Consider the following 144,179-nt stretch of genomic DNA (forward strand, 5'->3'; position numbering starts at 1 on the left):
AGTGAGAGAAAGAGAGATCCTCCAATGAATGGTTCTATTTAAGTGCAGATCAGAGCCATTGTAAACCATGGGTAGATCCAAGAGAGAGAGGCAAGGGGAAGTTTGTAAGGTAAAACTGAGGAGGATTGCATCAAGCGTTTTGACAATAATCCTTGGCCACAGTGATTAACAACAGGGGTGTCATTAGTCCACTATCCAATAGAGAGGGACTGGCCAGATGGCCTTGCAGAGGTGGCACTGTATGTGCAGGTTCTGATGGCCTCGGGATAAGCCTTTGGTTTGAGGAATCCTTGCAGTGACGGCAAGGAGGCACAAGAGCCCTTTCTTCATCACTTCCTGCCTTTCTTTACCTTCTTTTGTTAGGTTTGATGTTAGGTTTTGACAACTTCCACTCTTCCTTCCCATTATCATGAGTGAATAACCAGCAGATCAAATGTATAGAGAAAGGTTAGATTGCAGACAGAACCTATGGAATATATCAGGGGGTGAATAGGGAGGCCTTGAATCTCCAATGGTTGGAAACCAGTGGGAAAGACAGAGATGGAAGGTTCCTGGAGATGACAGATAAATCTCAGGACCTGGCTCTTCTGGTACCTGAACATTGGTGGAAGCCAGGTTACTCCCAGCCCTTCCTTTCTAGATATGTCTGCAGAGGCAGCTCTGCTACACTCCTGTCCTTAATGTATGATGTGTGAACACTGGCTAGGATCCTTGGGGCAAAGCCTTCATTTTTGTACAGTGATAGTCTACAAGGCAGATGGAACTCTCCATTGGGTCACAACAAATAAGAAAGATCATCCAATATGAGTCTCTAAACTTGAGGAGTACCTTGGAGGAGTGCTTGGTTTCAATCACACAACTCCCCTGAATGTCTAGAATACCAAAGTCAAAGAGAAGACTTACTACTCCTTCACACATGCGCTCCCTGACTGCTCAGTCCAGCTCCTGGCCAGCTCCTCGGTACATCCTATCCTTTCAGAGTGAAATGCTCACCAGACCCCGATCTAAATTTGAGCAGAGAGACAACTTCCTTCAGCCAGGCTGCCTTCTAATAGAAACCCTCTGCTGTGCCTTGACCCTGTCACCAAATGTTCATGTGTTAACTAAAGGCATTTGTTAATATCACTTGGAGTTAATACATTTGGAGAGTAGTTGAGGGTAGAGGAGATCATCAGGAAGAGCCTCACGATCGCATCAATGTCTTTATAAGACAGGAAGGTGGGCATGTGCTGCAGGCTCATTATGAAGACCTGCACCATGTCACCATGTAGCAAGAAGGCAGATACCAGCACCATGCTCTTTGACTTTCCAATCTCCATGAGCCAAATGAACAAATCTGTATTCTTTATAAATTACATGGCCTTGGGTATTTTGCTATAGCAATTTAAAAAAAACAGCCTTAGACATCCTCATGTAAATCAGCTGGTAGTTTATGTACTGTAGCACTCATTCTACTGTATTGGTATTTATCTGATCATTTATTTGCTTCCCATTATGGCTTAGAATTTGGAGACAGGAAATTCACCTCCTCCATGTCTGTATCTTTAGTGAGTAGCACGGCACCTAACTGATAGTAAGTGATCATCAGAGCCGGTGAGCTGATGAACATCTATGTGCTGTACAAGGAAGTAATAAGTACAAGAATGATGGATGGTGAATGAGTGAAAGGGAGACCAGTGATAGAATTAGTCAATAATGAATGGTCTGTTGGCTCAGGTCAAGACAGAATAGATACCCAGAGCTCTACCTGTCTCTCCATAAAAGCAACCAAACAGCCCACAAAGCTGAAACTGCAGGTGGATTTGGTTTCCTGTTGTTTTATTTTCCTCTTCTAGCTTAGAATCAGCAGTAGCCTGAAATCCAGACCCATGCAATGAGTAAAAACAGGAGCGCCAAGAAAAGTGTTTTTTCTGTTTTTGTTTTTAATTTCTTTTTCATTCCCGGAAGTGGAGCTTCATTCCACTTCTGAGTGTAGGCTGGAGCTTGTGACTCACTTGCAAAGAACCAAATAGGCAAAAGAAATATCCAATAGCATGACAGAGGTAACATGGGGCCGACAAGCCTGGAAGCAGTGATCAAGGATGAAGCCAGTGGTGATAGCTTACGTTGACATGTATTTCCTGAAATGATCCATCTTGCCTCCTCAGCCTATTGCGAGAGAGCACCAGTCAAGTCCAAATTGGATGACATTTTTCTTTAAAAAAAAAAAAAAAAGTACCTGACCTGTACTCGTCAAAAGTGTCAAGGTCAAGAAAAACAAGAAAAGCCTGAGAGAAAAAGAAAGAAACTAAGAAGATATGACAATGAAATGCAATTTGAGGTCTTGAATTGGAGCCTGGAATGGGGGAAGAAGGGGGGAAGCATTAGCAGAAAAACTGGTGAATCCAAATAAAATCTGTAATTTAGTTAATAGTATTGTACCAGGATTAATTCCTTAGTTTTGACAAGTGTACCATGATAGTCTAAGATGTTAACATCAGGGGAGCCTGGGTGAGGGTATATGAAATGCTCTGAATATCTAAAAATATTCCAAAAAAAATATCTGAGAAAAAGAAAGGTTGGTGGTGTAGCTCACTGGAAGAAAACCTGTTTAGCATGCATGAGACTTTGAGTTCAATCTGCAGCACCAAAAATTTAAAAAATAAAATAAATGAAAGAGTAAAATGATCTTAATCACATACTATGCAAATATTGATCACTTTAAAAAACACAGAGTGGCTTGCTCCTGTAATTCCAGCTGCTCTGAAGGTAGAAATCTGGAAGATCACATCTATGCAAAAAATTAGTGAGACCCCCGCCCCCATCTCAACAGACAGGCAGGGACAGAGAGCAATCAGTAACTGCCTTGGAGTGGATGGAGTAGGGAGCCTGCAGGTATAAGGAAGGTAGAGCCATGGACCTATATTCTGAGTGTGATAGTATTTACACAAATTCATACATGTATACCCAGAAAAAGACAGTCAACTTGTCTGTGAGTGAACTCACTTAACCATCACTAAAGGCTTCAGATATGACTCCAGTGGTAGAGTTTAAGCATCAATACCAGACGTTCCCCCCAGAATATATATATATATATATACAAATAATGATAATAGTTATAAATAACAACAGTAAAATAATAAAAGGGAATAACATGTACTCTCATTTCTCCATGTGACCCTCTGGGACCACTGGAGATGATTCTCCTCCCTCCTATCAGTTTATGTGAACCTAGAACAATCTCCACTAATTACCAGAATCCCACTTCCAATTTTCCTCTCCTTTGTCATCTCCTTTTGCATTCACTTTGCATACATTTTTGAACTTTTTCCTAAAACTTCAGAAGGTTTCACAGGTGGGTTACAATTTAACATGTCCAGTTATGTGCACAGTATTCCTCTTTCCTTCTGCCTCTTCTCCCCTAGACACATTTCATGTCTCCCATTTCCTTTCTCTCCTATCTACACGGCATGTTCTGACTGATGCAGTCAGATCAACTTTCTCATCTTCATTGATTAAACTGTTCATTGTGAAAAGGTTTAGTCCATGGAGATTCACTCCTGTATACACTATTTCTGAGTCAACTAAACCATGTATAGAAGTATATGCCCCTATGTGTGTTCACAGTAGAGATTATATTTTGGGTCTAAGATCTACATGCAAGAGAACACATGTGCCTTTTGTTTTTCAGAGCCAGGATTATTTCTTTCAGTAGGAACTTTTCCAGCTCTATCCACTTTTCTGCAAATGCATTTCATCCTTCCTGATGACTGCAAATATTTTTTCAAGCACTACTAGGGATTAAATTGAGGGCCTCCCCTTTGATAGGCAGGTACTCTACCACTTGAGCCATATCTCCAGTCTCTGTCTCACTGTTCTTATAATCCAAAGCACTACAAAGACTGAAAACTTGGCACCATAAGATACACTGTAGTGAGCTTCCACAGTGTGCCCTGGAAGTCCTTCCTCTCTACAGACCCATGGCAGCTGCCTCTGGGTTCTGCTTCCTTAGGGCCATAAGACTACAGGGAAGAGAATTCCTCTTGAGCACTGAGGGGTTCCCCATTGAAGGAGAAGGAGCTACACCAGGGGTTCACAAATCCTTTGACCTGGGCCTCAGAGGAACTGACAGCTGGTCTTGATCTCAGGTCTGCCCAGAGTGTTTCTCCTACCTCTCCATTCTCCCCTCCACTCCACATGGGTCTGGGCTTTTTTATTTTTTATACTGTTATTGTAAAGGTGATCTACAGAGAGGTTACAGTTACATGAAATGAGCACATTTCTTTTTGAAGAGTGTTACCTCTTCCCTTGCTTTCTCCCCATTTTTCCCTCTCAATCCCCCTGAGAGTTGTATAGTTCATTCTCAACATAGTGTCTACTAAGTATCCCTACTGCATCTGTTTACGCTTTGTCCTACCACTTCTGTGCTTCCCCTTGTCATTCCCCCAAACAGATGAACTTACATACAAAAGGTACAGAAAACAAAACCAATGACAAAGAAGAAAAAAGATTTGTTTCTGCTTCGAGTTCATTAAGATAAATATTATTTTATATGATACATATATATAATATGTGCATATGTGATATGCACATAGTTATTGAGCCTTTGGGATCCACTCCTAAGAATAGCCTCTCTTGGTCTCACTATATGAATGTTTAGAGTCCTGTTCAATTGATCCTGTCCAAGTGTAATTTTTTGTTTTTACCATCCAGTGTGTTTACTTTGAGATTCATAGGTACATTCTTCTTACAAGAGATGAGAGAAACCATGTATATGTTTCTTTGGGTCTGGCTTACTTTGCTTAATAAAATTTTGCCATGTCTTTCCATTTCCTTACAAATGGTACAATATCATTCTTTCTGATGGAAGCATAGAACTCCATTGTGTATATATACCACATTTTCTTGATCTATTTGTCTGCTGATGGGCATCTGTATTGATTCCATATCTTGGCTATGGAAAACATGCTGCAATGAACATGGTTGTGGTGGTAGCTAGTATGTCCTACTGTTGGTCATCTATTGTATAAATGCTCAGGAGTAGAATTTCTAAGTCATATGGAAACTATATTTAGTCTTTTGAGGAACCTCCATACTAATTTCCAGAGTGGTTAAACAAGTTTACATTCCCACCAACAGTGTAGTGGTGTTCCTTTTTGGACACATCACCACCAGCATCAGTTACTGTTACATTTCTTAATAATGCTCATTCTAACTAGAGTAAGGTGGATTCTCTATGTTGTTTTAATTTGCATTTGTTTTATGGCCAGAGATGTTGAACATTTCTTTATGTATCCATTGGCCATTCTTACCTCTTCTGAGAAATCTCTGTAAGTTTTTAGCCCATTTATTAATTGGGTAGTTGTTTTTGGAGGGTTTATTTTGAGGGCAGGGGTTAATTTTTGGGCTCTAGTATATTTTAGATATGAAGTGCTTGTCTGATGCATGGCTTGTAAAGATCTTCTCACATTCGGTGGACTTTCTAGTTATCCTGCTAGGTATGTCCTTGGCCATGCAGAAACTCTTCAGTTTGTTGCAATCTCATTAATCCAGTCTTTCTTTGGTTTGTTGTGATTCTGGATCTTTACTTAGGAAGTTTCAGCCTGTGCCTAGGAACCTTAGTGGATCTTTTACAATTCTCCTTTACATCTGCCTGCCCGCTCCTTTTCTCCCCACACCCTCCAGCTCATGGCAATGCAAACTCAGGCTCTCGGGCCAGCTGCACCACACACTGCAGGGATTTCTAAAGTTCCAATTCCATATCTCAGGGGAGAGACATCAATTGACTCAGCTCAATTTTTTCAATCTCTAGTCTTGGATTAGGTGTCCACCTCCAATCCAGTTAACAATTTGGTTAAATCCAGGAAAAAAAGGCTTCCCAGGCTGCTCCTGCCAGGACCTATGGCCAGGAAATAACACTCAGATGGGCCATGGGACTGGCATACAGCTCCCTTTCAAATACAAGGTCAATATCACACATCTCCCTACAGAGACAGTGTACCCAGGGTCAGCAGCCACTGTGAGTGAGACCAACAAGAGGAGCTTGGTGAGAAGGCCAGGAGGCCTGGTGCCAGACGTCTGGAGGAGGGCTGACCCAGACTCAAAGTTCACCTTGAGTAAGAGACAGCTTCACAGACAGATGATGAGGCTGGCCAAGAATACTGAGGATTCCAGAGGCAGCTCTGTGAAGGGCATCCAAGGGGCCAGGGAGAGGAGGCCGACCTCTGGGGAATACTGATGACTTTCAATAATGCCGCCATTGCTGCTGCCACCTCCTCCTCTTCTTCCTTCTTTTCCTCCTCCCGGCTCACCATCTCCCTCCTCCTCTTCCTGTCCTGATGGCCAGGCTGCGCCCAGTGCATCTGTCACAGTCGATCCCAGATGCCATCAGTTCCTTCTACTCCCAGCAAGACCATCCTCTGGTCAAGATTGTGACTGAGCTTTCCTCCCTTCTGAGATAAGGAAACTGGTTGTCATCTATCCTTCCTGCTTTCCACTGTCTATACTAGAAAACACACATTTTCTGGCCCTTCCTCCTCACTGTGATAACAGAGCTGCCCGCCATACCTGGGCAGTGACCTGACCATCCTGACAGCTTCCCTCTCCTGCTCCTTCACTAGACCATGGAGTCCTTGGAGGTAAAGAGTCTTTTCCACCTGTTCCTCCACTGTATGGCACCACTGAGGTTTGATCCACATGTGGTTCCTCTTGAGCTACTCAGAGTGATGAATTCAAGCACAGGTAGCTCTAAGGGGAGGAGAGACCAGAAAGCACCTATTGGGGAAGGAGAAAGATTGGGCAGAAACCAAAAGGGGTCACAGAAGAAAAGAGGACACAGAGGCAACCAGCTGCTGAGGCACCTAGAGCTTCATCCAACTGGATCATAAGTTGGGCTTCTACACCCACCAGAGAGACAGGGCTGGTTTCTACACCCACCAACTCCTGCCAGTCATCCCTCAAGGCCACTTGTAGAGGACCTGAATTTCTTGAGGCTTCAGGTATACCCTATAAAGCAGCCTTTCACCCTCAGAGAAAATCCTCATCAAAGGAATATAGACACTTGCTGGTAGCACCTGACACAAAAGGGTTTGTGGAAATGGGGAGACAACACAGTTTAGTGAACATCTACTAAATTTGCTTCATTTACTTCACTCAGACCCTTCAAGTACCAGCTATTCATCTCTTCCAGCTATAAAGTGAGATACATAAGAAAGACTGACTGCCATTATACTTAATTCTTCAATAGAGATCTGAAGTTGGCTGCATGAGTATACTGTTTCCTCCTAACTGCCTTAAAAATATTGATAAGCAGGCACTGGTGGCTCACACTGTACTAGGTGAGATCAGAGGATCAGGGTTCAAAGCAAGCCTTGTCAGACAAAATGGAGAGAATCTTGTATCCAATTAACCAGAAAAACACTGAAACTAGAGTCATGGCTGTAGTGGTAGAACACCAGCCATAAGCATAAAAAAAGCAGAGTAAGAATGAAAGGAATGAGTTCAACCTGCATATTGGTGCACACACACAAAAAGACAAAAAAATGCCCCTTATTTTGATATCTGCTACCCATTGGGAACTTGGTTCAGAAGCTGTGGTTGATAAAGTGGGTGTTTCTGTGTTTCCATTCAACCTAATATCTTTCCCAATGTTGTGGAGTCAAAGCAGAGAAATGTCCCTACAAGAATGCCAACCCTTCAACACCATGTCGTCTGGACCCTGGCTCTGCCTTTCAGTACTGTGGGCAGACTGGTGACTTTTCTGTCATCTCACTTTAGTGTTGCGAAAATGAACTTAAAGAATGTAGGAAAACATTCATCCCATGCCCAATACTTCTAATCCCTTGATTTTCTTTCTTTCTCCTAATGTTTGTAACACTGTAAGAGAGGGTCGGGCGGGGGAAAAGAGCTCATTTCAGACAAAGGCTGGGGTCTTTGGCAGCCTCGTTATACACGTGAAGAAACTGAAGCACAGATGGTTAAGAACACCATCCATCAGAACTGTGTTAAGTGAAGTGAGTCAGGCATTAAAAAAAAAGTGCCACATAGCCTTACTTAGATGTGGAAGTACAAATGTGGATATTCTAGGAGCATACAATAGACAGAGCTTAGGAAGTGTTGGGGGAGGTGGAAAGAGAATTGCTGAGGGATACAGGAGAGTTGTTTGTTAGAAGAAATAACTTTGAATGTTCTATAGAATTGCTGGACAACAATTAACTATACACTATCATAGCTAATAGGATTTTGAATGTGAGAGTTACGCTGATCTTACAATTACATACTGTACACACATATTGAATATCATCTTGAACCTTATAGACATGTCCAAATGCTATATGGAATATATATTGAAAAAAATATGCAACCACTAAATGGCTCAAGCATTGTTTCACTGATGGGTCTGAGAGACAGGAGTAATGAGTTGTAAACTAGAAGAAGAAAAATGAAATCGTAGACCCTTTTACGCAAGAACCCTGACGTTGTGACGATGAGCAAAGCAGAACTGGCATGGGCAGGACAAACAGGAATGGAAGTATAAAGAGGAGGGAAGTGACAGTGGAGAGCATCACACTGAGGAACAGTGAGAGAAGACAGGAGAGGGAGAGGAGAAGAAGGAAGAATCCATGGACAATGTATATGTGCAAGCTGGGGGCCATTTTTGGCCTTGCATCACATAGGCCCAAGCAGCCGGGTCTGGGAGAAGATAGTAACAAACATGGTCTTTGAAATATGCATGGATGGAAGTATTAAACTGAAGGGGATGGGTGGGATTGGGAGAGATAGGGGAGGATGATGGGAGGGATGGCACTGATCAAGATCATTATATTCATACACTGACATGTGGACTTGAACCTCCTTTGTACAATTACTTAAAAAATTAATAAAATAACTTTTAAAAAGTATATAAACTATCTATTGCGTCACTAAATTATTAGGCTTCCGCTGTAGACGAAGAATTCTCCCACTTTACCTTAAGCGTGATCCAGAAACATCTAGCAAGACTGTGGTTGAAAGCTCAGCACTGAAGACCTCACCGCATATAAGAAAGTTCATATCCATATTTCTAGGGGTTAGGTGTGGGCACTGGGATTCCGTAAAAGCCCTCCAGTTAATTCTAATCTGCCTCTAGGGTTGAGACCACTGGAATTCATTTTCTCATTTCATCTCCCAGGAGCCCTTTGGTTGCTGTCTCAGAGAGGCTAAATGACAGCGATGTCCACACTCAGCCGCCATTTTCAGGGTAGAAACCTGAGGTCCAGCATGGAAACAATGAATTCTTGGAGGCTAGACACAACTGTAATGTCAGAGTCCAGACTCCAGCTAGCATCTCTACCCACGCCCCTCACACCGGGCCAGAATTCATGGCTTCTAGCCAAGTGGAGTTTTGTTGTAGCCTGAAGTATTGATCCAGAGAAGGAGTATGAAGGAAAGCTTCCCAAGGAGTATGGAGTCAGACTGCTTCCTCATTCCTGAGGCTGGGAAGACAGATGCTATATCACAGGGAGCTAGCAAGCAGGGGAGCCCCAGCAAGTCACCCTCCTCGTGTCTGTACAATAGCTCCAGCTTGGTGACAGCCAACTCGTTATTAAGCAGCCTGTGCCATCTTGCCTCCTGCCCTTGTTGAACTTACACAGCTCATGTTGTAGGGATTAGGGGAGGAAATCCCTCCGCCCTGAGGCTGAACAATAACAACATGGAAGCCAATGGGGAAGGCAGTCATTCTGTTGGCTTGAAAAATAACGAAGGTGACATTTAAGAGGCTGCTCTGGCCTCCTGTCACCGAGCCTCATCATTAATTTAACTGTCTCAGTTACAGACCAACTTTCTAGTCAGTCTTGGAGGGATGGAGAGTGGGGGGGAGGGGGTCTCTTGTCCTCTGAGGCCCATTAAAGACATAGGGGCTTCTTTCCCTCTGTCCCCCACAGTCACCTGAAATCCATGCTCTGTCCAATTTCTGGAGCTCATATGACATTTCTGCAAGAGAGAATAATTGGCTGTAGTTGAGGGGGAGAAGGGAGAAGACAAGAAAGGTCCACTAAAGATCAATGTTCTCCCTGATGGAGGATGCTCTTTATGCAGTGCCTAAGATTTCTCTTTCACAAAGGCATTCATTGATGACTCATTGGGAGCACCAATTTTGTGCCAGGCAAAGTGTTCAGTGCTTGATTGTGCTATGGTTTGTCAAACAAACTTGGCTTTCATTTTCCTGGTTTCCTGGAGCTTAGGGTCTAGAGTTGCCCCATCCAATGAGGAAGCCCTAGCCCCATGTGGCTTCTTAAATTTAAACATACTTACATGGAATAATATTAGAAATTTGATTCCCTATCTGTGTTTCAAGTGCCCAATAGTCACATTTCCATCAATAAAGAACATTCAATCTGATAGCAACTGGTATGATAGGACAGGCAAGCACTTCCTTTGTTATTTATTTATATTTTTGTGGTATTATGGTTTGAACTCAGAACCTTATGCTTGGTGGACAGGCAGTCTACCACTGAGTTATACTTCAAGCCCCACTCACCCCCCCTTTTTTTTGTCAGTCGTGGGGCTTGAACTCTGGGCCTGAGCGCTCTTCAGCTCAAGGCTAGTAATCTACCACTTGAGCTACAATGCCACTTCCAGTTTTCTGGTGGTTTATTGGAGGTAAGAGTTTCACAGACTTTCCTGTCCGGGCTGGCTTTGAACCTTGATCCTCAGATCTCAGCCTCCTGAGTAACTAGGATTACGGGTGTGAGCCACCGGCACCCAGCCGCCCACCCCCTTTTGTACTAGTTATTTTATTTTAATAGGATTCCTCTTTTTTGCTCAGGGCTAGTGCCTGGACCATGATGTACCTAATTCATGCTTCCTATGGTAACTGGGATGACAGGTGCTTGCCACTATGCCAGATTTTTTTTGGGGGGGAGGTGTTATTTTTTATTCTTTTTACCCAGACTGTCCTGAAACTGTGACAGTCCCAGTCTCAGACTCCCAGGTAGCTAGGATGGCAGGCAGGCACTAATGGATTTCGCTATTAGTTAAGAAGGGATCTTATATGTATACCTGGGCTAGTCTCAAACCATGATCCTCCTAACCTGAGCCTTCCAAGCTAAGATTATAGATATGAGCCACCCAACCAATGTATAATCTTTCTTTGGTTCTCCTGGGTTTTGAACCTACCTGCTGCTACTAGGCAGGCATCTACTGCTGAACCATGCCTCCAGTCCCAGGCAGGTACTGCGTATATTCTCTTGCCTCTGTTCCCCATAGAGCATTTTGAGAAGAAGAAACTGTTTTAAAACCAGCTTTGTCCTACCTCAAAACCTGTACATAATTGAAAAATAACAGGCTTACAAAGTAGCTAAACACATAATTTACAGTATGATATGTCAATGTTTGAATTTAATGTAGGCCAGTTTCTTTTAAGTTCTCTGAGCCTTGGTTTGCTCATGAGATGGGAATGATGCTATAATCACCTCAGGCTCTGCTAGATAATGGATGCATGCATGGTACCTGGAATGGACCAAATGCTCAGTTTATAGTAGCTGGTGTTGTTTTTGGATAAGGAATCTGAGCTCTAAATAAGAAAAGTCACAGCAGCAGTTAAAATCAAAAAATAAAAAGGGGGCTGGGAAGGTGGCTCAGCAGTAGAGCGCTTGCCTTGCATGCATGAGGCCCTGGGTTCGATTCCTCAGCACCACATAAGCAAAAAGAAAAAAGCCAGAAGTGGCGCTGTGGGTCAAGTGGTAGCGCACTAGCCTTGAGCTGAAGAGCTGAGGGACAGTGCCCAGACCCAGAGTTCAGGCCCCACAACCAGACCCCCCCCCCAAAAAAATGAGGTAGAAATCATTTGCTGAAAAACCCAAGAAGGAAAGGGTTCAAATCAGTGATAAGCAGGGATGGGCTCAGTAAACACAGCACTAGTTCAGGAAAATAACTAAAAACTTAGTTAACAACAAAAAGCATGCATTATCTCATAGTTTCTGTGCCTCAGAAATCAGAACTGCTGAGCTGGGTAGCTCTGGCTTAGGGTCTTTTACTAGATTTGTCAAGCTTTTGGCTAGGGCTACTTTATCTGTTGGATTGACTGGGCAGGAAAGGAAATTGTAAGAGGCGTTAATGGTGAGGCTGTTGGTAGAAGGCATTGGTTTCTCTCACAAGATTCCGTGTGTGTGTGTGTGTGTGTGTGTGTGTGTGTGTGTGTGTGTGTGTGTGTGTGTGTGTGTGTGTGTGTTGGTACTGGGCCTGAACACTCTCCTTTAGCTTTTTCCTTCAAGGCTGGCACTCTACTACTTGAATCACACTTCCATTTCTGGCTTTTTGATGATTAACTGAAGATAAATCACCCCATGGACTTTCCCACCCCAGCAGGCTTTCAACTATAATCCTCGGATTTCAAGCAACCAGAGTGGATAGGATTATAGGCATGAGCCATTGATTCCTTGCTTTCCCAGAATGTTCTTAAGATATGGCACCAGACTCCACCAGGATAGAAGAAAGAGGAAAGAGGGAAAAAGAAAGAGAGAATCCAACAGTTCTTCAAATCTAATTTCGCAAGGCACATTTGGTCAATTTTGCCACATTCTATTAATTCAAATAAATTCCTTCAGCTTTGAACCCTGTCTCACATAGATCTAAGGATAACTATTTGAGGTAAGCTTGTATAATTTTTCTTGATTTAGTTCTTCCTCAGTATATGTGTATCTCTGAAACTTTGTGTTTTATTTATAATAAATCTATACAGTTTTATCTTTTCAATAAAAAATAAAATCAAATTGAATATAATCTTTCCAAGTACCACCAAAAATAATTACAATCTTTTTTTCAAAAAGAAAGAAGGAAGTCAATAAGTCTAACCCATACTGAATGAACTAAATGGAATTAAGCTTCATATCTCAAAAGGAGGAATATGAAAGAATTTATGGCTATATGTTAAGACTGCCACAAATATGAACTGGATTTGAGCAGAGCACAGGGTTGTATCACCCAGAGTTGAGGACACAGAGTCTAGATACATACATAACACTTTATCAGCCAAGGCTTTAGACCACTCCTGGAGGACAACAAAAGATTTGCTCTATGGAATGAATAACTTGGCCACATTGGGGCATATCAGTGTAGAAGTATTTATGTGGGACAGGGTTGGGAAGGAAGTATATGGTCTATATTAAATAGTGTACAGATTTTTTTCCTAACTGGGATGTTATATTTGGAAAGAGAGGTAGCAGAAACACATCTACTTAGAAAACTTTCCAAAACTGCATTGTTTTTATTTCTACCTAGAACATATATTCATATATTCTTTCTCTTCACTCGGAATGGCTTCAATCCTTCACATGTTGAATAGTAGAAAAGTGTAAAAAAAAAAAAAAGGAACAAAGAAGAGAGGGAGGGAAATAGGATGGGAAGAAGGGAGGGAAGGAGGCAGGAAGGAGGAGAGGAAAAGAAAAAAGGGATAAGAATTATTGAGCACTTAAAAAATTAATAATTATTGAGCACTTTCTGTGCTAGTTTAGTTATGCCTTGTGTCTATACTATCAGGTGTTGAAACAGATTGTTGAAAATGTGGCTCCCTCCACACAATCTAGTAGCTGTCTATGGTCCTGAATTCTACTGTTTTCTCTCTCTCTCTCTCTCTCTCTCTCTCTCTCTCTCTCTCTCTCTCTCTCTCTCTCTCTCTCTCTCTCTCTCTCTCTCTCTCTCTCTCTTTCTCTCTCTCTCTCTGTGTTTCTAGTCTCAAGAGGTTTTTTTGAGTATTTTTTAAGTAAGTTTTTTTATTGTGAAAAGGGTTACAATTACAGGAGCAAGGTAATGACTACATTCTTACCAAGCATTGTTGCCTCCTCCTTTGTTTTTTCCCTACCATCCCTGCCCTCCCATCTCCATGACTACACACACCCCCATCCCAACCAAAGTTGTAAAGTTCATTTTTTGACATTGCATCTTGTACATCTCATTGTTGCAATAGGTCCACCTGTATCCCTATTTAAACAATTTGTTTTTTCCCTTCCCCTCCCCAAATTATACCAACATCAAATACGGTGGTAACAGGGGTTATACCATGGGGGACAGACATACAAAACAAAAAAAATCACCTTGGGGGGAGAGGGGAGGATGTAGTCGTGGAGATGGGAATGCAAATATGGTAGGGGAAAAACAAATGAGGAGGCAACAATGCTTGATAAGAAATTACTCATTACCTTGCTCATGTAACTGTAACTCCTCTGTATGGTGTTTTTACAATTAAAAAACTTATTTTTAAAAAAAGACTACATCTGAAAAATAAACTAATGCAAAAAGGAAAATAAATAAATACATTAGAAACAATAGCAAGAAAGAAAAAACCACTTATGTCCTTATCTTGGGGTTCATTTCACCTAACATCATCTTATCTGACCTTTTCTGCTTGTCTCAGATATATATTAGTTATTGCAAATAAGGGAAACCATGGAACCTAATGGAGTCAAAGCAAACACCCTGAAAACAAATCCATTGTTCTTGACTGGACAAGGTTGACTTACCCAGGAAGTATGTAAAATGATTCATGGGAGCTGAAAGGGGAAATGTAATGGTCTTTCCATTTATATATTTAAATTTAAAGATCATTAGGTTTACTATGTTGTAACATTCAGCAGGATACTGATATCCTTACCCAAGTCCAACACCTTCTGTGATAGAGATTCTGTGGAGCTGGATCACAATAAAACATATTTTGAAGACCCTCTCTCAAATGTTAGCTTTCAACATTTTGTGGCACTCTTTTGGTAATTGATATATACATAGAAAAGTACAGGTCCATACTACATTATCTGATACATTAGGGTTGAGAAAAGATGATCAAATTTTTCTGTACTAGATGGAGTTTCACTGATTTTACACTTTTAAAAAGTCATTGAAAGACAAGATAAATAATCGGCTTTTAAAAATCAAGGATTCAGTTTCCTGGCCTTTTCCTACAATGAAGCCAGCTACTGGTAGTCTTTTATAGCTAAGACAATAATTAAATTCAACCTCTCATACAAACTCAACTTTAGGCTAGACCTTTATTCCAGAAAATGCTAAACCAAAATTTTCAAAAGCCTGATATTGTAGTGTGAGCAAATATGTGTCTCATTAATAAATTATTTAAAATTACTGCCTTATATATTATACTTTTAAGAAATATTCATTTTTTAAAACTTCATTTGTGTGTGCTTTATATATAAAATGTTAGTACAAAAGTAATTATGCAATTTGCTTAAAAAGAAATGTGCAGGCTAGGTGCCAATGGCTCATTCCTATAATCCTAGCTACCCAGGAGGCTGAGATCTGAGGATCACGGTTCAAAGCTAGCTCATGCAGGAAAGTCCATCAGACTCTTATCTCCAATTAACTACCAAAAAAAGCTGGAAGAACTGTGGTTTACATGGTAGAGTGCTAGCATTGAGAAAAAGAAGTTCAGGGACAGCATCTAGGTCCTGAGTTCGAGCCCCAGGACCAGAACACACATACACACCAAAAAAAAAAAAACTGTGCAGATGCTGATTCTGTATACTCAATTTTTTTTATCACTGGTAGAGGAACATGACAAAAAATATTGAAGACCAGTGTTCAAGAACCCAGTTATTTCTCCTACTAATGTTGAGTCTTCTGAAGGAAAAGGTAAAAGTGAGCTGAGGAGACAAAAGAGCAGAGATGGAAACATACAAGTTGAGAGCCAGAGCTACTTCAGGGATTGTCAGGGGAAATGGGAGGAATTGATTCAGAAGATTTCATTTAATCTTAGTACCTGAGGAAGAAATGGAAATGATTCCAAGCTCAACTACTAAACAGTTAAGAAAGAAAGAGATAGATGAATAGGAAAGGAAAGGAGGAGGAAGAGAGGGAAAAAGAGAAGGAGGGGGAGTGAGGAAAAGAAGGAAGGAAATGAGGGAGGGAGGAAAGGAAAGAAATAAAAAAGGCAAGCATCAGTGCATGCAGAGCCAGCAGGTGTCAGGGTGAACCATGAGGCTGGCACTCCAAAGAGTTCCTGGGAAAGGACTGAACTCTCTCCATGGGTGAGTTATTCTTTGGTTCCTGGTTTTGCCTCTGTTGTTATTTTCTGCCTTGATGAGAAATGTGCTGATTTTCAACTTGTCTTGAGACAAATAGAACTTTGACAGATAGTCTACAATGTACATAACTGATTTCAAATTCTTCTGCTGGCTCTACCATGCCTTGACCATTACAAACATTTCCATCCTCACTCTGAGGAGCTTGGAATACCCACAATTGTGTTTCTACCCCTTTAGCTGTATTGCTTCCATCGTACACTGCAGGAAAACAAACTAAGGATTACGGAGGGCACTGGTGTCCTTTATGCAAAGAGCAAAGGGCACGATATGGATTCAGGTCAACCTGAGGTGATCTCTTTCATATTCCCATAGATCTCTTGCTTAGAGTTCTTCAATCTCAAGGTATCTCAATTTTCAATAATATTTTGGAGATTCAGGATACCCCAAAGTATTCTCAAAACTTTTTAAAGTCACTAAAATGGGTCATTTTTTAGCAAATAGAGTGCTTGTTTTGGACAAAATCTTTTAAGAATCCTATCAAGTATGTCTGAAAATCATATATACAGTTATCTGTGTTTGTAATATGGGGAAACAGACAGAAAACTACAAATTTGAGCTGCTACAAAGTCACTGGTCTACCCTCAGCTATTGGGTTATGTGTCCACATGACTGAGTTGTAGATGACATAAGAGCAGTGAAAGCAACACCCTTCTTCTGTAGGTCCAGCCTAAGTAACTTCCCAGCAGTAATTCCTCAGCAATTTCTTGCTGTGTGCTTTGGCACAAATGGACACAGTAGTTTTGCAACCATGTGTGAAGGTAGAGCCATAAGACAGAAAGGAAGTGGGTCTCCAAGTTACTACTTAGAGAGCAGCTGCTAGTTAGAGAAGAGCATTTCTTTGAAACTTTAGATAGCAAGAGATAAACCTCTATTATCTTTTTTTAAAAAAATGTAGGCTCCATGGCTTTAGGTTTTTACTCAGATTAAAAAAAAAATAACCTCTATCATCTTTCTGTAACTTAATACAGCATAAAAGGAGCCAGACTATAATTTGACCTAAGTATAATTGAAGCTTCAATTTCCTCATCTGTAAAATATGTATCAGGGTATACATATTGTTACTGTAAGGATGGAAAACATTGAAACTCACAAACCATTTAAGACTGCATCTGACGTACGTGGAAGTTAGTGATAGCTGCTATTCTGCTCAGCTCCCACATCTGTAAAATGGGGAGTCCATGTACTACCTACTCAATGGGATGATTATAAAACTCAATGAAACAGTGGGAAAGGACCTGCTAAGATACACCAGTCTCAGAAGATGAAAAAGCATGTTGCAATTCTTGCTCATATGAAACAAGTCTAAGAAGAGTGTGTTCCAGCTGAGAAAGTAAAAGCTTTGTTCCTTTGGAGTTAGAGAGTGTCCCTGCACAGATCAATGTTGCTGAAGCAAAAGGAAAGAGATTTAATTACCTTGAGCCTTAGTACTTTCCCCACCGGGAGCAGAGAGCTCCTGATGTGCAGAGGGGCTGAGAGCAGAGGTGGCAAGCCTTCGTTGTATGAACACCTAGGGAATCCTAAGCCATAAGCGCTGGCACCTTCCTAGGGCCAGACAATATGACAAAGGAAGAGCTAGCTTCAAGGAAGAGGTATGAGCTTACATCTTTGAAAGGCCAAGAACTGTTGAGGAATCTGCTTGAATGTGGCATTCTGAGGAAAAGGAAATTGACACTGCCTCTGTGCCCTTGGATGGCTATGTGTACCTGACTGCACAGGGCATAAGGTACTGGGTCTGCATACTCTGATATATGGACCCATATAAGGTGTATTTTCACTTTTGACAACCTGTATTATACATGGACCTGTGAACCCACATGCAGAACATGAGTGGGTGTGCACATAAATGCTGTATCTGACACAATAGGCACAAATTGCGTGTCTGCACTTGGCCTAGTAGACGTGGCTCTGAGATCCCTACCTGTGTAAATCTGTGGTTTGACAAATGAATGAATGTCTGCACACTATGTTAATGAACTATACAACTTGGAGTGGGCAAGGGAGAGAAAAACTGGGAGAAAGCAAGGGAAACAAATGGGGAAATGTCATTCTTTCTGATGGTTGCATATAATTCCATTGTGTATATATACCACATTTTCTTGATCCATACATCTAATGGCCAATAGACACATGAAGACATGCTCGACATCTCTGGTGGAATCTGAGATTCCACCTCAGCCCAGTTGGAATGACTATAATCAAGAAATCTAATAACAACATGCTGGAGGGGATGTGGCCAAAAGGGAATGCTACTACATTGTTGGTGGGAATGTAAACTTGTTCAATTACTCTGGAAAGCAGTGTAGAGGTTCCTCAAAAGACTAAACATATAGCTCCCCTATGACCCAGCAATCCCACTTCTGGGCATTCATCCAAATGACTATAAATAAGGCCATACTAAAGCTACCAGCACAACCATATTTATTGCAGCATTATTCATCATAGCTAAGGTATGGAACCAACCCAGATGCCCCTCAGTAGATGAATGGATCAAGTAAATGTGATATATATATATATATATATATATATATATATATATATATATATAGAGAGAGAGAGAGAGAGAGAGAGAGAGAGAGAGAGAGAGAGAGATGAATTCTTTGCTTCCATCAGAAAGAATGGCACTGCCCCATTCATAAGGAAATGGAAAGACTTGGAAAAAAAATCATACTAAGTGAAGTAAGCCAGACCCAAAGAAACATAGATCTTATGGTTTCCCTCATTTGTAATAATTAGTATACATCTAGGATAGTCCTAGAAAATGAGCAGAATAGCTCAATAGTTTTATACATATGACCATATAAGATGATGCTAAGTGAAATGAACTCCAAGATATGGAAACAAGAGGTTTTTCTTTGTTGTTGTTTTTAATGTATTGTGTGATTTCTTTTTTCTTTTGTATTTTTTCCTATAGTTTATCCCCTGTTGTCACTGTATTTAATTTTGGTACCCTGGGTATTGTATATACATTTATCTAATTAAGGAAGGGAAGGGAACAACAAAATAGTGAGACAAAGGACAAAGGGTGAACCAATACAACAGCAATACTCACAAGACACTATGTTGGAAATGAGCTGTACATCTTGGAGGGGGGTTTGGGAGGAGGGAATGTGGGAGAAAAATGAGGGAGAAGGTAATAAGTTTGACAAGAAATGTACTCACTGCCTTACGCATGTAACTTTAAGCCCTCTGTACATCACCTTGACAATAAAATTAAATTTTAAAATATATATAAAAAACAAATGTACTTATTACCTGACTTATGTAACTGTAACCCATCTGTACGTCACCTTTACAATAACAATAAAATAGAGTACATATACACTTTCTATGTGTCTTGCTACTGCTCAGTCAAATATATGAACTCAAGTGAGTTGTGAGGTTGCCTGCTGGAGCCATCTGTGAGCTGGGTCACAAAGATCAGGAGTAAAAAATCCTAAGGCTATAAAGAGAAAGGAAGGGGCTGGGAATGTGGCTTAGTGGTAGAGTGTTCGCTTAGCATGAATGAAGTACTGGGTTCGATTCCTCAGTACCACATAAACAGAAAGATCGGGAAAGGTGTTGTGGCTGAAGTGGTAGAGTGTTAGCTAGCCTTGAGCAAAAGAAGCTCAGGGACAGTGCCCAGGGCCCTGAATTCAAGCTCCAGAACTGGAGAAAACAAGAGAGAGAACAAGAGAGAGAATAAGAAAGAGGGGGGGAGGGGGAGAGAGAGAGAGAGAGAGAGAGAGAGAGAGAGAGAGAGAGAGAGAGAGAGAGAGAGAGAGAGAGAGATTTGATGGGGAGAGACTGAACTCACAATCCTAAGTAAGTGGACCCTGTTTTCAGAGTGAGGGGTAGAAGATCTGGTACTAATAATAGGAGGTGCAGAGCCTAAGCTGGAGGAAGGGAACACAGCTCAGAAATGCAGTTGCCAAGAATTCCGGCCAACCAATCCACAATTGCCATGCAGGCCTAAGCAGGATAATTCCGTAATTTTTTTTAACTCAGAAATACTTTCTCAAAGCTGTTACACAGCTGTATCATGTATGTGCATAGAAGACACCAATGTGTGTTATTGTGTATTTGCGGTCATCTGTATTGACACATGGATTTCCCAGGGTTCTACAAATGACATATCTGACTCTCCAGGATGTTGGCTACAACTCAAATAGCATTTAGACAGCACTTGCTATGTGCATGCTGTGTGCATGAAACAGAATCATGTCCCCTATCTTTGAGGTTCTTCTATGTGGGGGCAAAATAAGAAAAATATGCAATACAGAAAAACATTATAAACAATTAAAAAGGTGCATACGAATTCTCTTTGGATGTGTGTTTGAGCCTGAACTCTGCTTTTTACATGCTGTATGTATGGCCTTGCCAAGTTAGCTCTTAGGAGCTTTTTTCTCATCTCTAAGTTGGAACAAAAACATCGATATTACCAGGGAGTTGTGAGAATCAAACCAAGAAATGAATGAGACATCAGCTGTAGCTGTGTGTCACTGGCTCTCACCTATAATTCTAGCTACTCAGGAGCCTGAGATCTGAGGACTGAGGTTAGAAGCCACCCTGAACAGGAAAGTCTCTAAGATTCATATCTCCAATTATGCACCATTTAAAAAATGCTGGAAGAAGAGCTGTAAGTGGTGTACCATCCACCTTGAATTAAAAAGCCAAAGGACAGTGCCCAGGACCCGAGTTCAAGCTCAGTACCAGCACGAGAGAGAGAGACAGAGACAGAGACAGAGACAGAGACAGAGTCACTAATAAACCATAAGGTACAAGGCAAACATGGTGTATCTGAGCTTCTCAGGGAGACTGGAGGAGGCAGAAGCACTGTCCCAGATGATGGCAAGTCTGACCTGAGACCAGAGGATGATGTAATGATCCTACACTCAGTGTGGGTGCAGTGTTGGTTCCTTGTCCCTTTGAATATCAGGACAGAAGAAAGCCTTAGAGAAACAGGAGTCTAACCTATTACAGGTCACTAAGGTAGGAACAGGCTCAGAAGGGCTGATCTACAGCCCTTGCAGAAGTTTGTGAAAGGGGGCCTTGCATCCAAGTTTTTGCACAAAGTCTAAGCACAGCTTCCTGGCAGAGATGCCATTAGCCAACAAAGCACATTTGTCAAATAAGAAACAAAGCCTCCTCTGGGTAGGCATAGCTCATAGGTGCCCACGTTAGTGAGCTGTCAGTAATGCTGTATAAATGCAAATAAGCCACTTCCTCCTTCAGGCAGGAATGGATCCCCTGAGCACATAGCTCCGCATCTAGCACACCAGACTGCATCCCCACACCCCTCTCAAGCAGCTGTCTGACAGATTCTTGTAGACTTAATAGTGTCTCCCTGTCTACTTTCTCAGAGTACCTGGAATAACACAGATAGGTCTGGTTAAAGCATCCTGAAGTCCAGGATTCTGAGCCTAGAAAGTAGATGAAGGGAATGTTCAGAGTGGTGTCAGGACACCTTACCCTCGTCTTCGGGTCTTCGAGAGTGTTCTTTCTTATGTCCCTCACCACACATTTTCAGAAGTCATTGTTTTCCAGGAGTCTAGACACCCCAAGGTAAAAATCACATCCAGGAAGAAGCTCTACTTCTCTGTTGCTCCCCTGACCTTCACCTATCACAGATCTTGTCTCCATAATGGAACCTAATTCTGCACCTACACTCCAGCTAAGGAGTAGGTTTTAGCTTGAGCTGTTTATTGCTGTACTCCAGCACTAGTGCATGAGGTAATGAATAATTGAATACAATGATAGGTAAATGAGTAAACTTGCAGCAGATCTACTGCTTTGCCTTGTAATGTGAATTCATTACCTGGATACAAGACCTTCTGGTTAGCAAGTGGGACCAGAGATTTTGGAGTGAACTTGGTTCTTATCAGCAAATGGATAGCTCTGGCTGCTCTCAGCTTTGCTAAGCATTAGTTTTGCTATCTATAAACAGAGTTGATGATTAATGTTCAAGTCTTCAAATTAATGAGATTAAAAGAAAAACACATCCCAGTGCAGCATATAGCATAGTGGCTATCACAGTAACAGGAATTCAGATGGGGCAATCAATCTGACCTTTTCTCTCTCACTTTTTGTCCTGATGTAACCACACCCAAACAAGAAAGACCCTTTGCCTTTCTGGATACACTGGCAAAAAAAGAAGTTTATATTTTTCCATATTGTTCTGTCCTTTCTCTTCCCAGTGCCCCACAGTATAATAAAGACAGAGCAAACACCCAATTTCTCTCCTGCTGCCATCACAGCCCTCGGGATTCAGAAATGTGTTGATGAGAGTCTTCTTTCCCAGAACTAGTGATCAAAGTCAGAGAAAGAAAAAAAGAATATAAATAGAGTGTGAAAATAAGTCATAGCAGAATATCAATACCAAACTTCAAACTCTACTATAAAGCCATAGTAATCAAAACAGCTTGGTATTGGCATAAGAACAGACCTCAGGACCAATGGAATAGAATTGAAAACCCAGAAATGAACCTACAGACCTATAGCCATCTAATCTTCGATAAGGGAGCTAAAACAATAGAATGGAACAAAGACAACCTCTTCAGTAAATGGTGCTGGCAAAATTGGTTAACTACATGTAGAAAACTTAAGCTAGATCCTTATATATCACCCTGCACCAGAATCAACTCCAAATGGATCAAAGACCTTGAACTCAAAACACTCTGAAAACATTACAGAATGGAATAGGAGAAACCCTAGGTCTCCTTGGATCAGGCCGAAATTTTCTGAATAGAGACCCGGAAACACAACAAATCAAAGAAAGGTTGGACAAATGGGATTGCATAAAGTTGCAGAGCTTCTGCAGAGCAAATGACATAGCTAGCAAGATCAATAGAAAACCCACGGATTGGGAGAAGATCTTTACTAGCCATACAACGGACAAGGGTCTCATATCTAAAATATACTTGGAACTCAAAAAATTAAACCCCCCAACAACAAATCCTCAAAGAAACAACTGCCCAATAAATAAGTGGGCGAAAGACTTAAAGAGAAACTTCTCTGAAGAAGAAAGAAGGATGGCCAATAGACACATGAAGAAATGTTCAACATCCCTAGCCATAAAAGAAATGCAAATCAAAACAACATTGAGATATCACCTCACTCCAGTTAGAACGGCAAAAATCAAGAACTCTAACAACAACAGATGCTGGAGGGGATGTGGACAGAAAGGAACTTTACTTCATTGTTGGTGGGAGTGTAAACTTGTTCAACCACTTTGGAAAGCAGTATGGAGGTTCCTCAAAAGACTTCACATAGAACTCCCCTATGACCCAGCAATCCCACTTTTGGGCATTTACCCAAATGTTTACAAACAAGACCACACTAAAGCTACCAGCACAGCAATGTTTATCGCAGCATTATTTACCATAGCTAAGATATGGAACCAACCCAGATGCCCCTCAGTAGATGAATGGATCAAGAAAATGTGGTATATATACACAATGGAATTCTATGCCTCCATCAGAAAGAATGACATTGCCCCATTTGTTAAGAAATGGAAAAACTTGGGAAAAATTATATTAAGTGAAGTAAGCCAGGCCCAAAGAAACATAGGTCCCATGGTTTCCCTTATTTGTAATATCTAGTAGATGTATGAGTCAAGCGGAAAAGGTCAGATAATGTGATGTCAGGAAAATGAACCCTTAGATGTGTATTTTAATGTTTTTTTCTTTCATGCATGTATTTCTAACGCATTTATAAGATTATCTCTTTGTTGCTTTGTATGTCCCTCCCCCACAGTATAACCCCTGCTTTCACTATATTTGATGTCGGTGGAGGAGATGGAGGAGATGGGGAAAAACCAGTTCTATAAGGATACAGGTGGACCTGTTGCAACAATGAGAAGTACAAGTTGTCATGTCCAAAACGAGCTTTAAAACGTCGGTGCGGGGGGTGGGGGTGGGGGAAGGAATAGGATTGGGATTGGGGGGGAGGGGGGAGGCTGGGAAGGAATGTGAAGGGTAAACAAAGGAGGAGGCTGCAATGCTTGGTAAGAAATGTACGCATTATCCTGCCCATGTAATTGTAACTCCTCTGTACAGTATGTTCACAAATAAAATTAAATTAAATTAAAAAAAAAGAAAATAAGTCATAGCAACTCCTGTAGTAAAGGCCACACACAATAGACTAAGACTCAAGAACTAGTATGTGATGCCATGTATCTGAAATTTTCTAAAATGTACACAATTCATTTTTATTACTTTTCACTATAAGCAATTAGTTGAATATGATTTTAAACGTTTTAATTTTTATTCTGAAGTACTTCTGGCACATAATAAGCACAGGTATAATGAACAACTATGTACTAATCTGGCTGCTTTCAGTACAAGCTTTCTTTCTCTCCTTAGTGGTAAACACTTTCCTGAATTTGGTGTTTATCTTTCCCTAGTGTATTTTTACACTTTCATTACACATGTATGTGTCTACAAATGATGAATTGCATTGTTCAACTTGTTTAAAACTTTATATAAGGGCTGAGAATGTGGCTTAGTGGTAGAGTGTTTGCCTAGCACACATGAAGCCCTGGGTTCAATTCCTCAGTACCACATAAAGAGAAAAAGGCAGAAGTGGCGCTATGGCTCAAGTGGTAGAATACTAGCCTTGAGAAAAAAAGCAGCTCAGGAACAGTTTCCAGACCCTGAGTTCAAGGCCCAGGACTGGCAAAAAAAAAAAAAAAAAAACCTATATCAGTATTAAACACTGATAACCCTGAATGTGGCAGGGAGGGTGTGTATGTGCCAGTCCAGTACTGAGACTTGAATTCAGGGCCTGCATATCTCACTTGGCTGCTCACAGCAGGCACTCTACCACTTGAACCATGCCTCCCAGCTTTTTGTGGGTTAACTGGAAGTGAGAATCTTGTGATTTGGCTGCCTGGGCTGGCTCCAAACCTCTATCTTCAGGTTTCTGCCTCCTGAGTAGCTAAGATTATAGGCATGAGTCACCAGCACCCAGCTCTCTGCTGAGTCTTTGTTCACCATTTTTTGAGGTGTATCTATGTTGCCTGCATTTCTCATTCATTCATTTTCACTGCTCTATAGCCTTCAGTTGCATGACCATGTCATAGTATTGATCTGTTTTCCTGATGACTTATACTTGGTTTGGGAAAATAGAATCACTATGTCTGACTATTAGTATATTCTGAAAAGTAGATAACAAGATGGCATTAGATTTGCAAGAGATTTAGTGGATAAAGTTCCATTCATGTTAAGGGAGAGGAGCAAGAGGAGGTAGCATAAACTTCAGACCATGAAGAGGGTCTGATACCTATGAAAAGGTGGTGGGGAGAAGAAAAAGCCAACGAAGCTGTCTGAGCTTGCAATTCTAAAGAAGTCTTCAACAGATCAATGGAGAGTTTCCTTGGAAAAGATGTCCACTAGGAAATCTAAATAATAATAATATCCTTATGATCTCACAAGGCCATGTGAGACATCCTGTGTGTGACAAGAGTGGCCCTGCTCCAACAATTATGCTGTGATCAGTGGCTGGAAAGGTGCGATCCAGGTGTCACATGGCAGTAGATCTGAAACTGGAACCTTCATGAACCATGCTCCTACATGTGTTCCCTTAAAGAATGAGCTAATGAAGCCCCTCCATGGTTGCCACACCCTATGTGAGTGGAGAGCAAGTCAGCCTGGAAGACTCTGATTCATTCATCCATTCAGCCTCTGCCTTATAAATATGAGATATTGGAGATCATCACAGAACAGTGACATTAAAGCCTCAGTCTCAGGTAGCATTTCTGGAGCCAGTAGTCACAGACTTCCACTCATTTCTTGCTATCTGTGTCGAGCTCTTCTGCCAAGAATCAACAACCAAAGTTCTCACAGATTCCATGGTAAGGCAGTGAAGTCACATAGGCCTGAATTTCACCCTTCCCTCATCCACTTGGCCAAGTACAAGTCATTTCTCTGCTATCATCTCATTTTTCACCTCTACAAAATGAGGGTAACCAGACCTATGGCATAGAGCTGTTCAGGGATTAAAAAGGAAAATGGAAGCCCAGTGTCTGGTGCTTTAAAAAAAAAAAGCATTTGTTCATCCCATTCCACTAGGCCACTGTTAAGGATAAGTAAATCTATTTTTTGGATGTGATCATTTTTCTCAAACTGATAAATGTTAATAATAATAATAACCTTAGGAGACTTACTTCTTCAAACTCTAGCTATCTCAATCAGGGTGAATCTAAGTGATCTCTACCAAACCTTCTTATTTACACTCATCACTCTTTCTACAGCAGTATTTGTGATTAATCTCACACCGGGGCTAAATCGGTCCCAAGCGCTTCCAAGGCACTTGATAAAGAAGCTCTCTGATTTATAGCAAACACCATTATTGAGCGGTGGCAGAGAGAGGCCATTGGGGGATTTGTCTTGCTGGAAACTGTCCATTGCAGCCATTTCTTCTATTTTCCTAGATAAGAGCACAATTTATTTCAAAGAAGATGAAGGGGGTCCTTTTATTTTCCCTTCATAGGGCAGGAGAAACAGAAGACTTGGACAATTTGTTGAGAATAAAAACTAAAAACTAATACTTAACATTTAGGAAGATTTTTTTTCCAGCTCATGCAGACCTGAGGACTTAGTAGAAAGCTAAGTACATAGCAATTCTAAAGTAAGTGTTTCTGGAAGTGTTCCCTCATCTCATTTGATCTTCACAGTGGCCTACTGAAGTACTCTGAGGCCACCTTCCCATTTGACACAGCGGGAAGCTGAAGTTCGCAGCTAAGGGACCGTTGCTGGGATTATGATACCGACCCAGACCTGACCCTCACCATTCACCACACCACTCTGTGGTCCAGTTGCAAAGCCTTTAGACTGATCTCCTTGAACACAGACTCCTGAAACACTGTTTTGTTCTACTGAGAAACTGATTGGCCTGAAGTATGACAACTGTTTCAATGATTCTTTGAGCCCATTTGATTCTATTGTAGAACATCTTATGAGATATTTGCCTCTCATGGTCCATCCTCATTTTTCATCTTTGCTTACATGAAGCCGGACTTTCCTCCCCAGAAATCTTGAAGAATAATTATTTTATCTTTGCTTGAACAATTCCAGTGGCTGAGAGCTCTTTATTTCTACCAAGTGACTGTCTAGGGTCAACACTTCTTAATTGACTAGGCCAGCATATTGCCCAAGGAATATTGTCCCCTGGACCCTAGATTGCCCCTGGCAGAATAGTTGACAGAAAGTCTTAGTCTCGGGCAGATCTGGTTTGGAGTGTCTCACTAACTAGCTGCGTGATATATGGGAAGTGACTTCACTTTGCTCAGTCTTAACTTTCCTCATTTGTAAAATGGAATCATTGTATCGGTAGAAATACTTCTTGGTAAAAGTAAGAAAATGGTTAAAATGTGATGTTAAAATTTTATAAATAATAAAGACATTAAATATCATTTCACTGAATGTTTCAAGGGAGGAAATGCCAGAATTGGCTCAGCAACCCAGTGATTTGGAGGACTGGGTAGTAGCTCCAGAATTCTCTAGAGAAAACAAGGGAAGAAAGAAGACACAGGTGTAAACAAAGACTTGGGCTCCAAATAGTAACAGCCTTTTCCATGGTTTCTCTCTTAACAGGGAATACAACAGTTTGACACCCCTAGAAAATATTTACTTTGCTTTATTTCTCATTGCCCAGATCTGGTCACATGCCTGTGCTTAAACCAGCCACTGACTGATAAATAGCACTATCATGATTGATGTAGATATCTATGATTTACTCTCTAGGCAGGGCACACTGCCACCAAAAGCAAACTGATGTTTGCTGGAAAGGAAGAATGACTGTTGAATGGGCAACAACAGTATAATACTGTGTAAAACTGAATAAGTGCTAAGTTTTGAGTAGAGTGCCTGATATATTTTTGCTTCATAAGTGTTAGCTATTACTCTTGCCCATTATTGTTATAACTGTTAATACAAAGTAGCCAGAGTCCTCTGGCCATTTCTTCTGCCACCAAGAATGACATTCTTGATGGTCCTGGACAGAAAAGGTACAGGTGCTAGAGGTGGGGCTCTTTCTCTCCTAACTCACAGGATGTTACTCATGTCACACCCTGGGTGAATGGCCCCCTGTGAAAGCTTGTGCCATCCAACTTGTGTGATCATTAGCTTCAGTCCTACACATGAGTGAAGTAGTTCTTTGGTATCATCTGTCTTAACAAAATCATCTTCTCTAGGAAATGTACACTTCCTATCCTAGGAATATTTAGCCCACATATAACTTCTAGTTAAGCTTTGTATTAATTTTGTGATTAGTGCTTTAGTACATCTTCTATAGAAACTTGTCGACATTGTTGGTAGAAAGGGCCAGAGGCAGTTCCTTTTGAGGGAGTCAGTGAACAGTAGAGAGCTTGACCATGGAAGTTCTGAGGGGTTTTTTTTTGGGGGGAGGGGTGTTTGTTTGTTTTTTGGTCAGTAGTGGGGCTTGAACTCTGGGCCTGGGCACAGTCCCTTAGCTCTTCAGCTCAAGGATAGCGCTCTACCATTTGAGCCACAGCACCACTTCCAGTTTTCTGAATGGTTTTGGAGAAAAGGGTCTCACAGACTTTCCTGCCCCAGCTGGCTTTGAACCATGATCCTCAGATCTCAGCCTCCTTAGTAGCTAGGATTACAGGCGTGAGCCACTGGCACCCAGCCTGTTTGTTTTTTCTTTAATGTCACTGAGACTAGGGTATGGAGGTGGGTTCTCTGGCTTTGTTGGATTATTTGAAATAGTCCAGAAAGAACTCCTCATCAGCAGAGGACACAGAAACCAAGGTGGCTAATGGCTGATCATTACTTAGTACTATCTGTAGCAGAAAACAAAAACTGCTGAAAAGGCCTCCTTTTATTTGTGTCTCTTGAAGTTTACTTCTTTAACAAAATAATATCTTATATAATGAAGTGAATGGCATGAAGTGAATCTCTTCAAGCTCTGGCCCCAAACTTTCTTTTGTAAATCATCTCTGGAAGTAAGTGGGACATAAGCTATAGGTGAGAGGGAAAGAATAGTAGACCCAATAATCATTATGTTTCAGGCATAAATCCAGTGCTAGAGTGTATAAATCCAGAACATTTGGTAGGAAAGAAAGTAGTCCCAGGAAAGAGAAGTCATTTTACAAAGCCTGATTCAAAAGACATGTGTCTATATTACATTGTTTTATGCATCACAAATAAATCAACAGTCAAAGAGATAATCAGGGTCTCAAAAAGGCATGGTATCAAGGGCTTAAAAGGTCAATATAGCCTTAACTGTGAGGTCTTAGGTCAAGTCCCTCAGGTTTTCTAGGCTCTTGGCTCTTTGTTCAAAAAGTAGGACAAACAGAATCACTTCAATGAATTGTGGCAGGAACCAGACAATTTACTATATGTCAAGTGCTTTCAGGACTTTTGGTTTGTAAGAAGTCACACTTATAGGTGGCAACCATTATTCTTCCTGTTGATACTTCTCATGTTGTTCAGTGTCTTGATCTTCCTGGCTCTAGTTCTAAAACAATCTGACCCAAGTACCCTCTAACAGAGTGAATTTAAGGGCTGCTAAACCGGTTTGGATTATCTTCTGAGTCTGCATTTCCTTCACATTTCAACTCCAGGGTTTCTATCCAGGATGAGGTCACTGGTGTTATCTACAATCTGTTCTGGATTCTGCTCCCAGACAAACTGTCACATACATGTACATATCACCATGCCTGTACTACGATTTCCAAATCAAAACTCCTACTTCCTAATGGCTATGATGGTCATTCTGGATCCAGAGTCCATGAATCACAGATAATAGGCTCAAACGATAAGGCTGCTCTGGGGATGACTGTACGGCCTCAAAAAGGAATAGCTATTAACTCTGAGCATGTTTATGGCCACTCTGGACATCACAGTGCTATATCATTAGAAAAAGTGACACTATGAAGGGCAAAAGGCATCAGGTGTGCAACACTACAGTTATGAAGCCCATTTCTGTCAGAGCTGACTGGTAACTTCCTCAAAACAACCCCCAAAGGTAAGGACTCTTACAACTACTTGCTGTGTAACAAGAAGCCGATTACTTCACTTCCCTTTGTTGTTGTGGGGGTTTAATAATGTTTTCTAGCTAACTCCACAGCGTGGGTTTCCCCAAAAGTAGGCCCTAAGGCTGGCATACTTTGTAGAGAAGATGGGTGGTTTACTTGTCAGAGATGTTAGGAAGCTCTTATGACGGGGGTAGAACAATGAAGTCAATTAAAGAAAGAACAATGAAGTCAATTAAAGCTCTGTGCCACTGAGGCTCACCTTTCCAAGGAAATCCTTTTTGAAACATGCCTCAGAATCATCCGAAGAGGAGGCGGAAGAGGAGGTACATACCCATGGAATAACCCTAACTCGAGGGGGAGTGCCCTTGCCCTTAGGATTGCCCATGTTTGTGGCTGAGGAACATCCACGTGCACCCAAGGCATCTTTAAAGAACTGTGGGGAACACCATTGCTGTATGTGGTGGAGGTGGCCTCGGCAGCATCCCAACACCAACTAGGAACACTGACGCTGATCCTGAAAGTACTGCTCACATACTAGGGATTATGCTGAGCCCCAGCACACACAAGTCTTCACACTTGCCAGAAATCATCCACTGATTAAATTCATTTTCCAGAGGAAGAAAACTGAGATTCATAGGGTAAAGTAATCCACCCAACACACAGTCCCAGTACTAGGTCTGTCTAACTCTTAAGGGCACACTTTCAGGTAAAAAAAGAAAAGTCCAGTTTAATGCAATCCCATTTGTCCAACCTTTCTTTGATTTGTTGTGTTTTTAGGTCTTCATTAAAGAAAATTTTGGCCAGTGCCAAGGAGCCCTAGAGCTTCTCCTATTCCTTCCTGTAATGTTTTCAGGGTGTCTGCTTTTACTTCAAGTCTTTGATCCATTTGGATTTGATTCTGGTGCAAGGTGATATATAAGGATCTAATTTTAGTTTTCTACAACTGTTTAATCAATTTTGCCAGCACCATTTACTAAAGAGGCTATTTTTTTTGCTCCCTTATCGAAGATTAGGTAGCTACAGGTCTGCAGGTTCTGAGTCTTCAGTTCTATTCCATTGGTCCTCAGGTCTGTTCTTGTGCCAGTACCACTCTGTTTTGATTACTAAGGCTTTGTTTGAAGTTTGGCAGTGATATTCCTCCTGCACTGTTCTTTCTGCTAAGGACTGTTTTTGCTATTCGGGGACATAACTAGTAAGATCAATAGAAAGCCCACGGATTGGGAGAAGATCTTCACTAACTATACAACAGACAAAGGCCTCATATCTAAAATATACATAGAACTCAAAAAATTAAATCCTCCAAAAACAAATCCTCATAAAACAACTGCCCCATTAATAAGTGAGCTAAAGATTTAGAGACTTCTCTGAAGAAGAAATAAGAATGGTCAATAGACACATGAAGAAATGCTCAACTTCTCTAGCCATAAAAGAAATGCAAATCAAGACAACATTGAGATTCCACTTCACCCCAGTTAGAATGGCTATAATCAAGAAATCTAGTAACAACACTTGCTGGAGGGGCTGTGGCCAAAAGAGAACCTTACTGCATTGTTGGTGGGAGTGTAAACTTGTTCAACCACTTCTGAAAGAAGTATGGAGGTTCCCCAGAAGGCTACACATAGAGCTCCCCTATGACCCAGCAATCCTACTTCTAGACATTTACCCAAATGATCACAAACAAGGCCATCCTAAAGCTATTAGCATAACTATGTTTATTGCATCATTATTCACCATGGCTAAGATATGGAACCAACCCAGACACCGCTCAGTAGATGAATGGATCAAGAAAATGTGATATATATAATATAACATAATATATATAATGTGATATATATATATATTATATATATAATGGAATTCTAAGCTTCCGTCAGAAAAAATGACACTGCCCTATTTGCTAAGAAATGGAAAGACTTGGGGAAAAAATCATATTAAGTGAAGTAACCCAGACCCAAAGAAATATAGGTCCCATAGTTTCCCTCATTTGCAGTATTTAGTATATGTCCAGAATAACTTTATCAGATGAACAGAAAAGCTCAAAAGCTATGTACATATGACCCTATAAGATGATACTAAGCCTCTTTTGCCAGCCACGTGGAGTACCAACCTTGCCTGGTCCCAGCAGGTCTACTGAATAAACCTACCCCTTATCTGAATACCATGTGTGTGGTACAGTTCTTACTCGGCTACCTCTTTTTAAAAACCTAACATAAATGGTGCCGTGACTCGGATAAAGGGCTTAAAGTCAGGATAGGTGGGATTCCTCTCTGTTTTCTTCTTCTTTTTTCTTTTTTTGTTTGTTCTTCCCTTTTTGCTCTGAGGAATACCCACAGTTCTGATGGCCTTTTGCAAACCGGTCTGTCTGCTGCAGACACAGCGCATCGATACCATTGCTGGCCTTCACATCCACGTCCACACCACCTCTCTACTCTGGTGAGTGAAACTACTCTCTATGGCTCTCTGTTGCTCAGTCTCTGTCCAGACATGGCACCACGCCAGAGAGCTCCTACAGCCTTTAGCTGAAAGGATGGTCACCTCTGAAGCCGAGGAGGCTTTGGGGGCTTGGCCATTTCTGTCTAGAGGGCTCTGGGGGAGGTCGGACGCCGCTTCTGCCTGGTCAGCTCTCCTTCACTCACCAGACTGACTCTCCTACACATTTAATGGGGTGCTGCGAATCACGCCTGAACCGTGAAACCCCTTTGAAATGCCTCCTGCACTCCCTGGAAAGCCAGAGCACCTAATTTTTATGCTATTCTCAGATGTAGACAGGTTTTGCTACTGCAATGGTAAATGGTCAGAAGTCTGTTTACTTTCAGGTTCTCTTTCTGCCAGTCATGTCCAGCTTTCCCTATCTCTCCCTTTCTCTTTTCTACATTTTGGCTTGTGCCCTGAAGAGTGTGCTGCAGGCTGGGTCCCGAGACCCCCCTCTAGGTTCCCTCTCAAAGGCTAGCCGATGTAGGCTTGATTTATTTGTTCAGGGTTTCTTTGCATTCTTTCAGAAATTCGCCATCTTGAGTTCGCCATCTTGGCCACATGGTGGGTTAAGGGTTTGGCCCCATCTGACCCTTAACCTTCCACTAAGTTTACTACTCCATCCATCTATTCTAAGGTGCCTTGCTAACAAGTTGCTCTTTTCACAGGCCCTGGTAACTGAGGCCCAACCATCTGATGTACTTTGTTAGCAAAGATGTCTAAACGTTGTCAAAATTTTAGGTTTTGAGTTTTGCCTTTTTTGTTTTGTGTATTCTACTACTGACTACATGGTTCTAAAATACTGGGCATATCTATGCTAAAACTCTCATCACATCTAATGAGTTTTGTCATTGCAGAATATTTGTTGGTCAATTCTTGATAAGGACCAGGCCTTGTTGCTTTAATTGGAAATAATAAAGGGCTTTTGTGGCAAAGACTGCAGTTCAAAGCCAGCCCGGGTTGAAAAATCCCTAAGACTCCATCTCCCAACTAACCTGCAAAGAGCCAGGCTGGAAGAGTGGCTCAAGACTATTATCTCTAACCAGCCAAACACTGGAAGTGCTATTGTAACTCAACGTGGTAGAGCACTAGCCTTGAACAGAAGTGCTCAGGGACAATGCCCAGGCCTTGAGTTCAATCCTCCTTGAATACCAACTGGGACAAGCCATCCCAGCAACAAGCACCTAGACTCAGCCAGTCTGGGGAACAGGGAACATGGAGAGGAGTAAGGAGATGATGTCACATCAGCTACTTTGTGCCTGCCCTTTCAAAATTAACCAGACCCGGGAGGTCAGTAGAAGTAAGAAGCCTGCCCATCCAATGTCTATACCTGTCTACCTATTAACTGAACAGGAATTTATATTCTTGCCTTTGTCACCGCCAGATGTCAGAAGTAGTTAGGGACATTTCTACCAACATTTTCAGCCCCAAGTCCTTCATCTTGCCATTTATTTGCTCTCTAGTATTTTTTTTTCCAGCCCCTCAATGCTCATGAGACTTGTCCAGACTTCATCTAATGACTCACGCCACCAAGGGACAGCTGCTGCTCACTGCCTTCTCTGGGAGGGGACCAAATTCCAGCCTTTTACCCCTATTGTCGACGTCCCTTGTCAGCAGGAAGTAGCCAGAGAGAATCCATGCCCTATTTCATGATTATTAAAAGGCTGGAATGTAAGGTCCGCTCCTGGATGGCTAGCAGACTCCACCCTCCTCGCAGCAAAGTCTCCACCCAGTACCTGTGTTACCTAGGCATCTGGGACACCTGGAAGAGGTCACATCTGCATCCGCTGAGGTCACATTTGAATTTGATATGGCCACACGGTTCTCCGCCCATACCCTAGATAAGGCCTAGCCCAGGCCCAGATGTCCTCTCTCTGCTCTTCTCTAGCTCTTCTCTTTTCTAGCTATTTTATCTCTTTTCTAGCTCTCTCTCTCTGCTCTTTTCTAGCTCTTTTCTCTCTCTTTCCTCTCTTTCCCAGCTCTCGCTCTTTCCCAGGCCTTTCCCAGCCACGTGGAGTGCCAACCTTGCCTGGTCCCAGCAGGTCTACTGAATAAACCTACCCCTTACCTGAAAAAAAAAAAAAGATGATACTAAGCAAAATGAACCGCAAGATATCCACACAAGAAGTCTTTCTTTGTTGTTGTTTTTAATGTACTATATAATTTTTTTGTTTCTTTTGTATGTTCTTCCTCCTATGGTATATACCTGTTTTCACTGTACTTGATTTTGGTACCTTGAATTTTGTATATACATTTATGTAATTTGGGGAGGGGAAGGGGAATAACAAAATGCTGAAACAAGGACACAGAATGACCCATTGCAACAAGGAGATTCACAAGAAGCTATGTTGGAAATGAACTTTACAACTTGGGTGGGGGAGAGAAGGGATGGTAGGAGAAAAACAAAGGAAGGGGTAACAATGCTCGATAAGAAATGTACTCATTACCTTACTCTTGTAACTATAATTCCTCTCTTTGTACAGTATCTTTATAATAAAATAATTTTTAAAGTCCAGTTAAGGGGTTTAGTACAGCAATGGCTCCTCTTGCAAGGCAGACAAATATTGAACAGGAATCCATGGCATGGCTCCCCATGCTGCAGAAGTGCTAGTAGCCCCAGTCACCTACCATCTTGGGTCAGGGTTATTGTTTGAAACTAAATTATTCTGGGCACCTGAGAACAAGGACCAATCACAAGTCAGGGAGTCTGGAGACACCCTACTAAGAGTGTCTGGGTGGAAGATGATCCTCAGAGGAGGTCAGAGAGCACTGAGAATCACACGAAGTCCTACTGTAAAGTTTAGGTACCGGACAGCACAGCAGAATCGCTGTACTGGAAAGTATAGTGAGTAGTGGCCCCACACTTTATGGCTAGGAGAAAGCTTTGTCATCTGTAGACTACCTCAACTGACTGTTCTGAGCCAGTGGCTGGTAACTGCATGGCTTCCACAGCTGCCACCTTATCTCAAGTAGTTTGCAGCTAGGAAGGATTAAAAGTTTCTAGCCCAGGTCTGGTAGACAACTAGATTTCATGCACCTCCTTCTACCTGAAAGATAGCTTACTGCTAGGCAGGTTCTGAAAGTACTAAGACCAGCAGGCAAGTACCTGGATTCCTCAGTTTCTCTCTTCTAGTACAGACCTCAGTGCTGTTTGCTGCTCCCAGTCTCTGAGACATACAGAGGACAGCCGTTGGTTTGAACATTTGCTGACCTAGGGCTTGTGGAGCAAGCGGGAAACTGCTGAGCTCACAAAACACAAAGCTCAATCAATGGGCAGCAGTAACACCCAGTGTACAAAGAAGGGAAAATTCTAATGTCAATGTAGCCCTGATGCTGATAACTAGCCCTGGACTACCCCAGGCCTCAATTCACACACAGCTCTAGCTTTGAATACTCCAATTACAACTCACTACCACTCATACCTGGCCAATTTTCCCACTAGGGAACTCAGAAGTCCTAAACAGTCAATGAGAGACCCTATTTTTGAGTCTAGACACTCCAACCCTTCTGCACAGAGCACAGAGTTAGTTTAAGAATACTTGCTAACAGAACCAGGTGAGAAGGAGTCTCTGGGATAGAAGGCTAGGATCAGTGGCCTAACATTGTAGGTTGAGGTCAAGGGCCAGATGCAGGGAGACAGAATACCAGGGTTGTCTTTCTAAAAGTTGAAAAATATTTTCCAGCAGAGATAAAAGAATTATCTAGGCCCAAATTAAAATATATTATTAGACGATTCACAGGAATTTTAACCTTCCACATGTATGAATATGCTTAAAATAGATTATTTTACCATCCCCCATAGAGTATTAAAATGCTGCTTTTAAACAAGGGGAAAGGATATTGGGTCTGCAATTTACAAATGAGGAGTGAAGGAAACATACTTTCCATCCTGACTATCTTTATGAGATTTGCCACTTAAGCGGCAGTAAATGGATGAGAAGCACAAGACTTTGGAGTCAGAAAATGAGGATTTGAATCTCAGTTCTACCACTGAAAGCTGAGTAGTGTCAAGCCCACATTGCTTAATATCTTTGGTTTAAAAAATGGAGGTAATACCAGCTTCTCAAAAGAATGAGGTAATTCCAAGTCCAGTTCAGCCGTTTACTTGAAGTGCAGACTCTGGTAACTTACCTAATTCATCCAGGCCTTAGTTTTCTCCCCTATGAGTAAACAATACCCCATTTTGTCCCTCCATTCTCACAAGTTGGTTTTGAGCAAATAAACTGGTTAAGCAAATAGATTAATGGAAACTTAAAATTATAGCAATGTGAAAATTATGCAGTTTTTGCTGAAACTAAGCATCATTGCAGACATTTTTTTTTAAGGAATTGATTTGTTTCTTTGCCTGCTGAAAAAGGGCAATCTCAAAAGGTGGTAATTCTAGGCCTGCCACTCATTGAATAGACCTTAGGGTGGCATTCCTTCCAGCATGGGGTAGCCCTTCTATTCAAGCAAATGGTATTGACTGTACCCATCCTCAGTTCCAGTGTTGGATCCTGACAAGTCCACACCAAGCAGGATTACCTCAGCCCTTGCCAGGGTGACAGCTCCAGCAAAGCACTTAATGCTGAAGGCTGTATTGCCATGGGTAGGTGGCCATTTTATCCACTTAAATGTAGCATGTCACCCAGGGAGCTACTGGCAGCCATCTTGATACCATCAGGGAAGACTGAGCTGAGAAATATTTCAAACTGAAGAAGCCACTGCTTTGGATTAAACCCATTAGGCATAGGATTTTAAGGCAATATATTTCCTTGATTTGAGTTTGAGTTCAGACAATTTTCTGTTCTGAACAATAAGGTTTGTTCCTTGTCTTTTGATAGTTTGATCTTGAGCAAGTTTAATTACCCCTTTCAACTCTGGTATCCTGATTTACAATGAGGGTAGTGTAATATATATCATATAAAGGATTGCAGATTAATTTAATAGTGCTTGAAAAATGCTTTAGTGCTCAGTACTATGGAAGCATTTAATAAAAGGTCATTAGTTTACTATTCCTGGAACTCTACAATTTGGGCTAACTGCTTTAAGTTTACCATTTCAGTTAATTATTACATCAGCCCATGAGATTCATTGCCCTATTTGGTTTTGTTTTGGGGAACTTAAACTCAGGGCTTCACTCTTTTACTTGTTTTTTTTTGGGGGGGGGGTTGTTTTGTTTTGTTTTTTGAGGGTTTTGCTAGAGGCTAGCTAGTACTCCACCACTTGAGACACAGTTCCGTTTCCAGCTTTTTGCTGGTTAATTGGAAATAAAGTCTCATGCACTTCCCTGCCTGGGCTGGCTTTGAACTACAATTCTCCAGCACCCAGCTTATGGTCCCGCCTTTCTCTTTAAAGAAATCTGATTAAAGACTTCAGGGTCCTAAAAATACAATTTCACAAATTGTGACTGTTTCTCTTTTCTTTATGATCAGATCTTTATGATCAGATTTTTATGCTGAGTGTGTTATGGTAATATAATATTAATTGCATGCCTACAATGTGTCAAGAACAATTATGTGATATGTATATACCACTGTATATCCCCCTTTAGAGGACATAGTTTCACAGCTATCTGGATTATAGTAGAGATTAAACTACATTTCTACCTAGGATATACTGGCTTCATGCGCCTAATAACTGCACTATTCAGTCAACATCTAAATATCTAAATCCAACAGGCACAGGAAAAAATGCAGGGGACAACAACAACAACAAAAAATTCTGCAACTTAAAGCAGAATATGCAGAGGTTGTTTCTACATAATTCTTAAAATACACGCATACAGCTTAAATTCAATTGTTATTTTTTTCTAAAACCCCAAGATGAAATGTAACATTTCTTCTATATTTGATTACCAGGTTAAAAAATCTTTTTCATATGCACTGTAAAGACATTATATCTGTTTTATCTCTGCTCTTTCTGACATGATGTCAGCTTGTATATGTTTTCTAAGACATCTGAACAACATGATTAGATGTGACAATGGAATGGAAGAAAACAAAAACAGACTGGGGTCACCACTGCACTCTTTTCTTAGGAAATCTGTAGGGAAATCAAATGGCATTTTACTACTTACCTTAGGTGACGCGCTCCAAATGTCTTTAAAGGATATGGAGTACCTTTTACAAAAGTCTAACCAGCAACACTATGAAGAACTGCAATTTAGGGAATAGCTACAATGTTCCCTTATAACTGTTGTCTTGCAGATCAAGAAATAGCTTATAAGCAATGTATCAGAAGCCCTGAAAAACATAAGCAGGCTCTGAACTCGTGTTGAAAGAAGTGACACTGATCAAGATATACTGTATTCATAAACTGCAACTCCTTTGTACAACTACTTAAAGATAATAAAAATAAAATAAATAAATAAATAAAAACAACTAGGTAAATCCAAAGTAGAACAGCATCAGGACACACCCCTCAGGGAAATGCACTGGAGTAAAGGCATTGTTTCTTCTGTCCCACCCCTGGCTTTTCAAGCTTGTGATAGAAGGGGACTGAGAGGAGATCCTACTAAATCATTCTACAGACAACACAGTGGTCTCTGATTTTATAATCATGAGATGTTTATCCCTATTAAAGCCATCTATGAGGAAGCTGGCAAACAAATGAAAATGTAGTATTTTTTTCTTGTCTTTTGATAGCTTGGTCTTTAGAAACCTGTGGTAGTCAGACAGATAGAGCTTTGATTTTTCTAGGTAAGAGACATTGAGTATATTATTCAACCCATCCAAACTTGTTTATTGGTGTAAAATGAAAATAAAACTTGTTTCATAAAGCTGTGTTATAAATGAATTACAGGGTCCAATTTGTAGTAGTCAATGAAAAGTAATTTTCCCCATTTAATTATCTTAGAAAGTATTCACTTACTATGGTATTTAAGAAAAATGTCCTTATGTAAACTAGTATAACTACTCTGGAAGAAGTAGTTATCGTTTTTGGAGGTTCCTCAAAAAATTAAACATTCCACTTTGCTATGACCCAGCCATACCACCCTTGAGCACCGATGCAGATCATTACAAGTCAGGATACAGTAAAGACACCTGCACATGCATGTTCACTGATGCACTATTCACAATAGCACAGTTACGGAAACAGCCCAGATGCCCTACAACAGATGAGTTGACTAATAAAATGTGGTACATATACATACATATGGAATTTTACTCATCCATTACAAAGAATAAGATTATGTCATTTTTAGGGAAATGGATGGACCTAGAACAAATCATGCTAACTTAGTTAAGCCAAGCTCAGAGAGACAAATGACACATGTTTTCTCTCATATATGGGAGCTAGATCTAAACTGTAACTGGACATAACCTATACAGGATTCTAGACATTCACATGCAGTCAAACTAAAGGAAGATACCCTTAGGAGAGGAGCATAAATGTGTAACTTCTCTGAAGATTTACAATACAATTTATTGAAACAAACTCCAAGAAGTGGAAACATTGGGTTTTTGGTGGTGGCGGTGGTGGTGGTGGTGTTTGTCTTTGCTTTGGGTTTTTTTCTTCTAGGATGGATAAGGAGGTGGGGTTGCAGAAAAGGAACAAGGAAGGGTAAACAAATGAAATCATGCTGTTGAGTATACACTGAGGAAATGGACTATGTAGCCTGTGGGCAGAGAGGGAGAAATTGGAAGAAAGTAACAGAAAGGGTAACTTTATCCAAAAAAAGACCAGAAATGTATTTATTACCTGACTAGTGAAATGGTAGCCTTTCTGTATAACACCTTAATAGTAATAATAAAATTATTTTTAAAAAAGAAATGAAAAATGTCCTTGAGAATGTAACCTAGGTATCATTAGATTTCATCAGTTTTTGAGTAAGGGTGATCGTGTACAAATATTAATTCATATTTTAGAAACTTACTTCCACACTTAGGTAATTTCAGCAATTTCTGCCCATGACTGGATGTGTCATTTTGTGCTTCTCGTATTCTTGCTTGGTACACTTGATGCCTGCTGGTCAGGGAGAGGAACTTAGGGGCAGCACCTTGCTTCTGCCTTTCCTGGTGATGCCCTCAATGAGAACAAAGAGGATATCTTCTTTGAGAAGCCCAGAATTCCAAGTTGTTATACTGCTGAGGAGTCAAAAATGGCAAGATTTTCAACAAAGACCCCCAGAACCATTCCACCACAGCATGAAGTGCCTCTCTCTCCATTCTGGACCCACAGGTAGCAACAACTGTGCTTCTGTACAAAAATGGTCTGCTCCACCTCTGCCTGTAGCCATGTCCCTTGCCATCCACAGATGAGGATTAGGAAATTCTCTATCTCATGGTCCCCTTTTGCATGAAATCCCACTCCAATGTAAACCATTTTCTGCCATCAGATTGCCTTCAGCCCCTTGGCTTACCAGTTCATCATAGCCACCCAGATTCTCACATCCAGTTTTGGCTCAGCAGGAGCTTCTCCACAGTAAGTTACTACATATTCTGACTCCCCATCCACATGTGTCTGCCTTCCAAATCAAAAGCAAGTACCAGACAGCAAAATGTGTAATATAAATTTATTCCATGACATTTTCCTCATTGAAAGTATTTTAAAATAGATTAAAATGCATCAATATTTCATGAAAAATAAAAACCTAGCAGAATTTAGCAATACCTGTAAGATACATGATTCAACCCTGAATCTTTTTTTTTTCATTTCAAGCATCATTTTTTTAAAAAGTAACATAAAAACGGTAACAATCGCTGTATTCTTCACAAATCTCAAGTCACATAAATTTTAATTCAGCTTCCAGTTCTTTTCTGCACCATGTATGTTAATGGTATCTGTTCCTGCTTTTGAGTGGGAACTGTATCTACTTTCTGTTTCTTAATGGTGGTATCTGTCTCTTCTTTCTCTGGTTCTTCAAGAAAATGTTTCATGGTGAGCTTGAATAGTAATCGAGGGTCAGGTCCAGAAAGAGGCGGGCAATTACAGACCTCTCTAATTTTCAGAGCCTAGAAAGAAAGAGTAAAATGCAATTCCCAACAGGCTCTATACAAAATGAATAAAATGTGGCAAAATATTCTGCGTTTTTAGAATAAAAGCTAATCTTAAATTACAACCATAATAAGGAGTTACTTTTCATTATTTGTTCAAGTAATATTTTTAAATAATATTGTACCTTCTCTAACTACCCAAATGTTCTGCTGAAAAGAGAGAGAGAGAGAGACAAAGAGAGAGAGAGAGAGAGAGAGAGAAAGAGAGAGAGATCAGCACTATGTCCTGTCAAATTTCAGCTGAGCAGAATGACCACTCATCAAAGTAAGATATACATGTTGAACATACTGTAAAAAAAAATGAACACAAGTAAAACACCCAACTGTGACCTTCTGGAGTAATAACTAGAAAAGGAAATAAATCAAGATCATGACAATTCCTACTCCAGAAAAAATAAAATGCTGCAAGAAAAGGGTAAACAATCAGAGTGCAACTATCAGTTCAAATGTAAAGTGCTCAGTCTTGACCTACCCATGTTGGAAAAAGGGAAGAGTAGGATGATTATATGTGCACATACCGCAGGTGACAGTGATAAAAAGGGCGTCAGCTCTGACCCTTTGAGTAAGAGAGGGCGTAAACCTAAAAGATGGCAAGGCTCTCTAAATATCTAGACACCTTGGGTAAAGAAAAAAATATCTTGCAACAAAGTAAGAAATAGTTACTACTGAGGCAAGGGCTGCTGCTCTATGTAACTAGGCTTAGTGGGAATATGGATACCTTTGAGCTATTAAAATTAAGGTATTTTAAGAAAAAAGTCTTTAATATTTAGATTTTGGGGGGGGGTCCGGTTGTGGGGCCTGAACTCTGGGCTTGGGTGCTGTCCCTCAGCTCTTCAGCTCAAGGCTAGCGCTCTACCACTTGAGCCACAGCACCACTTCTGGCTTTTTTTCCTTTTGCTTATGTGGTTCTGGGGAATCGAACCCAGGGCCTCATGCATGCAAGGCAAGCGCTCTACCACTGAGCCACCTTCCCAGCCCCTATTTAGATTTTTTTAAGGAAGGTATTTACAGGGAAATACCACACTTCTGACTTGTTAGGAATCATGTATCCTAACGAAGTAACTGAGGGAGCACTAATCCAGACACCCAGAGTGTTGGCCTGGTAGGGTCACGGGTTCTTAGATGAGAAAATTCCCTTCAGCCTCACATGCAACCAGGGACAAATCAGAAAGGGATCTAGAAACCTGGGCTATGAGCACTTCTGATGAAAGAGGAAAAAGGCATTACTTAACCTGAAGGTATTTGGTAACAGGGCTCCATCTTTGAAGCTCATAATACAATAGATTTAAGATGCTCATTACCTTGAATAAGAATTAAGCGAATTAATAAAGTAACACTGAGTTAAGCAGCAAGTCAAGCCCTTAGCTGAATGGTAACTTCTGAGGATAAAAGAAGATACTTGGAGATTTATACCAGTACAGCAAGCATAAGCCACGAGATTCTTGGCAAAAAACTTGGACATAGTCTCTCTTGCTGTAGCGTCTTCACTCACTCTGGGAGGCTGAACCACGTGACTAAGCCCCAAACCAGCATTAGGAAAAAGGTATAGAGTACAGTAGGCAGCAACCAAACCAGTTGAGTTTAGCCATAAGCAAAGCAAAGTAGCAGACAGAGATCAGGGACACCTATCATCTTTGCATGCTCAATAAATACTTCTCTTCTCAACTCACTTGTCTGGTCTTTTGATATGTAGCAAACTTTTAGACTACATATAGGTACACATCAGTCAGAGTAGTGACCTCAGCCTTTTTATAAATTACTTTGTATTCTTCTACTACTTAATATATAACATGTTCCCACAGTCTTATTCTGTTTTACTTGGCCTCTATAAATTACCCTGCTATGAAATTATTTCTTTTCTGAAAAAAAAAACATACTTTTCAATCTCCATTTCAGTTGATTTGATAATCCCCTAAAGAGAGAGATCTTAGCAAAGAGTAAGAACAAGTTATAATTGTGTAAAAAGGACCAATCTGTTTTTACAGAAAGGGTTTTGTTGTTGTTGTTGTTGTTGTTGTTGTTGTTGGTCGTGGGCCTGAACTCTGGGCCTGGGCACTATCCTCAGCTCTTCAGCTCAAGCCTAGCATTCTACCACTTGGGCCACAACACTACTTCCGGCTTTTTCTGCTTATGTGGTGCTGAGGAATCGAACCCAAGGCCTCATGCATGCGAGGCAAGCACTCTACCACTGAGCCACCTTTCCAGCTTAGGGAGGTTTTTGTTTTGTTTTGTTTAGAAAGACTTGGCATTGAACTTAAAAGCCTCATGCTTGCAAGCACTCTACCACTTCAGCCATGTACTGAGCTCTTTTATTTGTATTTTGGTTTGAGACAGGGTCTCTTACTTTTCCCAGAATAACGTTGAATTTGTGATCCTCCTGCCTCTGCCTCTTAAGTAGCAAGTGATAACACATATGCATCACATTACACCAGGCCCTACCAAAAAGATGTTACAAATAGTTAATATCATTAAAATTTACAACCATACCTGAGTTCATTCAAAATCGGGACAACATGATCTCATGATTTTTATCTAGATAGCTACATAACTTCAAACCTCAGAATCCTTAGACAACATCAGATTAATTTTACAGATGAAGGATCTGATCCCCAGAGAAGCTAAATGACAGGCAAAGAATGGAAGTTGGCTTGGAGAGTATCACACCTTTTTTGGCCAAACTTTGGAAGTTTTCAAGATATCTTTCAGTAAATGTGTTATGTCCAGATAATGGAACAATATGCATCTTTAGGAAGATGATGACAAGACATATGGAAGAAATTTAAATGCATATTACTAAGAAGTATCTGAGAAAGCATAAAGACAACAAAGATCAGTGAATGCCAGGAGTGGATGAACAGTGAGCAGAGAAAAAAAAATTTAAGGCAATGAAACTGTTCTAAGGATATAACTAAAGTAGACACTTGTGGTTAAGCATTTACTAAAACACACAGAATAAAGGCTCACAACAGTGAACCCTAATGTAAACGGCCAGTTTAAGATGATAACGACAGGTCAGTGCAGGCTCCAATGTAATAAATGTGTTGCTCTGGTCCAAGTGGAAGGCTCTATATGAAGTCAGGCATTTATGGGAACTCGCTTTTCCTTCTCAGTTTTGCTATGAACCTCAAACTGCTTGGGAAAAGGTAAGTTTATTATTGAAGAAAATGACTTGGAATTTAAAAAGCTAGGGTTAGGTCCTATTTTCATTTTTGATGTTTTTTTCTAACATGTTTTTTATGGTAATACATAAAAGTTTTGCATGTGGTACATTCATTAAATATTTTAATTTTACTGAATTCAGGCCCCTTCTAAATGTTTCAGCAATGTTTCCCTAATGGCTAGAACAACCACACATTCTTCATAAGGGTTCTCTTCATGTGCAAATTGCCTTCCTTCTGCTATGCAGCCACATCCTGTTATAGAATAGTATGTATTTTCATCACATAATCTATTTTGATTTAGTAAAATTTTATTTGATATCTTGATGCAATGTTTTTCTGGTTTTTTCACTCTCCATTCTATATTTATTTTATTATATTCCATGGTGCCAACATCTTTTTCTTTTCATAAATTCAAATATATAATATTAGATATACCTTCATTCTTCATCTCTTCTAAAGGGAGCAGAATTTTCCCAATGAATAACTAGAATATGCCTTTCCATTTCTTTTGCTTTTTTTCTCCTCTGTTTAACTCTATGTACTGCATGTAAAAGGCACTTAATAAATGCATTCTGAATGTTAAGCAAACATTTATAGAACACTAGCTATGAATAAGTCATTATGATAAATGCCACAGGAAACTGCCTGAAGAATTTACAGTCTATGAGAAAGCAGGAAGGGACTCTCAAAGCAAGAATATATGGTCCTGAGAATCCCAAGGAAGATTTGACACTAACATACAATTAGGCAGCCTAAAGTCAAAGAAGACTCTGACTGTTCACCTTGTGCCTTACATTGTGCCAGATATTTTTAGTTAAATTGTCTATACCGATGTTATAATGTGAATCATTTTAAAAATATTGAGTGCACAATACTTATTATTAGGGTGTCTTAGAAGGCAGGAAGGTAAGGAGAGAAAGTGGATAGCAGGACCCTACCCACACAAACACACAAGTACAAAAACAAAAGCTGGGAGATATTGCTACCCTGATTCTACTTACAGAAAAAAAAAAACCAAGGGTTAGATTTTCTTTCTCAAAGTTAGCTAGCTAGGTCAGAAGGAAAAGACTACTATTTTTATACTACTACATCCTATGAACATCTTTTCCCCATATCTAACTATAATTTCCTACAAGCTAATGTTCTCTAAGGGAGTGGAAGAGCTATCCAATTCTACTGCCAACTCTTCTATTTTTAGCCACAATTATATTGCTTATTTTTCCTATTACTACACACCAAGCAGTCACTTAAATATTCACTGGGCATCTCAGAAACTCACAGCCATTAAGGATAGAGGACAAGAACTGTACATTCTGGGATAAAAGACAGACAATAAACAGTAAACAAAATCATTTTAGTTAAGTACATGAAGAGACTGAATAATGCATCGTGTCAGAAAATGAAGGATTGTTGCATGTGAGAAAAGCTATTTTATATGAAAAGATCAGAGAAAGCCTCTCCAAGGAGGTGGCATTTCTATGAAGAACTGAAGGAATGATTCTTTGGGCAAAGCAATCAGGAAGTAGAGTGGCTGTAAAAAGGGAGGAAACAAGCTTTCCTTGGCTGAAACCAAGGAAAACTTGGGGAGAGAGAGACGGTTGATAAAGTTGGAGGAGTGGTCAGTAGTCAAATTATGTGATGTAAGAACTGAAGGAGATGAGAAAACACTGAAGGCAAGAAAATTACAGTAAGAAAATTATTCTGGGAGCTGGGTACTGATAGCTCATGCCACCAGTAACTAGCTACTCAAGAGGCTGAGATCTGAGAACTGTGGTTCAAAGTTTCCCCACGTAGGAAAGTCTATGAGACTCCAACTAACGAGCAGAAAACCAAAAGTGCAGCTGTGACTCAAAGTGGTAGAATGCAAGCCTTAAGCAAAAGAGCTCAAGGAACAGCACTCAGACCCCATGGTCAACACAAAAGAAAAGAAAAAAAAAAAGATGATTGAAAATAGGACTTGAGGAGAACAGAAGAGACTCAAGTAGGAGATGGTTGCAGGATCTAGAACAGATATGCTGGTGACCTGTACCAGGGAATAGCCATGATGGAGGCACAGATTCCTAAGTAAGTTAAAGATGCTCTTTGATGAAGGGAGTAAGGAGAGGGGTGAAAGATTGGTCCAAAGTTTCCTCATATGACATACTAGCTTTTCTTTCATGATGTCACTTATGAATCTGAGGCAACTTACTTGCTCATAGTAAATAATTATTGAAATGTAGCCTAGAATGTTCACTGACTAAATAGCCTCAATCCACAAATTCTTTCAAAGGTGTGTCTATCAAACTGTCAAAATAAAATCATTTAATAGTCACCACATAACATAAAATGAATCACTTTATAGCATTTCTTTTTATATTTTGAGAGTACAACTAATTAGTTCCTGGATAATTACTTTTTGGACTTGTGAAAAAATTCTCCAAGTAAATCCCATGAGAGCTAGGTACTCTTTTCTTTACTAATCTGTTAGAACTTCTAAGTTCTCATTTTTTGTTGTTGTTGGTAGTGGGGCCTGAATTCTGGGCCTGGGCGTTGTCCCTCAGATCTTCAGCTCAAGGCTAGTGCTCTACTACTTGAGCCACAGCACCATTTCTGGCTTTTTCTGCTTATGTGGTGCTAAGGAATCAAACCTCATGCATGCAAGACAAGCACTCCACCACTGAGCCACCTTCCCAGCCCTCTAATATTTTTTAAATTGACTTATTTACACTGTCTCTCTTTCCAAAGTTAATCTAAGTAGGTTCATTCTGGTTTACTGAAATTTCAATGTTGATTGCATATACTATGGTAATTTACAAATACACTCAGACATGCACACATGCACACACAAGCACACATGCAGGCATAAGCAGTAACATTTTTTATTTTCACATGAGTATGAACATCATCTAACTAAAGTAATATTTTCTAAAATATTATGGTTTCATAGTATATTACTGTATCTCTTTCCCTGATCACATTTGCATTTTATTCTTTGTATAACTGGTCCAATGAATGCCATTTTAACTAATTCTCCCCAAAGAATCAACTCTTGCCATTTTGCATATTTCTGCTTAATTTCCTTGATTGTAATTTCCTGATTTGAAGTGTTTTTTCAGTTCTTTATTATTATATTTATCTTTTTCTCTTATTAATATAAACAATTAAATTGATACATTTTCTTTGAATATAGGTTTGGCACCAACCCATGAAAATATTAACTAAATCATTATCAATTTTTGAAATTAATGTATACTCTTACTGTTTGCAAATTTCTAACATGTATATTTAAATTTTTATGGGGCCATCACCTTGTAACTTTTATTTTCTTAATGTTAATGTATTATCTAGACTATCTGGCCATAGTCTTTACACAAATACACACATGTTTGTCCTTTGTTTCCCCTTCCTATCCCTTCCCATTCTACCCCCCCCCCCACTAAAGTTGTAAAGTTCGTTTTCGACATAACAACTTGTACATCTCATTGTTGCAATGGGTCCACCTGTTTCCCTATTTAAACAATTTGTTTTTTCCCTTCCCCTCCACAAATTATACCGACATCAAATACAGTGAAAGCAGGGATTATACCATTGGGGAGGGACATACAAAGCAACAAAGAAATATCTTATAAATGTGTTAGAAACAATTGCATGAAAGAAAAAACAATATTTTAATACATATCTTAGGGTTCATTTCCCTAACATCAACTTATCTGACCGTTTATGCTTGACTCAGAAATATACTAGATATTGCAAATAAGGGAAACCATGGGACCTTTGTTTCTTTGGGCCTGGTTTACTTCACTTAATATAATTTTTTCCACGCCTTTCCATTTCCTAACAAATGGGGCAATGTCATTCTTTCTAATGGAGGCATAGAATTCCATTGTGTATATATACCACATTTTTTTGATCCATTCATCTACTGAGAGGCAACTGGGTTGGTTCCCTATCTTAGCTATGGTAACTAATGCTGCAATAAACATAGTCATGCTGGTAGCAGAGACTCTGAAAACATTACAGAAAATATACTTTTTCATAGCATTAATTTTCTTATGTCAGTTAAATCTTATTTTTTCATACTATTTGAATGAATTTTCCTAACTATTCTCCAATGGCATAAGAAGAATGCTATAACTTAATAGAATTAGTCTAGTCTAGTCCCTGGCTGTCAGTGCTCTCCGGCTGGGCATTTTGCTGATACGCTTCTCGGGTAGCACTCATTCATGATCTTCTATCTTAAAAGAAAGAAAAGTTGGTTTGTCCAGATCATGAACCAACGTGTGCTAGTTTCATTGTTTCCTATTTCTTTCCTCTTAAACATTTATATTTCATCAACATCTGAAAAAGTAATATGCAGCCTCTTCTTTGCAATCAAGATTTAAAACTTTGTAAGTTTAAATGGTGCATTTTGCAGTCTTAGATTTTCTCACGTACTTATCATACTCTGGGATCCAAAAACACATCTTGAGAAATGTTACTTATCATGGGAATGTGATATAGATATCATGGTTAAATAAATGAAGACAAGAGAAGAGGAATGAATGTATTTGTCTTCCTTACTACTATGTGCAGCTTGGACTTGCTGGTCTTTCAATTCTTTCCTTTTTTTAGACATTTCTTGGTTCGAGTGTTTTAATTCAGTTGTACTATGTTTCTGCCTTCCACATCAATGAGTTTTTGCTCTGGGGTATCCAGAATTTTTACAGCTTCCACTAAAAGTTTTACAACTTCTTTGTTGTATTCCACAAGTTTAGGAATTTTCAAAAAATAAATGTATCTTTCATTTGTGGTCACTCCTCGTGCCTGTCACTTTCCAGACGATTAAGTCAGGCCTTTGTTGACAACTCCATAGGCATGGCATTTGTGTGCCACTGAAGCCATCCTCACTAATACACTAACATTTTCTCCAGATGCATGTGAGATTTGAGACTTGGTTTTGCTCTTTAAAATTTTCTCCTCTCAAAACATCTTACCAGAAGACAATGAGCATTTCATAGGCTTTCATTGTTATTACTGGATTTGGTTTTCATGGAGCCCTTATATTGTTGTTTATGAAGGAAATTCAAATATTCAATAAATGTTTTATGTAAAATTACCTTTATCAGTCCTTTCTTTTCGACATTTTTACTATCACACTGATTTCTTACAAGTCTCTTTTATCTACCTCTTAGATCTACTCTAGAACAAAAGAAAAAAGGATTCAACGTCTATTATTTAATGAGAATTGATTTGGATGGCCTAAGGTTCTTCATTGTTTTACAGACATTCTGCCTCAAGGCACACACTGGGATACATCTGAGGTAGAGGAAAAAGAAATCCCTTAACCAAAAGGAAAAAAGAACTCAGGTTCTTGGAGAGATAGACAATTTCTGGGTACAAATTATACCCCACAATCACCTGCGGAACGTTAGAGTGAAAACCGTCTTCACAACAGAAGGAAGGGTGGGATTGGTCCCATCTAAACCCAGTGGTGGGCTTTGACAGCTTTGTATGTGAGGCAGACAGACAATGGAGAGCCCTTTAGAACAAACTATGTGAAGCAGAGTTTTAATACCTATAAAATGTAACTACCAAAATTTGAATACTGTTAACAGGTATATAGAAAAGGCAAATGAGGAAATGGCTTTAGTTTTTCACCATTAAGTATAATGCTGGCTGTAGGTTTGTCATATATAGCCTTTATTATATTGAGGAGTGTTCCATGGGTTCCTAGTTTTTTCAGAGCCTTCATCAAAGGGGTGTTGGATCTTGTCAAATGCTTTTTCTGCATCTATTGAGATAGCCATGTAGCTCTTATCCTTGCTCTTGTTGATGTGATGAATTATATTGATTTGCATATATTGACACAAGTGGTTTTTTTTCTTTCTTGCTATTGTTTCTAATGTATTTATAAGGTACCATGTGATTTTTTTGTTGCTTTGTGTGTCCCTCCCCCATGGTATAAACCCTGTTTTCACTGTATTTGATGTTGGTATAATTTGGGGAGCAGAAGGGAACAAATTGTTTAAATAGGGATACAGGTTGACCCATTGCAACAATGAGATACAAGATGCTATGTTGAAAAATGAACTTTACAAATTAGGCAGGGGGGTGGATGTAGTTGTGGAGATGGGAAGGAAGGGATGGAGGGGAAAAACAAAGGAGGAGACAACAATGCTTGATAAGAGATGTACTCATTACCTTGCTCATGTGATTGTAACCCCTCTGTACAGTATTTTCACAGTAAAAAAACATTAAAAAAGAAAAGAAAAGTCAAATGATAGCACAAGGAAGCAAACACAAGAATCTAGAATCTACAATATAGGAATGGATTTACTCAGTAAGTCAATGACATGTTTATAGATTAAAACAAAAGAGATGAGGTCTTATACCAAGAAGACATACAGACATAAGGACAAAATACAGTGGGTGGATCCTGAGGTCCTAACTTGAACAAATCAATTATAAAAGTGTATTTTCTGACAGAGAATCTACATATGTAACATGATATTTGATTTTAAAAAATCACTGTGCAAGTGTTCTAGAACAGCCCAGATTCAGCTTATGAGTGCCAGCCCCAAGTTGCAGTGAGACTCAAGAAAGGAAGACTGACCTACCATTTCACACAGTGGTATTTATTACGGTGATTTACTGAAGGAAGTGTGTGGTCCTGAACAGCACAAGACCAGTTGGTATTTCAGAGTTCTGCTTAGGACAAAAATAGCTTTGTCCCAGCTAGAATTCATCTCATTCAGTCTTAAGCTCAAACTGGCTAGGTGCATACCTGGCGCCAGTAGCCCATTTTAAGACTCTACAATATACTCTAGTGGTTTTGTCTATTTATAGTTTGCTGGGAACTTACGAAGGAAAAACCATCTAGGGTGATTCTTGAACAGTCATCGCAGTTTTAACTCCAGTTAGTTATAGTCATGTTATACTGAATCAGTACAGTAGGATAATGGTATGATTATGGTATAAAATGAAACTACTCTTTGAAATGCCTATCACAGTTGATGGTAAAGGAGTTCAAGAAATATCACCTGAAGATGGCATCCTAGTATGCTGTTTACTTTGAACTGAAGGCACTTGGAGAACAGTAGGACCAAGGCAAAACTTTCTCCAATCTCCTTTCATCTGTACAGACAGACAGAACTAACTTCTCCTCATGAATCTCTTCTTGGGTAATCTTATCGGGAGACTAGACCAAGACCAAATAATCACCCAGTCTTGAACTTTTTTTATCCAAGAAAAGTCTTATTTACATAACAAAACAATTCTATATACCATATATTTCCTCCCCATCATAACTTGTGTTCTCATCTTTCCCTAAGACATATTCCTTTCTGTCACTCAGAATAAACCATGATTATTTAATTCTTTTTTGAGTCTCATTTTGTGAGACTTGAGGATGGGGGTGGGGGGCGGGTAAGAGGGAGGCCACTGAAGTTCAGGACACATCACCCTAAAATATAACCACCAGAGACCAGAATATGGCACACATAATACTCCTCTTTAGCAAAATAGCCAATTTTGGGAAACAGCACATATACGAGAAGTTCTAAAAACCAAATCAGTATTCTTTTGATAGAACAAATCACATCTGTAAAGGAAGTCCTCTCTGGTGGAGGAAAAAGAAGGAAGAGGCACTGACCTAACCTCCAGAACAAACCTTACTTCTGTTTGCTGTGCTCCTCCGGAACTTCCCAGAACCAACCTTCCCTACATCCTCTGACTTTGCATCTGGAAATAGTATTTAAAACTCCACTCAGACCTTCTTTCTGGGAAACTCATAAATATATATGACATATACTCATTAATAAACTTCTATTTATTTTTTCTTGTTACAGAGAAAAAAATTACTTTGTCCTCTTATAAAGAAATTAGAAATAAAATGCCCTGAGGCTTGTGATTTGCATTGAAATACATCTTAGCAGAAAAAAATAAAACAATAAAGGAAGCATAGAAAGGGGGTTGATACTATCTAAAATGAACAAGGAAAATATGGGTGGCTCATTAAATTATTCACGTCATTATTTTTACATTTTTATAAAAATCCTAATCAAAAGTAAAACAAAAGGTTTTTAAAGAAAACCTCTTTTCTTCCTCTTCTCCAGTCTCTATAGCCCATTTTTTGCATTTCTACAACTTGACCCTTGAGTTTCTATCTGGGCTTTTAGTCCTAAATGGCTCCTGAGAGTTTTAAATGTTTCTCCTGAAAAATAAAAGCTGTCCCTTCACTACTGGTAGCAGTTAGGAGGGTACTTTTAGGGCAATCACTGATGCTTGCAGGAGCAGGGAGCTGCTCTCCCTTTCGGCTGCAAAGAATAAACCTTTCTTCACTCTGTGATCTCCTGGTTGTGCTAATTGGCTTTGCTTTCACCAAGGGGTGAACTCAGTGCCTTCAGCTATACTATTATCTCTATTTCCAACTCTCTCCCTTCATTTCTGAAAACAAAACTTTCTTTCAAAGCCAAGGGTTCAGAATCAACAACTGCAACCCAAAGACTAAGTTAGGAAGATATTTAACAAAAATGAATGAGAAAAAAATGTTACTGCATCAAGAGACACGGAAATATGGCCAAGATAATTCTTACAGGTCTACTTAATAATAAGCAAAACATATTTATTAATCTCATTGGATTATTTGATGTTATCTTTTCCTTGAAAGAAAGATGAGGGAAAATAAAAACTAACGCCAGAAACGGAAATGGGCAGAAAAAGTATTAGGAACTCTATTAAGTAAACAGTGCATCTTTCTTAGTTATCACTTTCATATGGTCTTTGAGCTATTTTTACAATTTGTAAGTTGTAAAACATTAATAATAATGTAAATGATAGTTGTTCATAGAAAGGAATTGTGCCTGCTATAACTGATTGATGGAATATTTTTCATTTATTTATATTTTGTATTGCCATATACCTACTGATGAAAGTCAAAATGGGAGGTGGGAGGGAAGGGATTGTAGGGGGAAAATAAAGGAGGAGGCAACAATGCTCAATAGGAAATGTACTCATTATCTTGCTCATGTAACTGTAACCCCTTTGTACAGCATTTTTACAATAAAAAATGTAAAAAAAAAGTCAAAATGGCTGCAGAATGGTTTTTTATTTTTTATTTTATTTATTTTTTTGGGGGTCCGGTCGTGGGGCCTGAACTCTGGGCCTGGGCTGTCCCTCAGCTCTTCAGCTCAAGGGTAGCGCTCTACCACTTGAGCCACAGCACCACTTCCGGCTTTTTTCTTTTTGCTTATGTGGTGCTGAGGAATCGAACTCAGGGCCTCATGCATATAAGGCAAGCGCTCTACCACTGAGCCACCTTCCCAGCCCCATCAGAATGGTTTAAAAAAAAAAAAAAAAAAAGCAGTGAAAGAGAACAAGACTCATCCCTGAACTTTGAGGCAGGAAAGACAGGTGAGACTAGGAAACTAAAACTATCCTTTTTAACAAATATCAAAAAGGCCAGAATCAACCAGGCACCAACAGTTCACACCTGTAGTAGCTACTCAAGATGCTGAGATCTGAGAAACACAATTTGAAACCAGCCTGAGCAAGAAGTATCATAAGACTCTTATCTCCAATTAAGTACCCAAAAAAGCTAAAGTGGAGCTGTAGCTCATGTTATAAAGCACTAGCCCTGAGCAATAAAGCTGAGGGACAGCACTAGGCTGAGTTCAAGCTCACACCTGTAATCCTAGCTACTCAGGAGGCTGAGAGCTGAGGATCATGGTTTGAAGTCAGCGCTGGCAGGAAAGTCTGTGAGACTCTTACCTCTTACAAAAAATCCAGAAGTGGATCTGTGATTCAAGTGGTAGGTAAAGTGCTAGCCTTGAGCAAATAAGTTCAGGGGCAGTGTCCAGGCCTTGAATTCAAAACCAGGGACCAGCATTTTTTAAAAAAAATGTTAAAAGGTGGGTGGCTTCCAGGGATTGAGGCTAGAGGAGTTAAGGATGGAGAGACACTAGTCAAAGCAGACAAAGCTTCAGTTAGGAGGAATAATTTCTGAAGAGCTGCTATTACAGAATGGGACCACAGTTAAAACAACTATACAGGGCTAGGAAGGTGGCTCAGTAGTAGAGCGCTTGCCTTGCAGCCTGAGGCCCTGGGTTCGATTCCTCAGCACCACATAAGCAAAAAGAAAAAAGAAGCCGGAAGTGGCGCTGTGGCTCAAGTGGTAGAATGCTAGCCTTGCGCGGAAGAGCTGAGGGACAGCGCTCAGGCCCAGAGTTCAAGCTCCACGACCGGACCCAAAAAAAAAACAACTACTATTTCCCTGAAAACTGCTAGAATATAGATCTGGGTGGTCATTCCCATACCCAAATAAGTATATGAGGATCTATTAATTAACTTGATCTGAGTATTTCACCATGTTTATAAATTAAAACACTGTGTTGAATTCATACAAATAAACAGGTTTTTAAAGGTGAAGATAAATAATGAACACACATGTTCTCTCCTTTCTAAAGATCACTGGCTATATTTATTCCCAGGAACAACTCAAGGATTTAGGAAACAACTGTGGACAAACAGTATGATTCTTTATGTTCTACATACCAAGAAAAACAGAAATTAGTTATAAGGTGCACCTGATAGTAACTAAGCTTAATAAAAAAGAAAAAATGAATATAAGAGAAGGAAGCTTTGTGATTAAATTAAAAGCTTCCTTTGAAAACAAACAGCAAGACAATGGGGGGAAGGACTAAATCACCTCCAGCTTTTTGACGTTTTTCTGAAAATATTGTTTTTTTTCTCCCCTTCCCCCAAAAGCAATTTTTTTTAATAGCCCATTCATTTCAGTCTCAAGTAGATACACATCACATGCACCATAATGTTTTTTTTTAAGGTTTTAGACAATGTTACTGTCAGGCTCCCTGGCTTTCTTTGATTCAGAGGCCAATTCAATTACAGCAGCTGCTATGATATTTGCCTTTCCTCAATACTCTCCACGTCAGACAAAATGAAATTCTGTAAGGTGAACAGGGTATGTTTGTGTACATTGGCCAACAATGACATTTCACAGTAATGTTAAACACATTTTCTGCTCATGAGAGGTATAACATTAATAATTTATTCATTTACTTTGCCCAATTATAAGTGTATAGGAATGGTTTTCACATGAGTTCAAGCCCCTAGCTTCCGGAAAGTTTAAAGGATTTAAAATAAAATGAGATTAAAATGAATGTATTTATAGCCTGCATTGAGTGATTCTGAAACCTAAAATCAGAATGTAGTAGGTCAGAGCATCAAGATATAAAATAATCTAGCTTACAAATTAAGCTGCCATTGAAAGCTGGCATTTTAAAAATATTTAAAAATTAGTGCTATTCACTAGATCTAAAATATAACTAGACATGATAACCTATGCAGGACTCTAGACATTCACACATGAACTGTCAGACTACAACAGGATAGCCTGAGGGGAGGAACCCAAAGTGTAACTTCTCTGAACACTTAAAATACTGTTTTACAAAACAAATTTCAGGAAATAGAAACATGGGATTTTTTTTGCTGTTAGTTTGGTGGTGGGAGAGATGGTGTTTGTTTTAGCTTTTGGATTTTTTAGGGAGTGGGAAGCAGAAAGGGAGGGAGGCAGAGTGAACGAATGTAATCATGTTATTCAGTACATACTAAGTGGAAAATGACCTATGTAACTTTTGGGCAGGGATAGGAGGGGGAAACGGAGAGAGCAATGGAAGGGGTAACATTATCCATAAAAAGAAATGCACTAATTAGCTTACTTATGAAATGGTAACCCCTTTGTCCAACCCCTTAATAATAATAAAATCATAGTTCAAAAAGATGAATTCTCAAAAATAAATACAATTCAAATTAGGATTATAATTACATAATCCTAAGCAACAACTCCAAGTTAAATGCTCTTCCTATCTATCATTGCCATCCTCTTCATCTCCAAAGGGGGATGGCAGAGAGAGAGGCAATGAGAGAAGCAGAGATGAAACCTCAACTAAATACTGGGGTTGAAAATAAATTTATGAAGTCAGCTTCCTTTACTCTCACCTATTCATATTTTATAAAAATTCTTATTGAAAAAACTTACAGTATTTCTTTGAAGGACAAATTATGATATACATAAATTTAAAGTCTCAACAGTGTAACTATAATTTTAAAACTGTCATACTATTAAACATCAACAGGTTGATACAACATCTGTTCTTCAATTTTTCACCCCAGTTGTTATGGTAACCAAAATATGTGGGATGTGTTTCCTAAATTTAACACAGTATTTCAAGTAAATAAAATTATAACATATGAGCTCATTAACAACAAATAATATTATTACTACAAACCTGTATTTATCCTCTTTAAATGCTAGTGGATTACAGCATTATATTTAACTAAACATTCACACATGCTTTATCTCAGAATTCATATAGCAAGGGTATTTTTTTCTAATTTGGGGGTGTTAACTTGATTTAAAAACAACACAAGGAAGGAACTAGTCTATTTTCTGAACAATACATTATGACAGAGCACTATAAAATGATACAACTATACTGCTCTGCAGGATCTACAGATCCCAGCCTTCCATGAACAAACCAGGCCTGCTACTAGGCTGGTCTGCTGAAACCCTCCACCAGCACTCCATCTCTGTGTAAAAGCAAGAGTTCCCACAGGGCTCAACTTCTCTGACTAACTCGTTTGAAGCTGCTCTTCCAGCACTGCTCATCTCGGCTCACAGATTACCTGTCCATTAAACCCACGTTCATATTTTGAAGCCTTAGCTCCCAAGGTGAACATATCTAGAGATGGAAACTAAAGAAGGCAATTATGGTTAATAAGGGTGGGGTCTTAATGGGTGGGGTCACTAATGGGATTAGTGCCCTTGTAAGAAGAGACACCAGAGACCCACCTCTCCCCACATTTCCTATTTAGAATAAGCACTGTGAGAGCAGATCTTTGTCTATCTGCCTATAACACCTGCTACGTGGCATAAACAAGCAATTGATAACATTAGTTGAATACATAAAATATAAGTTTAAAATATCTTAAATGCTGACATACTATGATAACTAATAATACATTTTTGAAATCCAGAAAGATTATAGTAAAATATTCAGTTAATTAAAAAGTTATGGTTACCAAAATCTGTGTTCTCATCACAGAACCACAGAACCTTGGTTTCTTCTATGAATCAGATCCACAATAGGCACTGACCTTCTCTTCCAATTAAATGTGGCAATAGATACTTTCATGTTATTCTGCCCTATATCTCGTTCTCTACACAACTCCTGGTAAATTTGTCCCAGTAGTCCAGTTTCAGATCTTTAGCCATCACATCTTTGGAGTGACCAAAACTATTATTGTTGGCCAGGCTTCTCCATGCTCTGCTGATCTTTTCAAGAGGAGATGAGGGTGGGGAACTGGAGTTTGAACTCAGGGTCTTGCAAGCACTTTTACCACTTGAGTCAAACCTCCAGCCCTTTTTGTTTCTAGGTTATTCGTAGACAGGGTCTTGCTTTTTGTCCAGGACAATCTCCCTACCTGTGGCCTCTTAAGCAGTTGTGATGACAGGTTTCTAACACTCCAGCCCAGAATATTAAGATGGTCTCACTAACTTTTGCCCAGGCTGTCTTTGAACCAAACTTCTTCTGACCTCAGTCTCCTGAGTAATGGGGATTACAGTGTAAGCCACTATACTTGGCCTACAAGTACTTTCAAGCATATGCCACTTAAGTAAGCCATGTCTGAGAATACAAAACATCAAAAGGACAGGCGCCTCCATGGTTGAATATAACACTGTACTCATTTAACTAGGAAAATAACACCCTATATAAAACTCTAAAATGTAGTCTTTAGTAGCATACAGACTCATATAATTCCATATACTGCCAAAGGAACTGCTTTGCTTCATTACAGAAATTAGAACTATGATAGAAGAGAATTCCAATCTTTGAGTTATGACTGTGTATTCTAATTAACAACATACCCTTGCACTAACAACCAGTTTTACTTCAATCACTGAGTTAGTCCCAATATTGTAATAGAATTTTATTGCTTTCAAATTGAATTTAATCACTTGGGGGGGGACGAATATAAGGAATTTATCTAAGGTTTTCAAATTAAATTTCTGAACTGGGATAGTTTATTTTTAGAAGTAAAATGCCTCCTACATTTTTTCTTGGCTCTCAAGCAACATTTGTTTCTCTAACCAGTTTTTCTCCATATTCACTAATCAACCTATTATTATTTGTGTGTGTGTGTGTGTGTGTGTGTGTGTGTGTGTGTGTGTGTGTGTGTGTGTGGTGTGTGGGTCTCAGTACTGACACTTGAACCCAGGGCTTCATATTCTTTTTCTGCTCCCAGCTAGTGCTCTACCATTTGAGCTATACCTTCACCTCTTAGTTTTACTGGTTACTTGGAGATTAGAGTCTGATGGACTTTCTTGTCCTGGATGGCTTCAACTGTGATCCTTCCATCTCAGCCTCCTAAGTAGCTAGGATTATAAGCATAAGTCACCAGCACCCAGACAACCCACTATTATTTTACAGACTTCTCTACAGCACATTTCTTTAACCTCTCTGAAAATCTTCATCAATTTGATTAAATTACAACTTCAAAACTTAGAATCTAAGTTTCAAAGTTGGCTAGTAGATAGAATTCATTCATTTTAACCATATATTTTTAGAATTATAAAGAAATCATATATTTGTTGTGGCTTTAGAGACAGGCTGAGATTTCCTAGGTGCTATAAGGTCTGTGGCTCTAATATAAAGTCTGTGGCTTAGCTATAAGATCCATTGCTCCCAACATCAAATACAGTGAAAACAGGGGTTATACTGTGAGGGAGGGACATACAAAGCAACAAAGAAATCATCTTATAAATATGTTAGAAACAATTGCAAGAAAGAAAAAAATTTGAGTCCTTATCTTGGGGTTAATTTCACCTAACATCAACTTAACTGACCGTATCTGCTTGTTTCAGACATATACTAGTAATTGCAAATAAGGGAAACCATGGGACCTATGTTTCTTTGGACTTACTTCACTTAATATAATTTTTTCAAGTCTTTCCATTTCCTAACAAATGGGGCAATGTCATTCTTTCTGATGGAGGCATAGAATTCCATTGTGTATATATACCACATTTTCTTGATCCATTCATCTACTGAGGGGCATCTGGGTTGGTTCCAGATCTTAGCTATGGTAAATAATGCTGCAATAAACATAGTTGTGCTGATAGCTTTGATGTTGGTATAATTTGTGGAGGGGAAGGGAAAAAACAAATTGTTTAAATAGGGATACAGGTGGACCCATTGCAACACAGAGATGTACAAGACGTTAGGTCGAAAAACAAACTACAACTTTGGCAAGCAGGGAGAGGTGGTAGGGATGGGAAGGGGAAACAAAGGAGAGGAGGAGGCAACAGTGCTTGATAAGAAATGTACTCACTATCTTGCCCATGTAATTGTAATCCCTCTGTACAGTATTTTCACAATTAAAAAAAAAAAAAAAAAAGATCCATGGCTCCCAATCAGCAGAAAGAAAACTCTTAAAGGTACGGTACAATACTCAGTCAGTTACAGATAAAACATCCATTGTTCTTGGCTTACACAGGCTTTTGAAGATCACTACACATTACTCAGGTAAATTTCACCAACATCAGAAGAACAGAGAAGTAGCATGATAAGTTCAATGCAGCCAGAGGAACATATCAAGGCCTGGTCTCCAAAATGCAAGTAGATAATCCTCTAGAGAACTCCTTTGTCCTTTTACCTTGTGAAGCAAGCAGTCTATGAACTAGAAAGTGGGCCCTCACTGGACACCAAATCTGCTGGCAAACTGAGCTGAGGTTCTCCAGGGAGAAAGCCATTTCTATTATTTATTAACCTTTCAGTCCATGGTCTTAAGTTATAGTAGCCAAATGAAACAAAATGTGTTAAGAAGTCATGCTTTATTGTCCCAAATACTCAAAAAAGGTACAAAGTATGCTGGAATTACCAAAATCCTATCATCATTTCTTTCTAAATAAACTCAGAATCTGACCCCTCCTGACCCGCTCTTCTGTTTCTACACGTCATCTCTTACCAGGATTCTTACATTCACCTCCTGCCTGGACTCTTGTCCACACTGTGATCACTACAGAGCACAAGACCCATCGTCACACCTCCATTTAAAATGCTGTACTGGCTTGAAGTAAATGCCAAGTCCTGATGATACCTGAAATGATCTTCCATGTCCTGGTCCCTCTGGATGTCACCTTGGACCGATTTCTCCCCTCTCATCCCCACCTCCTTGCTCCATTCAGCCCATGTCTTCCTTGCTATTTCTGAATACAACACACATACTCTCATTTCAGGTCCTCTGCATTAACTGTTTTCTCTAGCCTGAAAGTTTCTTCCTACAAATATCTATAGGACTTGCTCTTTATTAAATCATTACAGAGTCTGTTCAATAGCATCCCTTTTTGCCGCCTATCCTTCTACCTACTTTGTTTTTCCCAACATGCTTACTGATACTTGACATACTCTATGTTTGTTATCAGGATACATTATTTAACTGGGATTCTAGCTCCAGGAAAACAGAGGTTGTTCCATTCTTACTCATTCCTAGCAATAGAGCAAACAATGATAGATTAGCAAATAATATCTATAAATATTGATCAACTGCATAAATAAATAAATCTTGTGCTTGTTTTTTATCCAGAACTCAATGAACATTCTTCAGCCTTACAACTACATGCTACTATATTTCTACTTTTAAGAATCATACCCCTTGTATGAATCATTTTGGACTTAGCATCATATGAGTATCAAAAACACATCTTATTTCTCTTTGTACCTTAACAAGGACGCAATATTTGATGGAGTAAATCTGAAGATATACTGAACACACCTGAATCTCCTGAGCTGTCCTTGAGCAAGTAATTCAGTACCAATTCTACAATCACTAAAGAATGTTCTGCTTTCATAAATAACTAGCAAATTTAGTGCAAATGAAATTGAAGGAGTGTGGTACCTGGCCGACTTGTGTCTGATACCCATTTTGTACTAATGTGGAAGCCACAGAAAATGTTTTGAATGATGTAACAAATCAACAGATTTTCAGAGGATAGTGAAAATTACTTGGCAAAAGCTTGATCTATTAACTCTATGTAAAAATAGCTACATGTCACTTGACATGAGGAATTTTTTTCTAAAACAGCTGAATCGATCCAAACTTCTATTCATTAAGTGGTATTTCAAACAAAAAGCTTTCCTCTACCAAGGAAAAATTAAATTATGATCAATGTATTGAAAAATTATGCCTCAAATTTCAAACTTCTATCAAATCAATTAAAATTAAAAGTCAGATTCTAAAGGGTTAAGTCTTCATCACTGAGAAAAGCCAAGTGTATTTAGTAATTTACTCTCCAAGATTTGGGGAAAGAAAACCCTTGCAACCCTTTCCTTTGAAAACTGATATTCCATTAATATAGTAATCAAAACAGTTGACATGCTAGAACTCTTTTTTACTGTGCAAAAGTAGCAGCAGCATTAACAATAAAGGATTTGGTAAATGAAATTCTTGCCTTATATATGCTACTCACCTGTGGTATAAGTCTATCCAAGTGTTCAGCTCGATTTCCATGAGAAGGGTGTGTAGATAACCATTCTGGCAATTTGGGATGACCATGAAGGCTTTCTGCAAACTCCATTTGCTGCCAAAACACTGAACTGGCTCTTACATCCACACAAGCCTGAAATCAACATTAATAAAAGCACAAAGTGAGCTTAGTTACAAAAACATGCTTAAAAATTTATCTTAGGGGGCTGGGAAGGTGGCTCAGGGGTAGAGTGCTTGCCTTGCATGCATGAGGCCCTGGGTTCGATTCCTCAGCACCACATACACAATAAGAAAAAAGCCGGAAGTGGCGCTGTGGCTCAAGTGGTAGAGCACTAGCCTTGAGCTGAAGAGCTGAGGAACAGCGTCCAGGCCCAGAGTTCAGGCCCCACAACCGGACCCAAAAAAAAGAAAAAAAATTTATCTTAGCCAGACAGGCATGGTGGCACATACCTATAAACTTGGGAGGATGAGACAGGAGATTGTGAATTCTAAGACAGGCAGAACTACATAGCAAGACCCTGTAAAAAGAAAAATGAAGAGCCAGGTGGTGGTAGCTCATACCTAAAATCTTAGCTACTCAGGAGGCTAAGTGCTGAGGATACTGGTTTGAGGCCAGTCAGAGCAGAGAAGTCTATGCGACTCTTATCTTTAATTAAGACTTCTATCTGAAAAAAAATTTTAAAAAGAGCCAGAAATAAAACTGTGGCTCAAGTGGTATAGTGCTAGCCTTCAGCATAAAAGCTCAGGGACAGTACAAAGATCCTGTTCAAGTCCCAGAACAAATACAAAAAAAGAAAAGAAAAGAAAGTAAGGAAGAAGAAGAGAAGGGAAAAGAGGAAGGGGGAGGGAAAGAGGGAAGGAAAAGGAAAAAAAGGGAAGAAAGGAGGGGGGAGAAGTGACGGAAAAAGAAAGAGAATGGAAAGGGGAAGGAAGGAAGGAAGGAAGGAAGAAAGGAAGGAAGGGAGGGAGGGAGGGAGGGAGGGAGGGAGGGAGGGAGGGAGGGAAGAAAAAGAAGAGGAAAACATATGCAGGAGGTACATCGGTCATCAATCAAATCTGATTTAAGGAGGAGCACACCATGACATAATAATCAACTCACAAAAGAAAGAAAGAATTTCAATAGCAGCAAGAGATAAGAGACATATCATATTGAAAAAAAATGAGTCTCAATACAACTGCAGATAGATTTCAATACAACTTCAGGTAGATGTCTCAACAGAAACTCTCTCCATGAGACAGTGAAATGGCTGTATATTTAAAGTGATAAAGGGAAAATCCTGCTAATCAATAATAAATTTATACAGCAATGATGTCTTTCAGAATAAAAATGTTCTAAGACAAGCAAAAACAAAAGGAGTTCATTATCACTAGACTTTTCTTATAGGAATTTTTTAAGGGAGCTCTTTAAACTGAAATGAAAAGCTGCTAATCAATAAGATGAAATATACAAAAGACAAACCAGTGATATATGTTAAACTAAAACATACTTCGAATATTGTAGAATTTTAATGATGGTGTATAACCATCCTTATTAAAAAGGTTGAAAGACACAACTATTCATAAGAATTATAGCTAAAATGAACTGCGATAGGATTCCTTCTGAAATGAAAAAATTAACCAAGCACTTCAAATGGAAGGAGGGGTAAAAATGTACAGTCCTTGAATATAATAAAAATTAACTTATTATCAGCTTGAAATTCATTGTCAAAAAATAAGCCTCATGTCAACTATAAAGCAAAAATCTCTAGTACGAGCATAAAACAAAAACAGAATGGAAAGCACACCGCTACAGAAAACTATCAATGCACAAAGAATATAGTAAGAGTGGAAGAAATTAAGTATCCACAAAACAACTAGCAAAGTAGACTAAGTCCTTACCTATCAATAATGCCTTATATGTAAATGGATTTAAATGTTAAAAAAAAAAGGACAGCATGGGGGTGGGGGGAGATGGGAAGGATTGGGAAGGGGAAAAAAAAGGAGGAGGCAACAATGCTTGATAAGAAATGTATTCATTACCTTGCTCATCTAATTGCAACCCCAATGTACGGTATTTTCACAATTAAAAAAAAGTGTGGGGAAAAAAGACAGCACTGGGTGGATTATCTAAAAATAAAAATAAAAACAAGACCCAACTATACACTGCTAACAAGAGCCTGATTTATTTTCAAATTAATTTATTAATTAGTGATTCTTTATTAGAACCAGCATGAACATTTAGACATACTATTGCAGTACAGAGCACAAACATTATCAAAAATGAAACCTGATCCAACCAGTCTTCATTTAGAGTCTAAGAATTTGACCTGACTTTTAAGGACACATACAGATAGAAAGTGAAGAGTTAGGAAAAAGATATTCAGCAAAATCAGAAACCAAAAGAGAGCAAGGAAGCTATACTTTCATCAGGCAAAATATATTTCAAGTTGGAAAGTATAAAAAGGAACAAAGAAAGGATACAGTTTTAAAGAGATCAATTCATCAAGAGGATATAATAATTGTAAATGTGTTTGCATCCAACATCAGAGCCCCTAAATACATAAAGGAAACATTAAAGGACCTAAAGGGAGTGATAATGGAATATAGCAATAGAGGGACACTTCAATACCTCACACTTTCAAAATGAACAGATCATCCAGACAGAAGATGAATAAGAAAACACTGAGCTTGAACAACACATAGACCAAATGGAGTGAATAAGCATCCACAGCAACAAAATACACATTCTTCTCAGGACATACAATGCATTCACCAGGCTAGATCAAATGTTAGAACACAAAACAAATCTCAGTAACTGTAAGAACACTAAAATTATATCAAGCATTTTTTCTAACCAGATCAATGTAAGTCTGAATCAGTAATAGAAAAGTCTCCCATTAAGGGGATAAATTCTACCAGAGTTTTAAGGGACTAAAGCCAATCTTTTGCAAACATTTCTATAGATATATGTGTGTGTCTATGTATATATATATATATATGTGTGTGTGTATGTGTGTGTATTTATATATGTGTGTATATATGTATATATGTACATATATATATATATATACACATATATATCAAAGAGAAGGGAATATATCCAAATACCTTTCATAAGGCCAACATAATTCTGATAGCAAAAACAGGGCAGTTCGCTGTCATGAGAGCTCAGAATACTTTCTGGGAAAACGAGACTGGAAGGTCTTGCTACTAACTAGGTATGTTATTAGGTGAACAGATACACTTCTGTGGACTCTGGATTCTTACCAAGAAAAGGAGAAATCAGCTCCCAGTTTCCTTCCTGCTCCAAAAGCCTGTGATTCCATAATCTACTATTTTACATAAAGCTTAGAAATTTGGGGTTTTTTTCCCCCTTATTTCTTATTTCTGTGGTGAAACTAGATTCTGTTTGTTACTCAATTTGCTCACTAGATGGTGCTACTGGCATAGTTATATCAGGTTATTTGAAGAAACCAGCAGTGCGTGTTTCCCAGAAGGAGCATTGTAACTTCTGGCATCTGGACAATTCCTCCCTGTGAGAGCATTCCAAGACACCTTAGAGTATTTTTCAAACCTAGTTCCCACCCATTAAACAAAGTAATCTGTCCATAATCGGTGTCACAATCAAAAATAATCATACATACCGTTCTCCTAAGAGACTGCCCAAGTTTAGAATCACTAAAAGAAAATTAGCTTTCCTTTTCACATATAAATAATGAATTCTCAAAAATGAATGGTTTACTTGGTTGTAAAATTAATTTTAAAAGGGCATTTCTGAAATGACTATAAAGTATCCAAGTTTCCTTACAGTGACAAATAAATATGCACCACTACCAAAATAATGCATAGAATTTTTTTGGTCAGGTGATAACCAGACACCATAGTCCAACTAGTAATTATTAACTCATTAATAATTCTCATGATTCTCATAATTAAGAGATCATGAAAATGAGAAGTTTAAAGACTGGTTAAAAATATCATCATGTAAAATATACTCATTAACAGCAGAGCAGAAGAAAGAACCTTCAGGAGGGTGAATGAGCTCTGCTGGGTAACTTCGTTTTAGGGAATTTTCTAACATTTGCTTGGCCCTGGGCCTTGAAACCTCATAAATCCAGGGGAATAGCACAGGACAGACAGCCATAGCTCTCAGGAACTGTTCCCACTGACCAAGCTCATATGACTGATATAAAATCAGAATTCCAGCTTATTAATTTACAGAAATAACTACAAAGTGCACAGCACATTCTTTCTCTTTTAGGAACGTGACGATGAAAGCCTTGCTCTAACCAGAAGGTTGCCTAGTGAGGAGAGAATTAGGAAAAGTAGAATTAAGTAACATGACTTGAATATTAAATGACAAGAAGCCTAGAGAATCTGATGGGAGGTGCTCAGTGTTAGAGCACTAGATTTAATCCACGAATCTGAGAATCTGATGGGAGGTGCTCAGTGTTAGAGCACTAGATTTAAGCCACGAATCTCCATGGGGATTACCCGTGGAGACACACACACACACACACACACACACACACACACACACACACACACACACACACACACACACATGCACTCACGCACGCACGCATGCACACAGTCTGATGTACCAATGTATAAAAATGGATACAAGCCACAAAAATAACAAAGTCCAAGTTATGAAAAATAGTTATGAAAAAATAATTATTTGAGGTAAATTCCCATTTCTCAGACTAGAAAAAAGCCTAAAATAGGTTACATGATTTCCCTACAGTCATGAGGAAGATAAAAGCTCAAAGAGCTGGGAACCTAAAATCCTAATCTCTGCACTAGAGAAGGTCTAAAATCCTTGGAAATGAAAACAAGAGAGCCCTGCCTACATTTCAGTTTTACTCTGTCACTGTTGCTCTAGAACTGTGTCTGTATTTCACCATACTGAATTTTCAGTTCCTGGATTAGATCACGGTTTTTCTTGCCTGTGAGCATGGTTGGCATGCCAGCCACCTCACCCCCACCCCTGCCTCTGTGAACCTATTTCTCTCAGAGGATACTCTTTGCAGAGCTGAACTTTGCATCTTTCTTTCTCAACCCATTCCACAGACATCTCTTCACCATACTTTCCCAAAGGCTGGATGTCTCCTCTGTGCCTTTTGTTAGAATTTTTATTGAATGTCTATGTCTCCTACTTAAAATCCGACTTCTATGAAGGTATTGTGTATTCTTACAACCTAGCAGATAATAAGCATACTAAAAATATATGTCCAATTGATAACAGCAATGTAACAAAAAAGAGAATTTGTAAAATCTGTTTTCTGATGATCGTAACCCATGCACAAAAGACTATTATCCATCAGAAGTAGAGTGCTGATCAGCCCAGAAAAAGCCAATGTAAATGCTGGCCAATGTGCATTTAAGTCTTACCTTAGGAAAGTGAGTATCCCAGCCTAGTAGACCTACTTTTTGTTGTAACAGAGTAGAGAACAGAAAAAGATGAATGAATGGAATCAATCAACCTGTAAAGAGATGGGTGCAGGAGTCTAGGTACAAGATAGCATAGTGGGGTGAAAACGTATAAGTTGCCACCAGGAAACTTGATTAAACGTTAAAACATTAAGAGGAGAATTAAAAGTTTTTTTTTTAATGCAACTGAATACAAAGTAGTACATTTACTGACAAAAGGAAGAGTAAATCATCAGCAGATAAGGGGAATCAAAAGTTAAGTTTGAGATAATTATTGTGAAACAGAGAAGAGGAAATGAAATACTTTAAATTTTTTTTGAAGTGTGGTACTCTAAGGACTTTAATCATATTAGTTTTATGAGACAGGATTAACTACTGTTCCTGTGATATAGATGAGGAAGTTGAGACACAAAAGGAAAAATAACTTGCTTACAGCAAAATGGTACTCTGGCAAAGCAAATTCTCAAACTTGGACAGCCTAGTTCTAAAGCCCGTACATCAGAACTGCACTGAAATGCTTCCCCCACAGTTCAAGGATCTCAGAAAGGTTTAGTATATGATATTGAAAAAGAAGACTTGAGGTTCTTAATAAAAGTAACCATAATAAATAGAAAAACCTCACTTTCTTCCCTCCCAAGCCACAAACAATGACATAGAGTCTGATAGGATTCACCAGCAAATACACTCAAATGGCCAGAGAAAAGGCTCACACACATTCCCTATGAACCGTCTCCAAAGAAAGAGCTGCCCCACACTACTGTAATCTGACTGTGAAATTTACTAGCCCAACCTAAGCACACAGAGATTCTGACAAATTTCTTTTTTTTTTTTTTGGGTCCGGTCGTGGGGCCTGAACTCTGGGCCTGGGCGCTGTCCCTCAGCTCTTCAGCTCAAGGCTAGCGCTCTACCACTTGAGCCATAGCGCCACTTCCGGCTTTTTTCATTTTGCTTATGTGGTGCTGAGGAATCGAACCCAGGGCCTCAGGCATGCAAGGCAAGCGCTCTACCACTGAGCCACCTTCCCAGCCCTCTGACAAATTTCTTAATGAACCATATTTCCTATGTAATGTAAATAAACAATCGTGAGTCATTAATTTGGGGAGTGATATATCCAGGCCTGCGAGAGTAACTGGCCTAGACTTGTCTTTCCAATATGAGTAACAATGAGCCTGGAAAAAATGTACCAGTCAACATGGCCATGAATTTATAACGTACCATGTGATTTTTGTTGTTGTTTTTTAAATACTTATACAGTAACTCATATATGATAAATAGTGAGTGTTTGCTGAAACACTGGTAGATGACATGCAGGCAAAATGCTCACTCCTGTGGTGACAGAGGATTGGAAGAAAGCAGAATTTGGAAAAGAGTGAGGTGAGGACTGTAAGGAAAGCTATTGGAAAACCAATGGAATACTGAGGTAGGTATACAAGAGAATTGTGACAGGGTAACTTTGAGGATTCTATTCATTTTCCCTTCACTAATTGGCCTATCATTGTTGGTTGATCAGAATTAAGTCATATCACATGCTTCCTCTTTCTTTCTTTTATTCTCTTCTAACCTTCACAGAAAAATGTCATGAGCAAAATAATTTTTCAGGTGTTAGGCACAGTGAAATATACCATTCATATTTACGCTGATAAAGATTCCTTATCATAACTCCATCTTGTTTCTTTTTCTCCCCAAATTTTTTTAGCAAGGATTTATTTTAGTATAACGGGATAAAGTGAGAAGGAATGGCAGGAGAGTGGGGAGAAACATTTTCTGCTTTCCATGCAGCAAGTGCAGCCAGGCTCCCTGCATTTTACTTCCATTATCTGATAAAAGCATTTTTGTTTCTTTTCTACGTTCTTACCCATGGTTTAACCCCTGTTTTCACTGTATTTTATTCCAGTGCCCTGCATCTTGTAAATACATTTTTCTAATTTGGAGAGGGGAAAGGGAAATAACAAAATGCTGAAATAAGGATTCAGGTTGACCCATTGTAACAATGTGATATACAAGACACTATGTTGAAAATGAACTTTACAAGTTGGGAGGGGGGGATGGTAGAGGAAAAACGAAGGAGGAGGTAACAATACTCAATAGGAAATGTATTTATTACCTTACTCATGTAACTATAACCCCTCTGCACAGTATTTTTACAATAACAATATACACAAAAAAATTTAAATTTTAAAAATTTAAAAAGAACACAAGAAATTTGAGTGAGATGTGAAAAAGAAATCCTCATTCACCACTAGTGTGGACACTGTGAAAATAAGAGCCAATTTGGAGTTTCCTCAAAACCTGTAAATACACCTACCCTATGATCCAACAATGCCACTCTTCAGCAAATATCAAAAGGATTACAGATCAGGATAAACCAGAGACATGTGCACACCCCATGTTCACTGTAGCACTATTCATTAATAACTAAGCTCTGGAAGCAACTCAGATGCCCAAGAACATGAAGACTGAATCAAAAATATGTGACATAATACATACATACATACATACATATATATGTGTGTGAATATTATTCAGCCATAAAGAAAAAATAAAAATATCTCATTTGCAAGGAAATGTACAGACCTGGAAATCATAGTAAGCAAAGCAAGCCAAGTTCAAAAGGACTAAGTATGGTATATGCCTGTGTGAGATACCATGTGAAACTCCTTTGAATAATCAACACGTGCGTGAACACTAAGAAGTTGAAACACGGCTTCTTTCAGATGTAAGGACTAGCGGGCGAGTGGCTGATACCGAGAGTGAAAGAAGGAGGGTGAATATAGTTAAAATACTGTGTGGAAGCATGAAAATGGAACACAGAAACTTGCTGAGACTGGTTTGAAAAAAGGGAAGGGGAAGAGAGAGAGAATGACAGAGGGGTAACTGCTCAAGATAGTTTGTATACATGAATGGGCATGTTATCATGAAATTCCCTTGTACAACTAATTGATTCTAAGTTAAAATGAGACACAACCATTTGTTGCCTAGAATAAATGCACCTCATTGACAATGACAAACACAAGCATAAAGTCCCTAGCAAATGTAGCCTAAAAGCAAGCACAAATAGTTATACTCATACCTGAAAAAGCCCACTGCAAGCCAAAATTAGCCAGAAGACACAGAGGGTCACTTTATATTGATAAATAGAACAATATACCAAGAGGATTAAACTCCATAAACATACATGGACCAACAGATAAGTCATACAAACAAAAAAGGTCCATAAGGAATTATGAGCATTAATCAGCACTATGGATCAAATGGAATTGATAGACATTTATAGAATATTCCACCCAACAGCTGCAACCCATGGAACTTTTTCCAAAACAGATCATATTTTAGGACATGAAGTAGGTTCTAACAAATACAAGAAAACTGAATAACTTGTGCATTTAATCAGCCTACAATGGTATAAAACTAGAAACCAACAAGAGAAACCACAGAAAATACCTTAACACATGAGGAACAAACAATTCACTTTTGAATGAACAATGGGTTGTTGAAGAAATAAGAGAGAAAATAAAGAACTCCTACAAGCAAATAAGAATAAAAATACAATATAACTGAAACTTTGGGACACAGCAATTACATTAAAAGAGAGAGACACAGATTCAGAGAAAGAACTACAAATAAGTAACATAACAATGCATCACAAACTCTAAGAAAAACAAGAATAAGCCAAATTGAATAGCAGTAGATGGAAAGAAGGAAAAGGTATCAAGATAGAAATAAATATGTATTCAAATGTTTTTTTCTTTCATGTGATTTTTTCTAACACATTTGTAAGATTATTTCTTTGTTGCTTTGTATGTCCCTCCCCCACGGTATAACCCCTGCTTTCACTGTATTTGATGTTGGTATAATTTGTGGAGGGGAAGGGGAAAAACAAATCGCTTAAATAGGGATACAGGTGAACCCATTGCAACAATGAGATGTACAAGTCGTTATGTCGAAAATGAACTTTACAACTTTGGTGGGGGAGGGAAGGTTGGGGGGGCGGGGGAGGATGGGAAGGGATGGGAAGGGGAAACAAAGGAGCAGGCTACAGTGCTTGATAAGAAATGTACTCATGGGGGAGGGGTGGGAAGGATTGGGGGGAGGATGGGAAGGGATGGGAAACAAAGGAGGAGGCTACAATGCTTGATAAGAAATGTACTCATTATCTTGCCCATGTAATTGTAACCCCACTGTACAATATTTTCACAATAAAAAAATAAAAAATAAAAATAAATAAAAAAGAAATGTACTCATTATCTTGCCCATGTAATTGTAACCCCTCTGTACAGTATTTTCACAATAAAAAAAAAGAATGGTACTAAATATAAAAAAAAGAAAAATACAATGAAAAAATGTAGGTACTTTGATAAATCTTCTAGATTTATAAACACTTAGCCAAAGGAATGAAGGAGAGAACTTAACAGAATGAGAGGTGACACAGGGAGTGAATACCAAAGAAATCCAGAAGTTCAATAGGGAATATTTTGAAAACCTATAGCCTAATAAACTGAAAAATCTAGAAGACATGAACAGATTTCTAGATATATGTGACTTACCAAAATTGAGCCAAGAGGATACAAACCATCTAAACAAAACAGTAACACACAATTAAATCGAAGCAACAGAAGAGTATCCCAACAAACTAAAGCCCATTTCACATGACTCAGAATGGCTGTCATCAAGAAACCAAACAACAACTGCTGGTGTGCACGTGGGGGAAATGGGATCCTTAGAGCAGCCAGTGTGGAAATCAATATAGAGTTAAAAAACAAAAATTAAATTTAAAAATCAAAGTTACAACTACTACACTGTTCTGCTGTAATACTCCTGGCCATATAGCCAAAGAAATGTTAAGTCAACATACAATAGTGACACCTGTACACCTATATTCAAAGCAGCAATATTAACAACAGTAAAGCTATAAAAGCAGCCTAGATGCCCATCAGCTAATGAGTGCATAAAGAAAATGTGATAGACAGATAGGTGATAGAGACATATACAATGGAGTATGATTCTGTCATAAAGAATGATAAAATTCAGCTTACTGGCACAAGAACAGACCTGAGGACCAATGGAAGATTCAAAAATGAACCCACAGACCTATAGCCATCTAATCTTCAATAAGGGAGCTAAAAAAATAGAATGGAAGAAAGACAGCTTCTTCAGTAAATAGTGCTGGCAAAATTGGTTAAACACTTGTAGAAAACTAAAGCTAGATCCTTATATATCACCCTGTACCAGAATCAACTCCAAATGGATCAAAGACCTCAAAGTCAAAGGAGATACCCTGAAAACATTATAGGAAGGAATAGGAGAAACTCTAGGGCTCCTTGGCACAGACCAAAAATTTTTTTAATAAAGACTCAGAAACCTGTGGGACACAGCAAAAGCAGTCCTGAGGGGCAAATTTATTGCCTTCAGTGCCCACATCAAGAGAATGGAGACAGACCAAGTAAATAATCTCATGTTGCAATTAAAACAGCTAAAAAACAAGAAAAAAATGGAACCTAAAGTTACTAGACGAAGCCAGATAACCAAATTAAGAGCAGAGATTAACCAATTAGAAAATCAGAAAATTATAGTCAAAATTAACCAAACAAAAAGCTGGTTCTTTGAAAAAATAAACAAAATTGATGGCCCGTTGGCAAGATTAATTTAAAAAAAAGAAGAGAGGAAACCCATATTAACAGGATTAGGGATGCCACGGGAAAAATCACAACACGTACCCAAGATATCCAAACAATTCTAACGGACTACTTTCAAAAGTTATACTCTCTAAAGGAAGAAAACCCGGCAGAAATGGATGCATTTTTAGAGAAATACAAGTTGCCCAAACTGAGCAAAGAAGAAGTAAACCAATTAAATAAGCCAATATCCTACAATGAGATACAGGAAGCTATCAAAAGTCTTCCAACAAAAAAAAGCCCAAGACCAGATGGATTCAGAACAGAATTCTATAAGACCTTTAAAGAAGAACTAATACCCATACTCCTCAAGCTCTTCAGAGAAACAGAGAAGGAGGGAGCTATCCTAAACTCATTCTACGAAGCCAACATCACCCTCATCCCCAAACCAGGCAAAGACCCAACCAAAAAGGAGGCCAATTTTCTTGATGAACACAGATGCACAGATCCTTAACAAGATTCTAACTAACAGAATCCAGAAACACATAAAAAAAATCATACACTATGACCAGGTAGGCTTCATCCCAGAGATGCAGGGATGGTTTAACATACATAAGTCAATAAATGTAATCCAACACATCAACAGAGCCAAGGTCAAGAATCACATGATTATCGCCACAGATGCAGAAAAGGCCTTTGATAAAATTCAACATTCATTCATGCTAAAAGCTCTGGAGAAAATAGGAATAGAAGGAACATTTCTAAAAACAATAAAAGCCATTTATGACAGACCAATAGCCAATGTTATACTTAATTAGGAAAAGCTACAACCAATTCTCCCAAAATCAGGAACAAGGCAAGGATGCCCACTGTCTCCACTCCTCTTCAATATAGTCCTGGAACCCTTAGCCAGGGCAATAAGGCAAGAAAAAGACATTAAAGGGATCCGCATAGGGAAAGAAGAAGTTAAACTATCCCTTTTTGCAGACCACATGATACTATACCTTCACAATCCCAAAAACTCCATCCCCAAACTCTTAGAAATCATAAATCACTTTGGCAAAGTAGCAGGATACAAAATAAACCCACAAAAATCAGTTGCCTTCCTGTACACTGACAATGTACAAAAAGAGAGGGAAATAAAGGGAGCAACCCCATTCACAATAACCTCCCCAAAAATAAAATATTTAGGAATTAACCTAACCAAAGATGTAAAAGAACTATTTAATGAAAACTATAAAAAGTTAAAGAAATAAATTGCAGAAGACACTAGGAAATGGAAAGACCTCCCATGCTCTTGGATAGGCCGACTTAATATAGTAAAGATAGTAATACTTCCAAAATTAATATACAAATTCAATGCAATTCCTATTAAAATCCCAATGACCTATACCACTGAAATACAGAAAACAGTCCAAAAATTCATATGGAACAACAAAAGACCTAGAATAGCCAAAACAATTCTAGGGAATAAAGACAACATGGGAGGGATATCCATGCCGAACTTCAAACTCTACTACAGAGCTATAATAACAAAGACAGCATGGTACTGGCACAAAAACAGACTCGAAGACCAATGGAACAGAATAGAAGATCCAGAAATAAATCCACAGGCCTACAGCCAGCTGATATGTAACAAAGGAGCCAAAGACATACAATGGAAGAAACACAGCCTCTTCAACCACTGGTGCTGGGAAAACTGGGTGGCCACATGCAGAAAACTAAAAGTGGACCCCAGCCTATCACCATGCACCAACATCAACTCAAAATGGATTAAAGACCTTGACATTAAACCTGAATCTCTGAAACTACTGCAGGACAGAGTAGGAGAGACACTTGAACTAATAGGCACAGGAAAGAACTTCCTGAACAGAGTCCCAGGGTCACAACAAATTGGAGAGAGGCTCGACAAATGGGACTACCTTAAAATAAAAAGCTTCAGTACAGCTAAATCTATCACAACCAAGCTAGAAAGACAACCAATTGGGAAAAAATATTTACCAGCAATATATCAGACAAGGGGTTAACATCCTGTATATGCAGGGAACTCAAGAAACTAATCCCTCCCAAACCTAACAAACCAATTACTAAATAGGCAAGGGAACTAAAGAGGGACTTCCCAAATGAAGAAATAAAAATGGCAAAGAAACACATGAGGAAATGTTCATCATCCCTGGTAGTGAAGGAAATGCAAATAAAGACAACCCTGAGATACCACCTTACCCCAGTCAGAATGTCCCACATCCACAAATCAGCCAACGACAAATGCTGGAGGGGATGTGGAGAAAGAGGAACCCTATTACCCTGCTGGTGGGAATGTACACTTATACAATCACTTTGGAAAGCAGTCTGGAGGGTCCTTAGAAAGCTAAAGATTGACCTCCCTTACGACCTAGTCATACCACTTCTAGGCATCTACCCTGAACAACAGGAATCAATATACAAGGACACGTGCACCTCCATGTTTATTGCAGCACTGTTCACAATAGCTAGGATATGGGAACAACCCAGATGCCCCACCACAGATGAATGGATCCAAAAATTGTGGTATCTATACACAATGGAATATTATGCAGCCATTAGAAATGACAAAATAATGGCATTTGCAGGGAAATGGATGGAGCTAGAAGGAATCATGTTGAGCGAGGTAAGCCAAGAGCAAAGAGACAAACGGTACATGGTCTCCCTGATAAGTGGATGCTAAATCCAAAATGTTAGGTGATACGACAAAACTAACAGGACTTAAAAAACAAAGAACTCCCACTCATCTGGTCGAACCACTACTAAATATCCCCATGCTGCTGATCACATGAATGGTGTATATGTGTACACCGTTATATGTTATAGACTGTGATAGACAATTTGCTCCAGGAAAGTTAGAATGAACTTGTGACTTTAAATGAGCATCATTATTCCAAAATACTGTGAAATTTGGGAAATTATATAATCACTTAATCACAATTAAAAAAAAAAAAAAAGAACCTCGGGGAAGGTAGGGAGGGAAGGGATGGTAGGGGGAAAACAATGGAGGGGGTAACAATGCTCAATAAGAAGTGTACCCAATTACCTTACTCATGTACCTTACTCATGTAACTGTAACCCTCTGTATAGTATCTTTACAATAAAAAATTTAAAAAAAAAAGACCCAGAAACACAACAAATCAAAGAAAGGTTGGACAAATGGGATTGCATGAAACTGCAGAGCTTCTGCATGGCAAAGGACATAAAGCCCATAGATTGGGAGAAGATCTTCACTAGCCATACAACAGACAAGGGTCTCATATCTAAAATATACTTAGAACTCAAAAAATTAAATCCCCCAACAACAAATCCTCAAAGAAACAACTGCCAGATTAATAAGTGGGCTCAAGACTTAAGGAAAGAATTCTCTGAAGAAGAAATAAGAATGGCCAATAGACACATGAAGAAATGCTCAACTTCTCCAGCCATAAAAGAAATGTAAATCAAAACAACAGGAGGAGGCGGCAACAATGTTTGATAAGAAATATACTCATTATCTTGCCCATGTAATTGTAACCCCTCTGCATGCATGAGGCCCTGGGTTCAATTCCTCAACACCACATAAGCAGAAAAAGCCGGAAGTGGTGCTGTGGCTCAAGTGGTAGAGTGCTAGCCTTGAGTTGAAGAGCTGAGGGACAGTGGGCACCCAGGCCCAGAGATCAGGCCCCACGACTGATAATAAAAAAAAAAATTAGAAACATTGAGATTCTACCTCACCCCAGTTAGAATGGCTATAATCAAGAAATCTAATAACAACAGATGCTGGAGGGGATGTGGCCAAAAGGGAACCCTACTGCATTATTGGTGGGAGTGTAAACTTGTTCAACCACTTTGGAAAGCAGTATGGAGGTTCTTCAAAAGACTACCATAGAGCTCCCGTATGACCCAGCAATCCCACTTTTGGGCATTTACCCAAAGATCAAACAAGGCCATACTAAAGCTACCTGCACAACGATGTTTATTCACCAGAGCTAAGATATGGAACCAACCCAGATGCCCCTCAGTAGATGAATGGATCAAGAAAATGTGTGTTTATATATATAATGGAATTCTATGCCTCCATTTATTAGGAAATGGAAAGACTTGGAAAAAATTGTATTACGTGAAGTAAGCCAGACCCAAAGAAACATAGGTCCCATGGTTTTCCTTATTTGCAGTAACTAGTATACGTCTAGGATAATCTTACCAGACTAAGCAGAAAAGGTCAAAAGATATATACACATGACCATATAAGATGATGTTAAGCGAAATGAACCCAAGATAGGGACACAAGAGATTTTATCTTTGTCACTGTTGTTTTTAATGTACTATATATATATATTTTGTTTCTTTTGTATGTTCTTCCCCCATTGTATAACCCGTTTTCACTGTATTTGATTCTGAGGCCCTGCATCTTGTATATACATTTGTCTAATTTGGGGAGGGTAAGGAGAAATAACAAAATGCTGAAACAAGGATATAGGTTGACCCATTGTAACAATGAGATGTACAAGATACTATGTTGAAAACGAACTTTACAACTTGAGCAGGGAGGGAGGAGTTGAGGAGTAGGGAGGGAAGGGTTGGTAGGGGGAAAACAAAGAGCTGGTAACAATGCTCAGCAGGAAATGTACTCATTACCTTACTCGTGTAAATGTAACCTCTCTGTACAATACGTTTACAATAAAAAATACATTTAAAAAAGAATGATTAAATTATATCATATGCAGGTAAATGATTGGAACAAGAGATCATGTCAAAAGCCATACTGACAAGTCAAGTTTTCTCTCAAACATGGCAGCTAGTCCTTAAAAGTGAACGACAAGAATGTGGTTATAGTTTTGTTTGGATGGGTACCAGCAGGTTAGTGAAATGAGAAGGTATGGAGATTTGAACATGGCCCAAGTGCCCTATATGCGTATATGAAAATATAAGGAAACATGGGGGCACACTATATGCATATGGGAAAATGGCTATGAAACCCCTTTGTACATCTAATATATACAGACCAAACAATAGAAGTAAAGTTTTTTTTTAACCAGAACATAGAATGCACATAAAGGGAATACTTGATTGACTATAGCATATTAAAATTAGAAGATTCTTGATACAACAAATTTTTTGCACCTTTCTTTAGGAACCTCTTAGAGTATTTAGACTAATAACTCCCTTAACTCCACTTAGTTAATATTCAAAGAACCACTTTTGCAAAGGAGTAGTATTTTGACTTATAAAATCAAATTCATAAAACATGAGAGATTTTTTAAATAGTCATTAATTTGTGACTACTGGAAACTCAACAAAGGATCAAATAAAATTTGAGTTTAATAGCAAACTGGCATTATATACAATTCTTTTCATTTTCATTTTAAGTCCTAATATTCAGTTATCACAGATGATTAAAATAGACAATGCAAAGTGTCATCTTCAGTAGAGAGGAATGAAGCCAACTTAGTAAAGGCCCAGAGTTGGCTCTCTCTGGTTTGAAAGAGAAAAAAAGCTACTCATCTGCTAAAACAAAAATAACCTAAATTCCTGTTACAAATATTAACAACTCAATTTGCTTGGCCAGGATCATAGCTATAATAACATTAATCTTTCTACAGATGGAGGAAGAACAACTACACCTTTTAATGTAGTCAAAAACAAACAAACAAACAAAAAACTCCTTAGATGAAAGAAGTGAAAGGAAAGAAGTAAAATAAAGAAAGCTGTAGCTCTCCAAAAGGCACACATTTTTAAATGGGGTTTTTGTGCTGGTACTGGGGGTTTGAGATCAGGTCCTTGAGCCTCATCTTGCTCAAGGCTTCACTTCCAGCATTTTATGAGTAGTTTATTAGAGATAAAAGTCTCATGGACTTTCCTGCCTGGGCTGGCTTAGAACCATGATCCTTCTATCTCAGCCTCCTGAGTAGCTAAGATTACAGGCATAAGCCACTGACACTTAAATATGTTTTAAAATTTTAATTCACATATATCAAATAATTTATATATGTACATTATTTATTTATGTATAGAAATGTATTTATATATATATAAAACTTATTTCTAATACATCAAGGGTAGGGGACACACACAGTAAAAGTGAGAGAGTGTTCACCTAGGAAGCACAAAGCCCTGACTTCAAACCCTAGTACCGACCTTCCCCCATACAAAAAGAAGTCTGAGATTTTATAAAACCTTATAAGTATTGTACTATAATTTCACATATTCTTATCGAAAGTATAACCAAAGCTCATATTCAGAAGAGAGTTAGATGAATATTGTTAGTTATATATCCTTCCAAAGGCCACCCTCTTCTAGTTTTATCATTCAATTAAAGTTGTATAAAGGGCACTATGGTTTGGATTACATCTGAGTGATCCCCAAGTGTCCACTATATCTAAAAGTTTTCATCCCAGGATGGGTCTCCTTTTCAAAAGTATCACCTGTTGGAGGTCTTTACGTCACTGGGGATATGCCTTGGAAAGAGACTGGGGACCCTGCCTATTCTCTCTTTTTCCTCTGCTCTGGCTCTACTCTGACCAATTTTCTTCTATACAAACTCCTACCACAGTGGGCCACCATCCTCCTTACACTCTCACCAGAACTGAGCTGATGTAGGCAAAACTGTGACCTAAACTAAACATTTCTTGTGATAGCAGCCTTCACTATTTTGCTATACCAACATGAAGCTGATTGACACAAAGGGTTAGTGAATCCAATTCTCATTCTCTGTCCATGCCAAACACTAAGATGACCCACGTGCAGCCTGTACCACATGAAGGGCTTTCACTACTGATGACTTTACCTTTGCAGCGAGTTGCAGTCCAATTTTGTCAGCTTCAGACTCCAGTGTTCTGCTGTATGGTCTATCAAACATGAACTAAGAAGAAATGGTATAGAAAAAAAACTCCATTAAGGCAATTCATTTCATAACTAAAGGAATAACAAAGTGAATTTTTTTAAATTAATTTCATGGAGAAATTAGGATATAATTTTCTACATTATAATTAAGACTTAAAGGACATGGTGATATAAGTGTAAATATGGCCTTTATTACTATTATAGATTAATACTTTAAAAACATGGAAAAAGTGAAAAAAAGGCACACTTAACGAATTTCCAGGTGGTGTGCAGTATCATTAGTTAATTTCCAGTTATAACCTCACTATCGAATGCAGAGTTCCCTAAGAAAGCTTACTGATGAAAGCTTTTACTATGGCCAAGGCATATTCTGGTTGTATAGTTTAAAATGAAAAAAAACTAAATAATAGGTGTATAACATGCAGGAATGCCTCTAGAGGATTTATTTCAGTAAGAAAATTAACCATACTGCAGAATGTTCTTTCTTTGATAAATTATCTTAATTTCCTCTTCCTTTTCCAAGTATTGATTAGCCAAGAAAATGAAATTTTCTTTTTACATTAAATAAAAAATATAAATAGACATCGTAACTTTAATTTTCCTAATTACTTGTATTTATGAGCAAGTTTTCCAGTTAAATTCTAATTTTCAGTAAGTACTAAAACTTTTTAGGAGATGGATCAATATGCAGGACTATTGAGAAAAAAAAGCTATTAATTGGGGAAGCAGTTTTTCAAAGGCAGTTACATATTTGTGATGGCTAGAAATAACATAATCAATCTGATCCACAGGATGTATAGCTTTCTTCCTTCTGAAGCACATGTGTTTTAAGTTGACAAACTAAATCACATAGTATCTTCACTCTCAATGGTAGTCTGTACCTGTTGCACTGACTCTACTAATACAGAATTAAAAAGTACTGCTATAAATAACATCAAATGTAATCATAGCTTAGTGCAGCTAGTAACAGACCAAACTCCTTTGAAAAGACTAAGAATAAAATTAATATCTCACATTTACTGAGTCCTTACTTTGTGCCAGCAACTATGTTAAATACTTTACTTAAATCAGTGGTTCTCAGAAGTGAAGGTATGTGTGGCTAAAGTGGTTGAATTCTAGCCTTGAGTGGAAAAAAAAAATCAGTGACTCAAGCTAGTGTGATTTTGTCCCCTAGGACATTTGTGAAAGTTTGGAAATTATTACTTTTTTTAAGATGAGGTCTCACTATGTTTCCCAGGTTGGTCTTGAACTTGTAGACTCAAGTAATTCTCTTACCTCAGCCTCCCAAGAAGCTAGGATCATATAAAGATGTGTGCCACCAACTCTAGCTCTTGGAGAACTTTTTTGTTAGTGACAGACTTGAAATCAGGGCCTCATGCTTGATCAGCTTGCTTGTTCATGGCTAGTGCTCTAACACTTGACCGATGCCTCCAGCCCAGCTTTTTGCTCTCTAATTAGAGATGGAATTGTGCAGACTTTTCTGTCTGGGCTTCCTCTGAACCTCAGTCCTCTAGGTCACAGCCTCTTGAGTAGCTAGCATTACAGTATGAGCCATTTTGATTGTCACAACTGTAGGGAGAGAAAGCCACTAGCATCTATTGAATAGAGAGCAGATATACTACTAAACATCCTATGACACACAGGAGAATTCCCCATGACAAACAATAATCCAGTCCAAAATGTCAGTAGTTCTATTAATTGTGCATAAGTGTATATATCATTCAATCACATCAAATGAATTAATAGCACATGAATGTAGGCAATTCCCACACCATAACAAATTTAGATTAATTTCTGCTCTTCCAAATACAGAGAACAGTGTTTTATGGAGAGGAAAAAAAATTTCCTTGCCTGCAAAATTATCCAGGGGCCTCAACTTAAGGAAAAGGAATTCAAACAGAAGACAGCCCATTTTATTTTCCATTGAAGTATCAAGCTGGAGAATTACATTCCCATGCTGCAAAGGCAGGATTCAGCAAGTATGTCCAGAGTGAAAAACAGCTATAGCATATATTTTCTATGGCCATCTTCCATTATGAAAAAGAAAAGCATTTACAGATAGATAGGGGGAAATGACATTAATTCCTTTGTCATCCCAGCAGATCAATGATAGAAACAAAGTTCAAATTATGAAGTCCTATAACCAAAGTACTATCCATTTTTTCTTCTTCTTTTTGTGAACCTTCACTGCATGTAAGTGAAGTCAAATGATCTCAACACTTAACAAATGACTTAGTTATTAAGTCTCAAAAGCAGTTTGTCTCAAAGAATGTTGCACATTAGATTTGAACAGCACCCAGATGGTACTCTGATGGGTGCTCTAACAAATCATTAAATAAACAAATAGCAGGCTGTTCCTAAATAACCAACTCTCTCCCAAGACAAGAGAAAATATTTGCAGAGAAAGATGTAAAATAAAATAATTAATCAGCTAACAAAGCAGTCGTGAAGCCCTACTTTCCATAGTGTTTTGAACAAAATGAGAGATTTAATAAATATGTAACTTCTATGAACAGAAATCAGCAAACACCTAGTAAGACTGTTGCTTTCAATATTTTTAAGGCAGGGTTCATTTAACTGGGAACAGGAGTACATAGTGGTAAAATAGCTTTAGCCAATCCCATATTCATTAAGATTTGGAGATTTCTTCCTAAAAAGAAATCTATCAAATATAAATATCTGGAGCAGGGACAGTCGCTCAGTGCACTGGAAGGGAGACTGGAAGGAAGGTTCAGAGACTAGGTTTTCTCTCTGTAAAGCTACCTATGGGGAGAAAAATTACATTAGCCAAGTTACTAAGCCCTTTGAGTCCATCCTTTATGTATTATTTAAGACATGTTCTATTCCTTAATTTAAATGCTGAGATATAAAAATCTTCCCTAAAAGTGAGAAAACATGACACCAAAATTTAGTTTCCAAATTTTATATTATGAAATATGAAAACATTGGCAGCTGGACATCAGTGGCTCACTCCTTTAATCCTACTACTAAGAAGGCTGAGCTCTAGGATCGTGGTTCAAAACCAGCCTGGGTAAGAAAGTCTGTAAGACTCTTATCTTTAATTAAATACTCAGAAAAAGTCAGAAGCAGCAATGTGTCTCAAGTAGTAGAACGCTAGCCTTGAACATAAAGAGAATCAGGGACAGCACCCAGGCCCTGAGTTCAAGCCCCAAGACTAGCAAAAAATAAAAATTAATAAAAATAGAAACATGGGTGACATTTGTTGCTTTACAGTAATATTAAAATATCTTCATCACAGGTCACTGTAAATTCAAGTGATTATCTCAGACTTACCTCCTGAAACTTAGACTGTATCCACTGGCCCAAAATTGCCAAGCTATCTCGTGGACAAATGGCCCAAATCATTGTAAGGAAAATCATACCCAGGAAATCCAACAAATGAACCAAACTAGCCTTTTCTGCCTAAAAATAATCAAAATAATGAAAATAGATTTAATAAGTTGAGAAAGTACATATTTACATTTTCTGGTTATCATGTGAATCACATAAAACAATTATATGTATTCAACTAGATTTCACCAACTAAGATCCAAAGTTTTTCTTCAGATTAGTAACAAAAAGTTCCCAGAAAGTTCTGGGTTTCCCTATGTATTTATTCACTCACTTAATTAACATTCACTTACTTACTTAACATTAACATGCACTTAACATTTACTGACCTACTTGCTAACAGACACAAGCACAGCAACTCTACAAAAGAAGTATAATTGCCCCCATTTCATACATAAAGAAGGTGAGAAGGAATGAGATCTTTAAAGCTGATCAAATTCACACAGCTTTTACTCAAAGAATTTTTCCTAATATAGTCATTGTATCTTAAAAAATATTTTCTTTGCATTTTTAATCATTTTAGTTTTTAATTTTTAATTATTTTAGTTTTACATAATATGGGAGGGCTTCATTGCAGTAATGCATGCATATTCTGTACTTTGAACAAGTTCAACCCCTCCATTATATTCCCATCCTTCCCCTTCTACTCTTCCTTTTTACAGTTTTTGATGGGTTTCATTGCGCTGTCTTCATGATTGTGCATATGGGGTGTGTGTGTGTGTGTGTGTGTGTGTGTGTGTGTGTGTGTGTGTGTGTGTGTGTGTGTGTGTGTGTGTGTGTGTGTGTGTGTGTGTGTGTGTGCGTGTGTGCGTGCGTGCGTATGTGTATACAATGTACTTCAATCTTCTTCATTCCTCATTGTCCTTTCCTTTCTCTGTCACTCTTCTCCTCCCCCAATAAATAACAATTAAAATGAATGAAACAGCCAGGTATCAGTGATGCATATCTGCTATCCAGCTTAGCCACTAAAGAGGCTGAGATCTGAGGACTGTAGTTCAAAGCTAGCCAAAAAGTCTGTGAGACGCTTATCTACAATAAAATACCAAAAGGACAAAATTAGAGCTGTGGCACAAGTGATAGAATATTAACCTTGAACTACAAAGCTCAGAGACAGTGTCCAGGTCCAGAGTTCAAGCCCTAGGACTCACATGCATGTGCATGTGCGCATGCGCGCGCGCGCACACACACACACACACACACACACACACACACACACACACACACACACACACACACACACACACACACACACACACACACACACACACACACACACACAAATGGACTGATACCAAGTTTAGTAGATATAGATTCCACTAACAAGCAGGTAACCACTACAGAAAAAAAAGGAAACATAGATCTCACACAGATAAGCATTGTGGCACATTAGTCATATTATTCGTGGTCTTTTTAAACATTACTTTCCTCATCTATAAAACAGGGATAATAAAATACATGCTTCATAAGACATTAAGGTAACAAATGGGAAGGTACATATGAAAAAGCTTGGGAAACTGTAAGAGAGCAAGGTATAGTTATTACTTTGTATTAATTATACACAGCACATCATTCTAGACATTTCTGAGATGCTCCAAGCTATTCTGAGAATGAATAAAAAAGGAAGGAAACTGATCTACCCACTTAATAGTGATATCACTTTGCAACAATTAATTCTATGACTAGATTATAAGTATATTAATAGTTATGGAAAGTCTAAATTTTAATTTGAAATAATTAGAGGTTGGGAATAATTACTCTTTTTTTACTAAAGAGACAGGTAATAAAAAATAGTATTTAACAGAAACACTAATTACTAAGTATCAAATACTAAAGGCCAAAAAAATTCTCAAAATTAGACAACTGGCTAGTTTTAGGTAATATTAAAAGGCAATTACTCAAAACTAAAATTCTATCACTGAAAGAAACCTGAAAAGCTTCTGTTCCTTAAACAATATAACTTGTGAACTTCAAAGCAGTATTTCAATAACCAAATATTTATTATAGCTACTTACTGCATGCCCAAGAACTGCATGTGCAATTTCATGGCCCAGAAGGAAGGAAAGTTGGTGAATATCAGTCACACTATTTAAAAGCCCGGTGAAAATAAACATGTGTCCATTCTGCACCACAAAGAAAGTAGTGTCACAATTAGAAAACCTTAAAAAAAAAACTGAGGACATTAAATCTAGCAATCAAAATGATTGAGCACACAGACTTACTGGAAGCACAAAGGCATTTATATCAGGGGAATCAACCACATGAATAACCCAGCTGATCTCAGGAATCCCAGGAATATCTTTGTTGCATTCAATTAAATGATAAGCTACTTCTTTAACAGTCAGGTATCGAGGGTCTTTCTCAGTTAGCATATCATTTTTAAATTCTTCCATCCACTAGAAGAGCAAAAGGAGTCTTTATTTTACAAAGTGTTTAGTGCCACAAAATGTTTGTATTACTTCATGTTGAGTGATGTAGCTAGTGTGGAATACTTTAATTTTTAATTTTGTAAAACGTCTTATTTATTGAACATACAAATTTCTGAAAATTTGAATTATTCAAAGGCAATACGTTTCTCACGAAGGAATAAATTCTAACACTAAGGTACTTCACATTAATGTGTCAAAATCAAATTTTTATTTTTGTTTTCTACTAGCCTATCTGCAAGCAAAAAGTCTAAAAGTTATCTTTACATTCCTAAGTATTTCAGAAAATAATACACTATGTAAAGAATAAACATTTAACATTACAAAGAAAATGCATAAGGAAATTACTTTTATTAGCTCACAAAATTTTTAAAACCTATACTTAAGGTGAAATATAACTTTTACTCAAGAAAAGACATTTCACTAACTGTAAAGCAGTTTATTTACAGATATTGAAAGGAAATTTCTGAAAGTAAGGGCATGATGCTGATTGACCAGCCGCTTCACAGAGAAAGGTATTTTCTTTGAAGCTGTAGTTACAAGAGATTCCTCTAAGTATAGAGAGAAAATTAAGGATGTTCTGGAAACATTACTTCAATTTCCATAAAACGTGTAACCTTCTCAGATGCGTTTACAAGCACATAAATTTAGGGATGGGGATTACAACCCAAGTGGTGGGGTACCAGCCTAGCACACACAGGGCCCAGAGCTCACACCACAGTACTGCCAAAAAATTACATTATTTTATTGAATGTGGAGTTAAATAATCTTCATATGAATTAATACTTTAAAACATAACTCATTGATGTAAACTGAAACAAACAAAAATACTGTTTCTGAAGATAATAAGATAATATATAATTATAGTTCCTTATATTTGTATATTTTATGTTTATATTTATAATTTATAATATAACACATCTATAATATAAAAACATGGAACATGTGTTTGAATTTTCATATCAAGCAGGTATTACAGTTTTTAAATGAACAATAATGAAGTAAAGTATATACATGTATAGACACATATGCACATGTCTACAGAGGTCTTAAACATTTCTAAAGCAATATAAATGAGACTAGTCCTGTTTCAATCTTCCTAGAACTTTTTTTCTCAAACTTGCATCTAACTAAATGAATCCTAAGAAACATTTCAAATCTCTGCTTAGATTCTACTACAAGAAATTGCTCTTATTTTAAGAACAATCTTTACAATTTTAAGCCATTGTTAATTCTTTTTATCAATGGCAACTTTCCTCTGACAAACCCTGAAGTTTATTTGGAAAAGAATACTACTAAGACCCAGCCATGTCAAAGTTATCAAGTGAGGCGCAGAGACATCGACTGACCAATGGTAACTGAGCACATACCATGTATGTACCGTGCACTAGCAACACCATGATGATTTCCATCCCTGTGGAATTTTGCCAGGGTCCAACTCTGCTACTATCTGGGTTATTATGCTTTCCAAGAAGTTAAAACTTCTGAATTCCATTTATTGTGCATTCAGAAAATATAGTCAGGCATGGTGGTACATGTCTCTCACCAGCACTCAGGAAGCTGAGACAGGAGGATTGTGATTTGCAGGCCAGCCTAGGTTACATAGAAAGCTCCAGGCCAGACCAGCCTGTGTAATACAGTGTGATCCTGTCTTTAAAAAGAAAAATACAATAAATTGCTAAAATTCAAAAACAATGTCAGGGGGAAAAAAACTAACTCATTATGCCTGGTGCAATAATTCTCACACTACATAAGGTATATACGAGGTATATATACACTATATAAGGTTTTATATATATGTGTATATATATATATATATATATATATACTATATAAGGTTTTATACAAAGTATAAAAATTCTCACACTATAGGTATATCTTCAATTAATATACACTAATTTGCACTACTCTGCAAAACAGACACGGTCCTTGGCACCACAGAGCTCAGTCTAGTAATGGAGACAGTTCAGAAAGTTAATGCTTTGAAGGAACAGTAAAGTAAAGAGAAGTACAGTAAGCTCAAGGAAGAAAAAAAAAAAGTAGGAAGCCTAACTCTATACTGCGAAGCACAGGGCACAACCATAATTGAGCTAGTTTATAATTGATTCTGAATGCAGGACACAACCTAGCCCCTAGGCCAGTCACTGCCTAACCCAGTGGCAACAAGCCAGGAAGGCTTTCCTGAGACACTGTCAATGAAGGGAGCATGCACTAAGCAGGAGTTAGCTGGGTCTATGGGGGCAATTCAGTGTGAAAGGCCTTCTGGGAAACACTGCCCACTTCATATCAAAGTCTAACATAAAACAAGTGTATCTTTCATACTCAGAAACTTTCCTGCTTTGGGTGTTATCTAATTAAAAACAATTATTACTACTTACTACTTCATATTCCAGCTCTGACAGGAGTCTGAAATGCTCTTTCCCCAATAATAGTAGCTTGCTGCGTCCTGTGATTGGGCTCACTTCCAGGTGAGTAAAATAAAACACTATAAATAGCAGTCCAAAGCTACTCAAACCAAGGAGTAACTTCCACTTATTCCTCCTTACACTCTCTTTAAATAGTTCCTTCTTGTTAGGAGGAAGTGCCTGCCACCATTTCCTTATTCCCCTAGAGCAAAGAGAAAAAAATCAAAGTTCTGATCACCATATCAGCATGCATCACTGAAATTCAAATGCATATGCTAAAATTTTATGTCATCAAAGACGCCAATCATTGTATTTCACTGTATGGATAGGACTTTATTTTATGTACTTTCACTAAAGGATGAAAGAGTAATTAACTACATACAATTGAAAACTCTAATGCTCATTTAAACTTTCTTCTTCAACTATATTAAGACAAACACTAAGTAAGAAGTTATTGTGCTACAACTCCTGCTACTGAGCAGTTATTATATATCCCACACAAAGTCCTTTTCTAATCTATTACACAGATTAATCTTCCTGTAACCACATTATAGGAGACTGGGGCATAGAGGAGTTAAGCAACTTGTCCAAAATGACAGAAATAATACAAGAAAACCAGGTAATACAAAGGATGACATTAAAGAGACTGACCATGTGACCATCGAACTGGGATAAACTGCACAAATAAACATCGGGGTGTTACAGTACAATAAATCTGTACTTTCAAACAGTACTCTGCCCACTCTCCTCAGACTTCCAGCATAATCTGACTGCTATTGCAAGGTACAAGGGAAACTACTTCAACATTTTTGGGGGAAAAAATATTGCTCAGAAGCAGAAATTCCACTAGCTTGTAAAGGAGAGGTGATAAGAAGGCCCAAGGCACTGGAAATAAGAAAATGGGAATGTTTATAGGTAATGAATGAGAGGGAGCAACAGGTCACTCCAGAGCTCAGCAGAGGTCACAAACACTTGGACAATAAGCCATGTTTTCAATAATGTGACCAAAAAACAAATTCCTTGTGAGTTATTTATAAAATGTTGATAAGAATCCAACATATATACAACATTCCCTTAAAATTCTTTTACAAAATAGTTACTTTCTGAAAAGCATCTTAATTTTGTTACATTACTTATCATGTCCCAAACAGTAAAGATCAATTGCCAGCCTGTGACCTCCTGGAGGTGGTGGACCTTTAAGAGGTGAAGCCAAGTGGGAGCTGAGTCATTGGGGTGTACCTTTGGTGGGATATTGGAACCCCAGCTCCTTCCTGCTTCTCTTTAGGCTCCCTGGCCATCAACAAGTGAAAAGGCCTTCTGTACCACACACTCCTACCATGAAGAACTGCACCACCACAGTCCCAAGAAACCATGGACCAAAACCACTGAGACGATGAGCCTCCCTCCCTTCGTGTTACCTCAGGTGTCTGTCACAGTGGCAGTGACACATATGAAATGCCATAGAGAAGGCATTTATTTAAAGCAGAAGGACCAGTAATCAAACTATGACATATACTTATCTCCTATTTCAAACTTTAGATGAATTTAATTACTTCTTATTTAAAGTGTATGTATACAGTCTGGAAGTGTGACTAAGCAGTTCAAACCCCAAAAATACCAAAAAAAGAAAACAGAAAATGTATACAGAACATACTCTAAAAATGAAATTTTGGGTATTTTCCAGTGGTAACCAAAAAATACATATAAATAATTTACAAGAATGAGAACATATTAAAGCTTAGAAAGCTGTTACTTATCCTAAGAGATGAGGATATGGTTATTTAACTTATTTTCTGAACGCCAACACTAAATTGCAAAGACACAATACATTAGGGGAAGTTCTTGAGTTTTGAGTAAATGTAAATTGAAGAAAAGAGATTACTATAAAGGACTTCATAGTTAACAGTTTTAAGGAACCTTTATGAAGAGGTAATGATTAGCTTTCTTCAATCTTCATAAAGCAAGAGAAAATAGGGCTTAAAAACTATTTACAGCCATAAAAATAGTAATTGTTATGAAGAATTAACATAAAAATAATGTTTTGGAAATAGAACAGGAAAAATAAATACTGATGGTCTAAGAGTTAACTTTGCTAGGCACGAACCCTTTCTTATCAATTACTCAGTTTCATGATTCACAACCTAAAATTTCACAAAATAAATAGGCAATGTTCTTATATATGAGTTATAGTCAATACTTCTGATTCTTGCAATTATAAATAAATTTAAATACACAACTTTTAAACCTATTTCTATACCATAATGTGCAGCAAAGTACTTTAAGATTTTTAAATCACAAATAACACAATTGAATGAGACGTACTGTTTAGAAACTTAACATTGAGCTAAACATGATATGGGGGAAGATTAGCAAGGCTTCTTTAAAAGTATAGATGTATGAATACTAAAGCTTAATTTTTAAGTTAGTACAAGATGATAAAAATAATTGTTCCACAAATAATAAAAATACAAAGTCATTTTTCCAAAGCATTCTACCTGCCCACAATGATTGCCAGCAGCTTCTGCACAGGTTTCAGGATGACCAACAGGAGAGGCACAGGGGCGGCCTGCATGCAGGGAGAAGTGTGGAGACTCTGGGCTGCTGTTCTTTCCCGAGAACAGCTGGAAGACCACAAGGACCTGAGAGCAGGGAGCATAGCACCTGGCTTTATCATCACCCATCCTGGAAAAGAGCCACTTCCTGTAGCACCTTTATGCGCATCCATCCACACTGCCCTACTTTTGGCACTTGAGAGGCATTCTGGTCTGTTATTCAAAGTCCTACAGAAACGAGCAGGCAGGAAAGTGACCACACCACAGTGACTGGCTGACTTGAGTGCCTGATACCTATGCACTACATGGAGACTTCGTACTTGATGGCTGCCTGTGGAAGTTACTGGGCATGAGTTCCATTTGGCCCAGTTAGCCAGTGAATGACACCGGGAGAAAAAGTAGTTTCTAGTGCCAGACTGCAGTCCATAGATGAAGCTCATCTTCCTTTTTCTTGGTTACCTAGGACACAAAAGATAAAATATAAATACTCAAGGAAAATATTTATAAGGTGCACTAAGTGTCCTTTCTTTAGCTTCTCACACTAAATCCTTTTGGGCTCTATTCAGGGCCTTCCCTGTTCAAAGCTTTGGCCCCTCACAACATAGAACAGAAGAGTATGTATAGCATTACTGCAATGTGGCTTCAGAAACCAGAATTCTTTCAATCATTTTCTTATTTTCAGCTTGGAAGAAGTCTATTTTAACAACAAAGTATTTGGAGAATAAGAAACAGGCTAGATGCAAACAACAGCAAAAGTGTCAATTCTCAGTAACTGTGGGTAGAAGGAATATGTAACAGGAAAAAAAAACTTAATTTTAAAAACTCCATCTTTTTTTTTTGCCATCCTGGAGTTTGAACTCAGAACCTTGTACTTGCTAAGCAGATATTCCACCTCCACTTGAGCCACTCAGGTAATCCTGTAAAATGTTATCTTAGAAATTGCAAATTTATTCCTTCAAATAAAATCCTGAGACTCGTAGTTGGGGTCAAGATGTAGTAAAATGGACCAAATTCACTTTCCTACCTAAACAACCAAAAAATCCAGACAATATGTGAGACAGTAAGTTTCAGCAGGCTTGACATGGGCAGTGGAGGACTGAGAGACTAAAGACAAACAAGATGAGTCCTACAACTGCCCCGCTTACTTCTGTACAGTTTCCAGGCCTCAGGCACACAGGAAAAACATAGGTGGAGTCCAGTGGTGTCACTAAACTGAAGATGGGAAGCTGAGAGATCAAGCATACCCAAGCAGCCAGTGCTTACAGGGGAGAGGACAGACAACAGAGGGCTGGACACAGAGCGATACCTGACATCTATAGAAAAGGCCTGGCTCCTATTCAGCTGAGTCCTAGCAAGACATACACGTGAAGAAGGAAAACAAAAACAAACAAACAAAAACTCTAAAACCTGTCCCCTCCCAAAAGTTAAAAAAAAATCTGAAAAGACTAGAGCACATACAATGCGCAAGGGTCCAGTGTCTGTTCTGACCTTTCAAAGTTAAAAACCTAATACATTAATAATTCACAGCACTGGGAAGAATACACTGAAGAGTGTGGGACAAAAATTAAGTCTTACAATAAAAGGCGTTCTGACCTCACATAACAGATTAAAAGCAACACCCAGTGGCCTCTTGGCATTTGAGCTAAAATCTATTATAGTAAAAACAACACCCAAAAAGATGAAACTGTTTCTAAGAAACAACATCCTTGGGATTCTGGCAGGGGAGGGGGTGTCAACTGGAGAGAAGTTCATAAGAATGCAAATATACCCAACACTTCACAAGGCACAGTTTACAATACATATTACCAGGAGTGCAAGAGGTTAAAAAATATAGTTGGTCCATAATCAGAATATCAATGAACAATAAATAGTAATTAGAAATATCAATGCAAAACAAATAATTAGAAATATCAATGAAACATAATACAGATGGCAGTTTTAGTAGATGAGCATATTCAAGTAGCTATAACTATACAGTAGACCTTTGATATGGGCATGTATATGCCTCCAGCCAGACCACCATTAAGGAATAACTGGACAGTCAGGATGCCGAGTTCATATTGTACAGCAGATGCTTGACTCCTTTTTTCCCATAATGCCCCCAATTTCCACTAAAAGGCATGCCGCCTTTCAACAGATCTAACATTGTCACTTTATGGCTTAAATTAAGCACATTAATTTTTACTCTGCTTTGGGGACACCACGTCCTTAGAGAGGACAATCACACCGTGATTCAAACACAACTGGTGAAAACACAGACTGACTAAGCTTCTCCCAAAAACTGATCTGCATATAAACACGTGAGATTTAAATTTCATTTCTATTTTAACTATATGTGGCCAAAAACACCTGTAATAAATCTGCAAATAAGGTAAGCTTATTGAATTCCATGGTTAAGAAACTAAAGGAAAACTTGAACAGGTTCTTGTAGAGACATGGGCTATTTCTTTTCTTTTTTTTTTTGGTGGTGGTGGGGCTTGAACTCTGGGGTCCCGAAACTCTTCAGCTCAAGGCAAGCGCTCTACCACTTGAGCTACAGTGCCACTTCCAGTTTTCTGGTGGTTTATTGGACATAAGAGTTTCACGGACTTTCCTGCCCTAGCTGGCTTTGAACCGCGATCCTCAGATCTCAGCCTCCTGAGTAGCTATTTCCTGTTAAAGGTCTACATCTGGGTACAGTGGTACATCTTATAATCCTGTAACTGGAGAGGCTGAGGAAGAGTGAGTCTAAGAACAGCCTGGGCCACAAAGGGGAGTCTACAAAAAAATAAAAATTCCTGCATTTAATGTAAATAAGAAAACCCATAATTCTAAGGTTAAGATACACTGGATGAAACTTATACTAGAACTAAGTATTTAGGAATAAAAACCCGTAGACTTGAAGACATGCCAGATAGAAACAGACTGGAAAAAGGGCATCAAGGGTCACAACTTTGAGTAGACTAATATCCTTGTAATTGTAATCTTCAAAAAAGGGAAATCTTAAAGAAATAATGGCCCCAAACTGCCAAAATGTGATGAAAATTATAAATTCAATAACCCATGAAGTTTAATGACTCCCCACACACACACAAGACACATAAATAAAACAATTCCAAGGCACATCATTACTTCTTTAAACCAATGAAACAGAAAATATCAGATTTGTTATTTTCCATTAGATGTATAAACTCTTCAAAAGAAGAAATAATCTGATCCAGGAGTAGAGGCACACACCTGCAATCCCAGATATTTAGGGGCAGGGATAGGAGGATCTTGGTTTGAGGCCATCCCAGGGAACAAATTTTAGTTAGAACCTCTCTCATGAGCCGGGCATGATGGTACAAACACCATCCCAGCTTTGTGGGAAGTACAGGGAAAAGATCCAGGTCCAAGGCTAGAACTGGTAAAAGCTGAAACTGTATCAAACACAAACTAAAGCAAAAAAAGGCTGGGACATGGCTCAAGTGGTAAGGCATATGTGTATTATGTGGCCCTGAGATGAAAACCCAGAACTACCAAAATTTAAAAAAAATTGAAGAACCTTAAACTATGCTACCCTGTGTACAATTATTGTGTTAACTACGTATCAAACTAATTTTTAAATACTAAAAAAGACACAAGACCAAAGCATAATTTGTAAACTTTGTATCCCATACCAAAAGAAAAAAATAGCTTTACAAGACAACAAAACAAGATGAGGAATCTGAACGTGGATTTGTTCTGAAGTAACTTTAGGCGATTATTTTCTTAGATAGAGTCTGGTGATAGAAGCAGCTCTTACTACTGACATTTGTTGGAGTATCTCTTCATGATAACTGATACTTTCAAATTCTACTGAAAATGCATACACACATACATGCACACACAAGCTCAAGCTCTGCACACAGAGTCAATACTGTTAGCAATTATCATATCAACATGATGGTTATATGTGTGCGTTCCTTAATTTTCTTGCTGTTTTATGTTTTTTAGAAGTTTTAAAATTTATATAGTAAAAGTTAAGGGAGGCATGTAAAACTAACAGCTTTGGTTAATACAGTATTATCTAAAAAGATATTTAAGAACTGCAAGTTTTAATAAACAGATTATATATTAAACTATTTGAAAATACTAAAACTAGCTTTAATGTAGATTATACATTTTACTCTTTCGTTATTCATGTATAAAGTGAATAAAGGTCATGCTAAGTTGAAATTCATTTCAAGTTGTCCTTTTATAAGTTAGTACAAAATTATAATCTAGGCTGATTTGTAGTAGTTTGACATCATTAACAAGATGATAGTCTTTTTGTTCATTTTTGAATGAAGCTAAAAAGTGGTAAAATAATATAATATAAATAATATAATAATAAATATATAAAATAATATAACATAAATATTAATAATTTAAGCCTGAAAATAATTTCAAAACTAATAGTCATCATTTAATGATGGGATTTAAACTTTCTACTACAAATCAAACTACAAAAGTAAGACAAACCAATGTTCTTTCTTCTATTTCATATGTGGTGAGTTACTAAATGGATAAGTGCTAAATACCTGCCTCATTTCAGCCTCAATGTAGAAAATGGGCTTAAGGACATATCTGTGCCTAGCGACCCCACTGGCCACAGAACAAGAAGTGGCTATCTTAACACAGAAAAAGTTACACCAAACAGTGTCCAGCATAGGACTGTAAAGCCTGGCTAAATTGGCCCTAAAGTTGGTGCTATATGGCAAAACAAAGTAAGAAGCAGTTACACATGAGTTCAGATAAAAATTAATAACATTTTAATATTATAAATGTTTATTAGAATTACCTGGGGGTTTCTTCTGTACTTGTTTCCCAATTTTCAACAGTGAGTCAGTTCTAAAATATCCTAGATTAACCCTAGTGACTTTTGACATCCAAAAAATTGAAGTCACCATTAAATAATCTTATTAATTCCACCTTCTAAATGACTCCACCCAGTTCTTCCTGGCTTTGCCACCCTGGGGTGATGGTTATCCAGTTCACCCCCAAAATTAGTGCTAAAGCAATTGTTGCAAAACCCAAACAGAACAACAGAATCTAGTCAATAATTCACATAAAAGTCCCGTACTACTTTTTTGTTTGTTGAACTCAGAGCCTTGGTTCTGTCCCTGAATTATTTCACTCAAGGCTAGCACTCTACCACTTAGACCCACAGCTCCACTTTCAGTTTTATGGTGGTTAATTAGAGATAAGAGTCTCAGACTTTTTCTGCCCAGGCTGGCTTTTAATTGTGATTCTCAGATCTCAGCCTTCTGAGTAGCTAGGATTACAGGAAGGAGCCACCTGCACCCAGCTAAATGTCCTATGCTGGTAACACAATGCAGCTATTGGAACCAGAGATCTGTTCTGGGCAGATAGGCAGATTTACAAATAACAGCAATAAATACTTCCTGTAAGAACACTGTTTAGCATGACCCAAGATTTAAAGCAGCACTGCACCCTTTCACCAGATGTGAAGTAAAGGAAATGGACCTGGCTTATTGTTGCCATTTGATTTCTAACAGGGATGGAAATGCTCTGTGTATGTATTGCTCAGGATAGCAGCCCCTTGCAGGTGGCTGCTGAGCACTTGATATGTGACTGGTTCATCTGAAGGACAGAATGATTAGTTAATATGAATCAGCAGCCATACTGTATGTGACTACATTGGAGAATGAAGATCTGTAGGGTCAAAGTAAGACCCTGTGGTATCATCAAAGCCACAGGGAGGCTAACACAGATTCAAGCCCATCTAAAAGAGGTATGACTAGTACCATGGGATTTGAGTCTAGTCACCACAAAGGCTAACAACTCGAAGTCCAACAAACTAAACACCAGGAAATGGGGTGGGAGGTCAGAGTAGGTGAATGAAGGGGGGAAGTCTTAAAATTCAATGTACATCCTACAAAATTAAGAAAACTGAGAGAAGTGATAGGGTTGAGAGGGATGTGGAAGGACGAAAAGGGTGGCACTGATTAAGATGTAGCGTATGTATTGAATGGCAATGTATACAGCTACTTAAAGACAGGAGAAAAAGAAAAACAAAAACAAAGCCTTCAAGGAAAGCCAGAATTCAAATTTTATGTGAAATTTATCTATTTTAAGTGTTGGTAACAAATTTAAAATTTTTATTAGCATACAATTGTAGAAAGGAGGCCCCATATGACATTTCCATACATGCACACAACATATTCCAATCAAACTCACACTCTTTATACACCCTTACCCCCCTATAACCTTCTAAAACAATTTCAAGGGGGGTGGGGGTGGTATGGGAAGGGATGGGAAGGGGAGGAGGGATGGGAAGGAGGAGGCAACAATGCTTGATAAAAATGTACTCGTTATCTTGCCCATGTAATTGTAACCCCTCTGTACGGTATTTTCACAATACATAAATAAATAAATAAATAAATAAATAAATAAATAAATAAATATAAAACAATTTCAACAGGTTTCTCTTTGACTACCTGGATGAAACACTTATCTCACTCAAATATTGACCTCTGGATTGTTACTCCATTCATTCAACTTTTCATTCATTCATTCATTCAATCTTATAGGTGCAACTATATGCCAGACACCCATTCTGGATGAGAATACAGCAGAGAATAAAAACAGACAAAGCCACCTGCCCAATCTGTAAAAACAAATATATGCCAGGTGCTGGTGGCTCACCCCTGTAATCCTAGCTACTCAGGAGGCTGAGATCTGAGGATCATAGTTCAAAGCCAGCCTGGGCTTATCTCCAATAAACTACTAGAAAACTGGAAGTGGCACTGTGGCTCAAGGGGTAGAGTGCTAGCTTTGAGCTGAAGAGCGGAGGGACAGGGCCCAAGCCCAGAATTCAAGCCCCACCACGGAACAGAAACAAAAAAACAAAAAACAAAAACAAAAAACAAAAAAACACACACAAATATACATATATATGCTATAAATATGCTAATGTACACAAAATGAATTTTAGGAAAGATATACAAGGTACTCATAAAGATTATCTGGGTGGCAGGATGGTGTATCGAAGACTTTAAGTCTTAAGTATTTCTGAATACAGAATATATTACTTTTGGGCTGGGAAGGTGGCTCAGTGGTAGAGCGCTTGCCTTGCATGCATGAGGCCCTGGGTTCTATTCCTCAACACCACATAAGCAGAAAAAAAAAAGCCAGAAGTGGCACTGTGGCTCAAGTGGTAGAGTGCTAGCCTTGAGCTGAAGAGCTGAGGGACAGCATCCAGGCCCAGAGTTCAGGCCTCATGACCGGACCCCAAAAAAAAAACCCCAAAAACAGAATATATTACTATTGTAAACTCTAAAATCAAGCTAGTATTTTTGTAATTACCTTTTTTTTTTTTCTTGTGTCACTGGGGATTGAACTCAGGGTCAAGGGCTCTCACTTGAGTGATGCTCCCAACTCTTCCCTTTTGTTTTTGAGATAGGTTCTCACTAACTGTGCTGGGCCTGGCCTCCAACCTTAATCTGCCCGAGTCTGTTTCCTGAAGAGCTGAAATTAAAAGCATACACCACGATGCCTGTTTCGTATTAGTTTTAGGCTTCAATAAACTTCATAATGTGGCCTGCCACTACCCCCAGGTACCTGCATTAACCCCTCCTCACCCCATTGCTAAATGCCAGAACTTCTGATTTACTTGCTCATGTCTGAACAGTCTCCTAAGTCTGCCTATGCACATCTACACTGCTTAGTTCTGCTCAAATGACAAGAAAACTGCTCATTTCAGAACATAGGAGGCACTCTTTATTCTGACAGAGGCAAAAACAAAAGTCCTAGAACATGTACATAATTAAAATCATTATATTGTCATTGACAATCAAGTGTCACTTAGAACAAAAATAGTAGCTGATAATCTGTATTCCCTGGCTTACCCTTAATATAGAGTGAAGAAGAAATCTATTTATATATTTTCAAAGAGCCAATCACTAGACCACCGGGCACCTAAGAAACAACTAGTACTGATACAGTCTCTTTAGACGAACTGTGGTAGGTCAACAAATGGAGCCGGCCGACTTCTAGGATTACTGAATATTAATGGTGGGAGAACAATAATGAAACAATCCGCATGGCTAGCCTCTGCACATTTCAGATCCTTAATTCTTTTCTGCGGCGTCTGGGAATGAGCAAGTTCGGCTCACTCCGGCGCTGGCAGCTGAAGCCTCGGAGACAAGTGTTCACAACTCCTGCTGCAAATGACTATTTCTTCCCCGGTTTCTATGGAAACCGCTGTCACATTGGCAAAAAAAAATAATAATAATAGGAGGCGTACTTTAACAGTCACTCGGGCCGAGTACACACAGCACTGGAAAGCGTCGTAAGAAATGGGTACATGAGCCGATCGCAGGGCCGAGTGGGTTCCGGGGCGGCCCGAGGTCGCAGGGCGCCTCCCGCTCCAGCCCGGCTGCGAGGAGGGGCCGGGCCTCGGGGCCTCGGGGCGCATGCCCACAGGGGGTCAGCTCCCGAGGCGCAGGACGCCCTCCCGGCGGCCGGCCCCGCGTTCCCCGAGGGCGACACTTCCATAGAACCCACGTGGGCCTTCCGCGCACAGGTTTACCACGAACCGGTCGGGCAGGACGCCGCCCTGCTTTCCCCACAGCCGGCCAGGCCGGCCAGGCCGCCGAGCGGACTCAGTGGCGGAGGCTGCGGGGCGCCGGGGAAGGAGGAGGGGCGGGGCCGGGGAGGAGGGGCGGGGCCGGGGAGGAGGGGCGGGGCCCGAACCTTCCCGGCCAATCCAGCCGCCCAACCCGCGCCGCCCCCACCCCAGCCGGGGAACCAGGCTCTCCCTCCAGGCCCCGCCCCCCCCGCCCGCCTGCCGCCCCTCCACACCCCCCTCACGGGGCCCCTTCCCCAGCCCGCGTCCCCACCCGCCGCCTCACGCAGCCCACCACCACCCGTGCCCCCCCCCACCTCCCACACTCCGCCCCTCTCCCTTCGGGCCCACGAGGAAAATGAGGCAAAGGCGTCACCAAGAGGACCTACTCCGTCAGTGGAATAGCGCGGGAGGACCCCCGGTCCGACCTCGGCGCACGCGCACTCCTCCCAGACACCCCACTTCCGCATTCCCTGCCCTGGGGCCGCGGGACTCCCCCCCCTTGGCTCCGCCCACTGCGAGCAGTCGTTACTCACACTAGAGTCGTCCTCCTAGCCGGCCTCCCTCGCCCTGCGCGGACTCTGATGCCCTGGCGCCCCCAAGCGGCTGGAGGGGGATGACCCTGGGCTCTAGAGGAACTAAAGGCTCAGTTCTTGTCGGTTGCTTCTGTTGGATCCTATCAGGAAGGACAGTGGGTCTGTGGCTCAGTGGTCGAGTGGTTTGCCTAGCATGCACAAGGCCCTGGATTCATTCCAGCACAAATTTTAAAAAGTATGATACAGGCAAGGTCTGGCCTGCTGAAGCACTGGCACATAGAAAAAAGACTTAGGGACTGCCAAAAGACTAAGAATGCTTAGTTTTGAAGCTGTTCGGAATACAAATAATAGTTGGAGTGTGGATATATCTGTTTGGATATACCAGCATAACCTGGCAGGTTTTTGGAAATACTATCAACTACCAAGAATAGTATGCTTCATTCCACCAAAAAGAACTTTCTTGAGGACCACCTGCACTGTAGGTACCAGCGATCTTGCATGAGCAAGATCCGAGAACACCAATAGAGTTGTGGTTTCTCCAGCTCCCTGTAAAGACACTAATCCTATTCAGGACGACTCCCTTCCATGACCTAATTACTTCTTGTGTTCACCAGTTTCACGTGACTGAAATGAAATACTGGAAATACTTAACTTGTCCAAAGAGGAAGGTTTATTTTGGCACATGATTTTGGAAGCTCTAGTCCAAAACTGAGTAGACCCATTCCTGTGTCTTTCTGGTGATAGTGCCAGATGGCAAGGCAGGAAGTGAATAGTAGAGCCAAAGTGCTTACATCATGAACCAGGAAACAACATATGAAAAAGAGAGGACTACAGCCAGGGCCTCACAATCCCTTTGGGAGGTACACTCTCAACACCCCAAGGACCTCTCTCTCATAAGGTCTTGCCCTTAAAAGTCCAGAGCACCTCCTAATACTGCCACTCTGGGGACGAGGCATTTATCACAAGGATCTCAGGAGAACATTCAACATTCACAGCTCCTGCCAAACACCCGAACGCTACACACCATCACACTGGATAGTTGCAACATACACAAATATTCCATCCAGAGCATGTTAAAGGTTTTCCCCAATGGCAGCACAAAAAAAGATACATAGCCAGAACAGAAAACTTACTCAAAGTCTAAATCCTCCAGATTCTATACTATAGCTGTGGAAATGTAATATTCAGATCTGTATGGGGAATATAGCTGAATGATCCTCCTATCTCTGCAGTTCTAGGTCATCCTTCATATTTGCTCATGATCCCCTAGCTGCTCCTAGCCAATGGCTAAACATAGTGTGACCTTCAATGGATGCCATTCTGTGAGATACAGGACTCCTCTAATGGGCCACTTTGTCAAGGCCTTTAATTCCAACTCTTCTCTGGCTATACTATAGTCTGATCCTCTTCTTATACCATTGTCCTTTCTCCCTTCTTTCCTTTAGTCAGTATCAGATCTAAATTATTTCTGAGGACCCTCCATGCCTCTTTCAGCTCCCTCCCCATTATCCTTCTTTAAAATTTTCTATTCAATAATCATTTACCATGTCTGACCTTGTCTCAATCTCTTCTTAGAGGACCTGAAGTGAGACAGGTAGTACTAGAAATGGTATCACCTGAAGGGAAGGTGGAAAGTTAGGATAGAGTAGCTCACCGACTGTCTAACTGGAGGAGAACTCCATTTGAGTGTGGTATAAAGTGTGGATAGTCTCTGGCACAAGATATTGGGCTCAGTTACCAGAGATTTCAATAATGCTGAAGTGGGGGAGGTTTTGGCTGAAGGAGAAACCAATTCAGACATTTGAAAGCTATGGGGAGAACATGTCTGAGAAAGCAGTGGAGTAAACTAGTTATTATTACATTGTGTTAACACATTTCAGAATGTGAAACTAAGAGTCCTTAGTAAACAGTTAAGACAGACTGTGAGTTAGTATCTCCTTGGTAGGTAACAAAGGTTCTTGTCTCCTCTACTAGTAAAGTGGGGATGCAGAGGAGCAAATGTAGGAATTACATAGTAACAGTCACTTAACTCCAGCTTCTGTTAAATGCTTAGGTAAAGCAGATCTGGTTGGGAAAACCTAGTGCTTGTAGCCTGGAATAGGGCATCTGAATGGAATCCTTAAGGAATCTAAGAATCTCCAAAGCAGTGACTTTGCTTCATCTCTTTGAGCCCTGACAAGGTCACATGTTCAAAAGATTGTCCCCACATTACTTAACTGTTAGCCAGTCTTAACCCTTTCCATTTTGAAGAAGCACCCTTAAAAACCAAATATCTACAAAACAAGAGAAGATGTTTATTATCATGTAGCTATGCTGACACCTTGCTTTTGAACTTCCAGCCTCCAGAAGTGTGGGAAATAAGTGCTATCTAAGCAACAAATAATCTATGGCAATTTGTTACAGCAGCACAACTTAAGATACAGCACAATCATCAGACCCCTTTTTGAGATTCAGAATTCTTGTATTAGCTTGCTGATACTTAAAACAGTGTTTGTCAAGATTCCAAAGCTATTTGTACCAGATAGATTCAGAGGATTAACAAGAATAATTTCCTTTTATTATGCCCTTTAGAAAAGTGATCCTTTCTGAGGATAGTTTGATGAGGTATGAAAACCTTTTGTGGGTAAATATTATGGCTGAGATCTGAAGTGACTCTCAAAAGACTCATGTGTTAAAGGCTTTGTCCCAACTGATGGATCCAATAATTGAGAGGTAACTGAGTCATGATGGCTCAGATCTAATCAATGGATAATCCACCAGGAGTTTCATCATTTGATGGCAGAATTGGGAAGTGGTGGAAGCTAGAAGTGTGTCTTATTGGAGGAAGTAGATTACTAGAGATGAGTCTATCAAGTGTGTATATTGTCCTTAGTCTCTTCCTGTCACTCCCTCTGTTTCCTGGCTGCTATGAGTTAAGGGGCTCCATCATGCCTTCTCCTCCGTGATGATCCTTCTGTCCTCAGACACAAAGCAATCAAGCCAGCTGAATCTGAACAGAAGCCATGAGCCAAAATAAATCTTTTCTCCTTTAAGTTGATCTTCTAAAGTGTAAGGTAAATTAAATAGGTTTCATTAGGTAGCCAATGAAGAGAACAACACGTGGTATTCAGGCAGGAAGAGAAGTTTATTTATTCCAAACTGCCTGTCCCTGCCATGCATGGTTGAGACATGGCCAAAAGAGGCCAGGACTTATCTAGGCCAGGGGCGGGGAGAAGGTGTGATCAGGTGGGGGAAAGATATAGCCACTTGGGATCTGAATGTGACCTCAGGGCCTCCCAGGATATGACCTCAGAGGAGGAGGAGGTGACTGCTTCCAGGTGTGTCAGTTACCTAGGTGACTCAGGTACTAGGTGGAAACTTAGCCAAGAGGAAGGAGGGGTCTGCCCTGCCTTCCTGGGGTGGACCTTACAGAAAGTACTTTGTCCAAAGAGAAAAAGTGACTGACCCAGGAGAAGAGTTGTCTGTAGGGTTCAGAAGCATTTATCCTTTGATGCCAAAACTGTGTTTAGGCCTGTGGGTAGAAACATTCAGAGCACAAACTGTGTTGCATACCATATCCCTTTTCAAAGATGTACTCAGTTCTCCTCCCCAGAGCTGCCTGCTCTGGAGAGATTTCTCTTGGTTGAAGACAAGTGTTTCTTTGGTATTTTGACTCTTATTTCCGAGGGATAGCATCTACCCAACAAATGGTATTCAGATGGGAATTGCAAAATCCTGGCCTCCATTCTTCACTTGAGGATAATCCCACTCTAAGGCTCTCTCTGGGATGGGCTGAAAAGGTTCCATTTCTCCACCTGCCCAATATTCTTGCCCTTACTCCTTGTAAGAGTTGTCCCTTGAAGTCTGGCTTCAATTACTATGCACACAAATATTGACCTCAATCTGTTTTCCAGGAACTGAGCCTAATATAATTCTATTCCGGCAGAGAGTCACTTTGGTTCACAGAGACTTTGATTCCTACATCCCATAAGAAGCCAAACACCGAAATAAAAGTGATAGTGAAGTAAATGCTGGATCTAACTGGTGCCATCTTGGCCACATGGTGGATGATAGGCTATTGGATATAACTAGTGCCATCTTGTATTCACGGAGAAGGCAGGGAGGTCCCACCTCCCAGGTGATAGCCGTGCCTGGGTTTCTAGAGGCAGGGACAGATACTTGAATGACAGCTTACTGGGCTTATCAATCCTGTGCCTGGAACTTAGGAGACTCTTGAGTTTTCTGTGACCCTGACCCTAGATCAGACCTGATTTTAGGGTCAGAGGAGGGGAGATGCATGACTCCAGACCTCCTATGCTGTGTCCAGTCTCCTGGCCCTGCTCCAGGCAGCGTGGTGAGTGCTGCTCCAGACCTCCAACCCTCCAGCCCCCCAGCCCTGCTCCAGACCTCTGTGGTGAGTGCTGAAAATCAGGTGAAAACGCCACAGGATTTGATAAAGGTCACATATTTGACTGAAGTGGCCCCTCACTGGTCTTGAAGAGGTGCTGAGCATGACTGTTCACACAGCTGCAACAGCTGCACCTCCACTTAGAGAATCTCAGCATTTCCATTCACAGGTTCTCTTCCAACAGAAGTTGATTTGGTGTTTCCTTCATCTTCACGCTTGACTCCTTTTACTTTCTCAGCATCCCAATCCTTTCCTCCACATGCACATCAGCAGGTAGGTTTGGTATTCTATTTTTTTTTTTTTTGCTTGAAGAGAATGGACAACTCAATGTCGGGTGTGCTATTTTCATGAAGGACACTTGGATTTTCATTGCATCAGCTTTCTGGCTTGTTTTTCTACCTCTTGTTTTTCATCCCTCTTGAATAAACAGCAACCACTACATCCTAAAGTTGGTGTCAGGGTAACACAGCATGGCTGAGGGGTCCCCAGGTAGGGCCAGAATGGAAGGCCAGGGCTCTCACACACCATTGCTCCTTTTACAGAGATGGCTTCTTCAAAAGTTCCAGTTGAGTACTTTCCCATGTGTTGGTACAAATGATTATTTCTTATTGTACAAGTAAAATATTAATGCTACAAAAAAGCAACATTAAAAAAAAGAAAATTACCCTTAACCTTACTACCCCAAAATAACCACTGCTAACATTTTGATATGTAAACCTCATGAAACGCAAGATTAAAATTCTTTAAATATTTAAAACACTTAAAACATTGATAGGATGAAATGTTCCTCCTTGTCATTTTAATGTGCATTCCTTTGATTCCTTATAAAGTAAACAGTTTCTCATTCTTACAGGCTATTTGAATTTCTTCTTCAGCAAATCTCTATTCTTGCCCTTAACCCATTTTTCTATAAAATATTCATTTTTATTTTATTAGCTTGTAAAATTTGTGTATGTATTTAAGAATTGCCTGTCATTTGTGTAGCAGTTTCCCCCATTTGGTATTTATCTTTCTGTTTGTTAATTCATGCATGTAAATACAATAAACCTTTTTTATTCACGATTTATGTATAATAAATGGTTTTAGCCAAGTGGTATTTATAGTTTTGGAGGGACAATAAATAGAAAACAAAAAGAAATTTGAAAATAAAAATTTTAATTCACCTATTACAGAGCTTAACTGATGTGGAGAATCTTTCAGTTTCATGTTATCTTCAGTTGTGTTCAGATTGTTGTGTGATCTGCAGTTTCCCTGCCCTTAACTTCATAAACATTCTGCCTCCTAAAAAGCTGGTTCCCAAGCAAGGTGAGAGCTAATATTCTTAATTCAAGTGATAAAATTTTAGATGTAGGAAAAACGAATCAAGTATGCACAGTGAAGTATTGAACTCAATGCATCCTCAGAGTTTGGTGGAGTTTTCCTCAAGAGCAATCTCCTTGGAACCATACACCTGCAAACACCAAAGATCTACTGTATATTTAATTTTAAAAAAATCAATGGACATCCTATCCATTTATTCATTGTGGCTGTACCTCTGAAAATGTATTTACAATATGTTTCAATCCCAAGATTATACCTTTATCAATATTTTACTGAACACTTTAATGACTTTTTGTTAACTCTTTTTTTAATTTACTGGGGATTTATTTCAGTATCATGTAGGAAGAAAAATACAAGGTAGAACATTTTTCCGAATGCTGAGGCCACTAAGAGCTTGCACGAAACATACATTCATCTTGCCTCATTCCGAATAGGACCACTAAGATAACTGATATCCAACAATGAACAGAATGTTTCATCCTTTCCTGACTGACCAAAATGTCATTTTGACTACTTGTTAAGTTCTCGTACATTCCTGAATGTTGTCTTTCTCTTCTGGGTTTTCTACATGTTTTTATTATAACTTTGCAATGTATGTATTATTCTCTAATATTGTCTGATTCTTCTTACACAGTTAGCATGCAAGATAAACTTTAGTAAAACTAGTTCCGTTCTCCTGCAAAAATGAACTGGAATTTTGATTTTGTTGTTGTTGTTGTTAATCTTATATTACTTTAGGGGAAATGTACATCTTTGCAGTGTTGACTATCAATACAGGAAACTGGCGTGGTTCTCCATTTATCCAGGTCTTCTTTTATGTCTCCCCATAAAGTTTTACAGTTGTCTTATATGGATCAAAGCAGTATATTTTTTTTTACAGGAACCATAAACTTTCTTAGGATTACAGAATCTGAGAGGTAGAAAGGACTTAAAAATCACCTAGTGCCGGGCCTACGCCTGTAATCCTAGCTACTCAGGAGGCTGAGATCTGAGGATCGGGGTTCAAAGCCAGCCCGGGCAGGAAAGACCATGAGACTCCTATCTCCAATAAACCACCAGAAAACTGGAAGTGGTGCTGTGGCTCAAGTGGTAGAACATTCGTCTTGGGCTGAAGAGCTGAGGGACAGCGCCCAAGCCCAGAGTTCAAGCCCCACAACCGACCAAAAAATACATTAATTAATTAATTAATTAATTAATTAATTAATTAAAAATCACCTCGTTTCCCCATTCCATCTGTCTCTGATCTAAGCCTCCCTCTTGACATAATCAAAGACTTTAGATGCATTTTGGTATTTTTTTTTGTTTAAACATAATAACATCAGCGTGTGTGTGTGTGTGTGTGTGTGTGTGTGTGTGTGTGTGTGTGTGTGTCTGCACATGCACCCCGCCCCCTCGACTCAACCATGGCTTCCACTTTATCATTTGAATACAGAAAGAGAAATTTTAAATCAGTATATGGTGTTCTGTGGACAGAATATGGTGTCATTTATGATTTCCCTATTGATGGAAATTTGCATCATTTCTATTATTTTGCTGTTGCGAATGACTCTAAAGTCAAAGTCTTCCACATTCCAGACACACAATCATTGACAGGAGAGTCCCCTACCATGAGCAGGCTGTATTTAAAAGGATTAAAGAGAACTGACCCATGTTAAAAATGGATTTTGAATCCAAGCCAACCTGGTCTACATAGTGAGTTTGTTATAAGCAAACAAATCTGAATATGGTGGCAACAGGAGGCTGTCCTGTTGAGGGATTAAGTAACATATATACCAAATTATTCTTCTAAAATCTGAAAATGTCTGAAACTACACTGAGGGAGTTGTGAAACTAACCATTTCCCTGAATATTTATATTCTTTTCACCTTTTTACCGTTACGAAGAGCACAGCATGAAGAAAAAAAAATCCTATTTGTAAATCACAGTCACTTTGTCGCTCATCTGATAAATTGCTTGATGGGTACAACTAGGAAAATAAAAACCAGAAACATCTAAGGTGTTTTTTGTTGTTGTTATTGGTCATGAGGCTTGAACTCACGGCTTGGACACTGTCCTTGAGCTTTTCACTCAAGGCTAGCACTGTACCACTTAGAGCCACAGCACCACTTCTGGTTTTCTCATGGTTAATTGAAGAGAAGAGTCTCATGGACTTGCCTACCCAGGCTAGCTTCAAATGGTAATACCAGATCTCAGCCTCCTGAGTATCTAGGATTACAAACTCCATCTAAGATTCTTGATGGATATTGTCAACTTGTTTTTCAGAAAGTTTATACCAGTTTTACCCCCTTACCAGCCCTGAGTAATATGGCTTTTACTAAGTTTACAAGAAAGAATTTGAGTCCCTTTCTGCTTTTAACTCATTTGATTACTGGACATATTTATTATATTTTCAAAAGATGTTGCCTAGTATTTCTACTTTCCCTTTTGGAGTTGCACATCTATGACCTTTGTCCTTTTTCTATTGATGTCAAGCCCATCTCATAAGATTGTACTCTATTGGCATTAAGGGGAAACCCTACCTGTGTACTCTCTACAGAGGGAAATACCCTCCAGCCCCTACCTATGCACTTTGTCTTCCTACAAAGGCACCTTCTTATCACGCATTGCCGTGCACTGCATGGCATGCTAAGTCTAACTAGAATGAAGGCCTGTTTCTAATCAATCTGCCCAGAGCAGTGCACTTTTTCTAACTTGCACCAAGGTGCAGAGCTGAGACCTGACTTAGATAATTATTTTTCAAATTAATTTGAGTCTAAGTTCTTTATATAGTAAAGCTAATTGCTATTTTGTTTCTATTATGCTTTGTTTCACTCCTTGCTTTGTCTTACATATGTTCTACTCATCGATTATCTAAATGTATTCTATAGACTCTTCCTTAAGAACCTGCATGGAGGGGCTGGGAAGGTGGCTCAGTGGTAGAGTGCTTGCCTTGCATGCATGAGGCCCTGGGTTCGATTCCTCAGCACCACATAAGCAAAAAGAAAAAAGCCAGAAGTGGCGCTGTGGCTCAAGTGGTAGAGCGCTAGCCTTGAGCTGAAGAGCTGAGGGAAAGCGCCCAGGCCCAGAGTTCAGGCCCCACGACTGGACCAAAAAAAAAAAAAAAAAAGAACCTGCATGGAGTGCTAAATAGCTTACATTTCTTTCCTTTTGTTTCTTTTTTGCATATTTCAGTATCTTTAAGTAGTCATACAAAGGGGTTGCAATTCAACATAATATTTGTGAGTATCTTAATCTATATCACCCTTTCCGTTGTCCTCCCCCATCTGTCCCTGTTTCTGAATATAATATGTGGTGAGCTATGGATAGGAACACATGAAATCTAACTCTAGAACAGTTGATCATATATGTCAGACACATTTGGGCCTTGTGTAAACTCACAGGACAGATTTCTTTTTTGGGAGACATCTCTCCTCACCCTATCTGTTCATCCATTCATTCATCCATTTTGTTTTGTTTTGTTTTTTGGGTTTTTTTTTTTTTTTTTGTCAGTTATGGGGCTTGAATTTTGGACCTGGGCACTGTCCCTGAGCTCTTCAGCTTAAGGTAAGCTCTCTACCACTTGAGCCACAGTGCCACTTCCAGTTTTCTGGTTGTTAATTGGGGATAAGAATCTCAGGTTGGCTTTGAACCATGATCCTCAGATCTCAGCCTCCTGAGTAGCTAGGATTACAGGCGTGAGCTACTGGCGCCCAGCTGACACTGCAGTTTTTATATCTCTCACCAACCCTGCAGGTCCATGGTATAATATTCCTTCTGCTCTACAAGTGAAACTGAGGCACAAGGAGGCTAAATAGCTTGATCCAGAATCACACACTGGTAAATAGCTTGGCTACTTACAACGCCTGTACCTAGACAATTCAGCCACTTACTTCAGGGCTCTGCTTTTTCCCATGTGGTTTTCCACACAGAAGTAGCTGGCAAGAAGGGAGTTTCCAAGCAGAATGTCAGATCCACTGTGAAGCAGCTCTCTTGGTGTGAAAGCTTTGCTTTTGAATCAGCTTATGACTCCTGGTTCTGACTTGGCCTCTTTCTCCTGGTACTAGTTTGGACTTGTCCTGATTTTTCATGTCTAGTTTTGTCCGTTCTTGGTTTTCTTTATAGCTCATTCAACTCTTTCTGACTTTGAAGTGCTAGTATCTTTTGAATATGGTGCTAATTCCTTCTGTTCCACACTATTGGCATTCTTCAGGCAAGTGTATTCCCATCCATGGCTTTAAAGCACTATCTATATAATCAGTGCTTCCCAAATGCCTACTGCCAACTATATGCAACTCCAGAGTAGGTGCTTGCACTCAGTATATTCAAAAGTGTATTACTCAGGCTGGGAAGGGGGCTCAGTGGTAGAGCGCTTGCCTTGCACGCATGAGGCCCTGGGTTCGATTCCTCAGCACCACATAAGCAGAAAAAGCCGGAAGTGGTGCTGTGGCTCAAGTGGTAGAGTGCTAGCCTTGAGCTGAAGAGCTGAGGGACAGCGCCCAGGCCCAGAGTTCAGGCCCCATAACCGACAAAAAAGGTGTACATACTCACCATTGTCCTCCCATCAAACATGCTCAGGCCTCAATTCTTTGGGGAATGTGGCAACCAGCCAGCCATGAACATCAGAAACCCACAACCACTCTTGACCTTTCTCTTTTCCTCACCATCCCCACCTAGAATCCACCCCTGAGTTCTATTAACTAATATCCTCAGACCCTTTGGTCCTCCTCTTCATCACTACTACTGCTGGTCTTGGATTGTTTTCCTTGCCTCCACTCATTTGTGTGTGTGTACCAGTCTTAGAGCTTAAACTCCAGCTCTGGGTGCTATCCCTGTGGGGCTTTGTTTGTTGTTTGTTTGCTCAAAGCTAATGCTCTACCACTTGAGCACCAGTTCAACTTCGAGTCATTTTTGCTAGTTAATTAATTGGAGATAAGAGTCTCATGGACTTTCCCCAGCTGGCTTCAGGGCCTCAGATCTCAGCCTTTTGATTAGCTAGGATTATGAACAGGAGCCACTGGTGCCCTGCTTCCTCCTTCCCCTCCTCCTCTTCTTTTTGTTATTGCTATGGAGGCTTGAACTCAGGACCTCACACTCTTGCATAACTATCTTGTTCAAAGCAGGTGCTTCACCACTTGAACTACTTCTCTACTTCTGACTTTTTACTGGTTAATTGGAGATAAGAGTCTCTCAGACTTGGCTACTGAGATCCTCAGATCTCAGCTTCCTGGGTAGCTAGAATTAAATGCATGAGTCACTGGTCCCCTTGCCTCTACTCTTCTTCCTTTCCATCCTGTTCTGCATGCTCCAGCCACAAGGAACTTTTTAAAAACACAGATGTGATTAGATTCTCTCTCTCTCTCTCTCTCTCTCTCTCTCTCTCTCTCTCTCTCTCTCTCTCTCTCTCTCTCTCTCTCTCTCTCTCTCTCACACACACACACACACACACACACACACACACACACCACTCCATCCCTGCTTTAAAAGGAACAAGAGAAACAAAAAAATCTCCCTTTTTTCAATGTCTTGGCTGAGGAGGGTCGAGGCTCTATACGGCTGTTTTTCATGCCCTGGATTGCAACTGGAGAGTTCCTTTTCTAACTTGTTCAATGAGCATGATTTTGTCATCTGCACAAATGTTAGAATATTCAATAGGCTCAAAAGGCCTTCCCTATTCTTTTCCCCAGACTATTTCCTCTGCCTTCTCCTCACAACCCACATTCCAGCTAGTTGATCTGCTCTCAGAACCTCCTGTGAATGTTGTATCCTCCTGCCCTACCCCAGACCCTTCCAGCATGCTGTTCTGGCAAAACTGCTTCTCTTTTAGCATAATTAGCATCTACTCCTATCTTGCATCTGATCTTCACTCTATTATTTTTCTTTTCTTTTTTTTTATTGTGAAAATACTGTACAGAGGGTTACAATTTATTTTTCTTTTATTTCTTTTGTGCCCAACTAAGAGTTTGAACTCAAAGTTTCCTGCTCTCACTTGAGCCACACCTTGTTCTCACTTTTGACTTGCTGCTGGTTAGATCTAATTTAGTGTTTCAAGGACTTTCTGCCTGGGCTGGCTTCAGACCTCAATCCTCAGATCGCAGCCTCCTGAACAGCTAGGATGAAAGGTGTGAGACACTAGCATCCAGCTCTCCACTCTATTTTTTTTAAGCACTTGTCTTTTTATTTCTTTTCTTTTTCTTATTTTGTGTGTGCCTATCCTGGGGCTTGAACTCAGGGCCTGGACATTGTCCCTTAGCTTTGTCACTCTATCATGTGGGCCACACCTCCACTTCTGTTTGTTGTTGTTATTTTCCTGGTTAATTGGAGATGAGTCTCATGGACTGTCTTGCCTGGCTGGCTTCTAATCATGATCCTCAGATCTCAGGCTCCTGGATAGCTAGGATTCCAGGTATGAGCCACCAGCACTAAGCTTATCTCATATTTTAATTGTGTCCTTACTTGTATGATTATGTAATTAATAACTGTCTCTACCTCTAGCAGAAACTCTTCTTGGCAGGATTCTTAGTTGTTAGCAAAAAAAAAAAAAATTCAGAAACTGATTTTGGCTTAAGCATAAAACGAATTTATGGGAGGATATAGAATAAGTTTTCAGAATCAGTAGTGAGGTAGAAACAGACATGGAAAAATGCCTGGGGGCTAAAATTCACTGTGCAGAAAACAATGTGACCCAAGAGAAGCTACCAGGCCGTGTAATCAGGATTCTCCACTGATGGACACTTGGTCCCTGCGGAACAGCTGCACTCTTGGCAGAGCTGCCGTCACTGTGAGTAATTTCTCAGCTGCCTGACTCATGGCTTTGTGTCCTCTAGATATGCCCCAGGCAGGAGGGTTCAGTTGGCTGAGCCAGGTCACATGTCCATATCCCAACTGCCAGTAAGCAGGATCATCAGGACCTTCTCCTGCCTCCCACAGGGACTCATGTTGACAGGGTTGTTTCCCTCCATGACAAGGTTGCAGGAATGCCAGGTAAGACCAGAAAATGATAAGTGAACATCAACGTCAGTAAACCATATCTATTCCAATTGTTTTATATTCCCAAAACTATGGGCAGAAAGTAAGACAAATTATTTGAAAGAACAAATAAATAACCTGTGCTCTACATCTTTAAGGACACAGGAAGCCTGACTTGTGACTGTTTCAGAGTGACCACCTCCTTCGTGGAGGCCATAGCGTTACAGCTACTCCCAGGCCAAGTCAAACCCAGGTGGGATAAGAATACAAGTGGACTATTGGTTAGAATAAGGCTCTAATGCGATGCTTGGCCAGATGAACTACCATATTCAAGATCACACAGCTAGATATTAAGAACGGTTACTTAGCTGGGTGCTGGTGGCTCATACCTGTAATCTTAGCTTCTATGAAGATTGTGGTTCAAAGTCAGCTTGAGCAAAAAAAAGTTCATGAGACTATTATCTCCAATTAAGCACCAAAAATGTTTGAAGTGGGGCTGTGGCTCAGGTGGTAGAGTGCTAGCCCTGAGCACAGAAAGCTCAGGGGCAGTGCCCAGCCCGTTCAGGCCCCAGGACACACATACACACACAAACACACACACACACACACACACACACACACACACACACACACACACACACACACAGAACCATTACCTGTGGCTAACATAGTTCAGTACTTCTTTCCATCTTCTGTACCACACAGTTTCAGTAGAATATGAGAATGTGCTTCACAAAACATCATAATGCTTTGACATACACACATACACACACACCACCACCACCACCACCACCACCACCACCACACTTGAAAGTATTAGTTCTACCATAAAGCATAAAAAAATGGTGTCATTTGCAGGTAAATGGATGGAAATGGAGAGCATCAAGGTAAGTAAAATAAGCCAGGTTCATGAAAAAGGTCATTTTTCTCTCATATGTGAATGCTAGACCAAAAAAGATAAACATATGCTTAAATACCTACCTACATATACATACATAGAACATTCTTGCAATTGTGGAACTGTTTGAGGGGATTAGAGAGGGAGAAGAAAAGACATTGTTCAGAGGTGGAAAAATAATCAAAATACACTGTTATTGTATATCAAGATGGCATAGACAAACCCCAAAAAGTAAGGTGGGTAAGGGAAATGTCCTTTTGCACCAAAGGTGCCAATGCTCTCATTCCAGAACCCTATGAATATGTTATCCTGCATGGCAGAAGGGATTTAACAGATGTGATTCAGGTTACAGATCTTGACAATCCGTCTCAACCTGGATTATCTGGGTTGGCCCCCTCTAATCACGTGAGTTCCTACAAAGAAAAAAGGGCCAGAGATGAAATTGCTGACTCTGAAGACTGCGGAACACAAGAATGGGTGAACACAAGTAGGCCACTATTTTTCCAAGTAGTCCAATAACTGAAAGGACCTAAATTCTGCCAACAACCTGGGAAAGTTGGAAACAGAATTTCTCCTGGGTCCTCCAGAAAGGGACAGAATTCTATGACACTTGCTTTTAGCCCTGGGAGACCTGTGCTGAGCTTTTGAACTAGGGCACAGTGAGATAACAAATGCATATTGTTTAAGCCACTAAGTTTAGGGTAACTTGTTGAAGTAGCCACTGAAAACTAGTATACTGTGGTTTGCAATATTTTTTAAATATTGTTATTATAAAGGCGATATACAGAGGAGTTAGTTACATAAGTCAGGTAATGAATACACTTTTTGACAATGTCACCCATTTCTTCCCTCCCTCCCAGTTTTTCCCCTCCCATCCACACCCACAAGTTGTATAGTTCGCTTTCAACATAGCGTCTAGTGAGTACCACTGCTGTAGTTGTTCACCCTTCGTCTCTCCATTTCTGTGTGTGGCTTGCAATTTTATAAACAAGAGGTATGCAGTGTGTTGGTTAAAGACATGGATTAGAAGGCTAATTTACCTTCCTTCTCGTTCTAGTTGTGCCACTTACTAAATGTGTGACCTGGGGCAAAAAAAAATTTAACTTTTTAACCTCTGAATTTTCTCCTCCAGGAATCATATGGTCACACATGCCAATTAGAATAAAGGAGTAAAGGAAACAACTAAACTAAAATACTGTTTAAAGAGAGTCAGTAATAAAATACAGACTGCGGATCTCTTCTTCACAATGTTTGGGATAAGAAATGTTTCAAATTTTTTCTTTTTCTTTTTTTTTCAAATTTAGATTTTAAATATCTGTATGTACACAATGAGATTATTGGGTAGGTGACCCAAGTTTAAACATACACTGTTTAAACTTATGTTTTCCATACACAGCTTGAAGGTAATTTTATGCAATTTTTTTTTTAGTACACTTGTGTTTTGTCTGGGGCTAGTCACATGAGTTCAGGTGTGGAATTTTCCACTGTGGTTTTATGAAAGCATGCAAAAAGTTTCCGATTTTGGAGGCCTTGGGATTTTTAGGGCTAACTCTGTGGCTTAAAAAGAAAGACATTTGATTCCCAGGTCATAGTTGGCAATCAGTGTACCACCTGGCTGACCACAACTATGTTATACAAACCAGGTGGGCCACGGAGGCCTCTGAAGGCAGGTGGCTTCCAAGTCTGCTCCTGCCTCTCTAACAGCAGAGATCTAGGAACAGAGGTGTTCTCATGAGCAAGTGGAATAGAAGCATTGTTCATGTGTCACAACTAGTGAGTTCCCCCCCACCCTCCCAGGTCCTTCGGGTGACTTGCTGTAGCTCAAATGGGAAGGATACATTCACTGAATGATCAGTCTTTTCAGAGTTTACAGGTGATCTTTAAAATCAAGCATGTTAGATAAAGTTATGCCTCTTTTATAAATAGGAAAACAACAGTCAGGTAGCATCAAAGCTCATCCATTTTACATTTAACCAAAGTATTTCTTCATGGTTAGTGATTTTTAAAAGCTAAGGAATAACCACAACTTAAGAAAAATGATTGAGAAAAAATTAAAACAATGCATGGTGTTCCCAAACTGCTTTGTTAAATGATTTTTTTTAAAAAATTCAATATATATCCTACAAAATTAAGAAAAATAAGGGAAGGAGTGGGTGGAGAGGGATGGATGAGAATGTTGACAGTGATCAAGATGCACTGCATTCATAAGCTGGTTTGTTGAATGGCAACTCCCTTGTACAACTATCTTTTAAACTATCTTTTAATATATTTTAAAAATGAAATACATAAGAGACGAGCAAGTCACACAACATGAACCCTAGGTGAACAGAGTCAGCATTTCAGAACTCTAGTAATTTCACCTCCAGCTGCCTGACTTGGCTACATCCCTTCTCATCTTTGGACTTCAGTTTCTTCATCTATAAAATAGGGGTGTTGCACCCTAAATGGTCCTCTTTTCAGCTCTAAAGGTTACAAAATAGGTAAGAAAGGAAGAGGGATTCATTTACAAAATGTTCCACTGAAGGAGAGAGCAGTCACAAGCCCGTTGGAGGCTCAGAAAACAAGCTGCAACCTGCTGGCTGAGCAGCAAAGGCCTCTCACATTCCTTCCAAGCTCAGCCCCAGGCCTGAGCTCAATCAAAACAGGGAATGGTAAATTTGGGAGAGAGGTGGGATTTTGAAGGTGGACTGTGAGCCCTGAGGGTAGCCAGGCTGGAAGACTTGTCTTCACCAAAGACAAAGCAGAAGCACGTGAGTTGCTCAGGGGATACAGATAAGGAAGTCATCCTCTGCCTGTTACGTGTCTGGGAGAGCAACCTGGGCCAGGGAGCTTAAAGCCAAGATCCTAACGCTGGCTTTATAGCACATAGAGAATGTGAGTTCATGGGTTTCATCAATCTCTTCTGACCTCAGTTTTCTTATATGTGTCATAGATATAATAAGGAAGAAAAATATAGTACCCAGATTGTTGTAAGCACTTATATCAACTCTCTCATCCATTGGAACCACAGCAAGAGAGGATGTAGTAGTTTCATTTAATAGTTGAGAAGACAGGGGAGATACAAGACTCCCTCACCAAAAAAAAAAAAAAAGACTCCCTCACAAAAAGGAGCAAAATTTGAACTCAGGTTTATCAATATTGTTTCTAGTTTCCAATAAGTCAGTATCTCGAAGATCATACACATGCAAGCACTTTTCCCATGGTGAGTGTTATGAAATGCAGGAAGTCCTCGTGAGGAATTAGCCCAGAAACTTAAATATTGCACAGAAGTGATATTCTTATGGTGTACAGGGCTTGGGTGAGCAGCCCCTCAGCTCAGTTTGCCCTCTTAGTCATAAATCTGTTTATTTTCTAGTCAAGTGATCATTGTTTGAAGTGACTCTAGAAACAAGGTTTTCTAGTCCCATTTGTGCCGTGGGAACTTTAGGCATTACAGGATTGCCAAGATCCCACCTGTTAAAGGCACTTGGGTGACCCAGAAAGGGGAAACCACAAAGTTAAGAGTCTCATTCTCATTGTTATCTCTAACTTCTGGCACTTCTGGTTCTAAGGCACCATCCCATATCAGCCCCCTCCTTTTAGGAAGTCTCATTTTAGCCTGAGAGGATGTTTGAGGACTGAGGACAGTTCTTCTACAGCCTGGTCAACAGCAGATGTTGAGATCTCATGAGACCCGAAGTGTCTCAACACCATAGCCCAGCGCCAGGCCCAAGCTTTATAACCAAACAGTGCCAAGAAGACCGGATCAGAGTCTCCCCTCATCCTCATGGTATAGTTAGCATGGACTGTAGGCATGGGGTGTGCCAACATAGACTGTAGAAATGGGTTGTAAGGAGGGACATGATATCAACATCGATTCCATTTCTGGGGCATAAACTGAAGTCCTGGGTCTAGTTTATTAGTTGTATGATATCTGATATACCAACCACTCCCTTCTTTCTACTCCCTCCTCCCCTTTCCCCTTGCTTGCTTCTATGGTATGCGGAAACTTCTTTTCCTTCTAGGCTATCCTACAGTACACACTTGGCTTCCCATAAATGAATATAAATGAGTGAAAAGGAGAAAATAAGCCTAGAGTTGTCTGGGGCTGGTTTTTACAGCAAATAGGAAATATAAGTCTTCAAGGTGTATTACTAATAAAAGCTTAGAGAAACAATCTGATATAAGCACAGCCAGATCACAGGGCCACTACAGACCAGCTATAGTTTTTTAACCTCTTCTAGATCCACAACACTTTGAGATTAAGAAATTTGCCCAGGGGCCAAATGAGAAAGTTGCCTCCTATTTCAACATGGGGCTGGGATTCAAAGGAGAGGCTGCTTGTAAAACAAGTTGGTGCTCTTCATCACCACTTGTAAGAAATCCATGATCAGAGATAGCCAAGGAATCTGGCCTACTTTCCCACTTTAAAGGAAGTTTCTAAATCATCCTTAACTCTCACCCTCTGCTGATGGAACCCAGGACTTCGTGCCTGCCAGACAAGTGTTCTACCACTGAACTATATCCCACTCCACCCCCAATGATAATCTTATCTACAAAGAAGAATATTTGTACTGACTAGCGAAGGTAGCTTTGAAGGTGGTTGTTCCTGCAAAGAAGTGGTAGAATTCAAACTACAAAACCCAAGTAGAGAGAAAATTAAGACAGAGAAGACCCAAGTGGCATAAATCTGGAAGAAGTTTCCCCATACTCCATCTTGGGGGTTTGTGGTTTTCTTGTATTTTATTAAATTCGTGTTTTTTGTGTTTGTTTTTTTTAAAAAAAATCACAGCAGTGTTATCAAAGACAGCATATATATATATACACACACACACATTTTTACAAAAAGAAAACATTATTAATTTCAGTTGTACTAAAGATAAGCCGAGGAATGATTACATGTTTCTGGGCCAGTGTGGCCTCCAACAAAAGACATGGAAAAATGTGTTCTGGCCTCAGAAACCAGCTTCTTTCCTGGTGGCCAGCAGACGTGGTCAGTAATATAAACTATGGTGAATGAGGACATGACACAGGTACAATTAGCAAAGTCCTCTTCCCTGGGGAAGGTCAGATGGAGGAGAACTCCTCCGATGACTTAAACCCAAGGAAGCAGACACACTGCTTTCCAGCCGAACTCATGTGAGCCTTTGAGATGGATTGGAATCCAGCCACTGGCAAAAGACTCTGGGTCCGAGACACTTGCTCCTGACCCATTAAGACTGGGCCGTCCCTTCCCTACTTAGATTTCTAGTTGGGCCCAAAGGAAGGCAGGGTGCTTTTAGAAATGCTTCCTTCAAGAAAGATGAAAGAAGAGACCCTGAATCCAGGATCTCAGCAAATGTGTTGCGCCCGGAGATGGTAGGAGAGGGTAGGCCCTAAGGGAGAACACCTCTTTTAGGTCAGGAATCATGATGAGTGACTCACTTTGATCTGGGGAGGGGGGTGGGGGGTCACCCACATCTGGTGTGTCTCCCTCGCCCCACTCCTGCCAAACTCCCCCTCCCCCCGCCCCCGTCCCTTCTTCCCTGTTCCTACAAGCTCGGTTCATTTCTCAACTCCCCCAGTTCTTTGATCTCCACCTTCTTGTACTTCCCGGACTTCTTACGATTGGTGATGACCAGGACGACCAGCCCGGCCACCAGGGCCACCACGACCACGGCGATGACGGCGATGAGGCCGGCGGTGAGGCGCTTCATGGAGAACTCGGGGGGCTTCTCGTCCAGGTAGTAGATGAGCGTTCGCTCCACGTGCAGGGGCTCCCCGCGCACGCGCACATCCAGGCCGCGGCGTCCCTGGAACAAGGACTCGCCCTTGACGTCCCTCTCGAAGTAGTAGGCGGCGTCGGCGATGTCCACGTCGCCGGGGGCCTTCTGCGACGCGTTCTGGCGCAGCTCGATCTGGATGGTGGGCTCCTCGTAGTGCACGGCCGCCAGGAACCGGGGGTGCAGGCGGTAGCGCTCGCGGAAGAGGCGCCGCAGCTCGGCGTCCAGGTCGGAGTGGTTGAAGGCGCGCGCGGCGGGGCGGTGGCGCAGGTCGATGAGGATGTGGTGGGTGCGCACCACCTCGTCGCAGCGCAGGCTCGGGTCGCCCTTGTCGGTGCGGCGCACGCCCACCGAGTTCACGCACCAGCACACCGAGGACGTCTGGTTACACTGGCGCGCCTTGAAGCGGCCCTGGGGGTCGCACTCGGGGTCGTACAGGCCGTCGTTGTCCACGATCGCCTGCTCGCTGGGGCGCACTAGCGCGCGGCCGCTCTTCGGGGCGCTCATGCGGGCCTTGAGCAGCAGGCACTTGGAGGTCAGCGTGGAACAGTCCACCACCACGCCCGAGCCCAGCGCGCGGCACTGGCAGGCGCCGCCCGGGCCGTCCGGGCCGCAGATGGTCATCTTGTTGGTGGCACAGGTGCAGTTGGTCTGCGAGGCCGCGTAACCGGCCACCGCCGCCAGCACCAGCAGCACCGGCAGCGGCCGCGGCGCGGAGCCCGGGCCCCTGGCCATGGTGGGGCGCAGGAGGCGCGTGGACCGGACGAAGGCAGGCGAGGTCGCACGGAGCGGGGAGAAGCTGTGAGGAGGGGAGGGGAGGGAGAAGCGGGTCCCACGCGTTCCCGATCCCCGCAGCCTGGCCCCGTCTGGCGGGCGTCTGTCGCCGGGCCCGCTCCCTCCGGGGCTCTTATACTCCGCCCGACAGGCCCGGCCGGTTTGCCGCCAGTCACCCAATGGTATCTGGGTGACACATCGTGGCTCCCACTCGCGGTCCCACAGAGGGCCCCGCCAACCCCGCGCCGCCCCGCGATAGGATCAGGGCCCCGGAAAACTGACTCCACCCTCCTCCCCCCTCCCCCGCCTCCTCCCGACCGAAAGCGGGGCAGAGGGAAAACCGATACTCACCTGGGCCCGCCCCCACCCACCCCAAGCCAGCTCCCGCCCTCCTCCCCCGCCCCCCCCACCCCGGCCTGGCCGGGCCCCACCCCGGGAGCACCCTCCCTGCAAGGCCGCTCGGCTGTTGGTTCTCCCAGGCTGAGATTCTTAGCAGTTTTACTGAGACGTGGGGCCCAAGATAGTGGCGCCCCTCCCCACCCAGACTCCCTCCCGGGCTATCTACTTTTCCAAGTGTCCTTTTCTCAAGTTCTTTCAAGGGAATCTGTGTCTCTTCCACGTCCTCTGGCACGCAGGTTCTCCAAACAGCACCCATGGATACAGTATATCAAGCCGCAAACCTCATCTCCTTCTATCCGTCCCCAACAGACCGCGGCTATCTTTCAGATCCATTGAGATGGGGCTTAGAGACCTAAAGCCACAAAGCTATTGCTCCCCCCTCTGATTCCTGGGAGAAGTCTTGGTCCTCTGCCTGGCTATTAGGAGACAAGGAAAAAAAAAATCTAGGAACGAAGTGGTTCAGAATCTGTGTAACAGCGCATCACAAGTGTCCAATGTATTTATTTAAAGTTCTGTTAAACATCTTTCACACACAAAATGTTATGTCTGTACATAGTTTAGAGACGTGAAAAAGGCCACATTCTTAAAGAGATAGCCAAGACCGTAAGGGAATGTGAGGTCTTTGTATAATTTAATTCTAAAAGGACAAGGGGTGTGTGTGTGTGTGTGTGTGTGTGTGTGTGTGTGTGTGTGTGTGTGTGTGTGTGTATACACTAGGGCTTGAACTCAAGGCTTTGTGTCCTCAATTAGATTTTTCTGCTCAAGGTACTCTACCACTCCAGCCACATCTCCATTTTCTGGCTTTTTGCTGATTAATTGGAGATAAGAGTATCACTTTCCTGCTCCAAACTGGCTTTGAACCATGATCCTCAGATGTCAGCCTTCTGAGTCTTATAGGCCTGGGCTACCAAGACCCAGCTAAAAGGGCAATGACTACATTTCTTCTTCTTGATCCCAGGAACGTAGCTGGACCACTAAAATGAATGAAAGGATGGAGCCTGTGAGAAATCACTGGTCTGCCTCTGTGGCTCTTTTAATGGGAAGGAGGGATAGCGATCTCTTTTCTGAATCGCTGAGAAAGTCCAGGGTTCCAAAGCTGTGGTAAAATTAACAATCATTAGCAAGCTATAATTATTCCCAGGTCCTCCATCAAAGCACATTTTATACATTCAGCATTTAATGCGCACCACCAGGAGCACAAGGGTGGTATTTGACGCATGAAAGCCAGCCGGGCCTCTGCCCCATTAATTTTCAAGCAGTTCCTGAGGCAGGTAGAATAAAACATATTATTTTGTCTATTATTACAGGTAGAAGAAGTTGGAGATGGGAGTGACAAGAGATGTACATTTACCCCTGTGCTTTCTACTCCCAACACCTCTCTTCAGGTCTTCCTTGGACAAAAAGCCTAGCCAGCTTCTAGTTTCTTTCCGCCTCAGCAACCTCAGTTCACTCTGCCTCAGAGATTACTTTCTAAGTCACAAATCTGTTTCTATCTCCTCTGTACCGAGAATGCTTCAAGCTTGAAGTGTGTCTTTTGGACAGAGGTGTACCATTGGCTCTTAGAACAACATTCATACATTTCTCCCCTTTCAAAAATTCTCTTTAAGTACTTATATAAAAGGAGTTTCAATTCAACAAAACAGTTTATAGATACAATGCATCTTGATCAATGTCACCTCTTCATGCCATTCCTCTAATGACCTAATAGGCAAGCTATTAAACACTTTGTCTTCATTTCCTCTTCTATAAAATGTGTTAATAAAGACACCTTTCAAGGCAAGATTGAGAATTAATGTTGATAAACTTTTAGGAAAGTGTCTGACAGCATCTGCATGTAGTAAGCAATGGATTGATGGATGGATGGATGGATGGATGGATGGATGGATGGATGGATGGACAGATGTTATTCACTGTCAGTGTCAGGGTCTTCATTGTTCTCATCATGACTATTATACTTGTCAACTGCTCCAGTCTTCCTGGTGCTTGAAAGCCTTTACAAAGTCTTCTACCTGGACTCTCCCCTTCTTTATCTATCAGTGTTTATTTATTTATTTTTGTTGGACGTGTGGTGTGGCTTGAATTCTGGGCCCGGGTGCTGTCCCTGAGCTCCTTTGCTCAAGTTTAGCGCTCCACCACTTGGAGCCAGGCTCCACTTCCTAATCAGTGTTTTAAATTATGTCTTTCTACTCAGCTCTTGTCTCACCTTCAGGAAGTCTTCCTTAACGAGGTTCTCCATATCATATCCTGTTCCTCTTCTCTGTGATTTCCAAATCTTGAGAATCCTCAGATTAGTCCATACTGCCTTTTCTGAGTTATCTCAGAGACTCTGTTTCATAAATTACTGGTTCTGAGAATCAAGTCTAAATAGATGAGGTGATAGATGCCAAAGCTTTGTAAACTTCAAGACTACAAAAACATTACATTTTTATTTTCATACTCAATCTTAGCCAAAAGTCTGAAAAAATAACGCATTTTCATTTTTTAACACATCTATGCCATCTTCTCACTTTTTCAGTGACTGAAAGACACCAAGTTTTACCTACTAGTCCCAGGTTGGCAGGGAGAAAGATGAGGAGGGGGATTATTGGGGCCAAGGAAAGTCCTGTGACAATCATTGAATACTCAGCTGAGACAGCACTAAATGGCTGCATAAGTGGGGCTAGAGCTCAGAGGTTTCTAAGCTTCAATCATTACATACCAGGAAAACTGGAAAAGATGTTGTCAAGCCTTTCACATTCTCCTCTAAGGAAAGAGTGAACCAAAGATGGCCTCAATTTCCCCTAGCCTCTTTTTCTTCTGTGAATCTGCCAAGCTTTCCCCGATAGGCACACAGACACCAGGATGAGTTCAGTAAATAAGCACAGCCCCATCCCTGATTTTCCCTCCACCTCCTAACTAGCTTTTTTTTTAAAGTTACATATCAACTATTCCTCTTTGTGCTTGTGTTACGATTTTTAAATATTGCGGAAAAACAGTCCATCAACAAGCTTGTCAAGCGTTTACAAGGTGCAGAATGCTGAGCACTCCAGCTCCAGCACAGCGTGGAGGAGGCACTGAGTAGTGAACTGGATTAATTCTCATTGCTCTGTCCCCAGACTGTGACAGCATCAGCGTTCAGAGCTTCTCTCTTGATCTAAGTTACACCTTGAATCTCAACCACAAATCTCCATCCCCACTTTAACCTGCCTGACAAACACCCAATTTCAAGGAAGACTGAGTAAGGATGCCTAATGATGCTTTTATGAATGATCCTAGACTTTTATTGACCAAGTGGAAGAAGGGATGCAGTCTTATGGGTCCAAGAGCAGCCAGAGGTTCTGTAGTCAAGGCATAGAAGGTGCTTGTATGAAAATGGACACTGGATCCACTGAGACTTAGGCTCAAATTCTAGCTTCAATATTTACTGGCTAGTTGGTTTTGAGCAAGTTACATCACCACTCAGACCCTCAGTTTCCATAATTGTAAAATGAGTGTGGTAATGCCAGCATTCACCTTGCTAGTAAGAACTCATTATTCCCCCACCAAAATGCATACTTCATATATTTTTGTGCTGTGTTTTATAAAATCTTTGTAATCACCCAGTATTCTTAGTATAAAACTAAGAGCAACATGGACTCTATGTATGAGATATTAAAATAAAGTGCATATACACATACACATTCAGTATTCATTAATTTAAAAACCAGCACCAAGCTGGCCTCCACTGACTTACACTTGTAATCCTTGTTACTCAGGAGGCTGAAATCTGAGGATGAAAGTTTGAAGCCAGCCTAAGCAAGAAAGTCCATGAGACTCTCATCTCCAATTAATGACTAAAAAAACCCAGAAATATAGCTGTTGCTCAAATGGTAAATCACTACTTTTTAGCAAAAAGCCAGGGTCTGTGCCAAGACTGGTACACACACACACACACACACACACACACACACACACACACACACACACACACACACACACACACACACACATACACACAGCAACACCATGCACAATTGTTTTAATGATTCACGATAAAGAACACAAAACAACACAGCATTTGAGTGAACTAAGTAGATTAGTCCCAGTTACTATTTATTAGTCATCTCAGGAATATAAGGATGTTTTGAGATTGTTAAGCAATCGATTCTGCACAAAACTAGTGATTATGTTGAAAATCAAGTCCAGAGTTGGGTGGTATGGATGAGAGCTGCCAAAAGTGCCCACCATCCCCTGACTCCAGGATACAGGAATACATAGAGTATCTATATACAGATAGGACTTCACTATGCTTAGTCCCATTATCTGCTGGAATCCCACATGCCTCTGGGGAGCAGGCAAGAAGATATTATTATCCCTATCTTCCAGATGTGGAAATAGAAACCTTGGAAGGAAAAGGGAGAACCAGTTCCTCCTCACATGCTTCTAAGTGGTGAGGCCATGTCTAGAATCCAAGTCTCCTGACTGTAAATGCATATAGAAATTAACAAAGATGGAATTAACACAGGGGTGAAAAGGTTAAGATCTCATCTCATGCCTCCTCTTCTACCACCACCACCTTTTCTTCCTCTCAATACGAAGGCCAGGATAAGCTAAAATGCATAACCTTCCTGTCTCCACCTCCCTAATGTTGGGATGACAGGTGTACACGATAACACTCAGCTACACAGACATTTTGTTCCGTGACACATTTTAGTTCTTTGTGGATTCTTGAATGAGCCAGAGTTAAGTCAAAGTATTCATAGGAGAAACTGGGTGTGGTCTAGCTCTTGGCTACCCAGGGACTGTTTGATCTTTTCACTTTTCTGAGAAGATGACACATTTCTGTTTATATTTACTCATTTGGATAGAACTATGCTCAGTTTTCTTTTTATTATTTTTTTGCCAGTCCTGGGTTTGAACTCTATTCCCGAGCTTCTTTTGCTCAAGGTCAGTGTTGTACCACTTGAGCCACAGCACCAATTCTGGGCTTTTTCTGAATAGTTCATCAGAGATAAGAGTCTCATGGACTTTCCTGCCCAGGCTGACTTCGAACTGTGGTCCTCAGAACTCAGCCTCCTGAATAGCTAAAGTTACAGGCGTGAGCCACCAGCACCTGGCTTCAGTTTTGTTTTGTTTTGTTTTAGAGAGGTCTATGGTTCTACTGGATTTTTGTAGTTTATTTTGATTTTTAAAAAGACAGTGATTCTGCCTGTGTGTGTGGTGGTTCATTTCGGTGTTTCCTTCTTGATATGATTTCCTTGTCCATGTTACCAAGGATCCCCTTTTGTTCTGGTCTCTCCTTCTGGGTATAGCTGGCTTCTTTACCAACAGTTTTTAAAGATGGAAAGCCTGTAAAATAGCCAATAATGCTGTCCTTCATTTGTTGTTGTTAATCTCACTGGGTAAGCAGTTTCTGGTGAAATCTGGCAACAAATGAGAGATTGGGAAATCTTGCCCCTGTGTTCCTGTGGCAGCCACATTGCTGGAACCCACAGAGATGATTCATATTGCTTCCTTTCCCAGAGCTGGCCAGGTGATGTGTGAAGTGCCAGTGAGAGGGTGGGCAGGTGTTTGCTGTGTCTAGGCACTTCCGGCGTGCTGACAGGTATTAAGAGGCCTCGTATTTTCTGTTGTCACCCCCAACTAGCCCTCCTTTCCAGTTCACCTTGAGCCAAGTGCTGTTTCTTAAGATCACTGACAGGGATTTTAGAGGAGGAATCCTGCTTCAATCCTATACAAGGGAGAAGCATGTACCATTGGGAGAAAAAAAGGACAACATCTTTTTCTCATAGAACAGCCCAATGAGATCCCAGACACCTTTATTACAAAGTACAGAATAATCTTCAGGGGCCTTCAGTATCTGTAAAAATTTCCAAAAGCTGATCCAAATTTCTAATCAGGGAGCAATAAGTAAAGTGATTTTTATCTTGTATTCCTTGGTTCTGGAGATATTTGAAGCCCACTCTTGTGTTCTCAGTTCCTGTCTCTCTAGCTACAACATCTCTGTTCCTTCATCCCTCCTCCTGGGCCAATTTCACTCCCTAGGTTGTGGCTGGCATTGTTTCTGCCAGTGGCAAGTCCAGCAAATGATGTCATATGACCAGGTGGTTGGGGAAATACCAGCAGAGGAATCTGGGAAAGCTGTGCAGGTTTGCTTCTGTTGACTCACATCTACTCTCTACTCAGGAAGGTAGGAGGAAAACCCAAACAAACTAATTTCTCATCTAATTTTTCCCTTCCTGGGAACAGATGGTCCCTAAATATACTTAGATTAAAATTATAGAGAGCCTATCATGGGTCAGCAGCTTGGCAGGTGGTACCTCTAACTTCACAAGATCTAAATGAGGTAGGTATTGTTATTTTCCCTTCATAATTAGGGAAACTCAGGCAAAAGGTACTTGCCCAAGTATCTGCAGGTCATCCATGGCAGGTCTGGGATTCATTTGTGTGTGGCTCTGAGACTCCGCCCTTTCTGAACTTCCAATCTGCTATAGACAGACTAGGTGAATTTTCTGATCCCAAGTGTTTTCAGCTCCAGCACAGTTGTCTACAAGTTCAAACCACATCTCAACAATATTTCCTTCTGCAGTTGTTGAAACAGAGCACCGCAGGGGAGGGCAAAATCGTTTCTTCACTGAAGCCAAAAAACGATAAGGCTGTGATTTTTACCCAACCACTCCCACTTTTGCTGGCACCGAACCTCTCCTTTTGGGGAAAGCTGACAAAGAATGAGCAGCACTGTACAGATGAAAGACATACATTTAGGTGCAGGCAAAGCTTTGTCCAAAGCAAGAGGGCAGGATAGACCCAGAACCCATGATAGAAGATGCTGTCCTTAACCCTGAGCTGCTCTTCCCATGGGTACAGACACCCAACACCTAAGCCTAGTTTTGATGGCTCTCCTTCTCCATCCTACCTCTGCTGCAGTCCATCTTGAGTCATCATCAGCCACATCAGTCCTGGGCTGAGTCTGCTGTAGGTCTAGACTCCACTCCTACTCAGCAGCTATGAGTCATCAGACACACTGCAGATGGAAGTGGAGGCGAGAAGAATGGAGGAGAGGCAAAGTTCAGAAGTCTAGAGCAATGAGGAAAGGGAGAAAGAAAAGACTTCACTGTTCTCTAGTTCTGGGACACATGGGCCCAAGGCAAAAGGGCAAGAAAGTCTCCTTTGTTTGTCTGGCCTAAGTAGGATGCAAAAGATTGAATTCATTTCTTTGGATTCATGTGAGAAGCTCTGGCTCTGCCAGCTGAACTTCAGTTATAACCTATCAAACCATGACTGATGGGAAAAGAGGTTGCCTTCAACAGCTTCTCCAAGGTTATAGGCAGTGACCAATTAGAAGGCAACCAAGATATAACAGAACCCAAACACGCAGCACTTACAAATTCCTTTCCCCTCCCCCTCTACTGATCCTTTGTATATCCATTCAACCTTCTAGCCAGTTCATTCATCCTTCTAACCAGTGAGCCAGGATTCCCTTACAAGTGCCTGGCCTGCACCAGGCCAGGGAGATATAGGCTAATAACAGCTGTTACTAAGGGCTTACAAGTACTACCTGGTGGGGCCCAGTACATATGTGTTGACAGAGAAACATACGGATAATTACAATAAGTCATGAGCATAAGCCACAGTTCCTATCCCCTCAGTAAAATGGAGTTGCAGAATATATCACTAATAAAACCTAAGTTGCTCTTAAGCCCAACTTCTTTTTCTAAATATTTTTAATGATGATTATTTAGAACATTATGAGTGAGAGGGGGAGAACCCCATTGATAGAATAGTATTTGGGGAATTTTTGGGTTTTTTTTTTTTGTATTCATGTATGTGTGTGGTTGTGCCAGTCCAGGAGCTTGAATTCAGGGCCTGTGCACTGTCCCCGAGTTTTTTTTTTTGTTTTTTTTTTCTCAAGGATAGCCCCATATGCACTTGAGCCATAGTCCCACTTACAGGATTTTGGTGCCTAATTGAAGGTAAGAGTATCCCAGGCTTCCCTGCCTGGCCTACGTTTGAACTACAATCCTCAGATCTCAGCCTCCTGAGCCACCAGCAACCAGCTCAATATTTGTATTTCAAAAAGACAACCCAAATAAGTAACTTTTGGGTAGAAAAGACATCCTACAGGGAGCATTTGGGAATACAAAGGCAATCGACAGACAATTTTGAGGAATGCTATAGCTAGACAGAAGCTCCTGGCAAAAAGGCACACCTGACAGAACTCATTTGTTTGAAGTCTTGGGCTCCATTTCTGAGGAAAGTGACAGATCCACTCCTCATATTAATATAACTGTACCAAACAAACACACAGTATTCTGTGGAGTTCCTCATGAGAAGGTCACAGACTCCCTGAGGTTTCCTCAACTCAAGGACTTGCTGTCCCTCAACTGAGAGAAAGGAGGAATTCATCTTTGCCTAGTTTAGCAGGGACTGTGAGCTGATTCCCCAAATGCCACACCGCCAGCCAGGTAGTGAGCATACTAAGCCTTAGTATTGTGTCTTAAGAAGGAGCTCAGAATTTAGTGCAAGTTATGTCTCCATCATTTCCTTGTTGTTTGACCTGAATAAACCATATTACCTCCGCGTGCCTCTGTGTGGACATGTATAATAATGATAAGAATACCTCATGGGGTCATTGTGAAAATTAGGAGGTGATCCAGACTAAAGACTTACAGCAGAGGTTAGAAAACTGTTTTGTGTTTTGTTTTTTAATAAGAAGGCTAGTTTAAACTTTGGAGATAAGGTCCAAAATTTGAGATGGTTGGGGAGGTATATCTACGATTTAATAATGCCTTAAAATTATAAGTTCATGGACCATACAGAAACAGAATTTGGGTAGTGGGCTATAATTTGCTGACCTTTAACCTAGAACATAGTAAGTGCTCAATAAGTGCTAGTTTCTGGTGTATCAGCTAGAGCTCTTTTGACTCCTGTTTACTGTTCATGATCCCCATGACACAGATAACAACAGGAAAGCAGGTCCTGGCCAAATGACTTAGCCAATCTGTTTGTTAAGCCCAGGTTACTAAGGTGTAAGCACCTCCCTGCCTCTCCCAGTTTTAGGGCTTTCCCACCTAGGCCCAACTCAATGGGTGAAGCAGCTCAAGCTCTAATTATTTTCAGGAAAGCCAGGTCAATCCAGGCAAGCAGAATGCAGGGGTGGTCAACAGGCCTTAGTTTCTGAGCAAAGGTTGAAACAGGGAATGAGAAAGGGCCTCATCCTACACCCACCAGTCTGCCAGGTTCTGGTGCACACTGACATGTTCCAGCTGTGTAGTCCTGAGAATCCATGACTTGGCTCTTGTACCTAGAGGAGGACAGGTCTGCTGGGTCAGCGAGCTTCTGCCCACACCTAGCCTACTTCTGAGAAGCCCCATCAGGAACAGCTTCAGACACAAACTCAACCAGGTAATGAGTTGGACACGATTCCATAATCACTTCCCAATGCCCCATTTTTACCAACAGGACAACTAAGGCTCAGCAAGAGTGAATGACCTGTTTGAGATTGCACAGCAAGCATATTAAACTGGGACTGGAGACCCAGCTTCTAACTTTCATGCCAGTGTTTCTCTGCCTGTGTTTATACAGCTTTTTGGTTTGGACAGGAGTGGTCCACTGCAGTGTTTTATGTTTATCAGAGTACAGCTAGATTTGACCTGGCTAAAGTCTTTTACGCAGGGTATTCACATGAGCTAAACTCTGTGCTGGATACTAATGTAGAGCCAATGTCCATTGGCAGGAATTCTACTAATAACACAGTATGGTTCCTATTACGCATTGGTTCATTGGTACATGTGTTCATTCATTCAACACACATTACTGAGCATGTACCTTCTGTAAGACTGCAGTGGATGTTACAGCATTAAGACGTTCTTTGCCTTCATGACAACTGTGATGTAGTAGGAAGAATAAACAATAAGTACGTACACAGACACATTAGTGTACAGGCAGATGTGTGACAGTAGATTGGTATTTGTGTCCTTTGGTGACTTTTGTGGTGTGAACACTCTCTGGGTGTCCAAGCTATCAACACAACCTCACTGAATTTGGAGTTAGAAGAGACTTGTACAAGTAGCTCTTGCAGCTCTTCATGGACACAGAAACAGTTTGTGAATACTTCGAAAGGAAGGAAGTGATTTAAGGGGATGAGAGTGATGATGATGGTCAGGTAGACCTTTCCAAAGGGGGAGATATTTGCATAGAAGTTGGAATGAAGTAGGGAAGCCAGCTATGTCAGAAATGGCATATACAAAGCTACTGAGTCAGGAGTGTGCTTGGCCTGTTTGAGAATGGCAAGGGTCAGTCTACAGAGAGCACCACACACTGTAATCCTAGCTACTCATTAGGCTGAGATCTGAGGATCGTGGTTTGCAGCCAGTCCAGCAGGATTATGGTTTGAAGCCAATCTGGGCAGGAAAGTCCATGAGACTCTTATCTCCAATTAAGCACGAAAGGGGGGGAAAGCTGGAAGTTGAATGGTGGCTCAAGTGGTAGAGCACTAGCCTGAGGATGGGAACAACAACATACAAAGGCTGGGGTTTGTGGCTCATGCCTAATTCTAGCTGATTAGGAGGTTGAGATCTGAGGATTGCAAGTTCAAAACCAGCCCAGACAGGAAAGGCCATGAGACTCTTATCTCCCATTAACCACCAGAAAACTGGAAGTGGTGCTGTGGCTCAAAGTAGAGGGCTAGCATTGAGCACAAAAGCTCAGGGACAATTCCCAGGCTCTGGGTTCAAGCCCCAGAATCAACAACAACAACAACAAAAAGAAGGTTAGCCATAAAATTAGCATTTAGGGTAGAGGTTGAAAGAGTAGGGCATTGTAGGGAGACAGAATGGTGTGGACAAAGGCAATGAGGTTGGAATGGAATACTGGAAGTTGGAAGTATAAGGCAGTATAGCATACATAGGTTAAGTGGAAGCCACAACATGAAGAGCCATTGGGAGCCAATGGCAGTTTTGCACTGGGTGACAGACATAGAGGTAGCATGTTGAAAGATACATTTGATGGTGGGAAATAGGAGGCAGCTCTGTGGCTCTATTTTAAGGCTACTGGTACAGTATAAAAAGGGGACCTGCCGGGCGCTGGTGGCTCACGCCTGTAATCCTAGCTACTCAGGAGGCTGAGATCTGAGGATCGCGGTTCAAAGCCAGCCCGGGCAGGAGAGACTGTGAGACTCCTATCTCCAATAAACCACCAGAAAACCGGAAGTGGCGCTGTAGCTCAAGTGGTAGAGCGCCCGCCTTGAGCTGAAGAGCTGAGGGACAGCGCCCAGGCCCAGAGTTCAAGCCCCATGACCGACAAAAAAAATAAAAAATAAAAAATAAAAAGGGGACCTGCATTAATAGTGATTTCAACCGAGGGTTTCATACATATCGTCTTCCCTCATCACAACAGCCCTGCGAGGTCAGTACAATATGTGGTGTGGTGGGTCAAAGATGGTGGCAAATCATGAATACTCCTCTTCTTTCCCTTTGAGTCTGGGCTGGCCCCATGTCTTGCTAATTGGAAAGAATGTAGCAAGTGTGACACCAAGGAACTCCCAATGTTCAGTTCAAAACAAATATGTTGACTTTATCTCTGGCACCTTTGCTCCATGAGAAGCCGGCTGCCCTGTAAGAAGTCTGGACTACCTAGACCCAATGCCCTGTGCAGAAGTCCCAGCTAGGCAAGAGGAGAGGCCAAAGAGGAGTCCAAACAGCCTCCAGCTGTTTCTGCCCTCCCAGCCCTGATAGCAGACAAGTGAGAGAAAAAGCCACCTTGGTCCTCCAGCCTGGCCACACCCTCAGATGACTTCAGCCCCAGCCACCATCTAACCCCAAACAAGAGCCACCCTATGGAATCCCATCAACACAGAAACCTAAGAGGTAATAATTATTTTTTATAAACATTAAGGTTTGGGATACTCAAGTAGCTACCAATAGCTAAACAGAGTATACTTGGTATAATCCCCATTTTCATAACAAAGGACAAACCGAGAGAGAACAGGAAGACTTGTCTTAAATCACATGGATACTAAGAGGTACAGCTAGAGTTAAAGCTCAGGTGCGCTGCCCTTTACAACTGCTCTTGGGACTCTTTCTTACTCTGTCATTACCATCTCCTCTCATGCTGTAGACCAAAAAGCGCAGGAGGGAGGCAGTCAGCCACCTGAATTTCTTGCCAACCCGTAAGGGTCAGTCTCTCAGGAGTAAGAGAAGTGACCACTCCAGCATTCTAAGGCTCAAAGATGCCCCTCCTGCCTGGCTCCATGCCCTTTCTCCCTCCAATCAAGCACTTCTCTCAACCAGTCCACCCTTGTGTCTAAAGAAACTCACACTGACTTCTACATGATGTTAGCTCATACAATCCATACAGCAAGTGTTCTCGGGTAGGTACTTGCCAAATTAGTGGGAAAATGAGTCTCAGAGAAGGGAAATAGCCTTGCCCAGACTCAAACAGTGAAAGAGTATCAGAGCCTGAATTCCAACCCAAGTTTTCTGTTCTACCATCTGCTTTCCTTCCACTGGAAATGAGGGTAATGTTGTTTGCGACGTGGGATTATTAAGGGGTTAAGGGGGGTAACTTTCACAGACGTGGCAGCACAAGATCTAATAAATCATGGTCATTTAGCACATGATAAAACCCCCCTTTTTCTTCTCTCCTATCCTTGATCCATTCCAGAGACACTCATGGCTTTTCTAAGGGTAAGGAAAGTTTGTGAGTAGAAAAACAATACTCAGGTATGTTTTCTTGCCATATTTTTTGGCTGTTGGTGTACCCTTCCATGAAGAAGTAAAGTTTGCCTTGCTGAAACAATTTTTTCTTTTCATTGTGGGGCTTTGAACTGCAATCCTCAGATTTCAGTCTCCTGAGTAGCTAGGATTACAGGCATATTCTACCAGTACCCAGCTGAGACAATTCTTTACTTTCATGTCTATCATTGCAACTTCAATGGTTCTTGGAGAGCGTATCTATAGCATAATAAAGAATAAAAGCTTAAATAAAAAGAGGAAAACTTAGATAACATGCACTGTAAAATGTAGTTTTCAAACTAATTTCCAGAATACACAAAAAGCTCAAAAAATTAAACAAAAGAAGAAGCAATCTGCTGAGTGCCAGTGGCTTACACCTATAATCCTAGCTACTAAAGAGACGGAGATCTGAGGGTCATGGTTCAGAGCTAGCCTGGGCAGGAAAGTCTGTGAGACTCTTATCTCCAATTGACCACCAGAAAACCAGAAGTGGTTCTGTGGCTTAAGTGGTAGAGTGCTCACCTTGAGCTGAAGAATTCAGGGATAGCACCCAGGCCCAGAGTTCAAACCTCATGACCGACGAAAAAACGAAACAAAACAAAACAAAACAGAACAAGCAATCCAATTAATAAGCAGGCAAATAAGCTGCACAGTCCTCAAAAGTACAAATGACTAATAGAAACGTGAAGAAACGTTCTTTATCCATAAAGCAAATACAAATAAAAACTATACTAAGGTTTAATCTCACCCCAGTCAGAATAGCATTCATCAAGAAAATGATTGAAGGGAGTAGGGAAGAAAACCTCAAATACATTGTGGGATTGTAAGCTAGTGCAACCATGTGTCTATCAGAATAAAGGTTTCTCAAAAATTAAAAACTGACCTTCCTTAGGACCCCACTGCACCATTATTGTGCATATATATCTGAAGGAGAAAAAAATCAATATACAAAAAGATACTTGCATACTGATGTTTATTACAATGCTGTTCATAATAGCAAAACTATAGGATCTGAAAAAGAAAAAGAATTCTCAGCTTTTATTAACCTTGTGGCATAGATTCATGGGTGATCTAAACACACTATGAATTAGGTGCTACTGTTAGCTGCACTTTATAGATAATGTAATCAAGGCTCCAAGAACCAACTTCCCCAAGATCATTCAATTAAAAAGGAATCAATTGGGATCCAAACCAGGGTGTCTTTGTTTACACAGCCAATACTCTTTAACAGCAAAATCTGCCTGTCTGCCTAGACTGGAAGCTCCCGAGTCAGGTGTACGCCTGGCAGGCTGCCTGATGGAGCAGGACTGGGCAGGCTGATTTAATGAGGTAACCACCTAGGGAAGGAATGAGGTCACATTCCAGGAGGCTGAGGCAAAGGCCATTCACGCACCACTTCAGAAGATTCACTCCCTGGGAAAAATACTAGCAGGCTTGGATACTGGTGCCAAATAAGAAAACTAGATACACAGAAGGTCAATCAAGACTAGAGAAAGTATTCCAACTTCCAGAGCCATAGACCCCCCAAAAGGGACAAATTACCCATACTCAAACTGCGCAGCAGCCATGGACCGTTCCTCCAAGGGAATGTGCCTTACCTCCTTCCCACATCCATTCCCAATCTCCAGAGAAGCAACTGGCCTTCACTTTGGGCGTTTTCACCCATGGGCCTCAGTATGTGGCCCATGTATGTATCCCAGTACTTTTAATCAATTCATTTATCTTATTGATATTTTTAACACCCACTTTACATTAGGCAGCAGGAGTCATATGCTAAGAGGAGTGAATATGGTCAGATCATTAACCTTTTGGGCCTTAGATTCAGTGAGGAAATTGGTCATTAGATTAGAAATGAATATTGTGGTCAGGGAAGTACAGGGTGATATACAAACTAGTCTCTTTTCCTCCTTCTCTCTTCCTATCCCTCTTATCTTCCCTTCTTCTCTTCTTTCTACAAATTCCCGTACCTACCATGTGTCAGGTTCAGTCTAAATGCTGGAGATAAAGCAACAAACAAGAGAGAAAAGATCTTTGTCATTTCTCAGAGATGACTGGTGGATTTGGTCCAGGACAGGAACAATTTATGACATTAAAGAATTTGGATTATTTTCTGTCTGGTGAGAATTAAAACTGACATTAAGCAGGGGTGTGTTCTGGTCAGGTGTGTGTGTGTGTGTGTGTGTGTGTGTGTGTGTGTGTGTGTGTGTGTGTGTGTGTGTGTGTGTGTGTGTGTGTGTGTGTGTGTGTGTGTAACATTGTAGCAGATGAGTAAAAGGAAATGAGACTGAAGGTAGGAAGATCAGAAAGTGACTGGAAAATCATGAGGGACTCATGATGGTACCCAAAACCCATTAGGCATGATGAGAACAGAGGAACCCTTCAGCTTACTCCTGTAGGAATAGCCCATGATGGTGATGCCCTACACAGCTGACAAAGTTGATGTGTCAAAAAATACATATGCATCTGTTTAGTGGGTGTGGGGAGAAAACTTATTTAAAATGCATGTTCACTGGATGCTGATGGCTCTTGTGTCTATAATCCTAGCTACTCAGGAAGCTGAGATCTCAGTTCAAAGCCAGATAAATCTGAGAGGTTCTGCTCTCCAATTAACCAACATAAAACCAGATATGGAGATGTGGCTCAAGTGGTAGAACAGTGGCCTTGAGCAAAAGAGTAAACAAGTTAAGAGCACAGATCCCCAAATTCAAGCCCTAGTACTGGCATATGCACTAGTCTTGGTACAGGTCCATTGCTTTATATTAACTGCATACTGAAGCTAACTCTCAAATCATTTGACATTTTCTTTTATGTCACAACTACTCTGTTACTTGCAGACAAGTCCACCGGTCCTGGTACAGACTCCCCACAGAGAGGCCCCAAGAATACACTGAGAAGGACAGAGGCCTAGCTGAGACCATCTCTCTGTCCTCTCCAGCAGGGTGTCAAGCATGTGAGTGATGATAACCTAGGATACTTAAGCCAGCCTAGCAGCTTGCTGAGTGCCACCGTGCAACCCATAGGAAGCTAAAGTAGCTCCCAGCTGAGCCTGCCTGCATTCCTGACAGTTCATGGTGAAAAATAGTAAGTTGGTATCTTGAACACAATAGATTTGTTTGTTGTATAGTAGATAAGCAGAAAAGTCCAATTTGGAAGCCTTTATATATAACCCTACTAAGGTCGTTATAGTTGAGTCTCCAAAGCCATTCCATTACTGCTGGTTGCTCTAAGCAAACCGCAATGGCCATGCCTGATAGACATAAGAGGCTGAGACAATGTGGGCCCATCAGGCATGAGAAGAGGCCAGAGAAGAACTGTTTTGGAGATCTAGGCTCTCTCTCTTTCACTGACTATGAAAGAAGACAAAGGTGGCCAAATCACCATTTGTAGTCTGAGTGCAAGTAAAACCAGATTTAGGAAGATTCTAATGGTATTGAAGATGGAAGCGAGGAGAGATGGAAAGTACTTGAATCATAATGGCATTGTTGAATCACCAATCAACCAACCCTGAAACTTACCCTGCTCTTGGACAGCTGTAATGTGAACTAATTTTTACTAACTTAAGCTCATGTAAGATTGGTTCCTTGCTGCTCAAGGCAACCTACCTAAAGCTAAGGTTCCTTTCACTGAAATGTGGACATTTGTTTGATGGATTCAAATTCCTCATTTCCCGCTTATTCTGAAATCAACCTACACTCACTCACTGTAGTTAAATCCTTAGAATTGAGAATAAAAGAGAAGTAATTATGATCCAGTTGTCATTTAAACCATAATTTGATTTACTACATGAAACACCATGACAGCAATTCCTCTAAACAGTGTAAGAGTCCTACAAATGAATATTAATAACAATAATTATGAGAAGGGTAACGAATATGATCAAGGAGTTACAGTACATCAAATATTGCTTTAAATGTCATATGGATCAGTAATTCCCATAGCAATTCCATTTGATTAGAGATATTTAAATCTCCATTTTATAGCATAGACGCTGAGACGGGAAAAATTATGTTAATTTTTCTAGGTCACATAGGCAGTGTGAAATTAGAATAGTGGTGGAATTGGAATTCAAACTGAGAAAGTCTGGACCTGAACATAGTAGCTTATGCCTATAATCTTAGCTTCTTGGGAGGAGAAGCTATGAGGATCATGGTCCAAGGCCAGGCTGGGCAAAAACAAGAAACTCTCTCTAAAAAAACAAAAAAACAGGAAAAATGATTGGGAGTATGGTCCAAATGGTAGAGAGCTTGGCAGCAAATGTGAGGTCCTGCGCTCAATCTTCAGTACCATTCCATACAAAAAAAAAAGCCAAGCCCTGAGAAGTCTGGCTTCAGAGCTTTACAAGTTAACCAAGAAAGTAGAAAGAAAGAAAAGAAGAGGAAGAGGTTTCTTAGATTTGTTGGGAAGGAAGGAGGAATCATGGACAGGAGGATTTTGGATGAATCAATCGCTCATAAGGCCCAGGTAAAGCCTCAACATCTTTCCTGCCCATGAGCAGTATTTCCTGGGGTTTTATAAATAGATATAGATATAGTTACACATTGTGGACTTCTAATGATTTTGGGGGGTCAGGTTTGGGGCTTGAACTCAGAGCACTGTCCCTGAGCTTTTTTGCCTAAGGCTAGTGCTCTACCACTTTGAGCCACAGCACCACTTCCAGTTTCCTGGTGGTTAATTGGAGATAAGAATCTCCTGAACTTTCCTGCCCAAGCTGGCTTTAAACCATGATCCTCAGATCTCAGCCTCCTGAGTAACTAGGATTCTCCTTTTTGGCTTGACCCTCTTGCTGACCTAGAAACTCACTTTCAATCATAAAGTCAGTCTGCTGGGCCAAGAAGTAGAAGAGCTGAATCTCACAATAATGTCCGCATTCATTGGAGACAAGACCTCAGGCCCTCATGCCACTGGCCCTTCTATTTAGATGCAAGGAGGTTCAGACCCAATGGTTTTATACCAATACCTAGGTGCTACTGCACCATGCATATCTACTATTAAAGTTCTTTCTTCATTGATGTGAAACCTTTCAAGACAATGGTCAGCCTGCTACTTTAATCCCACTCTCACAAACAAATAGCTTATCAGGGGAGATCCTTGGAGAAGTGAGTCTGTGTTCAGGCCCTTCTAAGAGCTTCTCTGAAGAGCTGAGGCCTAGACCATGACAAGCTCTGAACAAAGACCACCTGCACCTTTAAGGCTCTTGAGACTCTCACCAATCTTTGGAAGTAGTCAGGCATGCTCTGGCCTCCTTGGAGTCAGGGACTCAGGGAATATCAGACATCAGGAGGTGGGAAACATAGTTTTAGTCCATTAGACTTAATGAGGAAACTTAATATATTTTTTTTAGAATATGATAGATTTTTTTCTAGATAATGCTCAGGCCTGCTAGCCACAGAAGGCCTGCAATACTGAACACTTAGTATATCCAGTCCCTGCAAAACAAATCACAGAGATCATAGCTCCCGTGTCAGAGCAACACGCCTGCAACTGATAGCTGTATTCTTTCACAGTCTTCCCACCATATCTGCCTTCATCTTTTCTTTCTGCATCCACTTATTTATTATTCAATATATTCATCCATTTCTCATAAAGAGACCAAATGTACCAGCACTGGGAAAACTATTAAGGATAGAGTTAGATATATTCAGTGCCTGCCATTGTGGAGTCCAACAGCGAAGCCAGACATACTCTCAGAGGAGGGTGAGTACAATTTGCCATGGAAAATTGCAGGATAATGTAGAGTGTATTCTCAGCAAGGGCTGGGGTAAGATGGTATATCAAAGCAGCACGAAGATTAAGGAGTTGGATGTATGGCACATAACTAGAATCCCAGCACTCAGGAGGCTGAGGCTAGAATGAAATCCTGTCTCAAAAACCCAAACCCCCTAAACCAATTAGAATGGAAGTCAAGGAATGCCTTCTTCAGCAGGTAAAGTCTTATCCAAGATCTAAAGATGAGCAAAACTGGGCCAAAGAAACAAGAAGAGAAAGGTAGTCCAATTTTGCTACCCATGGTCCTGTATGGTTTGAATGGTTTGAATATGAAATGCTTGCAACCTAGGTTCATGTGCTGGTTGCTTGATTCCCCAGGTGGTGGTATTATTTTGGGAGATTCTTAGTACTATTTGGGGGAACCTTAGGAGATGAATCTTAGTTGGAGAAAGTAGATAGCTGAAGGAAGGATGGTTATCTCTTTCTACTTCCTGTCCACCATGAGGTGAGCAGGCTCTGCCACAGCCTCCTGCCACCATGATGTTCTGTCTCATACCATGTACCCAGAATCAACAGAGAGAGCTAAGAACTATGGACTGAAGCATCTGATACTGTGAACTCCAATACATCCTACCTTCCTTTGCTTGTTTCTCTCATGAGCTTGATCACAACAGGGAAAAAGTAACTGAGAAGGGTCCCTTGACAATAACAACTCTAGTATGTATAGTATAAAAAGTTAAAAATGTGTTTCTCATATTCCTTTATAGTAAAAGTATGTGAATTCATTTCCTCAGGGAGATGCACTTTTGAAGGATTTGGGTTTTTTTTTTTTTGGTCAGTCATGGGGCTTGAACTCTGGGCCTAGGCACTGTTGCTAGGAAGTTTCTCAATTAGGCTGTCAGCTCATTGAAGACAAAAATGAAGATGCCCTGGTGGTGATCAAAGCTGCTTGCAGCTCTTGAGATTGCTTTTGACTCTTTTTTTTCCAGGTTTACTCTTCTTCTGAAACCACTTAATTTTCTGAAATAAATAAATCCATGTCTGTTTAATCTACATTAAACGTATTTTATCCCCACAACCAAGGTTACGGACCACAGGAACCTCATGTGCAAGTGTCCGCTAAGGACCAAGCTGGCAGAAGTCCAATGATGCCCAATGTGACTTGGGTAGAGCCATCCAAGGGAAAGACTGGAGGGGTGAGAAAGTGCAATGATTCATGGATTGCCTTATGAATCAAACTGAAAATCCCCATTTAAAGGGCAGCTGAAGGATTTCAAGTAGTTTAATCCCAGGACCAGCTATGTAGAGAATGGATGGGGGGCCAGAGTGGACATGGAAATGCTAGTTGGAGTCTTTTAGTCCTGGATTGAAAATATGCCTCATGCCTCAGTATTCAATTTCAACTAAATGCCTTAGGAGGAAGATGTTTTTAAATTGATTGGGATACAAATTAAACATTTCTCGTTCTTTCCTCTATTTTATTCCAAATAGAACATGAATTGCAGTATACAATATTTCTTTCTCCCCTTTCTGCTCTTCAACCCTTAATCGTACTCCTTGTCATGCAGCCCTCTCCATATAATTTGCTCTCTCCCTATCTCTCCTTCTCTCTAACTCCTCCGTATACCCTCCATTACAGTAAATGGCTTTCTTCCTTTTCCCTTCATCCCTGGGAGCATAATATCTCCTTAGCTCTGGGTTCTGTGCTAAATTCTTTCTCTGTGGTTTTCCTATATTGTGTCCAAATTTGTAACTAGTCTCTTTATTAGACTTTTCTCAAATTATCTAATCTGAGTGTGCTACCTGCTTCCTCTTAAAACCTGAAGAACACACAAAACCATTCATCTTGTAGATGTTTTCTGTGCTGTGTTTGACTGATTGTCATGTTTTTCTACCTCTATACTTCCTGTCAGCTCATAGTTAGACTTAGAGGCCGGATGAGATTGAGATGCAAGTGTTTTGTTGGGGAGAAGGGACAATGATATCTCACTGGTGGCCTCTATGTGTTTCCAAGAGCATCTCATTATAACCCAGGCTGTCTTATTGCCAGACTTTTAGTCACCTTGAGGGTGATTTGTGGATTCAGGTGTCTCAGGCTTCTCTGTCCATCTTAAAGGTCTCCATTTGTCATCTAATGACATTCTTATACCACTGTTTATTTTAATTAGATGCATTCTTTCGTTAAAAAGTTAAAAAATGGTAACTTTCATCTGGACTTATTAGCTGGGACCTTTAATAAAGAAGCAGCTAAGGCAAGAGAATTAAGAGGATCAAGAGCTTGAGGTCAGCAACACAGTAAGATATCCTGTCTCCAACCCAAACTAACAACTTCCCCTAATCACCTACTGAGCATCTTTTAAAGATTTTTTTCCCATTTGTTCTCTGCAATTTCATTAAGAGATGACTACATACACCTAGAAATTGGGATTTAGCAAGCTTTTTTCTATTGCCTCTCACAAACATGCTATAGTCATTGTATATTTTAGTCTTTGTATTATTACTGCTAATTTCATTTTAATATTTCTTTGATGTTCATTAGACAATCAGACAATCAGTTAAAAACCTATTCTGTCTTTATTCTTTCCTTTCTCTCTAACTTCAAACCCAAGCTCAGACCACTCTACAATTTACAGTCCTAACTTTTCTTTACCACTGCAAAAATCAACCCCATTTTCCCGTGAAGAAAGTGTTTTAGCAGATTCAATGACTGTTTTCTGATGTGTTTAGAGGCTTTATCCAAGCCACCTAAATAGGCTGTTCTCTTTTTTTTCTAGAAACCTAGAACATCTACACTGGTGTTTCTCTGACACCCTGCATGTTTGCTAAGGTATTTTCTGTCTGTTCATTTCATTGGGATATTCTTTAAATTCAAACTCTCTCACATTTTCATTTCTCACTTGAGACTACATGCTTTTGTCTACTTTATCAGTTCAGGCTTGATTAACTGCATGTAAGAACAAAAAAATCAACTAAGCTTTAATCTAGGACTTATGCACACACACACACACACACACACACACACACACACACACACACACACACAAATATAGCATTGCTAGTTATATATCATGGCCAAAGCTTTCACAATTTTCTTGGCACCTATCTACCTACTTCAGCACTTATTATGTAGCAGGTATGTGAACCTGTCTCAGAAATACCCTTATTCTTCTGCTTACATTTCACTGTTCATAACAACAGCCAGTGACAACCCCAGTCTGAATGAAATGATATATATGTCTTAGTTGTGCCCTATTTTCTACTCTAAACAAAACAGTACTTGTGGTAGGGGCACCTTGACTTTGGGTTAACAACCAGCAGATTTTGCCTTCTCCCAATTTTCCTGTTAGTAAAGAAACTATTGTTTCTTTACTGTCTCTCTCCTCCTATTAGAATATGAGTGCCCAAAAGGCAAGGATCAATCTGTTTTCTTCATTATTGTATCCCCATTTCTTTTTTTGGGGGGGGTCTGGTAGTGGGGCCTGAACTTGGCCTGGGCACTGTCCCTCAGCTCTTCAGCTCAAGGCTAGTGCTCTACCACTTGAGCCACAGCGCCACTTCCGGCTTTTTTCTTTTTGCTTATGTGGTGCTGAGGAATCGAACCCAGGGCCTCATGCATGCAACGCAAGCGCTCTATCACTGAGCCACCTTCCCAGCCCCTGTATCCCCATTTCTTAGATCAGATGCTATAATTGACTAAGTGCCCAAGATGTCATTTAAATGCCTGAATGAACACAGGAATGAGTGCTACTATTTATGACTGTTCTGTTCTATCTCGTTGACTCCTATTCACTCTAGAAACTCAGGTCAGGTGCCACTTCTTTGAACAGGCCCTCATGGTCTGTCTATTCTGTGGGGCTGAGGAGGGCTCTTTGGGTATCTTGGCTATTTGGGCTGGTCTCCATAAAGAATGTCTCACTTTGTGTGTGTTGGCATCATAAATAATGCCTCCCATGCTAATCGCTAATCTCTGGAGGGCATTAACATCTTAGTCATCTATGTCTCTAGTACCTGGCAAAAAGGAAATGCTCAGGGATGGTCAGTCCCTGGAAGCTCTGAGTAGATTTTTCAAGTTCATGACCACTGGAGAGGCCCACAGTAGTAGTCCTCAGTGTGTCCTCCACTCAGCCATCACTCACTTGGGATGCTGATGGCTTCATTCCTGCTTTATCCTGCAACTGCAAAGATCTATTTCCTAGCCTCAACCATGAAGCTTTCAGAAATGTTCCATTTTTCGACCTTAAGCTAATGATGAACCTCTATAATTTACCTTTAATTATGTTCATTGCCTTCTTTGTGACATCCAGGCTGTGTTGGATTTGCTACCATACTAAATCTGGAGCAGATCTTGAACAGCAAGAAACACATAGTTGTTCACCAATGTCTCCAAACCTCATTCACAAAACAGCTCCTGCTTCAGAGACATCATCCCTCTAATTTGGTTTTCTTCATCTTCTGTTTCCTCTGCCCCCAACTCTAAAAGGAGATTCTGTTCCCCTTTTCTATATGGACAGACACCCCTTTATTTCTAACCCTCTTCTTTTGTCCTTCGTAGCCTTAGATGTTCTAGGTACTTTTCCTCTCTTATCTTATTGGGCAATAATCTGTACAGTAGAAACACGGTATTGGGGTATAGAGATTCAAGAGAGAAAAAAATGGCTATTTCTAACTGTCTGATGACTAGCTGGAGGGGTATTAATGACTTGCTTCACATGATCAGATCTTTATCTAGAAAGTATAATACTACAGACCAGATCCTCTGATCACCCTTCTATTTGGACCTTTAAATCAAAAGTCCAGTTCCTCACCTGCCCAACTTTTCCAAATAAAATGTATACTTTTGGAAAACTTTTCCAGGAGAGAATTCTGACTGTTCAGATGGGAAGACACTCTTTTCAAGGTGTGCAGAGTAGTAATTTGTCCACAGGTTTCCCACTTCTAGTTCTCTACAGGGACAGCAATGTTTCAATTACAGAAAATGCATGGTAGCAGCTCCATCAGATTTCCACAGTTGGATAGTGTTTTATTCCGTACATTTTTGTCCAAATGATGTCTTCTTTGGGAGAAGAATCTCATCTCAGTGTTTTTAGAATGCATTTTCTTTTTATACTTTGATCAATTCCCTCTCCCCAAAAAACCTTTACACTTGAACTCAAATGCTCACGGACACTTGGATATCTACTTTCAAACTTCGTGTGTCCAAAATGAACTCCTGATTTTACTTCCATCCATGGACTTTCCTATTTTCCACCAGCTACACATTCCCCCCAGGACTTAGAATTCTCCATAACTCTTCTCTTTTTCTCATAGCTCACATTCACTCCATCAGCAAATATCATCAGTTATTTCTTACGGTGTTTTCAGAACACGGGCATCTTACCACACTCAAAGCAGCTTCCTTACTCACCACCACTTTCTCTGCTTGGAGTAGAGCTTCTTACTGATCTCTCAGCTTC

The 144,179-nt window shown here is 40.1% G+C and overlaps 2 protein-coding genes across 5 annotated transcripts; both read right to left on the bottom strand.

Moving 5' to 3' along the window:
• Window positions 1–40,992: 40,992 nt before the first annotated feature.
• On the bottom strand, window positions 40,993–99,793 carry Oma1 (OMA1 zinc metallopeptidase). 4 transcript variants are annotated; one of them, XM_069987152.1, is made up of 10 exons: window positions 99,718–99,757; window positions 98,068–98,229; window positions 90,703–91,218; window positions 88,181–88,409; window positions 85,599–85,772; window positions 85,392–85,499; window positions 83,323–83,451; window positions 79,973–80,047; window positions 62,142–62,291; window positions 40,993–41,435 (listed from the first exon to the last, which is right to left on the bottom strand). In XM_069987152.1, exons 3-10 carry the CDS (start codon window positions 91,197–91,199, stop codon window positions 41,223–41,225), a joined length of 1,575 nt encoding a protein of 524 aa, XP_069843253.1. In that variant the 5' UTR covers window positions 91,200–91,218; window positions 98,068–98,229; window positions 99,718–99,757; the 3' UTR covers window positions 40,993–41,222. The 4 variants fall into 4 exon arrangements, with proteins under 4 accessions (XP_069843253.1, XP_069843252.1, XP_069843255.1 ...); XM_069987151.1 differs by lacking the exon at window positions 98,068–98,229 and having other exon boundaries at window positions 99,718–99,793; XM_069987154.1 differs by lacking the exons at window positions 98,068–98,229; window positions 99,718–99,757 and adding an exon at window positions 99,008–99,363.
• Window positions 99,794–118,084: 18,291 nt separating this feature from the next.
• Window positions 118,085–120,171, bottom strand: Tacstd2 (tumor associated calcium signal transducer 2). Its single transcript, XM_069987150.1, has one exon. It carries the CDS (start codon window positions 119,888–119,890, stop codon window positions 118,925–118,927), a length of 966 nt encoding a protein of 321 aa, XP_069843251.1. The 5' UTR covers window positions 119,891–120,171; the 3' UTR covers window positions 118,085–118,924.
• Window positions 120,172–144,179: the final 24,008 nt, after the last annotated feature.

Source organism: Dipodomys merriami, unplaced genomic scaffold (assembly GCF_024711535.1).
Source record: "Dipodomys merriami isolate MVZ:Mamm:240054 unplaced genomic scaffold, mDipMer1.0.p SCAF_34, whole genome shotgun sequence".
In the NCBI taxonomy this organism is placed as follows: domain Eukaryota; kingdom Metazoa; phylum Chordata; class Mammalia; order Rodentia; family Heteromyidae; genus Dipodomys; species Dipodomys merriami.

What these genes read in the sequence shown, in the direction of transcription:
- Oma1 (XM_069987151.1), bottom strand. Translation starts at nt 91,199, where the DNA reads ATGAGCTTCATCTATGGACTGCAGTCTGGCACTAGAAACTACTTTTTC. An exon ending in CTGGCAATCATTGTGGGCAG is followed by an intron (nt 88,410 to 90,702) that starts GTAGAATGCTTT and finishes TCTTTGCTCTAG; the next exon opens with GGGAATAAGGAAATGGTGGC. An exon ending in GACTGCAACTCGCTGCAAAG is followed by an intron (nt 62,292 to 79,972) that starts GTAAAGTCATCA and finishes TGTTGATTTCAG; the next exon opens with GCTTGTGTGGATGTAAGAGC.
- Tacstd2 (XM_069987150.1), bottom strand. Translation starts at nt 119,890, where the DNA reads ATGGCCAGGGGCCCGGGCTCCGCGCCGCGGCCGCTGCCGGTGCTGCTG.